This window comes from Argiope bruennichi, chromosome X1, assembly GCF_947563725.1.
Source record: "Argiope bruennichi chromosome X1, qqArgBrue1.1, whole genome shotgun sequence".
Lineage (NCBI taxonomy): Eukaryota > Metazoa > Arthropoda > Arachnida > Araneae > Araneidae > Argiope > Argiope bruennichi.
In genome coordinates, this window is record NC_079162.1 from 103,428,686 (window position 1) to 103,572,864 (window position 144,179).

The 144,179-nt window shown below is 28.9% G+C and overlaps 2 protein-coding genes and 1 long non-coding RNA gene across 3 annotated transcripts; 2 read left to right on the forward strand and 1 right to left on the reverse strand.

The window, feature by feature from the left end:
• The first annotated feature begins 11,138 nt into the window (after positions 1-11,138).
• Positions 11,139-13,924, forward strand: LOC129959345 (uncharacterized). The gene is made up of 2 exons (XM_056072164.1): positions 11,139-11,534; positions 13,856-13,924. The coding sequence occupies exons 1-2, from the start codon at positions 11,139-11,141 to the stop codon at positions 13,922-13,924; spliced, it is 465 nt and encodes a 154-aa protein (XP_055928139.1).
• Positions 13,925-47,197: 33,273 nt separating this feature from the next.
• On the reverse strand, positions 47,198-95,477 carry LOC129958983 (uncharacterized). The gene is made up of 3 exons (XR_008783363.1): positions 95,423-95,477; positions 83,071-83,239; positions 47,198-48,146 (listed from the first exon to the last, which is right to left on the reverse strand). It is a non-coding gene; the product is annotated as an uncharacterized LOC129958983 (long non-coding RNA).
• A 104-nt stretch (positions 95,478-95,581) lies between these two features.
• On the forward strand, positions 95,582-97,576 carry LOC129958982 (protein mab-21-like 2). The gene has a single exon (XM_056071748.1). The coding sequence runs from the start codon at positions 95,656-95,658 to the stop codon at positions 96,751-96,753; it is 1,098 nt and encodes a 365-aa protein (XP_055927723.1). The 5' UTR covers positions 95,582-95,655; the 3' UTR covers positions 96,754-97,576.
• The last annotated feature ends 46,603 nt before the right edge of the window (positions 97,577-144,179 follow it).

A 144,179-nucleotide genomic window follows, 5' to 3' on the forward strand; every position in this document is an offset into this window, starting at 1 on the left:
GTTGACAAAAAGCTCTGACATCTTTGGATATTCCATGCCAGTAAAAAGAATACCTTATTCTTTCAGCAGTTTTTCTTGCGCCCATGTGACCTCCAAATACCGAACAGTGAGCTAAATTTAGAACTTCAAGTCTACGCTTCTTAGGCAAAACTAGCTGAGCAACGGACTCTCCTAAAACTTTTTCTTTGTGAAACAAAAATTTATTATGGAAATAATATCCTCCGGACTTTTCATTTGCACATTTTCTAGCATATTCCAAATTTGGACAATCCACTTGATCTTTAAGAAATTCGTCCGACCTTGATAGTTCTTTAGCATTCTTTTCTGAATTTTCCACAGAAAATGCCCTTATTTCTTCACTTCCCAAGACTGGGTTATCATCACTTGTTTCATCGACGATTTCTCTATCTTTAATTGTCTTCGGTTCTGTGTCCTTTTCGGAAATATCAACGAAATAATTTTCTTGAACACCCTGCAGCTTGTCCCTTATTTCTGGGGGCAACAGTACATCATCCACCAGAGTAGGAGCAACTGCACACAGCACTTCTTGGTGAATCATGTTCCCGTCTTCGCCAACGATGACACCCATTGGAATATTGACAAGAGAACATTTCTCTGCTGGACCAAAAATGCCTTTTATATAAATTGAAGCCTTATCTTCAACAGGAAAATCAGTCAATATATCTCTTCTGACTACGGTTATTTCAGTACCAGAATCAATTAAAGCTGTTGCAGGCTTTCCATTCACACTTATACGTATCTTTTCTAGATTACAAAGACCTTTATCAAGAGCAGGTCGTCTGTGAGACATCACTTTAGCCACTACTGCAGTTTCCTTAGTTACCGGTTCTGGGTCCACGACAGTTCTGTGAACATTTGCCTTTCTTCTACTATCTTGATCTGAGTTCGTCTTTAAAAGTTTGGGACAGAACTTCTTTACGTGTCCATCCGCTCCACAGAAATAGCAGGTAAACTTTGGACGGTTTTTCGGTTCGTATCTTTTCCGTGTGAAACCTTTATCTTGCTTCATCTGTTTAGGACTATTATTATAGTCTCTGTTGTCACGGCTAAAGGCGTTATTTCTAACATTTACTTGTGGATGTGCCTTGGGATTTGGATTCGACGGTCTCCGATAAGTTTTTCGAATACACTCGTACTCGTCTAGCTTGTCTGCTAAATCTTGGGGTTTGACTAATGTCCCCCATACGTCAACAAAATGGTCACGAATCTCTTGTGGAACTCTCTTCTTTACTTGATCCGTAATGATCAAATCTTTCAGTCCCTCCAAATCTGTGACATTCAAAGCACTTATCCAGCCTTGAAAGTAATTTGTAACTTCATAAATGAAATCTGTCCAACTCTTCTCTGGATTTCTTTGGTGCTGAACAAATTTCTGCCGAAAACCTTCAGCATTCAATTTAAACTTCTTCATCAAGATTTCCTTCACATGTTCAAAATTAAAAAATTCTTCTTCTGGAATTCTTGCGATCAGTTCCACTATCTCTGCAGGCATGAGAGGTATTAAACATGACACCCAGTTTTCCTCATCAATTTTCAACCTCTTGACTTGTCTCTCAAACAATGACATATATAAGACAATGTCACATTCTTTTTCGTCGAATTTCGGCATGGACTTGGAAATTTCAATCTGCGGATTGATATGAAATTGTCCACCACTAGCTGAACTAGCATTAGATGGAGCCATTCCTGCTTCTATTTTTTTCTTTTCCAATTCAAATTCCATCTCTCGCTCCCTTGCTTCCATCTCTCGCTTCCTTGCTTCCATCTCCATCTGCAATTTCAACTCGTTATCTTTCTTTGTTGCTTCCATCTGCAATTTCAACTCTTGTTCCTTTCTTGTAGAGATTATTGTTTCTAGTAAAGTTTTCACAAATTCTTCTTCATATACCTGACTGCCAGTGATTAATGTTTTTAGCCCATATACTGTCATATCAGATTTCGGTTCCTCCCCCATTTCAGTTGCCAACACTATAAGATCACACTTGATACCCTTTGCCAAAAACGCCATTATTAAATAATAATTCTGACCCGAAAATAAGAAATTTACCCTGTTTCTTTTGAATTATACAAATTCTTTTTTTTTTTGTTGTTGTTGTTTTAAAAACGCGCAACAAGAATTCTGTTACTGCGGAGATACTCTTTACAATATTGAAAAAAAAATACTCAAATGAAAATAAAGTAAAATAATAATAATTGCTAACAATATTATCTTGATAATTTTTAAATTCATAAAACTTATTTTAACAATCTAAAATGCAAGTACATGTTTCAAACAATTTCTGTTTTATTTGAAAACATTTCTTAAAATATTAAACATAAAATGGTTTATGCACTTGCGACAAACTTTTTATAATGTAACACAAATTAACTTTTAACAACTTTTGTTGTTGTTCTATTTCACAACAATAAAATATAATCTCTAATACAACACTCCCTTTATACTTATATCAATAAAAAAAGAAAATGCAAAAGTAATAAATCTTCCATTAATAAAGATCATTCATATTAAAATATTTAACCAGAATTATTTATTTGAGCTATAGTCCAATGTTACGAAACAATAACTGAAAGAATTTAGTACATAAACAATCATAAAATGTATTAGAATGCTTTCCCGAATAATAGCAAATAGTATTAATTCTAAGAAATATCCTTTTAATAAAAAAAACACACAAATGGCATAAATTAGATGATAAAAAAAACCCATAAATCTACTCTTTCCTTTTACTTATTTCTTGTTTTCTTTTTTTTTTTAACTGCCGTCAACAGGATTCATAAAACAATAATGATTTATCCGGAACACCGGAAATGCGTATATCAATCAGAAAAGTATTATTTTTAAAATATCTTTCGTTCGGAATCGAAACGAAAGTGTTACTGGTAATTATTTTTCAACTAAAATACAGAATTATCAAGCACAAAATTCAATTAAACATATCACTTATTTACTAGAATACAGAATAATCAAGCATAAAATTCAATTAAACATATCACTTATTTAAGACAACAATCAAAATAAATTCTTTAATGTCCAGAATATCTGAAAAAAGAACATAAATATCAAAACAAGTGAAACAAAAACTCGTAGAGCTTATTATTGTATTTTCCAAGAATTAATTCCTTGCAATGTTTATGGAACAATTACTTTATTATATATTTAAAAAAAATATATCAAAAGAACACAAGTTTTATTCTTATAAAAATAAAGAATTTATTATAAAATGATATACAATTATTTATGACAGCATTCACCCTTTCAAAACGAAACGATAGTGTCAACAGTTGTTCAGCTCATTTCTTGATAGAAATAAATTTTTAACACAGCATGTTTTAGTTTTATTTCTCTAAAAGGTACAATAATCAACTTTCTTTTTTTTTCTCTCTTTATTTTACTGACGTAAACTATATTTAATCATCGTAACCACTGACGCGGTATTATCACTGACGTAACAAATAAAATGGCAAGTCTCTGGCAGAACAAAGTATAAACTATAATAAATTAATACTTATTTGTGCTGTAAAGATATATTACCAACATGTTAGAAGGTGACACAACATGCAGAATTTAGAAATATGGATATCACTGGCGTGATACAACAACTTATATTCCTGACGGAACAAAATCACTGACGTGATACAACAAATTATATTCCTGACGGAACAAAATCACTGGCGTGATACAACAAATTATATTCCTGACGGAACAAAACTATATCTTTACATGCGCACCAAATCAGTAAACATTTAGCTTACCTGAGTTCCTTTAGCTACTGCCGTAACTTCCTTCATTACATACCTGGATTCGGTGGGTTAACTCGATTTCCTTCTGGATCAGCCGGAAATATAATAGACCCCTTCATTAATCCAGATCCCGTTCGCTGCCACCAAGATGTCGGCGCTGCCGAGCTTTTTTATTTCTTATTTCTCATCAGAAAAATTAATAAGGCAAAGACTGCCCTTTTAGTAAATAAATGTAAACGAAAATAATTGGCCTGACACCATATTTAAATTTTTTGATAACATTTAATTGACGTAGGACGAAACATAACATATAAGAACACTATTACAAAATTTAGTACGTTAACATCATAGAGCTTTCCAACATCCATCTCTCTCCTCTCTCGGCCGCGTCTCTCCCGCCGTCCTTCTTCTCCACCCTCTTCCCTTCAGTTCGTTTTCTGGTTCTAATCATCCGCAGCGCCCTCACAACGGTGATGCAGATACTCCTACCCGCGTAATAATGTAGTTAAATGCTTAGATGGCTTATCTATTTTTATTAATCATGCAACTTTGGTTATAACGAATAGACTAAAAATTCTCTGTTATGGGACAGTTATTACTTTTGAAAACTGCGGCTGATTGCAAGCGCGGCTAAGCATATCATGCATTCTCTTTGTTTGTTCCTAACTCGTCAAGTACAGTTGATCTTTAACTTTAAACATTTATTTTACTTACACCATCAAATTTACGCACAGAAAGAATTCATATTTAATATGAAAAATGAAAATAATCGCTTTTATTATGATATGAAAAATGTCTTTCAAATCAAATACCTAGAAGTCAAAACAAAAATCGTAAAATCTTGGAATGCAGATAAAACCTTTCAACGGTATACTTTTCAGAATGACAGAAATGTGAATGTATGTGATTAATTAAGAATGTGTTATTATTGTGTATTTATATTTTATTAATGCATAAAATCCAGCATCAAAAACCTTAATAATTTAATAGTAGTAATTTGAAATATTTTCAGTTATTTATAATTGCAAGTATAGAGTACATTTGAAAAGCCATTATCTATCATTTACAAACGTAATTATATTGTGAATTAATTTTTAATATATATGCAAGGATTGCAAGCTGTACACAATTCAAACATTTCGAATCGTGTACAGCTCGTATCATATTTCTGTTTGTGTAAATATAAATGTCAATTAAGAAGATATAGGATTAAATGTTAGTTCTAACTGATATTTGTCTTAATAAAATAACTTCTTATGAAATCTTCCATGTGATTTTTTTTCAGGTCATTAAGCTTGTAAGTTACATTTAGAAAGTCCCACTTTATTTATGTGAAAAATTTTGCCCATATATTTTTATGAAGTTTACATATATTGATAATAAATCTAATAATTTAATTAATTGAATAAATTTATAATTTTTAAAAAAGCATTTCATTAGCAATTGATGTAAAAGATGGACAAAAGGTTATCCTCAGTTATGTAAATAAATTCCAAATCAAATCCTAAATTGAATGTATGTCTTGCATTCAGCTAGGTAAAAATCTTCTTGCTTTTGATTTCTTAAGACTTTTAAATTGTATTTGTTTAGGAAATATTATTATGAAAGTTATTCAAGGGTTTTTGTTTTTACTGAAGCCTAATAAAATGGCCTTTTATTACAGGACTTTTTCCTCGTAAAATTTATAAAGAAAATGTTTTTCTTCATTTGAAAGTAAAAATTAAAAAAAAAAAATCCTTTATATTGAATGGTAATGCATGTTTAAAGTGATGGATCTTTTTATTTTGTTATAGCTATGATTTCATAATATGCTGGTAAGAAAAGCACTACAAATGTTTTTATACATTCAGAAAAAAATATTTATATAATAAAATATTTTGTATATTTCATTATATCTGAGAATTTTTTAAAGATAAATATTACTTCATTTTTTAAAGGTTTATATTTAATAACTGTTAAAGGATTTCCATCATAATACGTAATGAAAACATATTTGTATGTACATTTAATGAATCATGTTTCACTATTAAAATTTCACTTCACATACTTTTTGTGTGTGATTGATTTAATTCAAATACCAACTACACTTTCAATGAAATTATTAAAAAGGCCAGTTAAATGTCCATAATATGCAATCTGGGTGAAATAAATAATGGCAAATACTTCTGTTTGGTGTTTTTCTTAAGTGTGTATATTGAATATTAGAATAGCTTTAGTTTTTTTTATAGTACTGGAATGATTGTATTATATATATATACCTTCTCGAATCAAAAATTTTCAGATGTTCAGTATCTGTGTATTTTATTTTAGAATATATATATATATATATATATATATATATATATATATATATATATATATATATATATATATATATATATATATATATATATATATATATATATATATATATTTTGAAAAAATGTAAAACTTTTAGATAGTACCAAATTCAATGAAATAATCAAACTTCTGCTGTAGTAAATTAGTAAAAATCCAATAATCTTTTTAAATAAAAATCTTTGAATTGCCTAAATATTTTGCATTATTCAAAATTATTTTAAATTTTTAAAGCATATTCAATTTTAGAATTGAGAAATGGAGTTGCTATAACCTTTTGTTATAATCTATCTACTGAATAAATTTGTGTTATATACGAATTTACAAATTGCAAGTTATAGTAATATTGGATATGCTTAGTCCTAATTATTTTTATACATTAATGTAATTTATGTTAATATTACTATATGTTCTTAGCTTTAAAAATCGTATATAAAAATAATTTTTAAGTTAAAGCTATTTTTCTAAAATTCTTAATCCATTGTAAACTTCATATATAGGAAATTTTATTTTTCATAAAAAAGCATTTTAACACAATTCTGTCGCTTAATCTTTTCACAACTATCTTAGTCATAACTTTAGGATTAAATTTATTAAAATATTTGCTGTGTTTAAATTACATGCTTATACTTTATTTACAATATATATGCACATATGATATTTTGCAATACCAGTTTCACATACAATCTGATTTAAATATCTCTTTGGAGTCAACATTCAACTTGTACATAATAAAAACAATGAAATACGTAATTAGGTGGCATCAAATTATAGGTATCATCAAAAGGACATTTAATTAAAAGGATTCTTGACGCATGGATTCGATAATTTATTTTAAATAGTTACCCCAAATTTTGCTCCAACTGCATTTTAAAGAGATGAACTTTTTCATAAATTCCTCTGATTCTTTATGGCAACGATATCAAACTCATAAGTTAGCCTGGCCAAAATAAACAAGTTTTATATGGGAGACAAAAAAAAAAATGTTTTTCTTTTTGGAAATGTTGATCTATAACATATTAACAAAAAGCTGAAAAAATATTTCCGTTTTCTCAAAACATTAATAGCTTTAATGAAGACATTTGGTCTTATGTTGTTAAATAGAAAATTTAAATTTATTTTATATATTAATCATTATTTTAAAACCTAAAAGCATCTCAATGCACCAAACATTTCATAAAGCTTTGTTTCTTGTATGCCTACCACAGGCATTGGTATCAGGGTGAAGGTTAAAGAGTGAGTCTATGCACCTGCATGCACGCACATACATAATAAATTAAGTTTATTTGTATTTTTAAAAACTAATTATTTTCTATCCATTTAAATTTAACCTTATAAACACTTTAATTTTCCTAGTTGCACAAGTTTCCTAGACTTCTTGGAATATAATAGCTGTAACTTTTTCTTAAACTGCTGTCTCAGCAATTCTTTAGTTTAACTCCAGGTTCAATTCTCAAACAGGGAGCCCTCTTTCTGTGATGTTAAAAATTGTTGAAAATTGAAATTAAAAATTTCATTTTCTTTTTTTGCTTTGATATTCTTTTAGGTGAAGCTTCATCGTGTTTCTCTCCAATAGTCATGGATAACTGACAATAATAGGTAAATACTACACCCAAGATTCCTCTTTAATTCTTCAAATTTAAAATAAACTGATTTGTGGCTTTTTTTCATGGCTGTATTTTCTCAAAGACTTTACAGAAAAACACAGTTTATCTTATATGTAATACTGACATATATAAAATTATTGCATAAGGCTTTAAGTCTACACAAATTTCCCCATATATTTATGTTACAAATTAAAAATAAAACAGTGAAACATACATACATTCTACTTACAAAATAAAAAATGAGCCAGATTTTTGTTACATTTGTACATATTAATTTGTTAATTATTTTAATAACAATTTTGAAATACTAACAAAAATTAATTTTCTTTACAAACATTAAATAAAATGCTTTCCTTTAAAATTTATTTTCAGGGTGGAAAAAATACAATCCTTCATTATGTACTGACATGGAATATCTTAAATAAATGGGCATTTTCATTTATATAAATATTATTCAGCATCAATATGAATTTACATTATATATACTCCAGTTTAAAATCAAATAATAAATTACCTACAATAATGCAGAATTATGTCAAGAAGAATATAAAGAAACCCTTCAAATATGAGGATAAATACTTCAACATACATCATTCTAGAAAAGAATATTGAATGCTTTATACATACAAATGAGCTTCAGTAGGAAGTAAAATTAATTTTTTCACTAATTTTCCCGATATATTCATATGACTTACTGTATACAGCTTAATGACAAAAGAATATAATCAGGCTGACAGCAATATATATATATATATATATATATATATATATATATATATATATATATATATATATATATATATATATATATATAAACAAACTTGTTCAAGAGCAATTTTTTGAACATGTTATTTTTCAGAGAAGGCAAGGATCCTTTCAAACATGGAATGTCTAAAGGTGTGATGAGCTAAGTAATTTTTAAATGGTTTAAGTCTTATGAAAGACATTCACCAAGTCTCTGAAAAGAAAAAGACTGCTTATAATTAAGAAGTGTAAAATAAACAGGAATAAAAATACCAGTCTGTATTCTGATGGTAAAAACTTCGAAAGATATTTTTAAAAGTGATAATTTTACACAAAATTAATAAAAAAATTCACATTAATTATGTATGACCACTAATTTAGAAATGCCACACACAATAATACAAAATAAAAGTTTAAAATAATTAGTGAGGAATTATGAAACTATTCATTGACAAATGTGTAATTTTTGTTTACATTATATAATACAAAGGTCCTTCAGTGATGAGCTAATTTGCTCACCAATATTTATTCATATTCAATGAATAAAAATATTTTTTCATATTCAATGAATAAATACTTATGTGAGAAACAACTTTAAAATCTATAAGTAGTTATGGTGAATTGAAAGATTTGATGGCTATGAAAGAACAAGAAACAAATAGGAAAATTAAAAAAAAAAAAAGTAAAAAATAGCAGTTTGTTATTTCTTTAGCATTTCCCGGCAATGATTCCAATTGAAAAAATTGTTTAACTGCTGCATCAAAATTTGTTTCACTTACGAGATAACAATTTGCTTGTTGAGGTAAGTGAGGAAGAATGCCTGTACCTAAATAACCAAACTTTGTATTTTGTAATATTGCATCTCCATTTTGCAGACGAAGTTTCTCAGGTTTTAAAATCTCAAAAAATAGCTCACTTCCTAATAATATATCAATTTGACCTGATGTGTGGAAATTGAAATGAGCTAGTTCAATTGAAGAGGGAATATTTAATGCAGATATATTTAATTTCGATACAGGAATCTCATTGGTTATTTTAGGAAGAACAGAACATTTCACCACGTGCGAAAATGAATAATCTCGATTTGATACTTCAATGTTAGCAGCGTGTTTAATAAACTGCGTAGTTCCATTTATACCTGATACACCTTGTTTTATAGATTTTAGTTTGATTCCCAATTTTCTAGCTACATCTTCTCGAAAAATACATAACGTCGAAGCATTGTCTAAGAGCCCTCTTAATTGAACTCTGCGACCATCTGCAGTTTTCACATAAATAAGAAGAGTGTTTAATATAACCGATTTATTCGCTTCTATCGCCTGTTTAGTATCTCTCGGATTCAATGTCAATACAGATATTTCGGTTTGTACGTTTAGTTTAGGTTTCGTTTCAGCATAGTTATTCACTCTTTAATGCATTATCAGATCGTTATGAAAATCAACGTCAATTGATAGACTCTCATATACTAGAAATAATAAATTTTGAGAAAATTCGTAGCGAATCTGCTAAAGAATTGTGCGCTTTAAAGGACTGCGTTAATAAAAACATTAGAGCGTTAAAGGTTCTTAAATCTGTTTTGACATTGAATCCAAGAGATACTAAACAGATGATAGAAGCGAATAAATCGATTATATTAAATACTCTTCTTATTTATGTGAAAACTGCAGATGGTCGCAGAGTTCAATTAAGAGGGCTCTTAGACAATACTCCGACTTTATGTATTCTTCGAGAAGATGTAACTAGAAAATTGGGAATCAAACTAAAATCTATAAAACAAGGTGTAACTGGTATAAATGGAACTACGCAGTTTATTAAACACGCTGCTAACATTGAAGTATCAAATCGAGATTATTCATTTTCACACGTGGTGAAATGTTCTATTCTTCCTAAAATAACCAATGAGATTCCTGTATCGAAATTAAATATATCTGCATTAAATATTCCCTCTTCAATTGAACTAGCTCATTTCAATTTCCACACATCAGGTCAAATTGATATACTATTAGGAAGTGAGCTATTTTTTGAGATTTTAAAACCTGAGCAACTTCGTCTGCAAAATGGAAATGTAATATTACAAAATACAAAGTTTGGTTATTTAGTTATAGGCATTCTTCCTCAGTTACCTCAGCAAGCCAATTGTTATCTTGTAAGTGAACCAAATTTAGATGCAGCAGTTAAACAAATTTTTGAATTGGAATCATTGCCGGGAAATGCTACAGAAATAACAAAATATGGAAACCTTATATAAGGAATTTATGCGAGAATTTGAGAGTTTAGAATACATGGAGGAGATTAAAATTGAAGCTGATGGCAATGTGAACTATTACATTCCCCACCATGCGATATATAAACCTGAGGAAATGTCAACTCCCTTAAGAGTGGTTTTTGATGCTAGTGCAGAAACAAGAAGTGAATATTCTCTGAATTGCCTTTTACTAAATGGAGGTATTATTCAGCAAAATCTTTTTTCCATAGTAAGTAGATTCAGAAAGACAAGATATGCATTTAGTGCAGATATTAAAAAAATGTACAGACAAATACTTATCGATCTCACTCAAAAAGACTTACAGCGTATTGTCTGGAAAGTAAGTGCTGATTCTCCAGTGAGGATTTACAAATTGTCTACAGTAACCTATGGAACAGTTTCTGCACCATTTTTGGCTACCAGGACCTTAAGAGCTTTAGCAGATGAGGGAAAAAAAGGACTTTCCTAAGGCTGCAGATGTGATTTGTCCTGATTTTTACATGGATGACATTCTATCAGGTGATGCAACGCTAGAAGATACTAAAAATCTTCAAACCCAGATTTCTGAACTTCTCAGAAGAGCTGGATTTGAGCTTCACAAATGGATCGCTAATAACTCTAATTTACTACAAAACATATCTACCACATCCTATTCATTTTCGAAAGAACAAGGTGTTAGTTCTGTAAAAACATTAGGTATGTTTTGGGATCCAAAAGAAGATTGTTTTACATATAAGGTAAAGATCAAGCCTAAGGAGACTTTTTCAAAAAGGGAAGTGCTGTCAGAAATAGCAAGTCTTTATGATCCACTTGGACTTTTAGGCCCTCTCATTACCAAGGCAAAAATATTTATCCAAGGACTTTGGAAGATAAAATTGGACTGGAATGAAAAATTACCATCTGATGCAATGACAGAATGGAAAAGGTTCTACATAAAACTCTCGGAAGTAAACAACTTCAGAATTCAAAGGTTTATTCTACTTCCCGATGAAGTTCGCATTGAGATTCATAGATTTTCTGACGTATCAGAACGTGCTTATGCTGCTGTTGTCTATTTAAAGTGTTTCACCCAATCTGGACAGTTTAATACTAGTCTAGTGTGCAGCAAATCCAGAGTGGCTCCATTGAAGTCACTTACCATTCTCTTACTTGAGCTGTCTGCCGCGTTGTTGTTATTTAGATTAGTGAAAAAGATAGTTCCAATTCTGCAATTACCCATTGATGTGATCTGATTGTGGACAGACTCTACTAGTGTTTTGGCATGGATAAAGACTGAGCCCTATAAGCTAAAAACATTCGTCAGCAATAGAGTTGCGGAGATCCAAACACTCGCATCAGATTGCCATTGGAAGCATGTAAGTAGCAAAAACAATCCTGCTGACATTATTTCTAAAGGATGCAGTGCAGATGAACTCATAAGGAATAAAATTTGGTTTTCTGGTCCAGACGAACTTACTGATGAACCAGTAGACAATCAATCCATGCAGGATTTTGCTTTTGCTGATGAACTAAAATGTGTTGTGACTCTGAACATTAATGACTTTCAATCAAATTTTTATGATGAACTCTTTAATCTTACAAATAATTTCATAAAATTAATTAGAATAGTTAGCGTTATTTTCAGGTTTATTAATAACACTAAAGCTAAAGAGTGTCGTAATAAGATAAGTAAATATTTAACTACTGAGGAGCTGCAAAGAAGTTCTGAATATATAGCACAGTTGAGTGAATTTAAATCAGAAATAGATGCACTAAATAAAGGTAAAAATATTTCAAAAACAAGTAAGTTAAGATCTTTAGATCCATTCTTAGATGAAAAAGGATTACTTCGAGTTGGCAGACTTAAAAATTCTGACTTGCCATTTGAATCTAAACATCAAATAATTTTATCCAGTAACTGGCCCTTAAATGGTAAAGGTATTGCAAGGAAAATTGTCCATGATTGTATTTGATGTTTTAGGCAAAGGCCTAGGGTGTTAGAACAGTTAATGGGAAATTTACCTTGAGAGAGAGTAACTCCAAGTTCTCCGTTTTTAAATTCTGGGGCAAATTTTTGTGGCCCTTTTCAAATAAGGTATAAAAACCAAAGAAGGGGAATATATTCAGAGGCTTATGTAGCGATTTTTGTATGTTTGTGAACTAAAGCTACTCACCTAGAAACGGTGACGACTAACGGTAACGGAATTTGACGACTGAAGCTTTCATTACATCTTTAAAGAGACTCTGCACCCGTAGAGGTCGCATTGCAGCATTTATGTTGGATAATGCATCTAATTTCAAGGGTGCAGCTTCAGAATTAAATCGCTTAAAAAAACTAGTTTGTCAGACTAATGAGACTTCAGCCAATTACTTAATCACAGAATCAATCCAATGGATATTTATTCCCCCTTGTTCTCCCAATTTCGGAGGTTTATGGGAGGCAGGAGTAAAATCATTTTAACATCATCTTTATAGAACTTTAGCTAATAGTAAAATAACTATTGAAGAATTTGAAACAATAGTAATTTAGATTGAAGGTATACTTAACTCAGTCCCTTAATTCCATTATCAGATAATATTAATGAATATGAAGTTTTAACTCCTGGACACTTTATCATTGGACGCCTAATTATTTCAATACCTGAACCGGAAATTGTGGATATTTCTGATAATAGGTTGTCGCGCTGGCAATATACTACCAAATGTGTTCAAACAATTCGGAAACGCTGGAAAATTGACTATTTGAACCACTACAGCAAAGAAATAAGTGCCAGTTAAAAAAAAATAACGTTAAGGTCGGATGTTTAGTACTGTTAAAGGAAAATGATTTGTCTCCCTGCAAATGGGCAATGGCTAGAATTTTAGAGATAATTTATGGGAATGAGGGCAGAGCAAGAGTTGTTAAATTCAAAACTAACACAGGTATTTTGACACGCCCTATTTCAAAAATTTGTCTTTCACCAATAAAGGATAACTTTGAAAATTAAATTAGTTAAGAAAGATAGTGGTATATATTGTATATACATACTTATTGTATTTATATCATGTTTAGTATACAATTTGTATATATTTTGCAATTTTGATGTTCACTTGTAAATATTTCATCTGAATAGTTTATTTATTTGGTTTAAGAAAATGTAATTGTATAATTAAATGTGTTTTGAAATCTTGTATATTTCAGCGCTGGGCGGAATGTTACGTCATGACATGTAAGAGCTCCACCTATAACAATTGTGATCTTGCGCATTAAAATGCTGTAACACGTTGAGAGCGGCTGCGGAAAATAAAGCCTTAATGACTTTAACGTCATCCGTATTTTCTACAACTATACATCCATTTATAATCGACGATAACACAGTTCAAGAAGCCTGGCGTTGTAATTGCATGTTTTATTGTTATTAATAAGAAAATTAAAAACTATTCTATGATAAGTAAATATTTAGTCAGCATCCTCCTGATTGTTATATCTTGAATGTAATATTCATGTTCAATGTGAAGGTGTGAATTTTATCTTTGAAATATGACTTTAATAAATGTGAAATACAAGGGACACCAAAAAGTATTTTAATACTACTTTTTGTTGGAAGGCTCACTGCAGTATTTTGGAACAAATAACATGTTCCTCAAGATATCAACAGATATAACAGTGTTTATAAGAAATATAGAATTTTGTTATAAAACACAAGTTGATCCACCATTTATATATCCATTTGTTATAAAACACAAGCAGTCACATACATATTAAGAATACATTACAAATAACATCTGACTTATACTTAATAATAAAAAAAATACTGATAAAAATTAAATATCAGTTTTCACTAGTATGCGACTAGCTTTTTAATTTGAAATGAAAATTTTGATACACTGCATGTTATCAGAATCAAGCCTTTGCAGTCCAAAAAGTAACGAGTACATAATTATGCATATATGGATAATTTGCATTTCCATTCAGTTATATGGTTGGTCTATAAAAGAAAAACTCAGAATCTTTAAGATCTATATTAGAGAGAGGAAGGGCGAATTTTTAAATTTGATGTTAAAATAACTGCTTTACAGAACGAGGGATGTGAAAATTCTTCAGACAAATACCTTGTATATTGCAATAATAATCACCAATTTCCTTTTATTATGGAAATAGGATATGATTTTGATTTGAGGCCTATTGCAGACAATACAAGCAGATGTTTAAAATGCATGTTGCCACACAGTGTTTATCAGTCATTTTCACTTTTAAATTCTCATCCTGGAAAAGAAGAATATCAAAAAGTCTTGAACATATTCTGCTTTCAGGAACATCAGAGATATATTCACATAGATCTAAATATTGCCTCCATCCAACATTTATAGGAGATACTCTTGTTTTAATTGATTACAAGATAGTAAGGAATGCACTAATCAATCAAAACAAATGAAATGGCATTTAAAAGAAATCTATCTATAAGTGCAGTAGACATTATCAGGGATCCTTAGGATTATAGAAATCATATTCAATCTAAGGAAACAATTGATTTGGACACAAAATAATAATGATGGTTGCTGCCAATATATTTAAAGCAATTTCTGGACTGAATAAGGAAAGTCCGCAATCAGAGATTTTTTACTTTCCAGAAATTCATAAATTTCTTAAAGAGTAAAAATCTTCCACAATGTCTGATAGTGTTTTTTTTTCAGTTATTTAGAATCTTTTGGGTTATAACAAAGCAGAAAACAATAAAAAAATGGTACAAAGTATATTGAAAAATTTTGAAAAATTGGATTCTAATATAAGCATAAAGGTTCATTTTCTTCAAAGTAATTTGAACAAATCTTAAAACCTAGGACAGATCAGTAATATTCAAATGAAAAAGTTCCATCAGGATACAATAGTTCCATTAAGAACCAAATATATCAAAGCAGGTGGGGTTACCCCCTTTGTAAATTTACTGCCTTATTTCATTCATTAATTTTATTTTTAAAAAATTTCTAACTTACATATAACATTAATTCGTATATTGATTTAATTTTTGATTATATATTAACTACTTTTCACAATAAAGATTGTTTATTGTAATGATTTAATTATATAACAATTTTTTCAACTGAGACAGTTTTGATGTGATTTGAGTGCCACGCGCATATAAGAACATGAATTAACAAAAATTAAAATTCACAAGAAATTTCTTTGTCATTTTGCATAAAAATTGGAGCTAATTTTGCAAAAACAGTTTCAGTATCCGAATCACTCTTAAAATCACTGCAGTATAATGAGCTCTAAAATCAGAATTGAATAATAGAAAAATACAATAATCAGGAACAACTACAAAACACAAAAATGTTTTTATAAAGTTTAATACATAAAAATCTATCAACAAATTATATATACATTATCATATGCATGATAAATTTTACTGATACCAAAAATAAATAATATTTGAACAAATAAGGGTCAAATATGAAAAAAATATATTGCATTAAAAAATTAGGCAGAAAATCAGTGGCACACAAACAAAATTTAGTAGTTTCATTAACAGAAAAATATTTAGAATGCTTTCCTGAGACCAGTTCAGCATGAATAAATTAACAAACTAAAAGCAATGCATGTTCATTAATTAAGTTATATTTTTAATGAACAGGTTAAATGAAGTTATATTTTTAATGAACAGGTGAGTCGCAAAATATGCAGAGAAACATGAAAAGTCACATTAATAAAATTTACAGCAATTTCTGACTGGTAACTATTGTATTAAAAAAAAATAATCTCTAAGTGAGCAAACAGAGTAACCTCTGCAGTTCATTTTCTATTAACTTCATAAATCTTATTCAGTAAGCATCTTGCATTAAAAAATGTCCACCTTATAAAACTTAAATAGTAATTATTAACAATATATATTTAATAAATGAACTAAAAGATAATTCCTAACAAAGGCAATGACAGAAATGACATGAAATAGGAACTATTTTTGCTTCAGAATAAAAAGGAAATCACTATAAAACTTGAATACATTTTAGTTTTGAGTTGAAGATTTCATCTAATTTACTGTACTTTGCTATCTTTGATTCTAAAAATTTATACAACCTAGCAAATACTGCAGACACGAAAGAATTTGAAAGACTCTAACCTTAGGAAGATTTTTCAGTCTTAGATTATGCAGAGATCTCCGTTTTCAATCTCACAAATTCTGAAAGAAAAGAAAATGATTTTTTTTTTTAAATAATAAAGTTTGTATGAAAAAAAATTGGAATAAGTAATTATAGTTTACTAATAACAAATATAAAAATAGTTATGAAAATTTTATACTATTCAAAATCAAAAAATCCGCCAACTAATCAAAGATACATCATAAAATACTTAAAAATTTTTTCTTTATACAAACTGCAGAACTACAGATTATATAAATACCGGGTGCGGCATACATTTGTGTAAAATTCAAAAAATCATAATAAAAAAAGTAATACTCGAAAAAAATTGCGGTTTGCGGGGATATGTTCAGAGAATCTTTGGATTTTGTTACTTCCATTAAAAAAAAGTGTATTTAGAAAATGACCGATAGATGACGCTCACACGTCATACCGAGACGGTTTATGCAAATCAGGAAAACAGAGCACATTAACATTATAGTACATTTTATTTTAAAGCAAAAGATGCTCAACATGACCGCCACCATAAGGTATTAAGCAAGTGAGGCTTGTAAGATGTCGGCATCGATGCCACCAACGACCTATTGAATGACATCTTTCAGTTCCATCAAAGTGGCAGGAGAGCTAAGGTAGACACGAGATTTTAGGTATCCCCACAACCAAAAGTCCGCTGGGGTAAGATCTGGCGATCGTGAGGGTCACTCATTCTTACATCCTCGGCTTGTCACTCTGTCCTCAGTGAATGTGTCTAGGAGGAACGTCTTAACGGAACTAGCAACGTGGGGCGGGGCACCACTCTGCATGAAGTTGGCGGAAGAGAATGCACGTCTTTGCTGCAAAGCAGGCATAACGCGGTCACGTAAAAGCCTAAGATAGCGTTCTGCAGTGACGGAAAAGGTTTTCCAACTGGATACAGGACAACGCTCTTCAAAAAAGAAAGGGCCTGGAATGAAGGACGCAGTCAAACCGCACGAAACAGTCACAGGCTGAGAATGTAGTGGTTTGGTCGTGTACGCACGAGGGTTTGATGTCGCCCACATACCGCTGTTTTGCGTATTGACGTCACCATGCAATGAAAAGTGGGATTCATCTGTCCACATGATGTTCAGTAACCATTCTGGGTCACGTTCCATTTGTGTGAGCACCCGTGTTACAAAGGCTTGTCTTTTCTCGCAATCTGCTGGCAACAACTGGTGAAATGCCTCTATCTTGTACGGATGCAGTTTCAAGATTTCGTGCAGAATGCTTCGTATCGACCTTTCCGAAATTCCTGTTACTTTACCTGCTTCACGTACACTGCAACTCCCCGTTGAAGTCTCGGTTGCCACATTTCTCATGACCCTTTGGGATAACAGGGACGCGGTCAGCGCTGACGGATGGTCTGCCACTTCGTGAACGATCCTCTAATCTTCCCGTTTCATCAAAACGGCGAACTGAATTCAATATCCCATACAATGAAATTGGGTTTTTCTTCGTCTTAATCCCTTTCACCGTCCGTAACTGCCGCAACGCTTTAGTCGTGGATTCACCGTTCTTATAGAACAGTTTAACCACTAATGCTCGATAAGGTAGCGATAGCATGCTACTGGCGTCGAATGACAGATCCATTTCCAGCCTTGTGTTTTATAGCTATGCTGATTTGCCTAAACCATCTCGGTATGACGCGTGAGCGTCATCTATCGATCATTTTAAATATATTTTTTAATGGAAATAACAAAATCCATAGGCTCTGTGAACATATTCCCGCAAACCGCAATTTTTTTCGAGCATTACTTTTTTTATTATGATTTTTTGAAGTTTGCACGAATTTATGCCGCACCGGTATATCTCTTTGTATAAATGGAATTTGTATTAAATATCCAATAAATAAGTAGAAAGGTTACTAAAAAATATGTTTTAAGCTAAAATGTCGGCTATTATTTCGAAAAAAAATGCTATTCGTTCCATAGAGCTGATATATAAATGGAGGGAGCTAGTCGCTTGTTACTTGTCTAAACAAGTGTACGCAACATGAGTCAAGTGACTTCGGGGAAATCTGACCTTTTTTGGCACTATATCGCAAATCTTGGCATACTCAAAAACTGCCGCGCACCATTTTGCTTCCTGGCATTGTGTCCGCTCGGTTTTCATTTCCTAAACAATACACCCCCCCCCCCCCACACACACATATATATATATACCATTATACAAAATCTCGTCCCGAACCCAGTTTTAAACCTCGTGCCTTCCCCTTGTTAATATCAGTTTTAAATATTTCGCTTCTGGTTTATAATTTTGCAATAATGTTTATCTAAACACTTGTATTGGCGAGAAAACATCACGCCAAGCCTGCAGCCAAGCACTTACAACACATTCGAGATTAAAAGAAAGTAGCAAAATATAATGAATTTACATCAGTTTAAATGAAGCTTAATAACAAGTTAAATAAATTTAATACAATAACTAAACCAAACTATGAAATATTATTCAGTTATAACACCACAATAACAGTGATCAAGGTTACGAAATTTTAAATTGACTTAAAATGGATATAAACAGAATATGTTCATTGTTCATACCTGTGAAATGATACAGGACTATCCTCAGAAGCTTTTTATTTTCATCCGATTGCACAGCAATAGTTAACCATTTATTAAATAAGCTTTAAAATCCAACAGTTAAAAGCGTGGAAAAATCTTCCATTGAAATATAATGGGGAATGGAGAATGCGGTTACAGCGAACACAAATTCTGTCCCAAGGTCACGTGATTTTATCTTGTCCTACACCAAAGTAGGGTTGCACTTCCAGTATCTATCTCAGCTCTATGATTCGTTTCCTACACGCCGTGTAAAGCATTGTGATACAACTCAACATATAAATGACAACACTCATCCCGGGTGCCCCTCTCGCTCAAACGTTCTTACTTTTGAAAATAAGATTTGCGATGGATTCGTCCATCCCATAGGGAGAAATGTTGCAAATGAGACGCTAGTAATAAAATACAATACTCTACAAACTACTAGCATCGATTAAGCTTCCCTTTTTAATCCAGCGCTTATAACCAACCTGAGGGATGGCGAAGCGCTTTGTCTGGATAAGTTCAGATAATCCGGCAACAAATGTAAATGTATTAAAGAAAATATAATACTTGAAATTCTTATTTTGTAATGGTAAATTTGTTTGCAGAAAAAGTTATTAATAAGATATTTTGCTTTACAGAAGTATTTCTAGTTTAAAAATGTGAAATAGTGAAATTAACGGTTTGGATATTTCCCTCCTTTTACTAAACAAAATGAATACTGTAATTGATTTGTGTAGTTATACCAGAAACATTTATTTAGGAAAAAAAATTGTTAAATATTAAACTGCTTTTATTTAGTCTTAAATGATACCTCAAATTTATTGATCTTAAATACGATGCGCATGTATATGATTCGGTCCATTTTTCTGACCGAACGTAATCAAGAATTCAAAGCCATGTAGGGTTATTGCGAAGCGTTAGTATTCTTTGTTTATTTTGATAGGATATACTTTAGGTGGTAATGCATTAACAGCTTCATTTCTTCAGGAAATTATTTAGAATTAACTTTCTAGACAGAGAGGCGCTGCAGCACCTATCCAACCATCGGAGACGACAAGAGCGCCCCTGAGTCCATTGCTTTATTCTGTATTTGCATGTTTTTAAACGATGTCAACCTATAATTGTTGAAATTTAAGAAGTTTTATATACTGATCATGATAACATTACCTGCTTTTAAAAATCTATTTTATCACAACGTAAATATAACAAAACCATAGAAAATAACTCAGATGTTTTTATAAGTTTATTCTCAATTCATCTTCAGCAAAAATGTCATGTGGTGGCAGAACCTTAGTATAATTTATCATAAATAATTTCAGGCTGGTATTGTGTGGAAATTTTAAAAGTAGGGAGGCAGCTAATATTTCCCTCGTGGTCACAAAACTCCAAGACATTAGAGTAATTTGTAATCAGAACTTTTATCTTATAAATCAAATCCACAACATTTCTAATGTGAAAACTTATCTTATATGAGTGATACAGGGCCAGATTCTTGATTGCATGAAAGTGTAAAATCTTGAAACACAACACAAATATAAAATAAAACAGTTATCATATATGCGAATATCTATTTTAATATTCATCTGGTGATTCCAAGCATATAAGGTAATCTAATACAGGGTTCTTGAATCTCGAATTACAGCACCGAATGGTTTATTGTTAAGGTCACGAACAATTCGTAGCAACTCGTTGTTCCAAATTCTAAATTTTTATTTTTGTAACAAAAAAATTTAAACAAATTTAAAATTCCTTAAACTTGATGGATAACTAAAAATATGGGGAAGTGCGAGTAGGAAGATGTCGCCTTCTTTCTCCCTGATTTTTTTTTTTTTTTTCTGAATGGGCAAATTTTTAATGTTAGTCGTCTATATTTGAAGGTATAATCAAACATAATATTTTATTCTGCAGGTCACTGTGATTACAGTGTTAAAAATTACAATGAAATTTTACTTCTAAACTCGGTATTTTTGAAAAATATGTATTAAAATTTTACACTTGTTGCTTCTGCGAAAGTGGAAAAACTGTTTCCAGTGCAAAGCAAGTGTCGATTCTATTTCAAATGAATATAATATTCATATTCGCAAAAATGAACTTTTTAAATACTGCTTCAAAAATTAGTTATTTTTGTATAGATAAGCAAATAATTTATATTACTGTTTCAAATATGTGTATTCTATAGAGTGGCGCACTTACATAAAAAGGGGCCCAGAGCAGATATCAAAACTGTAATCATAGTCTTTTTTTTTTTTTTTGAAAATTCCTTTATTTATTTACCTTTATTCTTTCTGACCTTTTATACTAAGCAGTGCTAAGGATGAAAGTGCATTTAAACCAAAATAATAACATATAAAATATTTTGGAATTGATTGATTCAAACATTATAAAACATTCACAACAGCAGTTATATGAACTATTCTTGAATGTATCAAAAAATGTCAAAAAAAGAATGTTTGGAAAACAAATTTTATGAAATCAGTTTGAAAGTTGTTAACCAGATAAAAGCAATATTTTTCTTAAGTCTAATTTTAACAAGGCTCAAATAAAAAATATCAAATAGTTGCTAGTGTGGAACTTTTAATGTATGAGAGATATATAAATCAAAAAATTGTTTCTATTTATATCATACTTGAAAAAAGTATAAAATGTGTACAAATATCTTAATCATTTGAAAATACACACACACGCGCGCATGAATAATAATGCAAATGCTGTATATATTACTTCTTTGTCCTTAGGCATAATATGGATAAACTCTGCATATTGAAAAAAAAATCTTTTGGTAACCCGCATAAAGCCATTCAAAAGTCTTAATAATTATGTTAATGTCTATAATAATATACAGAATTATTTCAAAAAGCATTTTTAAATATATCTATTAAAATTTGCATTTAATAACGTTTAATAATACGTCTAGTAGCTTGTGACAAACAGATTGGATGAAATAAGAAAGTATTCAATTAACAAAAAACTCAGATCTCATTCAAGTATGAATTAAAATTAACGCAATTTGTTTATGACATGTGCAAAATTTCACTTCATGTCAGTGAGTCAGTCAAAACGTGTTTTCCCTAGTTAATTAGCGAATTAACAAGCGAAAACGCGTTTTAACTGACAGCGCTAGGGAGAACCCGAATTAACTAAGGAAAACGCGGTCTATCTGACAATGCTAGGGAAAATCCGTTTTCTCTAGTTATTTCAGATGTTGTCCAGTTAAAACCATATGAATTGAGATTTCTTGCTTGTGAAATTTTCAAATCAAGTGCAATCGTCTAGTTTTATACATGCTTGAATGTGTTTGTACTGTTGATTTATTTACGATGAGTAAAGAAAATGTTAATGCTTTTTGCACCAAAAATTGTAAAAATAAATTTCTTGGGAGATTACAGTCTTTTTATGCAAAAAAAAAAAAAAAAAAAAAAAAAGCAGAATAACTTTAAAGCTATTACACAAAATGAATACAACCCTCTCTTATCTGAGGTTGAAGAAGCAAAATCTGCGTTAACGAGACTTCAATTCAGTATCGCAGATTAAAAAGATTTGACATTCTTGAAATCAGTGGAGTAAAAAAGTTGGTTTCTTCAAATGAACCCATAAAATATTATTTACCAGTTGAAGAAACTTTTGATGCTATCGAATTTTGACATGTGGCCACAGGGCATGTGGATTGAGACAGACTTAAAATTGAAAATTCAAAAAAAAAAAAAAAAAAAAAAAAAAAAAAAAAAAATTGCTAACATCACTATTGAGATGATATAATTTTTTTTAAATTCAATGTATGAAACATGTCAACAGAAAAAATAAATTTAAAAAGAGGAAATGTTTGGTTTTAAAATCTATTATTCACTCAGAAATGAATAGACGCTGCCAAGTGGATTTGATTGACATACAATCTCAGGCAGACAAAGAATTTAGGTTTATTATTTTTTACCAGAAACATTTAACAAAGTTTGTGTTACTAGGACCACTTTAGAGGTAGAGATGCATAATCCACGATTTTTTTATTAACAAATAATTTTGCTATTGTTATTTTTAAATATTCGTTCCAAATATATGTTATTTCAATCATATTATTAATTACAAATTATTAATTATTATTAATATAAAATTTTTTAATTGTAATTAATACTTAATTTACTATTTTAAGTAACGTGTGATTGAATTAATTGATCTATGTCAGCTTACGTCATGATTTTGATTTTTTTTCAAAACTATTAATTTAATTTATTTATTGAAGTAAACCATTTTCTGAAAAGTTCAATTAAAAAAAAAGTCATTCTTTAAAATGTTCACTTTAGTTCTATATTCTGCCAATAGATGGCGCCTGCAGAGTAAAAGGAATGTATTCCATTAGAGAGTCATGTCACAGGCAATCTCCATAGGATAACGCATTGTCAAATGCGAACATCGGCAAGTCAAGCAGAGCGGTTATCATCACGGAGCGCTGACTTCACAGTTATGAACACTTTCCTGCGATAGCTCTATTTTCAGTGATGGATCGTATGGATTGTTACTTTCCAGTGAAATCACCTCTCCGATGAATTTCTGTGATATGCAATTCAATGATACGATAATTCCACGAATAACCGGTCCGTTCACTTTCCAATCCATTCACAGATTCAATGATTGAATTCTTGTTTGAGAGCTTCCATTGGACAGATAGTATTGATTGTTACTTTCTATCGTGATCCAAGACCTTTAATCGAAATATCACCAGTAAGATCATGTCAAGGATTTGAATCACACCTTCTTTTGAAAAGTATTGATCATTCCTATTTGTGACTTTTTGATATTGGTTACATAATAACCGCTCTTAAAATATTCGTCATCCCTATTTAGAGGAAAAGAACGGAAGAGGTTACTTTGCAAGTACTTGCTAACTTTTTGATATTAAGGGCTCCTTATATACTGCAATCTGATAATGGAAGAGAATTTGTAAATTCCGTTATAGAACAGTTATGTACGTATTGGTCAGAACAAAGATTGTTTATGGGAAACCTCGGCACAGCCAGTCACATGGTTCGGTTGTGATTATTTTTCATATTAACTTTGTATAACTTATTAAAAATCAAAGAAAAATAGCAAAGCAATAAAACGGATACCACTACAATACTGATTTTTTTTTTTTTAATTTTAGGAGAGTGCAAAATAGTTCTGTGCAGGGATTTGATCAGAAATTATTTCGGAAGAAAAAAAAAATATATAATTTTTCAACAACCCATATCTAAGCATTTAGAGATTTGTAAAATTTTTTTAATAGGATGGTTAATCCTTCCAAGTGTTAAGTGACATTTGTGTCAAATTTTGTTCGAATTCGCCAGGGAATGTGGAATTGCATAAGGTTTAAATATTTAAAATTCAGTTTTGCGTATACAGATTATTATGTTATAAAAATATACGATTTAATATAATAAATGCTAATTTTTTTTTCTAAATAAAACACTTCAAAATGTCGGTTATATAGATTTTGTTGATCTCCCCCTTTTTAAATACACTAACTAATAAAAGCTAAGAAAATGATTTCATTAAAAGTTATAAACATATTTTCAGTAAATCCTGTTTAGTGTCTTATTTTGAAACATAAATTGCATAAGCAATTTCAATTTGAGAATCTTGAAATGAAAACAATCTATAAAAGATGAAAATGTCAAATTTTATAGTTTTTTTTATTTTCGATTTTTTTTATTAATTGTTTTCTTATTCAAAAAAAAAAACCCACCTTTAAAATTCTATAGATCAGATAAGTAATAATACTTAAATGTATTATTACCAGGTGTAGTTTTCTTAAATTCGATTTTATGTCCGTTATTTAAGACTCATTTTGGACACGTATTTATTCTTAAAATCTCAAAAGTAATGACTCAGTATAATACGCAAAACTTAAGATGCCTAAAAAAATATGAATAGAAAGACGTAGTCATACTATCCACTTACTGATTACAGACACTCTCTTCTCATTATCTCACTGTTTGATATTTGGGAGAAGAGAAAACCCAGCAACCCAAAAATCTCAAGTCTAACACTTTTAAAGGAATTTTCGTACTTTCTTGGGCCCGCAGTTATAAAAGGGGAAAAATTATCAAAGATATCTCGTGTTTGTAGCTGGGGGAGAGGGCAGGGGTTAAGCTTTTTAAAATTCAGTACCAAAACAGAAAAATCTTTTGACAATAGGAATAAACATAACATTAACTTTTAAAGTAAAGTATGTAAACCATAGATACTGTTGCAGCATGGAGAATCCAATTACTGAACCCAAGTTAATATATCAATGAAATTATGTCATTCAATACTCTGCATGAGTGATATGAAAGTATTTTATTCTATGAGCAAACTCAAGAGGAAGGTTTAACAATATATAATGCCTGTTAGGGTAAAATAACACATATTCTTAACTTTCAAAATGCACCAATGTACGTGGTTTTGTATTCCAATAAATTATATGTCAATTTTTTAAATTCTATATGCAGGGGGGAGGCCCATTTTACTGTTTGTACATATGATACATTTTTACAAAGAAATTTTTTTAAAAAGAAGTTTACCCTAAGAAGACTTTTATTATAATATCGTACTTCAAATACTGAATTTAAAGCGACGGCACACCGATTTGTAGGCTTTTCAACAACATTAAAATATGTAACTTATTGCAGGTAGATTATCTTAACTAATCAGATCTAACTAATAACTAATTTCTGAACTAATAGTTAATTTCTTCATTAAGCTCCTGTACTTATACATTAGGTGGAAAGAGCCATATACTCCAATACTTCAACATTAGGTGGAAAGAGCGATTTATTAATCAATCACGCAACTGATGTTTTCTTTTACTTTTTTGCTTGGTTAATTTTAATAAAAATAAGAGAATTGTTAAGACTAAAATTCTATGAAGAAATGTAATAAGGAGATTTGCGTGTTCAAAAATCTAAGAATATGATTTTTGATATGATTCGTCAAATACTGTTCTTTATTTAGATGTAAAATAAATGGTTTTCTTCTTAAATGAGCCAGTTAAATTTTTCAAATTTTTAAAAAATAATAATTTAATAGTTGATGTGTAAAACAATTTGTTTATTTCTTGTTTCACTTAAACAAGATATTTTTATTTAAAAAATTTGATTAAACTATTACATTTTGAAAATTAAGTCAATTTGATTAAAATTTATTTTCAAATTAATTTTAAAAACAACTTTTCATATGCTTGATACCTTTTATATCAATATTCACAATATTGATTTATGCAATTGCAAGAGAAAGAAAAGAAAATGACCAAAAGAAATCTTGGGACAGTTTGAAATTTACAATTTTTCACGAAATGCTTTTTTTTCTGGAATGTTCACTTGAGAAACAGACATATTCATTCCACTTATCATAGAATGTAATGAACACTTTCTACATGCAAATAATTCGTTTATTTTATTTATTAATAGAATTTTGGTGAAAATTTCAAACATTTTCAAAACAGACGAATTATTATTTCAGTCTTTACTTTATTTTTTTTTATAAAAAATAATATCATGCTTTTAGAAGCTCTTTTTGTATTTAAAAAAATGATTGCAATCAACAATTTTTGGTGGATTTTTGTTAATTTTAGTTTTTGAATTATTGTGCATTTTTCTTTACCCATCAACGTTCCATTGTATAATGTAAAAAAGAAAATAGTCCTTTCAAAGCAAAAAAAAAAAAAAAAAAAAGATGCTCATTAAAATTTTATTTTTAGAGCTGAGGCAATTTTAAAATTAAATTGGAAAATTTCTGAGGAAGAAACTCTACTACAAGACCATAGATGGCGCCATGATCAAATTTCTTTTCTATGAATGGTGATATATATTTTTTTTTTCATTGACTTTTGCATGCATATGCAGTATTTGTGTTGAATTATTGGAAAAGGATAAAATCAGTTGTAAAGGAATATACATTATATAAAAACATTTGACAGAGCTTTTCCGGAAAAACGCAAAAATGGAAATACATGGATTTTTTTCTGTTTAAGACATATAACGAATGTGAGATTTAATTTTAGATTTTTTGGCTATCCAAGTATATTCATTTTACCACGAATGTCGTAAAATAATGGAGCAATTTCACCGACAGCATCCTGAAAAACTGCAACATCTTTTGGGTGTCAAAAAATAAATTGCGCCCATTTCTATATATCCAATCCTCAGGGAAGTGGGGGTGAATGGGTGGCACCCCCCCCCCCGATTTTTTGCTAGTTCGACACATTTGTTCATTTGTTAGCAATATTTGAAAGAATAACTGAATATTATATTTTATTCTGCACTTCGGTGAAATCTGATTAAATATGATTTCAGTGTTAAGAAAAATGAGACTTCTCAAAAGAAGAAGACTCTCTTAAAGAAAAAATTTACTTCTCAAGTCGATATATATACATATTTAAACATGTCCTGAAATTTTTAAATTATTTTAAGAAAAAGTTATTGTTTCAGTGAAAGTGGCAAAAGTATGTATGTTTTGCTGAGTAAAATGCGATCTTGCTTTATGTGAATACAATCATATATTCAAAATTATATTGTTTTAGAATAAAAGGGCATATAGTTCATACTACTGTTTTAAATATCTATCGGTTCTCTAGAACGGAATTTATCAGATCACATAATTCATGCGATTAGTCTTTAAATGATGATAATACTAAAGCTAGACAGTTAAATGGAAAATAATTGCATGGAAATGTATTATCTTAAAGAGAAAACAAACTGTACGAAAAAAAATCAGTAAAGAAATTATTTAAATATAATTTGTGTGATTTTTAGTAAAGAAATATCATTTTTATTGCCTTTAAATTATATCTTTTCAAATTGCAAATGCACCAAAATAATAAAAACTGGATGAATTTCCGGCTATTAAATTTTAATTTGAGAATAACAGAAATAACTAGATTACACAGATAAATAATACAAGATACGCACAACAATGAAAATGCTAAAATTGGAATTAGTAGAAGAAGGTGTAACATCCAGTAACAGGAAATACTGATGGCGCCAATTTGGTAAGCACTTTAATGGGAAATGCATTTTTAATGTTTTTAATGTTAGAGAACAAAAATGTCATCGACACTATCTTTCTCAGATTCTTAAAAATTCTCCCGGTATTTCTCAGTTCCTTTAAATTATTCAAACAATTCTATTTACAATGACAATTAAATGGAAATTTTTTTAATAAAATTCGTTGCTAATTCGATTTCTTTTCTTTGGGATCTTCGAATTTCCTATTAAAATGGTGACAAAATGTTGTTTATAAATTGAAAATAATTTAGTTAATTCAATATATAAAATAAAACTCTTATTCATGTAAGAATTGTTTTTATTATTTGAATAAACTCATATATTGATCACAAGAGAAGAATTTTTAAGCATCTTAATTCACTCGAAAAAACATTGGAAGCATAGGAATGTATAAACGATTAGCTTTGACAATAATAATAACAATAATAAAAACAACGTCAATGAATAAAAATCCTGTTTCTTTCGAATTTCAAAACTTTTTTTTTTCTGCTTCATCTGAAATTTCCTTAGCTCTGCAAATATTTTCGTACTCCATGGCATAATGGCACTTTCGAAAAATATTTCTTACCTCTGAATATGGATGCATTTAGACAAATTGCATAAATAAATGTTTCATCAAAAAACAGTAGAATAATTTGATTCGTACAATTTTATTCTAGATCTTCAGTATTTGAAATCTTTCAAAAGAAAAAAAAAAGCAATTCCCAGCAAAAAAGAAATAATTATTCAACCCAATCAGTAAAATCAAAGTTGAATTTCATTTCGGAGTTTTTTTTTTCCCCCAGAAAAATATTTGCGTGTTGGATTAAAAAGGCTTCTTAATTCTGTAAAAAATGTTTACATCTTGCAGGTATTTCAAAAATAGGATTTAAACCACAAAATATTCCAACTTTAACTTTCAAAGCAGTTAGTTTAATATCTCCCTTATTTTCAAAATCTTGTAAAAGATAATTTAGTAGGCTCAAAGTTTTCAACCAAATTGAAATGAACATAAAGGATACCAGTTTAAATTAATTGATGTGTTCATTTCTCAAAAGGGCATTGTGAGAGACTTAATGTATGCATGATGTTCTCAAGAAATGGTCTTCATAAAAGTTCTGTAAATCAAAGCTATAGACCAAAATTTGTTTTAAAGACAAAGTCCATTAAGATCTACAACTATTCACAAAAATAAGTTATATATTTTAATAAATTATTTTGTATTTATTACCATTCATGACTCTCTAAGCTCTTTAATCATATACAATATAATAATAGACCGTCAATGATTAATCGAAAATGACAGTATAGTCTTCCTATTTTCGATTAAAAATAAAGGCCATCCAAAATGGTATTATGTCACACAGTAAACTAATATTATTGTAAATTAGACTCAGTGAAAATATTTGTTTTTTAAATCGGCAATATTCATTTCCAGAGTCGGCAAATTTATTCTCCTCCCCCCCTCAAAAAAAAATAAATAAAAGGCTAGCTAGTTTCGTCCTTCCCAATCTATTTTCAACTGTTAGAAAAAATCATAAATAAGTGTAGCAATTTGTTCAATTATTTTTAAGTGATAATGTGGGGAAGCATATTAAGATATAATGGTAATGAAAAATCTGCACTCTTTGAATTTTTTTCAATTGCTTAACTTATGAATGTTACATTAGTGCCAGTAAAATTCAATAAAATGTCAGAGATGAACTCATACAAAAATCGTATAACACTGGAGTAGCTGACAGTTTAAAGAACGAAAGATATACAATATGATTTATTGCCACAGCCAGTTTGCTTTTCTTTATTAATGCTTTACTATCCCTCCGTGAAAAAGATTTTATGGGTCATAAACTCCCCATAAGCTTGAAGCTTGCAACCAGGTGATGGAATTTAAAAGATAGTGTGGTTTTTGTGTTGCTGTTTATGAAATTTTAATGCATAGTAAATAAATCATTTGTTACAACATTGTATGAATTAAGCAGCATTTCAAAATAGTAAAAACAAAGTTTGTACAAGGAAATTTTCCTGCATACTTTATTTAGATTTCTTGCATTAATGATAATAATAATAAGTGCTTCGGGCAATTATTTATTTAGAAATGCATCAAATCTCAGTCTTTATAATTATATACTACTCTTTGCGAAGAACTTTTGTTTTCATTCAGTGTTTTTACCAGATATGTATTTTTTTCCCCTTTTCTTTTCATACAGAGTTACTTTATCTTGATTTTTGATGTCACTGGGGACACTTAAAAAATGGGGATGAGGAACTTCATGTATGAGGTTTTGTTCTTGCCATCCTGGTGGTTATGTAAAGTTGTGGTGTCGAGATATCTTCTGCCAATGACAGGATGTGCCTCCTAAGGGAGCGGTTGTACCGTGACCAGTCATGGCCCTTAAGATGCTACCACAGTTCTCACCTGTGTTGCCGGGCATTATTTAATATAATCGCATGCCTTTAATTGAGATGGGTAACTCCTATATATAAGTTATCTTGATTTTCGGAATATATTTTTAAGTTTGTTTAAAATTAGCAAACTAAGGGCTATATCTTTGGAAATTTGATCAGACACCTATCAATGTATTTAGCGATATTGCCATTTGTTTTGGATATTATTATATTTCTTTGGAAACTATTGAATAACGCGGAACTGACGAAAAACATGAATGAGAATTTTGATGAACAGGTTAAAATAAAAGTGAAATAATAATTTTGCTCCGATATTCTGCAACGAAAGAAACAACGACAAAAAAAAAAAGACCTTGACACACAAGGAAATATAAATCACAATGGATTTGTAACTATTTATAATTTCCAAACAATTACTTTTGCAAACTCTTTGCTATTTGTTGTGGCAATCGCAATTTTGTAGTAAAAGGCTACATCACTACATTTTTTTATGAATATAATCAAATTTTGTCTACGTATTTGACGCTTCGTGTCCAGAGACGTAAAGACAGTAAATAGCGCCAAGGGCAAATACTGAAATTGCTCCTCCTCTTATTTTTGATACTGATATTCTAGACTATAATTTTGCTGATATGATAATAGCTTGGTTCTGTTAATATATTTTATTTTACTCTTAAGCAACATATTTCGGAAGAAATGCTAACGAAACTTAATAAGTGAAATTACGCTTATTGTACTCTAGATTTTTAAAAAAAATTTAAAAGAAAACTTTTGTTTGGTTTTTATTATTACGATTATTTTTTAAAAGAATTCAGAAGGGGAATTTTGACTTCCAGAATTGTAACTACTACTACTTTCTAATACAGCCTTCGTTGTTTTGAGAAATATAAAATATTTGAATAAAATAAAATAGAAAATCTTGACTTTTCACTATGAAAAATATTTTGATTTAATTTATTGCACTGTGATGTGACAACATAAATGTCAGGTAAATTAACAATTAGGAAGAAAGTGCTTAGCTATTTTAGAAATTCGTAGTATCCTTTAGAATCCTTCGAACGTTTGAAAGAAGTAACTAACTGAAATAATACACAAGCGCGCACGAATTATTTTTGCTTGCCTTTGGTTATTCTACATTTAAAAGTTACTATTACGACATAACAATTTTTACGACGAAAGCAATTTGGTAAATATTCTTCATACAAAAATATTCTACGTTTTTGGATATTTCAATATTAAAAAAAATTGGGTGGAAGTTTGAGATACCAAAATAAATTTTTCAATGTTTGTTTGTTAATTGTTATTCAAATTGTTTTTATTTTTTAGATTATGAAATTTTTATTTTATTTTGAAAACTAATTTATTACTATAATTAGTGCCTCCGACGACCAGCTGATTTCCTCAGTTTATTAAATCAGAAATACTTCAGTAAAATCTTTTATGTGTAGCTTGTTCTTTCAATGTATACGTATTTTTAAATTTTTAATCTTAATAGACATGTAATTCTTACTTCTTAGAAGCTCTGAACCTGTTCATTGCACCAAAAAACTTATCAAATTTTCTTTATTTGTTATCTCCCCCAAAGTTTCAGCTTTAATCTGAAATGGTAAGTTCTTAAACTTCAACTAAGCCAATAACTTGCTTCCTGGATGAAAACATGCTTATAAAATGAAGGAGAATAAATGAAATCGTTTGCCATCGTATTTTGCACAATTTCGAATCGAATATGTTAAAGAATTTTTGTTTTTGTTTTTTTAATGATTGAACAAAAAATTTAGTGTCTTGAAATAAGAAAAAACAAGTTTAAAGAGAGAATATATTTTTATAGACCTAATTATACAACAAAAATGAGTGGAAATATTCAAACTAGAAAAGGTTTTCATCGTTGTCAATGCCTGAAGTGAACTCTTATCTGTAATTTCCACAATCTAAAAAGAGAACAAAAAATTTTACTAAAACTTTCATTTGCTACAGGGATTTTAACAGAATTTTAACGTAAAATAATACATTTGTGATATTTTAATAATAATTGTTATATATAATGTGATTATATAATAATTTGTTTTATGTAAAATAATACATGCACACATTATTTTGAATACTTTATTAACTATGGTAAAAATAAATGAGAAATTTATGGAATATTTGCAATAAAATTAAAAGTATTAAGCTAAATTATAAAGAAAAATTACGATATTTGAGATAAAAATTAATTATTACAATTATTTCTCTGAAATTATATTTCTTTGATTTTCTACTTTGCTTTATGCTTGAAAGAAAGAGGGTATCGTTAAAAAAAATGTTGTGCATGTTGTGGTGGTGGGGAGGGTTAAGTTGGATGTTCAAACTGTAGGTTTAGATTTAAAGATAGAAAATAAAAGAAAAAGAAAGAAAGAAACTTTGAGCACGATATTGCCTTGTTAAACTCTAAAAATCTTTTCTGAGTGTCCAACTGGCTGTGATCATTCTTATATGAAATTTGCACTTGCAAGTGAAAAAATTTTCACAGCACATGACATAAAATTTAGGCTGTACAAATATGCACATTGGTGCATGGAAACAATATTTGTCCCTATTAATACTATCGAAGCAAGAAAATAATAATTATGAAATTCACCTGAAAATAAACAAGAATGGAAAAAAAGGCTTCTCATAAATTTTAAATTTTAATAGCATAAAAAGGAAACAATGAACTATTTGAATTCGAAATGCCCTTATTTGGAGATTATCAGTCTTTTAAGGATTGTATTTTGGCTTTCCAAATTAATTATAAATGAGCAGTCAAAGACTTGTATAGATTCCCCCGTCTTTTTTTAATACTTTCAGAATTTTTAATAGTAATATCAAAATAATTTTTAAAAAAATATTCAATTTTGATGTTATTTACACCGTAAAACATTTCTCACTTGCATAGGAGTTTAAATGTACAACTGAAACTTTAATTAAAGATAAATAAGAAAAATGAAGTGAACTCTTATCTGTAATAGACATGTAATTCTTACTTCTTAGAAGCTCTGAACCTGTTCATTGCACCAAAAAACTTATCAAATTTTCTTTATTTGTTATCTCCCCCAAAGTTTCAGCTTTAATCTGAAATGGTAAGTTCTTAAACTTCAACTAAGCCAATAACTTGCTTCCTGGATGAAAACATGCTTATAAAATGAAGGAGAATAAATGAAATCGTTTGCCATCGTATTTTGCACAATTTCGAATCGAATATGTTAAAGAATTTTTGTTTTTGTTTTTTTAATGATTGAACAAAAAATTTAGTGTCTTGAAATAAGAAAAAACAAGTTTAAAGAGAGAATATATTTTTATAGACCTAATTATACAACAAAAATGAGTGGAAATATTCAAACTAGAAAAGGTTTTCATCGTTGTCAATGCCTGAAGTGAACTCTTATCTGTAATTTCCACAATCTAAAAAGAGAACAAAAAATTTTACTAAAACTTTCATTTGCTACAGGGATTTTAACAGAATTTTAACGTAAAATAATACATTTGTGATATTTTAATAATAATTGTTATATATAATGTGATTATATAATAATTTGTTTTATGTAAAATAATACATGCACACATTATTATGAATACTTTATTAACTATGGTAAAAATAAATGAGAAATTTATGGAATATTTGCAATAAAATTAAAAGTATTAAGCTAAATTATAAAGAAAAATTACGATATTTGAGATAAAAATTAATTATTACAATTATTTCTCTGAAATTATATTTCTTTGATTTTCTACTTTGCTTTATGCTTGAAAGAAAGAGGGTATCGTTAAAAAAAATGTTGTGCATGTTGTGGTGGTGGGGAGGGTTAAGTTGGATGTTCAAACTGTAGGTTTAGATTTAAAGATAGAAAATAAAAGAAAAAGAAAGAAAGAAACTTTGAGCACGATATTGCCTTGTTAAACTCTAAAAATCTTTTCTGAGTGTCCAACTGGCTGTGATCATTCTTATATGAAATTTGCACTTGCAAGTGAAAAAATTTTCACAGCACATGACATAAAATTTAGGCTGTACAAATATGCACATTGGTGCATGGAAACAATATTTGTCCCTATTAATACTATCGAAGCAAGAAAATAATAATTATGAAATTCACCTGAAAATAAACAAGAATGGAAAAAAAGGCTTCTCATAAATTTTAAATTTTAATAGCATAAAAAGGAAACAATGAACTATTTGAATTCGAAATGCCCTTATTTGGAGATTATCAGTCTTTTAAGGATTGTATTTTGGCTTTCCAAATTAATTATAAATGAGCAGTCAAAGACTTGTATAGATTCCCCCGTCTTTTTTTAATACTTTCAGAATTTTTAATTGTAATATCAAAATAATTTTTAAAAAAATATTCAATTTTGATGCCATTTACACCGTAAAACATTTCTCACTTGCATAGGAGTTTAAATGTACAACTGAAACTTTAATTAAAGATAAATAAGAAAAATTTGATTCTGATGCAATGATTTAATAAAATTTAACTAAGTTCTTTAATTTAATGCGTGTTTTTTTTTTTTTTTTTCGTTTGCTTCCCGGTATTGATGATACTTAGAGTCTAAAAGCCACATGCTGTCATAGTATTTCATGACTTCAACATTGCATGAGACCTGGCAACCATAGTTCGCTCTATTCAAAGCAATGATTTGACTCCCTTTTTATTACTAACGTAGATTTTAAGCAGATGTTGCAGATGCTTCAACTATTCGACTGCTCTATGAAAATCATTATTCCAAAGGAGTTTTTTTTTATTTGAAACCTTACAAAAAAACCCGAATTAGATTATTAAATTGAATTCAGTTTTGATATTGCAATTATATTCCTCTTTTGATTTTTCGATTCAATCTTAAAAATTTCTATTCTGTCCCCATTTTAATTTTTAAAGTAAAAAACCTGATGAAAACATTGAATAAGAAATCATTTAAAGGACCTCTCCTACAGAATTCCGAATTTTGTTGAAACTGTTCACTTTTTGCATGTATTTCAGCTATTGGACTGTTTTACCAAAATGAAACATTAAGGAGATTCTTCCTTCTTCTTTGAACCTTAAATCGAAGAAAATGACTTTTGAAATCAACTCAGCTTTAATATTGCTATCATGCCCCCATTCAAAGTTTAAAGTTGAACACAAAATGCTTTGATATCAAAAGAGCAGTAATTTCCAGTAGTTCTCTAATTGGATTCCAAATTCTGCTGAAAATGCTCACCTTTTCTGATCTTGAGTGTTGCAGATAAAGATCTACAGACTGGACTGGCTGGTGTGAGGTCCCATACCGTGTACGGAATCCAATCCTTATCAGGACCGATCTCTGGAGGCGCATTTGTTCCTAGTGGGGATTGGATTACGATGCCTCCTCCCCTCCAAAAGCATCCTTGCGGAAATAATATCGCAACGTCAGCCCTCTTTTATCAGTGCGAAAACATCATCACGCCTTGATGGTTCTAGGTAAAAGCACACACTCGCTCCGACCCAGCACCAGTCCTTTATAATCAGATTTATTTTTCATTTACCCGTACTGGAACATGAGTGCTCAATTGCATTATCCTTATGTTGCATCAAGAAACACTCGCCAAGGGTAGCTTTTAAGATTATTTAATGGAAAGGATTACCCAGAGGGGCGTGCACTTGCAATTCAAGGCACAGAAATATTATCTGCCATGCACAGCTCATTTGATCAGGTTCGTCTGTGTCTCCAAGATATTTGTTGACGCTTCTGAATTTGTAATGGTGTAATTAAATACAAATTCTTAGATGTAATGGTGATATCTGTATATCAGAGCAAGATGAAAATAAGTCTCATTTTGCCAATTTTTCAGGAGGGCATTATTATTGAAAAGAAAGATAATGTTACCAATAAAGACTTACATTTTTATGATCCTAAAAAGAGGACTTTTACTAGACTTACTTTGATTGATTTGAGGCAGATTTAAATCCTATAGGCAAAGCAATAATAACCTGAAAACAACCATTTTAAATTTGCTTTTTTTCGAGTTCTGCTCTAAGATGCCAAAAAATTGTTTCAGATTTACTTATTTTGTAAGTTTTCATTGGATCAATAATAATTCTTAATATTTCGGAATTAATTATTTTTCCATGCAGAGGGAGTGTGATTAAGTACATTTATGTTTCCAACATTCCTATTTGTAGACGTTTCTAAGGTAAATGTACTTTTTAACGGTGCTATTGCTTACAGCTTCTGGGATATAATGATGACATGTTAGAAATATTTTTGAAAAAAAAAAAAATTCACATTCGAATGGTGTATACAATTTCTGATTATCGATGGCAGTTCTCAATAGAATTCAGAGTACTGTTTCAGAATCAATTCCGCTGTTCGATGAATATTCGTTTACTTAAATGAAAAAAAAAAAAAAAAAAATCCTGCTTATTTTCACGAATTTTTAAATTACTCACTTTTTCTTATTTCAGAGCATTCAAGTAGCTATTTTTTTTCTTTTTAATAAATCACTGAAATTAAGATATCTGTTTTCTCTGAAAAAGATTCAGTAAACCGACACTGTCAAAACTTCTCAAGAAGAGACGAAGCAGATCCCTGGTGTTTTTCTGTTGCACATGCATAGGCACCATTAACTAGCTATTCTGGCTAAGAAGTCACCGTGAGTTGAAGGGATTTTTTTTTTTTTTATTATTATTGCGTATTAAGATATAGGAAGAATACTCGTTTTTAGTAGTGAAATATGTGAAAGGGAAAAAATGGGAGGAGAAAAAAAAGTACAAGTGCTTGATTCTTCCGCGCCATTTTTTCCTTCGGTATAAACAGAAAGATTTCATCTGTGGCATTTCATAACTATTCCTTGAAAGGGCCTGTTAATTTTATGAATCTTATTAATTTTTATGTTCCTAAAACCTTTTATACGTTACTTCTTAATTGTAGAGAAATAAAATTAGCGCCAGGAAATTCCAAATTGCTTGATTTATATTTCCATGAGGTATCTTGTTTCTAAAATTTCATGAATTTACGTCAGTGGAAATGAATTATAACTTATTTACAAACAGGAAAGGAATCTGCTATTCCAGTTTATCCTAGAATAGTGAATATCATTGATTTAATATTATAATAGCATAAGACAGAATTCTAACTATCTTTTAATAGATAAAATTAAATCTTCAATAACAATATTTGAAAAACTAAGTAATTAACTAAAATTTCAAAGCAATTATAAAAGGAACAATAATTTATAATAACCAATCAATATTGTGCCGTTATTTATGCCTTTTCTTTTAATCTGTGATGCCTGCCTTTAACTTACTTTCGTAATTACTTAGTTACATAAAATGATGGATGAATTATTTCAATTATTTTTTTATTAGTAGCATAAAAGGGCATTTTTAAATATTTTTAGTCCAGATTAGCACAGAAAATTTTTAGTACTAATTTCTGATTTGTTGTATGGTATTTTATAACATGAATAGATGATACAGTATAATCGAATAAGCTTCTTAATGGAATATGCACATTTTAATATATAAAGATCTAACGTTTCACGATCTTTTATTAATTCTCTGAAAACACATGTGCATATAGAATATATGTTACATATGTAAATGAAATTTCTTGTATCATAACAAGAGTAACGAAACATGTACTGATACATATGAAAGATCTCGTGAGTCTTAATTTATCCAATAATAATTGCTAAATATAATGAAGGCTATTATGGCATGAAAAATTTTTATTTCATAAATAAATGGGTTCTAATTTTGATATCTTAGCAAAATTTGATCTATTTTATTGTTGGAAAATATTGTCGAACCTTGATTTCCTCTTTGTAAATATCTCCAATAAAACAGACTGGCTGTCCTCAACTATTCACAAAAAGTGGTTTAAAATTCCGCCGAGAAATTTAAAAACCCTAAACCTTAGATTTAATAGATTAATTAAAGTAGAAATAATTACCATTGTAAAATTAGAAGTCCATTAAATTGTGAATAGTGCTATAAACAATATTGATCATAAGACCTTTACACTTAAAATTGTGAAACATTTTATGGACTTACCATATTTGTAATTGAAGTATTTGCAAACACAAAAATGTCATATTATTAGAAGGGTGAAAATGCTGTTCGTTAATCGGAGACTTTATTGTGGATTTCTTTCACTATACTAGGAAATGATAATAAATTAATGACATGGATAAAAGAAAGAGATCGTTTGGTTGCGCTCCAACAGAATCGAAAATAAAAATATGAAATAAAAATAAAAATTTCGACCACATCATTAAAACAATTTTTACTCTCTCTCTCTCTCTCTCTCTCTCTCTCTCTCTCTCTCTCTATATATATATATATATATATATATATATATATATATATATATATATATATATATATATATATATATATATATATATATATATATATATATATATATATAAAAATTTACTTTCGATTTTCAGGTACAAAAACATCTCCGAAATAATAGCAGAAACGAATTGCATGCCTAATAAACTTCTCCAAAAAATGGTTTTAAGCTACTATGTATCCCTGCAAAATAGTAAAAAAGCTGTATGGCAGCCCTTGGACTATGTACAGTCAAATGTTTCAAAATATATCACACATATAAATAACATGTATTTCATTTCTAAGAAATGTATTTATTTAGACTTTTCTTTCCAATTTAATTCCTTCTCCTAATAAGTGGTGTCATATTTAAATGCTGAAACGTCTTGGTTGTGATTTCATATTTTCTCCTGAGGTCCTGATCGTGATCGGGTTAAAATATCAACTTTATTACGTTATTTGAAAAAGAAATTCATACTATTTCAGTGACTAAGTAAGAAAAATATGTAATAACAAAAATTATTGCAACATGTAAAAAGCCTTCTATACATTATAATAAAGTATAAGAATATATAATCAATTAAGTTATGTGCCGTAATATTTTCTCCACATCAGTTGACTCCAGATACAAGCAATAAAGAGCCCATTTATGTCATAGAAACTGTTATCCAATTAAAGCCAAAGAAACAAAAAGGCATGGCCCCACTCCCAAGTAACAAAAATCATTACCCCAACAGCTTCGTTATTAAGCATCGTCACGAAGTAATGATAAAATACCCGTTAAAAGATGATAGCAGTAAAAATGCAAGTCACCCAAGCGAATGACACATTAAGTTACGGCCAAAACTTCTTTTAAAATGCAGCCTTTTGCCATTTTATTTCGAAATCATGTCGAGGGGTGAAGCTTCTAATATGATAAAGCAGAGATTGAATCTTAACTCATCCGTATCGCCTTAATTTTTTTCTGGAGATTTTGTAGTCAAATGATAATAATAAGTTTTTGAAAAAAAATGAGCAAAGGTCGGGTTTATTTGTTTAATGGGAAATTAAGCCTCGCCGCCTCGGCTTGAATGACTGAGAGATAAAATTTAATGATGATTTATGGACTCCGAAAAGCACTTTATTCCGGCGCTTCTGTTCCGCCTTGTCTTTAACAAGAAGGCGGTCGTTTCGCTGCGCTTCTGCACAGAGAATGTTGCTTTCGTTATTGCCACGGTTAGACCATAAAGAGATTTTCTGCCATCCTGTTTCCAAAAATAGATTAGAGGCAAAAGAATAGAGCAGGATGGGTTTGTTAGCGAAAATTCCGCCAACTGCTTTTCATTGTTTTTTATATAATTTTTTTTCATGCTCGTGAAGACGGAATATGATAATCGATTTTTCTGTATTTTCTGATGTACTGGAGTTTTTGAAATCTTATATATTATTTTAATACATTTAAAACTTAATTATCAGTTGATCCAGTGATTTGATTCGATTTCTGTGAGCATGATATCATCTAGTTGAGTATTAAAGAAAACAATGATTGCGAGATTCCGCAATATTTGTAATAATGAATTAAAAACTAAAGACTAAAAAGTAGAAAACTACAAGCTTCTCTTCAGTAAATAAAATTATGTTCTTAAAAACATTTTTCAATTTTTTTTTTCAACCATAGAATGTATAAATAAATAATTTAACTTAGATAGAGATCAAAGATGAAATATAGAATATGTCTTTTGTAACATTACTACAATTGTATATTAAAAGGATTATTGATGATATTATTATTTTATTTATGGTGACTGAATTTACAGCTTTTGCTTTGATTCAATTTTATTTGATATCAGACCGTTTACTACTCAAGAACAATAAATTTTTTAATTACCCATGGTTTCCTTGAAAATTACTTAAAATCTTTCAGATTTTTTTTTGGGGGGGTTATCATTTATTCGCGTATTTTGAAATCAACTGACATATTTAAGACAGATAATTTCCTTCACTTCTTTCATTTAAGGTTTGCAACCAGACCCTATGACACGTAAGCGCTTACTCTTTGCTAAAAAATAAATTAATAAATAAATGCACCAATTAGTAACATTAACCTTTTAAGGCATTTGCCAATATGCCTTTCATAGAAAGATTTATAGTTACTTCCTTTCAGGTAAAGCTAGCATCTTTACCATTTGTAAAATATTATCGTATTAATGGTAGGATGGTTTTTGCATTGTGCTTTTTTTCTCCACTTCTTTCTCCCATTTCGACAAATTTTCTATTTTTTTTAATCTATAAAACATATCTCTGATTAACAACGTTAAGTAATATAAAGTTTATTTTTACCTTGAAGACTTAATGGTTTCTAGTTGATTCATGGATACTCATTTTTTTGTTTTGAGCTAACTTTTTTTCAAAGCTTAAGAAATTCAGCGAAAGCGAAAAATAATAATAATAATAATAATAATAATAATATTCAGATATCTACATTTTTTAATACATTTATGTTGATCTTAACTTAAAATTTTAATATGATTTATGTCACTCTCCCTTTTATAACTAAATGACTTTGTCATTTAATACGTGGAATTATGATTAATCTTTACTATATATATATATATATATATATATATATATATATATATATATATATATATATATATATATATATATATATATATATATATATATATATATAAAAGGGTTAGAATTCTGTTTTGAGACTTCTCTTTTTTTTAAAAAAGTGCCAAGTGAAAGCCACATTTGATGTTTTTAAAAAATTTTTCTGGGAAATTATCTTATCTAGCATTTTTTTTAAAAATTATTTTACTAAGCTTTCAAAATTTTTTAATTTTAGTTTTAAAGAACGAATGATGGGTTTTCTGTACATATGTTAAGTGTTCAGTAACTTCATGTTCTTTTCACCCACCAAAACGAAATAAATAAATTAAGATCAAATTTAATGAGACTTAGTTTTATTTCTTTCCCACAAAGGGCTAACATTATCATTCGTAATTGTAATACTATATAATATATATAATAATGGAAAATTTGTTAAAGTTAGAAGCTTTGAATCAATTTTCTGTTTTTATACTGTCTTTTATTTACTCATATAATTCTAAAAATTATTTCAAAAATGTCTAATAAAAGGATTTTAATGTTTTTTTTTCATTAAAGGTAAAAGAAGAAGAAAAAAAAACACTGCTTGAAACATTTTGACAATGAATCGTCTAAAAATAATTAGTACGATTTGTTTAATTTCACGAATGAAAAAATTAAATTCACTATAAATTTAATTAAACTTAATATTAATTTAACTTTGAGAATTGATGATACATTAATATGATAATCTGTATTCAGCTCTATTTGGCGAACTTATGGAAAAAGTAGGAAACAAAATTGCTCTTAATTACTTTTTCATCCTGTTGCTGAAGAATATATAAGAATTTCTTTTTGTCAAAGTGTTCTCAATACACAAATTTTGTTAAATGTTCCTATCAGTGATCGCAATCAACAAACAAAGAAGTACGATATTTTAGTACATAATGTCGTAATAATTTCGTTCAAAACAATCATATTCCGAAGGTTTCTATAAATGTCCGTATAACATTCAAGAAATGAGACCTTTCTAGCAAAATAAATATTTATAAAAACTTTCTTTTCTTTTAACAAATGGAATCGCTGTTTTCTGTATTGAATAGCTATTCTAAGGAATAATTATGACTTTTCCTTTACATATACATTTACAGTATGAATGTTTAACTTTTATAAGTAAATAAATTAAATTTGCCTCCATTTATCTGAGCCGTATAAAGCTCCTCATCTCTATAAGCAGAAGTGAATATGTTGCAAATATAAATTTTTTTTAATAATAGATATAAATCTTGATAAATTTCTTACCCTACTGCTTATGAAGAAAAGGAAAGGAAAAAAAAAGAATGAAAAAGAAAAGATTTTCATAACGAACCGCATAACGATGACGGCATAAGAAAATGATGCCTTCAGTGCCACACCAAAACCGCGAATCTGCAGCAGTAGCTTATTACATTTTCGTGGTTTTATTGTGCAACTGAGGCTACATAAAAATGATTAATTCACGACTGAATATGAGTCATGCGAACGTCTCTGCATTTTGATGGAATGGAACGATTTTATTATTAAGAATTGGAAAGAGACAGAATATTAGGAAACTAATATTGTATTTAAAATCAACGGGATTGATCTTACCCCCCACCCGAAACTTTCTCGCATGCTCGCTAATAACGATTTTATCCCCGCTCTTCCCCACATAAAAGTTGCAGATCTTGGGCAAGGCCGCGAACGCCATGAATGCTCTGATTTTTATTTTCAGAATCCTGTACTTCAGCGTTTTGTGCTTTGTAGTATATTGAGAAAAACCGAACCGTATTCGTTCTGGATACCTATTTTTTTTTTCAACCGATTGGACCAAAATTTTACTCAGAACTACAATCGAGGTAACAAGATCACATACCGAATTTAATTAATTTAAGTCTTTGCATTTTTGAGTTATCGCTTTTTCATGTTTAAGAAAGTGCAAATCAACAAACGATCAATCTTTGGTGGGTTTATTTGAAAACTTGATATGTACCTACGGTTTAAATGCTTAAACTATGCATCAAATTTCATTTATTTAAGCTGCACTCTTTTGAGTCATTGTATTTAGATGCATACGAGAGTAAAGACCAACAGGCGGTTAACCCCTTGACAGGTTTGGTTCAAAATCGGATACAGACCTACAGATGCTAATTCTGTATCTGAAATTTTATTTATAAAGATCTTTTCATTTTTTAGTTATAGTGTTCACCTGTACTCGAACAGCCAACCAGACCGACTTCTTGTGAATGAATTCAGTATAAAATCTGACAGACATCTGAAAAGTCGGTGTAAAAACGCTTTTCCAAATTTCATTCGTCTGTCTCAAACAGTTTTTGAATTATCATGTTCACAGATCAATATAATTCCAAAAATGTGTTTTTCTGAAACTTGGAGATTCGTCAAAATTTGAAGTTCGCACTTTTTTGACGATTATAATACTTTCGCTTTATATGCTTCATGTTCAAAAATGTAAATAAATAAATGAATAAAAAGTTATTTGAATAAATTAAAATGAAAATTGAATTGTTTTTCGAATTCCATTTATGTTTTCAGGTGACTGTCAATCCTCTTGTGTTTGTTTTACTAAGATAAAATAAAATGAAAATACTGTCTAAGTAATTGAGATATGTCTGTATGCTTTTGTTGAGATGACTTTTAACTTAATGTTAAAGCACCGAGTGCATATCGAAATAAATTTATTTTATCGTATTTTTTGTTAAACAATAATATGCAAACAAGAAAATAAAGTCTTTAATTAATTTAATTCTGATTTATTTATAAAAATAAATTAATAAAATCTTGTGGTCATTTGCTTTAATGTGAAAATATTAGAATTAGAAACTCTAGATTCACAAAATATCGCTATAAACGTATTTATATTATTATGAGTTAATTATTTATAAATAATTTGGGTTAGAAGCGTTTAAATAGAAATGCCTTCTGAAAGACGTCGCAGTTTTTGTCTGAACATTCATTTTACGAATACAAAAACAATAACTGAATAATGAATAAAGGATTTATCTAAAACGCTAATTATTCTTAGTTTCAAACAATTATTTTTCTTTGTGGGTAATCCTATTTTGCTTGTTACAAATCTGCCATTTCATCAATGGCATAATTTGCATTTCCTCTTTTCGGTCATTGTCTCGGTGTTAATTAAAAGTTTCAATGTGTAGTTTCGGTATTCTTCAATCGCAGAACTCTCATCATTAAGAACAATTAAACTGCGATAAATGACGCGCTCGGAATAAAACCATGGGGCATTAATTCCGTTTCATGATAACACATAAAGAGCTCTCACCATTTATTATTATTTTTTGTTATCATTACTTACAGGCGAGTAAAATGAATGGCTGTTTCAGAGCAACTTGGAGATAAAATGCGAGAAATTGTCACCGATGGCACAACTTACTTTCTTTTATCTCGTTTCTCTTTCCTTTTTTTACGAGCGGCACTTAACAGGGTGCTTTCTGGAAGATCTTCAGATAGCTGTGAGTGATAGCTCGCTCCTTCAACTAAATCTACGTTTAAAATACGAGCAGTAGCACCACTTGATGCTGTGGCACCAGGTGAAATTGAATGTCAACAAAAAGCAGTCCTGCCTCCCTCTCTTATCTCTCCAGAAATACACTTTATTTTATTTCCAGTTGGAAATTAAAGCTTTGGAATGTTTTGGTGAGCGGGAAGACTTGATGTGAAAGATGTGAAGATTCCACATCAGTACGACCATCTTGTCCTATGCTCCAACGATCTGTCAAACGTCTCTCTATATGCATGACACAGTCTTTCGAGACCTGAAAGCCGAGATATTTTCCCAGCTGTTGAAAAGGTTATCGTTTTTGGCGAGGAATCCTGTACCTGAGGCAATTCTCCAGCATTTGCCAGATTGAATAAATTTTAAAAGAAGGAATCTAACTCTTCGCTTATTGGAATAATAGTTTTTCGAAGGACACTGGTCAGATTCAATTAGTAACATCGATCTATTTTGACCACATCTATTCGACTAACAGCGTTTCTCAAATTCTGAAAATAGATATATTTCCCAGCTGCCGCATTTTGTGATGAATTCCAAAACTGGGTCTGTTGTTGTCGTTACTTATGGCATTTTACAAACCAGCTTACAGATCTGTCAGCGATTTAAGCCGAGTGAGCATCTCCTATTTTTTCAGCGCCAACTAGGACCAAGAGCACGACTTAGCTACTTTATGAGTTACATTCGCTTGCACAGCCCCCTTTTACAGGGGATGGGGGGCACATTCATACGGCTCACAGAGAGTAAGTACACAGAAGAACAATCATGTCTCAATCGGAACTCGAACCCGGGACGCCCTGATCACGGGGTAGAGGCACTACCCCTATGTCAGAACGCCGGCAAAACAGGGGCTATTTCCAACTCCATCAGATTGAATAAATTATAAAATAAAGAATCTAATTCTTCGTTTTTTGGAAACGCGTTTTTCGAAGCAGACTGGCCAAATTCAATTAATAATGCCTGATACCTATATTAACCATTTCTATGTGGCTAACAATGTTTTTTAAAATCTGAAAATAGATATACTTTCCCAGCTTTGCGACGGTTGTCGCATTTGTTGAAGAATCCCACTCCAAATGTTGGAGCGGAATTATCTCCAGCTTTATAAACAGCTTTTCCAAGGATATTGGCCAAATTCAAATACTAAGAAAGAAATGAGGATTTGATATGAAATATGCATGAATAATAAGAAATATCCATGTTTAATATTAGTATGGAACATGAAAACCCCAAACCCTCCAAATGCCCCCCTCCCTCGATAATTGTTTACAAATTAGTTGAACTTTTGTATGTCAAAAATAAATTTAAACATGGAAATTCCCTTAAACGTGATCACTTGGAAAAGCCTAAGGAAATCTTTTAAGCAAAAAAGTCTTTTCTGAACTACTTTTACTCATAAATTCTTAAGAGTTTGAAAGAAAGAGGTTTGGGGAGCACTTTGATGATCTCATTATTTCTTTTTATGCGTCTCCACTTAAAGTGTTACCTACAGCTTAAGAAGCAATGCATTAGACTGAAGAGATTTCTGGCATTCTATAAACCTCTATCACTCAAATCGCAAATCCGTAAATCAAACACGGATTAAAATTTCACAAAATATTAGTTCCTGACGAATAATGCAAATATATAAACGTCATTACAAATATGGTTCTATTTTTTAAAAATTTCTGTCATCTTGATAAAAGCTGTAAAAATAAATATTCTTCACTTTATATTTAAAAGTTCTTTTCATACTCTATACTGATTAATATTAAAGTAAAGTTTTCATGAGATAGAAATCGATAGGTTTTTTATGTTTGATTTATTTATTTTACGAGTCTAATAATTATTTCAAAATGAACAAACAACTAAACCTATACTGATATTTATTGATTTAACATACGACAACGATAGTAAATTTGTGAAATAAAAACAAGAACATTACAAAAATGTTTATAAAGTACATACTCGTCATTAAAACAATAAAAATGTGTAAGTATTCTATTATAAACAGTAACAAAAAATTACCCTCTTAATGTCTGAAATGCAGCTTGGAAACCGAAATAAGAAATGAAACAAAAACTCTTTACAAAATAAACATTTGCAATTAAAATGCTAAAAATGCAAAATTATTCAAACAACAATTGAAAGAATATATCGTTCTCAGAGGAAAATGTATGTATTCATAACACTTGATATGATAATTCTTATATCACCTACAGGGTGTCGCAAAAAATGTATACACACTTTAAATAATTGTAAATTTGGGGTTTATTATAATTCGAATAATTTTCATCATATAAAAGATTCTACAAATATCATTCTATTGTCTTGTTATCGCATGTTCTCAAACTGATGTCAGTTCTGCTCCAGACACTGCTGACAACGCGAAGCAATGGAATAGCACACATGATGGAACAATTCCCTTGGGATATTCGTACATTCATGTTCAATGGTTGCCTTCAATTGAACAACTGTTGCAGGTTTATGGACATCCTGAATAGTTCCATCAGCTTCAAACTTATCTCTAATTCGAGTGATGGTAAGTCGTGTAGGTGGTTCTTTGTTAAACTCCCTCTTAAATTGTCTTTGCATTTCTACTGCATTTTCATACTTCCAGTAGCATTTTAGAATAAATTTCCTTTCTTCAAATTCAAGTCTGTCTGCCATCACTCGGTTCAATGGGTTCAGTTTGTAAAGAAAGAAGAAATAACTTAGTTATCAGCTGCTAAAATGTGTATACATTTTTTTGGGACACCCTGTATTTAATTAAGAGGTAAATCTAACAAAAGTTTAATTATATTGACATCGCGTTTCGAAAGAATACAATATCTCTTTTGGAAAGGTTACGTAATGTTGAATCGTGCTCAGGACAAAGATGACGTCTAAGCCTTTTCTTCGGTAGAATTATGTTTCGAATCTGTAGTTTTTCCGTCTCGAATCTGAAGCATTACCAGCAGGCTTCCTCTAAATAAGTCATATACTATTTCAAATAAAAAAAGAAGTATATAATTATTTTTTAGCCTATTTTCTAAAAGAAATTGCATTTTCATAAATAACTTTTAAAGATTCGAAATTGCTTTAATAAAAGTGAAAATGATTTTGACTTAAATATTTTAAAAGACTGTAACAAAATATATTGGATCTAATTAGAAAAAACAGATTCAGTATGTTTATCTAATAAAATTTGGTGCAAAATAACAGTTGTTTCTAAAGACCCTTTGGCGGATGGATTTACTACTTAGCATTTATATTGTTTTAAATGGCAGATGTATCTATTCTTTAGGAATCTAATACTCATACATTATATTAGTATTCTGATCACGTTATTGCGTCGTTTAAATTCAGCAATTACTATTCTAAAATAATAATAAAAAAAAACTGAACATATTTGCGTGTTATGAACAACTGACATAACAATGTTGACATAGATTCCATTTCACAAGAATGGGGGAAAAAAAGTATGATCCTCTTGCTTTCAAAAATTCATTTGGAACTTTTCCATTATATTATACTTAAAATTCAAGCTGAAAGAGAATTCATTTGTGTTATTTTAAAGTACACAAACATCTTACATTTTATTTTTATTTCATTAATTCAGGGAGGAATATAATTTTTATTAATTGGAACGTTTGTAGAATATTTTTCATAACAACCCATGTCATTCACAATAAACAACATTATTTTGTTTTGGCAATTAGATAAGAGCATGTCAATAACTCACTTATTTACCTCCGGTATAAAAAAGTTATTAATTTTTCCAGCTGGGATATTCGTGTAACTGAGAGACATCGAATTCTCTTCGGAAAAAAGAAATAAGTTTAAAATTGCAACATTTATAAGTAAATATTCGTACGGAAAAAATACATTGTCTGAAGACAGAATAATAGCTCTAGCGGCGAAACAGCACCTAAAAGAACTTTTTTCTTGTTATAATCGTCTTTCAAGATATTTTTAAAACTTCCGTTCTTTCTTTTTAAGACGTTGCAACTGTAATTTTTCAAAACAAGAATTATATTTTAACATATTAATATTTGAGATAAAAGTATCAACATTATCATCGCCAGCTTACCAGACCTTAATGTCAATTAATGCATCAAATAAAATGAAGTAGTGGGAAATACACTTCATCTGTATTTTAAATTTAATTCAAACCTCAAGTTAAGTTTTCTTGCAAATTTCTCTTGTTCACTGCTGTTAGAGGAATTCTAAATATTTACTTCTGGTATTTGTTTACAAAAACAGTTTCTATGAAAGATAACAGAGCAAATGAAAAGGGCTTCTGAACTATATGCATTCTCACTTATTTTCATTTCATATTTCATTTCACTTTCATTTTCATATTCTTTTACCAAGCAAATTAGCCAACGTCTTATACTTTAAAGTGAACAAATATATTATTTTAAATAGAGTGGGGGATAAGTGCATTGTTGCTATTTTAATTTGAATTTGAGCACGAAGTCCAATTGTATTGAAAACATCTCTCTGTTTACCACTGTTGGAGGAATCCTAGACATTTATTTCTGGTTTTTGTTATCGAAATCTGTCACGGATAAAAGGTGACACAGCAGACGAAAGGAGCTTCTAAACCACCTGCATTGTCATTTTTTGGCGACAAACTTCTGAAGGGGATAGTCTGATGCTTCAGGTCGATAAGCAGCATTCGCATCCAGTGAGTTATAGGTTGAAAAGTGTCTCTTGCTTTCTTTTTATTTATATTTTTTTTCCCTGTTCAAGTGGCTTTTACTCTGACGCCATTGTTCTTCTGTTATCACCAAGGGGGTGCAGACGGGGCACTCAGCAGGTCGAGCGAGGTCGACCGGCTCACAACGACTGTTGAAATATGTATCTACTTGCGGAGGCTTTTTTCCCGCTCTCCTTCTTTATTTTTATTTTCAGGAACTTTTGGTTCTTAGGAACTTCAGCACTGTTGGACAGAAATGACATCGAGTCACCTATAAACATATTCTTCAATGTTTTTTCGTATATTACAGAAATCATTGAGACTCTTGATATCTTTCTATATGTAGCTCGATCTCAGTTGATCTACTTGGGAACATTTTAAAATTGTCTGCACTGAAAGCAAGAACAAATATATGAATGATAAAGTTAAAACAAATATAAATTTGAGGAAATAATTTTAAAAAAATGGAATGTCTCTAACTTTGTATTTGTTTATAAAAATAATATTTTAAATGAAAGAATCGAGTATTTTAAATCGTCTTTCACTTTTGTTTTATGAGATGCTAAAATAAAATAAAAAAAGTGTTATAGGAGCGATATAATAAATCCACATTTCAGCTTTTATAAATTAAAAGTTTTTTAAACAGCTGGCACAAAAGTAAATGTTGCGGATCCTATTGAGAATCCAAGCAAGAGTTCGTTACAATTTTTGGCATAAGTAAATTTGATTTAATTACTTCATTGAAAAATGTTTAGATAAATATCAAAAATTATTATTTCAGTGTCCATTCATGAATTTAAAACAGTACTGAGCTGTCTTTGATAAAAGAAAGGCATTTTTCATGAAAAATATTTTAATATTTGATTTATTTAGAAGTTACTGTTTAACAAATCATACATCAACCTACAATTCTATACCCTTGATAAAGTGTACCAGCAACGTTTTGACTGACAAAACTCGTTTTTCATAATTATATATACTATTAAACGCTCTCCTGTACTTTTTGTTTCCCTAAAATTTTTTAAAAAAAAATATACAATTATGAGATTGCAATTATTCCTTTACATTTACATTAACATTGAATATTTATATTGACGCAAGCATTTAAATACACTAAGACTTTTTAATTCAAATAAAAGAATATACAAAAAAAAAAAAAAAAAAAGATGCATGACATGCCTTTTTGTTAAATTTGGGAAAAAAATCCTTTAATCTTTTTGTTCTTCTTCTTCTTGAAGCATATTTTAATATAAAGAGAAAAAAAATAACATTTATTGGACATTTTGATTAAAAATATAGAAATATTTGCTTTGAAAAATTTTATTCCTTAAAATGAGAGAATAAATATTAGACAACGAAAAAGAAAGTCGACAAAAGGTTTATAAGATTTGAGTTTAATAATCTAGTGTATATTTACTCTATATATGCATGTAAATAAATCTTGGACCTATCCTTATTCACAAATTTAAGTAAAAAGATAGTATTCATTGTAATATTAGAATTAAATTCCTTGTTTGGGAGTTATTTTTTCAATTAAATTTCTTTATCTGAATTATAACATGTTTAGGTTACTTAAATTCTGCATTCTTATCAAATTGGTTCGAAAAATTGAGGAGCAATTAAAAAAAATCCAGTAAGTTCTATAATTGACTCCATCATATATATTTCTGGAAAACTAAGTAAGACTCATAGTAATAACAAACAAATTAAAATTTTCTTTCAAAAATGAATCTTAAAGAATAATAATAAAAATGACCTGTGATATGTTTTGAACTATAGCATCGAAATCAATCAGAGCTTTCAAATCGACTAGCAACGATGACAACTTTTATGGCAAAAACCATGATGAAATGTGAACTCTTGCAATTGGAGAAAGTGTTTCATTTAATTTTTATATTGTATTATATAAAAAATAATATATTTCGATTAAAATATATAATTAAAAAATATTATGAGCATACATCAATATTTTTGTATTTGTAGTTTGCGAAAATATCGCTGATAGATATGCTTTCGCATTCTTTGGTTTCTTTTGACTAAAATGTGAATTCGAATTTTGATAAAATCTGAAGTCTGATAAAAGTCATTGTTTTTCATAGTTTTCGCATTATATTTGTTTAAATGTGAAATATTATTGTTATCGATGCATTTGTACTATTTTTTATGGAAAATAATTCCTTATAAAATTGAATGATCAATAATAAGCTTCTTCAGAACTTTAAAGGAATTAAAATGAAATGCTTTTAAACATCAAATGTATTAGAAGAAAAAAAAAAGAATAGAACTCAATTTCCAAAACTCTAAAGAAACAATCCGCAGCCCTAGAAGGATGCTCTCATTCAGCGTTACTATGACTACCAGATCCGTATGTTCGCTTGTATAGGGTCACTTCTTATAGGTTGCTATAGTAACCAGATGTTTTTCTTCCCTTGTGTAAAAGACTGGGTATGCGCTGCGAATTTCGAACGCATCTTCAGCAAAGAAGAGTAAATTATGCATGCATTAAAGTAGCATTACATAATTCTTTACCTTCTTATAAAATGAGTCATGGCTTAGAGTGAATGAAAAAAAGAAATTGATAAATTCAATTTGACAAATTCAGAAAAAAAAAATTTTTTTTAATAGAAAATATATTTTCTATGATTATTTCAATTTTGTAATCATTTTTAGTTCTTTTTCCTTAATTCTATTCAAATCATTTTCAAGAAAATTAAAATAAATTAACTGGGGAGGGGATTAATGACTGTTTTAATCTTTTTAAATGTTATTTGAACAATTTTTTCCCCATTTGACTTTGTTAAAAATAAGTGGTGTGATTCGCCACTATTTTGCTTGTAATTAATTCATCCCGAAAAAATGCGTGCAAGTAATACACTCTAAAATATATAACAATTTGCGTAACGATTAATTTCTTTCTTTCAATAAATGCTTATTCAATGATTATATAACTGTTTAGTAAACTTAAAAAATTCTACGCAATACAGAAATTTCCCTTTTTTTCCAGTAAAAATTTCTTTCAAATATGTTCGTGCATTTATGTTAATCAAATTTCATATTTTCAGTAAATACATTCCATAAATTATTTACCCTTCGTCATGCCGTAGTAAGAAGTGTATTGAATGATTGAGCCGCTACGGCAGGAACAGGGAACTGTCGCCTGGCGACTAATATCCATCACCTATCTCAGCACAAATATTTCCTGTAAGAGATTACATCCTCTTCATCGGTAATGGAGCCAATACAACCCTATCAACACTACAATACTTGGAGAAGCGAGAAACCGCTTAATTCATCATCGCTACATTCGTTCTTTCAAATATCGATTTTTTTAGTGTTGTATAATTACTGTTATTATTTTCAATGTATCAAACAGAGTAGTTTCTGTAATATTTTTTTTTCTAAATTAAAAGGAATTTATATTTAAAAATAAATGTGTAAAATGTGTATATCTCTATTTAATTCAATATAAATAAGTACAATTATTCAATATAAATAAGTAAGGGAGGTATGTCGGTATTCAGATGACTGCATAAAGCACAGAAATTAAGTAAAAGGACATCAGAAATAGAAAAAAGATTTAATTTATGAAATTTTGTTCAACAAACATTAGATTCTAAAAACTGCAAATACAGTGAGTTTTACATAAAAAGGAAAACATATTTGAAATTATGCCAAAAGATTCATCCCATACATACATAGGTATTAAAGTTACATGTGAAAATGCATTATTCGTTTACTATATTTTATTTAAAATATATCGAAAAGAGTGAATTGTTATAAAGAATTAACTCGTTCCGGCTATCATTTCACAAATTTTAATATTTTTCGCTTTTTGTTTTTTGCATTTAACATGATTCTAGATTCGTATAATTGGACTTTAAATACTTATTCAAATCAATTTTACTCATTTCCTCATGTACTCGTAAACCTAAAAAAATCGTTGATAATTCAGGAGTTCATGTCCAAATTGTCCACAAAGAAAGTTTGATAAACAATTGTTGTTGATATTTTTATAATTAAAAATTTAACTATACACTGTTGCAAGAGAGTTTCTTATACTTTCTATCAAAGTGACAAGTGATTAATTTTATGCACACATGCATTTTTAAATAAAGTCTGTTTAAGAAACTAGTTTAAGTAACGTTACTTCATAAAAAAAATTCTTTGTCTTAGCAAAAGAAAGACTATCACTAGACAAAAAAAAAATATCAAAAAACTAGAACAGTATTCACAATCTTCTGTAAATAAATAAATTAAAAAAAAAACTCATTAGTTTCCAATTACAGTTTGGCATCTGATTTTTTTTCCTTGTGATAAATTATCGAAGGATAATGGATCTGTTATGGAAATTTTTCCTTTGCTTTTAATTCTCATTACATTTTAAGAATACTTATATTAAAGAGAAAAAAATTACTTTTTTTTACACTTTATCCACGTGAATCCAGAATAACTTTGAAAAGAAAACAGTTTTTGGACATAAGCATTAAGGATTTTGACAAATTCAGTACTTTTTTTATTAATAGTTTGCCGCATTTTAAATATGTAAGCTCAACAGCAAAGAGCTTTATCTTTATGAATTTTGAATACTTATAATGATATGCATTTTTGGATTTCTTTTCATGGAACTTTTATTAGACTTCTTTAACACATTCCATGAAGAGAATAAGCCTTTTGGAAAGCCCAGTTTTTGGTATGTTAAAGATAAGATATAGTTTGGTTACAATAAGCAATTTTTTCGGATACATTTTTTCTGTTCCATTTCTTTTTCCCATTTTCTACCAAGATTTAATAATACATCTGCTAAAAAAAACAAAAAAAAAAAAAAAAAAACGCCCTTTTGAACTTCTGCATAGATTCACAATACTTTTAAAGAAGCATGGTGTTTTAACTCACATGAAAGCTTCTTTACTGAATTTATTTCCTTTTAGTAGCAGCTCTTTATTGGAGGGAAAAAAAAGGAAAGGAAAGGAAAGAGCTCCAGGCTTTATCGGTATAAATTCAGAGTCCTTTTTAAAGAAAAGACAGTTGCAATTTTTGGTCACACTAAGCATTTCCGACTCAATCCATTTCTTTACCCCCATTTTCTCTTTTTCAGCTCGAGAGAAACTGATCTGAGCTTGAGCGGAGAAGAGCTGTCGGGGCCCATCAGCCTCTGCTTTCTGCACTGAATCACGCCACTTGCAGTAGGGCCGCGGGAGCAAAGTGTCGCCGCCAGCCTCATCACGCATGTCCGCCTCGAAAACGGCCTTTAATCCATCGCGGCATATGCAGGCCGAATTTCTTGCACCTCGAAAGAGGATCTATTTCCTTTTATTAGAGGTGAAACAACATTTATTCTCGCAGACAGATGAGTGGGGCTGGGATGAGGAGACATGAATCAAGAATTATACAGTTCAAATGATTTCGTTCGAAACAAAAGAATTCAGTTTTTATCTTTCACTTAGTGAAATATATATAAATGGAAGTTTTTCGTTTTTTATGTTTTATATTTTCAATCCAAATATACTGCTAATGTATTTTGCTTAAAATAACGGTTATTCTTCAAAATTCGAGCAAAGATTCTTAATTTTTCTTTTATTTCAATAGAAATACAAGAAAAATACCAAAATACCAATTAAATTTCAAACTCAAATACCAAATAAATTTCAAACTCAAATACCAAATAAATTTCCTTTTCTTTTTTTAAAAGAACCGGCGTTTTGCTTGTGTACTTTCCCAGAAATATAGACGGAACCTGGAGATGAGCTCTAGGATGATTTTTTGAGATGCCCATTTTATGCGTTTTCTTCTTCAAAAATAAACCCTATCCGAGACCACCAGCTATTTAGCTTTTCTATGGCAATACTGAATCTACTTGCTGAAATATATGAAAATTTATTGTGATATATAAATTTTAAAAAAGTGAAAAAAGGTAAATTATGTATGATAAATACTTAATATAGGATAAAATCAATATAAGATACCATTAAACATTTATTAACACACAACTAGAATAAAGTCACAACTCTTAAAATTCGAGTCAACTGGGATTCGGATACAGAGTAATCATGTGTAAATTCGTAAATTCACTGAAACACTTATGTCTAAAACAATTTATCGTTATACATTAAATAGAGTATTTTAACTGATGCTTCGAAAATGAAATGACTATGTGAATAAATACAGTTATTTGCAAGCGAATTAATGTAGATTGTTTCAAATGGAATAAATAAGATATTCCCTAAAATAACACCTAATGCAAAAAATAAATAAAAATAAATTATGCAAATTAATATTAAATGCAGATCTATTTCAGGAGAAATATCCTTATATGGGCTTTTATGTTTACAGATATAGGCGGAGAAACAAAAGGATTTATTTTAGATTTTCTTATCAAATTGAGGATAAAAGAATATCTTCCGTTTCTTTTAAGTTTAATAAGTTTTACAAATATAATTATTGAAATAGTCTTAAATTTGTTTGCAGGCTGTAATATTTTTATATAGAGATTCGAGAAGTGAATTTCAAAAGAAATATGCTACTGAAATTTCAACTTTGAACATTTAATTCTCAATTAACTTAATTCTTTTAACTGGTTTGCAGCAAAATAAAAGCTCAGTTTTTAAAAAGGATGTCTTACGAATCGTATATTCGATATAAGTGATTCACTTATGTACAGCATTCGGCCAAGTTCTTCCACCTGATTTATTTAAAATTTTACTGAATTTTCATCTGAATTCTAAAACATCTAAACTTTCTAATTCAGAATCGTAATGGAAAATTACTAATTTTTAGTCAACATCATTTTTTTTAATTTCTAAAATTTAACTTAATAAGATTATTTTGGTTAAGTGAGTACATTATAGAAAAATAAATGTGATTTTTCTTCAAAGAGTTTTTATTACAAGTCTTAATCTGCGTGTACCAATTTTATATGAGATGACAAAGTATGTTTTCAGAATTTCGAAAATTTTGACAATGCATACTTACATTTAATTTTACGCAAAAATAAATAAATTAATAAAATAAAAACCCTCATTAAAAATGCTTTAATTCGTGTTCTAAAAACAAAAAAAGATTATTTTAATTATTCCCTAGTTGTTAGTCTTTAATTTAGGATTCATTGTTATAAATATTTATGTCATTTTAAACTTAATTATTTTCTCATGCCACACGCACGGAATCAAAATTTGAATCAATCAATTGATGATTTCTGAAAATAACAAAATAAATTATTATCTTAATGAAAGGAAATCGTTAAAAAATAAGGGAAAAATCGATCGCAAAATTTCAATAATCATAAAGCAAGTTAGTCTGAATAAAAATGAATAACAATAACTTCTTGATTACGACATTTTATTCATGTTTCTGAAATGCTTTAATTTAATATTTTTTGCCATTTATTATAAACTAATATTTTATTTGCGTATTGTACTTGATTATGCTAGTTGAAATAGTTAAAAAAAGGTATTAGGTATCAAAAAGGTGTGAATTGAAATATGAATATAAAGATACTTCTAAAAAATATTTTTATCAGTGTACCAAAAAGGAAAGAATTTGTTAATAAAAAGCGTAAGGCGCAGGTCGGTGATTAAAAAAAAGCTTTAAATAAGTTGGGATCATTACAGTTTTTATGTCTTTTAATCTTTATTTAGTGAATGTTAAGGGTTTTTTTTTCGTTTGATGTTCATTGTAGTTTTTTTTTTTAGTTTTCTCCACTTATTTTCTCTGTCTCATGCTTTTGCGACTTTGCAAAAACATGAACATGCATTTTTCTTTTTAATACATTTATTAAAATATTTTGTAAATAATTTTTTATATTTATAATTTTAAAGCTTCTTCGGTTTTTATTTCTTATTTTATTTATTATATCTTAAAACATTTAAGGATTATAGGGGGAAACGAGCTTTGTCATTGTTGCGCCGTACGAAAACCACTGTACTAAATCGGCAAGTTTTCATTAGCCTTACATTCATCAACTGTCATATAAAATTTCATAGAGAAGAAAATTCCCTTCTAACAGTATTGCTGATCTCAAAGAATAAATGTTCTAATTTGTAATATTCTACTTGAATACTAAATATTCTAGTTCGTATTAGTAATATTCTTATTCCAAGAATAATTATTTTTTAATTCTTATCTTTTTATAATATTATTCATTCTTTACTTTAATTCTTTTTTATTAAAATTATGCATGTTAAAACAAAATCGTATTTTTTAACCGTAAATTTTAACTTTCATTAAATATTCCAGAATTTCATTCATATGATTACATTGTACATTATTAATACTGCTTGATTTTCGATTTAAAAAAATATTTCCTAATTTTCACTGCACAAATAAAAAGGTGTTTAAAATCTTTTTACTTTTACTGTTTTTTCCCTTTTTAATTTTTAATAAATTTCCTAATCCCTAAATATAAGAAAAAATATGGAATCAATTAATTAATGTTTATCAAATCAATTACCACATAGTACAACCTCTTGGAATCAATTTAACTAAGTTAATATATTAATGGATTAATAATTCAAGTGCGCGAGGGAGTGATTGAAAAATCGATTACAAAATTTCATTTTGGAAAAAATAAAACAGGCAAAGTTCAGTAAAAGCTTTAATTTTTTTTAAAGGTTTTAAGGAGAGCAAGTTTCGTGACTCTGGCAAGGCTTAATGGAATTTGGGTAGCAAATGCAGCAAAGAGCGCAATGTTTGCAATCTCCCATCCGCACTTGATCCGTGTATCGATCCGCATCAGGTTGTTTACCGAGCGGCTTTGTGCACTGCGGGAGTTGCAAGTAGATAAAAGGCGAGTTTGCTCTGTTCGAGTGGCCTGCACAGATAAAAGAAGTGAGCGCGGAGAAAGGATTTGTGCGGGATGCAGGCGTGAGAAAAGATCGCTCCTATCTGCCGGCACTTGCGTTTGTTTTACGACGCCGGAAAGGTCATCCATTTCGTGACTCCTACCTCGCTTTGCGCCAGACTCGACACTGTTTTATAGAGGAGTTTTTGTCTTTTCTTTTTCTCCTCTTCTATAGCTCAAAATGAGAAGTCCTGAAAATATACTGTCAGATTGATTATTCACTATGTATCCATATTTTTTTTTTATTTTATAAACAGTCATACCATGATCAAAAATCTATTTGGTATAAATATTAAAAAAATACAGTACTTCTCAAATAGCTCTGGTTTATTTTATGGCAACGGAAACACCACCCATCTCGTGACTTAACTTAAAAATTATGCCATTATAGGTTATATAACTTTATTTTCAATGGAAGATGAAAATTGATATTTTCATCCATTAAATAATTAATTTCGCAACAAATAACAGGAAATCAGTGCAAATCGTTTCTTAAATCTCCCATGATTGCCAATCTTCGACATTAAATTTATCCTAAATTTGACCATATAATGTATATATACATAATATATTGAATATATTGCGATCGTTTTAATAATATATAACATAAAGCACTCTTTTATAGTCGAGCCGTCTTGACTTTTTAAAATATATTACACCTAATGTTCAAAACGATAATTTTAGATGAGAGTCCACGAGAGTAAATTCACTGTTCATCAATGATTTTTTTTTTTTTTTTTGAAGACCGGACGTGAATGGCCACAAAAAAAGATGGATTATAAAAATAAATAGACTTATTTAATTCTTTTACATAACCGCGTTCTATAAAAATTAAAAATAATAATAATAATAATTTCTTCCAGATTGCAGGATGTAATCTAGGGGGTTGGGTCATGACTCCCATAACCGCCCGTGACAACCCCAATACTGTTTTGAAATTCGTCATATACCTTGCTTTAATGTCGCAGAATAGTCTGAGCTAAAATGTGGTTTGACATACTAGATGGCATGCCTATTTATGTTTGTCATGTGACCATACCATCACATGCATTTTTTAAAAATGTTTTTCTAAAACAGTTTGGATTTATTTTGCAGTGGAATATTTGTCTTTCGTCGAAAGTTTGTTGTCATTCGTGACGCAAGGTGTATTATAACATTTCGTAGAGGCTTTTCTTCTTTTGCAAATGAAGAGCAGAAAATATGAACAAATATTAAGAGTTGGCTTCATTTGATCAATCATAATAGAGTTAATTTTATGCCATTTTACAGAGGCTTTCTTCTAAAACTCAAGGATAAAACATTTGAATACATATTTCGAGCTTATTATTTAGTGCGCATTAGTTTTGAAATTTTTAATGTTAGAATGTTCATTTATGCGCAGATAAAAATTTTCTTCGGCGAAATTTTTTTAAATACTTCTCAACTAAGTTGAACGAACAGCAATAAGTATTTAAGTTATGTCTCCTAATAAGATCTTTTATAATTTTAAAAATTAAATAAATTATATAATTCACAGTTTCTTGAATTGAAATTGATTTTGAAAAATTATTTCATTAATAGAATTACTCAGGATTCCGATAATTTAATTTTAAATGACAAAACATGGAACGAAAATGAAATGTCTTTCGAAAGTCAGAAAAAGAAATCTATATTTATCTTCGAACTATTATGATACAAGAATGTTGTATTAGTTTATAGATTTGCTTTGAGGTTTACTTGAGGTTAAAATGTGTATTTACTTAAATAGGAATTTATCTTTTTAAAATAAAGATTCTATGGATTAAATCCAGTATCATAATAATAATATTTGTATAAAGTATTTTACTGGAGTATTCAACAATGTTAAGATAATTCATATCCAATTAAAGTGGTATATTGCAGTATTATTTTTATCGTGTTTAGTGATGAAATAGTGATATCTACATTATAATATAAAAATTAAGTTATTTTAAAAGTCATAGCAGAAACTTTCAATGATTTATAGCTATTTCTTAAAGTTCTTTCTTTCAGCATATGTAATTCACTCTACCACCTAATTTGTTCAAAATTTATTAAAATATCCTCCCAGTATATTAAATCATAAAATTTTTGGGACAAAATCCATATATTCAAGATAAAATATCGCCTTTTTTATTAAAATTCTCACCAATGTAAGAAGAAAGCATGCTATAATAATACATAGTGAATATAATATAATGATATATATGAATAGTGAATATAATATAAGGATATATATGAATAGTGAATATAATATAATGATATATATAAATAGTGAATATAATGTAATGATATATATGAATAGTGAATATAATATAATGATATATATGAACAGTGAATATAATATAATGATATATATGAACAGTGAATATAATGTAATGATATATATGAATATTGAATATAATATAATGATATATATGAATAGTGAATATAATATAATGATATATAGGAATAGTGAATATAATATAATGATATATATGAACAGTGAATATAATATAATGATATATATGAACAGTGAATATAATATAATGATATATATGAATAGTGAATATAATGTAATGACATATATGAATTGTGAATATAATATAATGATATATATGAATAGTGAATATAATATAATGATATATATGAATAGTGAATATAATATAATGATACATATTGTAAAGGCTATTCTATAGTGTAAACAAAAACTTTAGGGTACAATCTGGCAAATAAAGTTTGTGTGCAGAGATTTTTAAAAAATTACATCAATATCATATTTCGGGGAAGCTTTCCGCATTTGGATCACTTAAATATTTTTTCAAGCAAACAAAGAGAAAATATTTCGAACGTCAAAAACTCAAGCGTTTGACGAATCCACGTTTCATAGATTGAGTCTCAAAGATATATTTTCGGAATTATATCTGTATGTCTATGAACATAACAAATCAAAAAAAGTATCAGCTAGACAGATTAAACTTTAAATGTAGTCTTTGCACCAAATTTGTAGATTTCTATTAAATTTCAAGCAAACCTATTTAGAGGAAGTCTGTCTGTCAGAGTAAGTGAATAATACAATAACTACTAAATGCAATAAGCAAGATAAATAACATTTTATACACAGTTTTAACATGCAAAGTGTGGATCTATAGCAAATTTAGAAGCCCGTCCGTTAATGGGTTAACTATCTGTATATTAGAATGCGTGTAAATTCTATAAAAACGAAATAACTTAGAAAAATGAACTTCGGTATGTGGTCTTTCTATTAAAATTGTACTTCTATGTCAAATTCTGGCTGAAGTCATTCGACAAAAAGGCGTCCAAAATGCATACTTACTTTTATGCTTCTTGTTATGAAACATAAAATGTTCATGTGGGGAACTCCTAAAATAAAAATCTGAGCATTCACGGCCTTCCTCAATATGAAAATTTTTTTAAGCTGGTAGAAAGAGGGATAATACCATTACTAGATAATATGAGAAAGTTTCAAGGAAACCACCCTCGCTTGTTTAATATACAATGATAGAGAAGTAATTATGATAAAAATAAAGAAGATGGACGCTAAAAAACAAATTAACTTTAAAATAAACACACTCTTAATTAGACAAAATTATTAAATCTGCGCTATCAGTTTAATTAAAGAAATTGGTTTCCCAACTGGACCACCATTTCTTGAAAACATTCTAGAATATTTCTTAATTCACAAATTCACGTCTCTTTAAACGGTATATTAAGAATTTGAAATGTGATATTTTTTTTCCCTTGCAAATCAAAAAGATTTTATTTTAGTTACATCATAGTTTGATTTCTTTTGAAAATTGTAATAAAGAGTGTCTTCTCTAACAGCTAATATTTGAAACGTTAGAAATAAGTATTTAAATCCATTTGGAAAAGTATACTAAATGAAGCAAAAAAAAAAAAAATTATGTTATTTGAATTTATAAATGCAATGATGAAAAAAAATTATGAAATCTTTTTTTTTTTTTTTTTTTTTTTTTTTTTTTTTTGTAGAATCTATGGGTGCCAGACATATTTAATAAAAAATTTTTTGACAAGCTGACATTTTAAACAGAATCTCCCCCTCTTCATCGATTAAAACTCACCAATTTCTAAAACTTTGAATATCACAATTTAAGGACAATTAATGGCGCCTCGAAAGCCAATTATTGCCACTTCCATAAATTGAATTATCTTCCTCGACTCAGCAGTTAAAAAGGACCGAAATCTTTTAAAATAGGGATATTTTCAAAGCTTTATTATTTGGTCAGTTTTAATTGCAAAAAAGTGGAATTTTTTGTTTTGTTTAAAATGTAAGAGCTCCAAGAATAATTTATCAAACGTCACTAATAGGACTAGAGGACTGTACAAGAAGTTAGATTTCGTAATTTTTATAGCAACCCATTCATTAACTAAAACAACATAAAAATTAATTCTTTACTTCGTTTAAAGCATTTTTACAGTTGGAAAGCATATGACTATCTATAACGGTTTAGAAATTAACTGCTGAGTCGAGTTTAGAGTCGACACCCTGTATAGCAAAAATTATCTAAAGAATTTTAACACTACCTACAAGTTTTCTGGGAGGTCGAATGGGCGTTGCATCCAGTACGAGTTTTAAATTAAAATTGCATTTGATTTATTCCTCAATAGGTTTCTCCTTTATGTGATAATATCTTATAAACGAATGTGGAATATGATCTAAGGAACGTTTTCTTTGTCGAAGAATTTATGACTGAAATTGTTACGAATAACTCTCCGGAAAATACGACTAGCATTATCTCTGCAATTCGTCATTTGGACTTCTAAAGAGCAGCGCCCAAAAGTTCGCGACGGTCTGCTTTGAATAAAGCCGCACTCAGTATGTAATATGACAACCGGACATTTCTCAAAAATAATGATTTCATATTTGAACTTTTTTCCTTTTTGCGTCTCTACGAGGATGATTTAGATAGCACTTGAAATCGTATTCTTGTACAAGAATCGGGAAGATAAGTGACATTTATTTTACAAACCTACAGAAATAAAAATAAAAATAATTAGTGCATTGGGAAGAATTTTAATTTTGTACAGCGCTAAGAGTTAATTTGCCCCTTTTGTTATAAAATGAACTTAAATAATGAAAACAATGGTTTTATAATTAACATTTATATAATTTAAGGGTTGATGAATTTAAGGGTCACAATGGTTATTCAAAACGTGAAATTGCTGCTTTTATTTTAATAATTTATTTACAAGAAATAATTAGGAAAAACAACAATATTTTAGATATTTCAGTTCTTTTTCTCAATATACTCATTATTCATTGATATTGCGGTCTGCTGTATAAATATCTTAAGCATATTTTTAACCTTCTCAAAGAATGAAATTTCATGCCATTATTACCTTTTAAAAATGCTCCTTGCGGAACAATCTTTTAGATACAACTCTGAAATTTTCCTTTATATTATAATAGTCACCTTTGCCACCCAGTTGATTCACACGGTTTATTGTAGGTGAAAAATTTTCTTAATGGTTTTCCAAAAAAGTGTGCTTCTGTATCAAGGTTTGATAGACATGCAGCTTATACTACTTTAGAAGCCTTGCACCTATTCTGTTCACTATACTATGCACATGCCCGATTTCCTCAATCAATCATTCCATCTAAAATTTTGAGCTTTAAGCAAAATTTAGAAATATTGAAACTATAATTAACTCAATAATATACTCACTGAATCGAAACAAAGAAAAAAAATTTATATGGATAATAAACGAAATCGCTCAGCTTAAGAATTTTCGTGTAATGCTGAATATAATTGATAATTTTTTTAATAACACTGCGATTTTTTTTCTGATTTAATAAAAAATTTAGAGCCGTAGAATAAGAAAGCAAAGCGTTAAGCTTAAAGAGTGGAAATGTACTTTTAAAACATCCAATCATATTACATAAGAGTAATGTTTAAAAATGTATAAATTGTAATATATATATATATATATATATATATATATATATATATATATATATATATATATATATATATATATATATATATATATATATATATATATATCATTGCTCACTTTTTGAAATTAAATCTTATATGTTATTGCCCCAAATTGCAAAAGAAAAAAAAAAGAAAACCAAGTTAAAGAAATATTTTTTTAAAAAAAATCTAGGAAAAATAAACCAGAAACTTCACGCTTAAGAAATTCTCTGTTATAGATGAAAACCCAGGATAAAATATTTGTAGTAACCGTGGAAGTGATTTGAATTTCATTACAACAGCTGCAGCAATAAAAAAATATAAATAAAATAATTTAAAAAATATTTAAATAAAAAAATGTACGGTAATTAAATTTGTATCATAGAAAAGATATATATATATTTAAAATCAGATTGTAATCTGATGTAAAAACTTCTTTGTGTCATAATACTTTAGAAATTATCAATATAAACACCAAAATTTGTTAAAGCTTTCAGCAATTAAAATTTTAAAAAAATCTCTCCGAGGTGTACAATACAGCATTCCTAAATTTATTTGTGCTAATTGGTACCCCTGGGTCTAATGGTTTGTCCAGTAAAATTCTAACAGACAGACATTTATTGTCAGTAAAAGGCACATATGGAGAGAATTTTGTAAAATTAAATCATTCATGAATATTATTGATTATATTTTGTGCATTATTACTGCAATACTTTTTACAAATATTTTGAGAAAAATAAAGTAATACCAGACTTTAAAAAAAATTGTACTGTAAGTAATGTTAAAAAGCAAAATATTTTTCAGTACAGAAATATCTGTTTACAAAATTTAGAAAAAGGGTTTTTACATTTTAATTCACAAAGAACAATTTGAAGATTAACAATTTTTAAGTACATATAATTCATTTCTAAAATAAGAAATGAAGAAGATGCGGAGGAATTTTACTGGAATTTGTTTATCACATCACGATAATGTAAATTTTTGTACTTAAATTTCATAGCAAAAATTCAATTTGTTTTGAACATCTATTGTGCGATTAAGCTACAAAGCATAATTATTTTGAATCTATAAAATCCTTAAAATCACTAAAACTTTTTCTAAAACTAAAAAAATATTTGAAATAGCTTGATATGTTATAATTCATGTTTGATATTTTATAATTTAGAATAAAAGAATAATTTAAGATAGAAGTTTTGGCAAAATTGGTAACATTTGGGGGAAAAAATTAAAAAAAAAAACAATTGATAAACTAATTAGTCAATGGTTTATCCAAACTTCCAGAGATTTTAAAATGCACAAAATATTCCAATATTTGAAAGGAAAATAAAAGAGGGCAGCAATATTTCTTGTCAACTTTTTCACAGAATTTAGAAAACTGTTTCATTTAAGAACCAGCTGGCTGCTTAATCCTATCTGGATTCGTTTTTGAAGATATACCTTTAATGGATTTTATATGAGATATATGGATTTCTATGCTTCCCGCCTTCAAAAAGGCAAAGACGGAAACAACAAAGTAGACTAATCAGAGAAAATTCATCCAGATGGAAATATGACAATTATGATGAATGCTATGGTAGTAATTTTAATGATGGTAACTTCGCTTACAGATTTTTTTTACTATAATTATTTTTTTTTTTATTCTTGTCTTTTTCTTTTCTCCGAAACGAAAATTTATAATAATGCTAATTTTATTTATAATGGTACTGTTTCAAATAATGTTCAATTTAGAAACTTTCTCCTTGGAAACAGATAATAATATTCTCTGTATGATTAAAAACATGGGTGCAGTTTCTATTATATTAAGAATGATCTGTAGCTATTCAGTGAACTTTATTTATTGAAACTATAACTTTTTCTAATTTTTTTTCAGAAATGCAATCCAGAAAACTATTTTTCTTTTATGTTAATTGATTCCATTATGCATTTTTCTTATGATCAAAGAAATCGATTTCGTACTCAAGTAAAAGTATAATATACTCAGGTATCTATCTATCTATCTATCTATATATATATATAAGTAACCAATCTAAAGTAAGAAATAGTTTGAAAACGAAACTAAAATGAAAACGAAACAAAACAGTTTCGAAATCGCAACTAAAAATCATTTCCTATTCAAACTAAAACCAAAAAAGGAACAGGAAAAACTTCTGTTAAATGGTATATCTCTTGGGCCTAATTTCAGGGGATTTTCGGGTCACGAGGAATCATTATTAGACTTTATTGTCTGCATTTCTTTCACAGAACAAATCCCTTTTTTTTAAATCCATGCCTGAGGGTGTCCCTTGAAAACGTCTTCAGGCCGGATTCTTTTTTATATTTTTTTATTTGGTTTATTTGATTTTCCTATTAACTTGATTTTAATACACACACACACACACACACACACACATATATATATATATATATATATATATATATATATATATATATATATATATATATTATAGACTGCAATATAATGAGACAGGAATACCTATTTTTAACTTTTAAATCAATTATAAACAATGTTTTGGATTATTTATACATTTTAAAAATGAAGTTAAAATTTAAAAAAAAGTAATAAATAGAAATGAAGTGAAAAAAAAACAAATGAATCCATAAGTAAAAATAACCATCTTTTCAGAAAAGAGCAAATATTAAAAACAATGAATTTATGAGCTTTTCATGTGAAATTCTGCTTTCTTCCTTTCAATGACTTATCACCAAAATTTTCAGAAGATTCTGAAAAACTATTAATAAGATATTTTTTTCAAATTTATGCATAATTTTGGAAGAATCTAAATGATTTAGATACTGAAACAAAATCAACAAATACGTGTTCACTCGTATTATAATGAATGATTTATTTAATAAAATCGAGGGTTGCTGTTTATAAAGAATGAAAGCTTAAGAATTTAAAATTATTTAATTAAGTCGCATATTTACAGAATATCTTGTGCACTGAACAGGCAAGGAATGAAACTGTTTCTGAAAAAAGATAGGTCAAATTTATTTAAATAGCATTCAAATTTTCTGCGCTAGCTCACTCAAAAAATATTCTAATAATTTGGTAACATATTAGAACTATATTTGTTTCAATGCTTTGACTGAGATAAATCAACAATTTAATATAATTAAAACTAAGAATTTCACAGTTTTCTTAAATCTACTCGCATTTCCAGATCATGAAAATATTGATGCTGCAAGATTCAAGAGAAACTTGAAATTAAATATTCAAGTTCTTAAAATATTCGGAAAAGAACAAAAATATTTCGAAAAAGGCACCATTTTGATTTCAATAGTTATTATCTATCTTTAATTTCCTCAATCATATGATATAATTCCATTTTGATTTGGAAACAGAAAAAATATATTGCATCCTTAGTTTGAAGGTAAGGAATTCAGTTACTCGGTTGCATTTATATTTATTTATATTTTTTTTATTTAAAATAATATTTGATACACTGCATTAATTTTCCTTGAAAATTAAGAAAAGGTAGTTTTTATTTCACTTTTTTATTGTTAAACTGAAAAAAGTAAAAATTTGTGTTCTGTTGGAGTCCATTTTATGTCTTGAATTAGTCATGACTTTCAAGGCCTAAAAGATCTTGTTTAACCATCGATAATTGTAAAAATAAAACGTATCCATTTATTCTTTTTTAATATTTTGAAATAAAATTATCATATCAGGTTTAATCCATTGAATCTTAGAGTTTCAAATAATTATAAAAATACCTCTTCTGTTGTTGATATGAAATTATAAGTTTTCAAGGACGATATTAATACATCACTCTTTATTTCTATTCCAATAATTAATTCTTGATTTTTTTCCTCTTTCCTAGCCTGTGGTGCCATCTGAGAAGTCTGCACTATAGGGATAAACAGGTTAATAAATTTCCGCCCAAAACCTTATACAAATTCTTAAGAAACTTTCAGCTTGTTTATTTCCTTAACAATAATTTGAATGAATTCAAAATTATAAATAATGCTAATAATATAAACTATAAAGATCTTCAGAAAATAATATACCGTCTTTTATATAAGAAATTTCTCAAAGCCAGAGCTTTGTGTCTCTGATGCTTATTTTGCATGTTTCTTTAGGGTCTCCGTGATAAAAAGCTTCTCCCAGAATTTCAGTAAATCGTCCCTTTAAATGTAAAAGCACCTATTTCGATTTTCTAAATTTTAAGAGAAAAATCAAAAACTGAATTTTTTACAACCGGTAATTATATGTCAGATATTTTTTTTTTTCATACTTGGAATGAATAAGAAACTATACATTTGTTTCAACAGTGACAAAAAAAAAGATCATTATATTCGTTATTGATTGCGAAAAATTCAGTTTTTTCTTTCTTTTGTAAATTTGGAAAACTGAGATAAGTGATGTTGCTTTCTAAACAACATAATTCCGTCCTCTTCTTTTCAAATTTGATTGCAAAGGAAGATGAATGTTTAAATTTCTTTCCCATCAATAATTAAAACTTTGCTAAATCTCATTGACCTGATTACATCGAAACCACGTGACTTCCCATAGAAACTTTTTTTTATCAGTTAATAATTAATAGAAAGGCAAGAGCATACAAACCTCATTTTTTCTATTGATTATTATTTACTGTTCTTTATCAATGATTAAAAAAATTAAATAAAAGCCTTTTGCTAGTTTCTCTTTAGTTTTTAGAATTAATATTGTGTTGAAAGAAAGATTTAATTTTGGGGAAAGATCATTGTAATAAGAACCGTTGTACCAGCCGAGAATTTCAAAATCTTGGGGGTGCTTTTGAAATTAACTGAGAAAACAGAGCTCCAGCGGATATTAATCTATCAAGGGCAATTGCCCATTTGAGAAATACTCCATATTTTCAAGACGTAAGAGGATAAAACGTTTGTTCTTTCTTTTTTTTAAAAAAAAAAAAAGAGTTAAAGTGAAAAAAGTAATAAAAAATTTTTAAGGACTTTTTATCGATACCAATCGTTTTCCTATTTTTTGACAAATACAGGGATCTAACATTTGTGTTTTTTTTTTTTTTTTTTTTTTTATGTTACTATATAGTTTTGATTTCTGAAATATATCTTTTCCTAAGATATTTTGTCATCAAAGAAAGATAATTAATTTTAAACATTTTTTTTTGTTTTTTTTTGTTTTAAAAGCTAATGCTCGGGAATTTAAAAAGTGTCCAAAAATTCCTAAAAGTGTGTTTTTTGCCCTCCCTTCTATAAAGAATATATTATTTATTTTACAACTTTATTTCATTAGAATTATTTACGAACTGTAAAAGGAAATGTTGATGCAGATAAAAAGTTTCCAAAGCTCTTATAGCTCCCAGCTTATGAAACAGAATTTCCCTCTGTTATTTCGCTACTTTCGGTTTCTGTTTTTTATAGTTTCAAAATCTATAAAGATCTTTATTTTAAAATTAATGTATTAGATTTTCCCCTATTAAAACCCTTTAGTTATCACATTTTAAAGCGTATCATTGCGGGTATGTAATGTAATTGGAACATTGCACAAACGGACACTAATTAAGTCATACAAAATAATTTTCCTTCTCAAAATTATTTAAAATTTTCATCATAAAAGATTATTTAACCTATTGCTTTAAAGGACAAATGTAGCTTTTGTCCTTTATTTTCCTAAAAAAAACATACTTTTTTTTGGGGGGGGGGAGGGGAGATCTAAGAATGGTTAAAATATAAACTGTACCCATATGCTTAAATAGTATCCGTAACTTTAAAACATTTTAGCTAGGAGCGAACAAACCTTAATATCAAAACAAAGATTCTCTTCAATAAGAAAATAACTTTCTTTATTTACCAAATGATATTCTCAATAAAAGAACACTACTTGTGCTTTAAAAATGCAGATTTCTTTCATAGTAAAGAAAAATGAAATAGTAAAATTCATTACTTTTTCTAGTTAAAAATAAAATTTACTTCCTATTTTATACTTTTGTTCTTAACTGACTAATATGATTCAATCTCAAGACTTGTAATAACTTCTAAGGATTGATTATCTGATGAATTTTATTTTAGGAATACCTGAGAAAAGAAATTCATCTCCTCATTAAAAAAAAGTGAATGCACAAGATTTATGTATGAGGGTACTTTCTACGATCGTGAAAAACACAGAACATTCGTTAAATTATCATACTGCTTGAAGTTTCTTCTCACAACAATGCTAATATTTATAAAAAGACGAACTAAAGAGTTGAAAGCCGGACTATTTTCCTTTCACAACTCCAATAACTAGATGAAACATGCCTTTAATAATCTCTCCTAAGGGATGGTAGATTCTATTAGACATTTCTACGAATTATTCGCTAAGGGTTTTAAATTGCTTATGTTTATGTATTAAAATATAAATAAGTCAAATATCTTTAAAAACCCTTTAAAGTGGAATATAATACTTTTAAAACATTAAAAGATATATAATTGAAAAAAAATTTCAAGTCATTTCAGGTGACTTAATTTTTAATTTTTTTTTCTTATTATCTTATATAAATTTATTTGGAAAAGTAGGTAAGATTTTTTAATTCCAATTAAAGGTTAACTTTTGTGGAAATATTTTTATGTACGCGCGCTGTTTTCACAAGAATATTGCGTTTTTTGGAACTGAAATTGATTTTTAACTATCGAAAAGAACTCGAAACATGAAATGCATACCCAGTTTTCTTTTAATGTTTAGCCGAAATCTTTAATTACAATTCTATTTAATTTCTTCAAAAATTAAGACATCCTGAACATTTTCAAAGATATTTAAATCTAATTAGAACATTGTTTTGAGGAAAATAATTACAAATGTATTTTTTTCATCTACACTCATTAAATATTAATTTATTGAAAAAATGCAATTCATAATGTTATTTTAGCTGAGTATAAAATATATTTTGTGACTAAACAACAAAAACAAAATTTCACATTTTCGCCCTTTTTTGCTAATTTCTAAGCTCACTGTCCCCTTAAAGGGCATTATTCAAATTTAAAATTGCTTTAACAATTTAATATCACTCAGCGATACTCGTTTTGTTTATTAAATATAAACTTTTCCTCTTTTGACATTATTTTAGAATTTTTTACTAATTATATACTAAGTTAGATATAGTCGGAATTGCTTGTTTGAAGTTAAAAAAAATGTATTGGCTCGAATCAGATTGATGAGAACTAATCACAGTAAGCCAGAACACTAAAAAATGCAGAGAAGGTCATTGACTGTAAGCGGCAGACTACAAAAAAGAAAGGAATTGTTTAGATTTGTAACATTTCAACCAACTCTCCTTCGCCACCCAAAGAAAATAGAAGGGATACTTCATATGGTTTACAGTTTCAACCGAAAACTGAGCCACGCCTTTCGATAAATGAGACAAGTATTTCCGACGCTTGCACACACACCTTCCAAAATGACTTTTCTCCTTTTTCAGATAGATTTTGTATAGATTTTTCAACCTGAAATGACTACTAAATAGTCTACAAGTTAAGTAGACTATTTAAGCAAATTAATAATTATGAAACTTCAAACAAAATACTTAGAATAGCTAATTTACTTACTTAGAATTGCTAAATTATAAATAATTAGTAATGTCTAATAATTTATTTATTTAATCAAAACTCTAAATTTGTTATCTCTTCATACTGGCTAATGTTAAATGTATCCGTAAATAATAAGCGCAAATAATAAGCCTACCTTGAAAAATAAAATCTATGGTATAGTATTTTGTTGAACTTCAAAATGAGGTGAATTTTTATGTTGATAAATAGTTTATAAAAGATTGTTATTGCTTAATGAATGAGAATAAAGAATCGTAATGATATAAATCGCCTTTTCTTCAGTTTTCCTGTAGATTCCAATTCTAAAGATTCAGAATCGATTTTTAATCGAAAGTTATACCTAATAATTACTAAATTAAGACCTATACCAAATAATTATTAAATTAAAGAGATAAATGAATGAATTTATACTCTTTAGAACATTGCTCGAAATCATTTTTATATGTTAAGAAAATTGGAACCCATTTCAAACAAGCATTGAGAACTTAAGTGATCAACCTATAATTTTCGATGAATTGAACTATTGAAATGCAGGATCTGTTTTGTTCAAATTTTGGCTATCCTTTAAAGATATGTTTCGAATATCTAGTTTCTTAGCTTAGTTTAGCGCAAATTATGGATTGAATCATTCTGAATTTAAAAGCGTCAGAGGATCGAATCCTCCTCCTGAACTTCTTCTTCCTTTTCCCCCCTTGTTATTCAATAAATTTTAATTGTCCAATTATATATTTGTTAGAATCTTAATTATACCAAATAATTATTGGGAATTACATCTCTATTTTTTGTCAACCTACAATAATTATTTTCAAAATATTTGCCGGTGGATCACGTTTGTTGTAATCGTAAGAATAGGAAGAAAAAAATGTGTCAATGACGTTAAATTGATTTACGTTCAATGCTTTCTTTCTGATTTTAAATAACAAGTTTATATTATAATAGCTGCATATACAAATGACAAGGAGGCTGAATTTTTTTTAACCCTTTACTTTAAAATTTTTAAATAGGAGGTAGAAAATTCCCTCGTATTACATCGTATTCTGTAACAAGTGTCGAGAGGGAGTGCTTATTGGAAGAAAGGGTGATTTAAAACTATCTATTCTAGCAGATACACCGATTAATTGACTGGAAATATTTCAAACAAGAGTGAAATGAATTCTTTATCCCTACATGGACAACAAATGAAAAAGCTTGAGTGACTGACTTTGAACAATTTTGGCTCAATAAAATGTGCAACAGCAGACTTATTATTTCGATGTTTGTTTACAGATCTCTACATTTCTTTTTCAATTATGTCAACAAGATTACATCATTTTTCTTTCCAGATATTGCGATTATGTTGTCAGAGTTACGCATAAACAGGCTACGAAGCTTACTGAGTGGTTAATTGATTATCAAAATAGTCTTAAGTTCTAGAGCGTCAATTTTGTACTGTATTTACCCATTACATTTTCTCCTAATAGTAGGGCGGAAAAAATGACAGTCGTCCATTTTCTCCGAATAATTATTTTGGAAAGGCAAATTTCGGAGAAGCGTGCTTCAATCCAAATTGAATCAAGCTATCAGCAGCGCTATCGAGAGGGCTTCCCATGTGTGTGCTTACAAAACTAATTATTTCACCCTATCTCGGTTCTTCCCCCAAATAACCCCGCGATATGCATCTTTCTATCGCTAATGGCGTCTGCTTTGACGCACTGCGTTACGCGAAACAGATGCCCTCATTGGAAGCAGGCTCACTCGAAATCGAAAAAAAATGAAAGAGGGTATTTGATAACAGTTCCGTTCTTTGGGGTGTGCCCGGAAACCCGAAACCGACAGAAAAGATTCTGTCTCGCCGTCAGCTGTCGAAGATTATCTGGTTCCACACAATTTCGACTCGGAACCTGTTTCCCCTGAATGTTTTGAGACGGGTGAAAAATATTTTAACAGTGTTAGCACTAATATAAAACTTTAGCTGCAGTACATTATTCAGAACAATAAAAATTTATTTTATAATTATTTTCAATGTAATAACTTTATTTAACAAAACATGAAGAAGTTGGAAATGTAGGAACATTCAAAACGTTTTACGCTTTCAAATATTACCAAATTCAGCATTTGTAAATAAGTGAGTTTTCAATTTCAGTTTCAGTTATATTAACGTCCCGTTTGAAGCAACACTAGGGCTAGTAAATAACCGAGATAAGAAGATTTCAGCAATGTGGTTAGTATTAACCTAAAGCTTTGATGGTAATAAAATATCTAAAAGAAAGATATACCAAAATTGTTTTAAACCCATTCATTCTGGTTACAGTGAAACAAAACATGCAGAAAGGGGAAATGGAGTATGTTGAGTAAAATTCAAATTTGGTTCTTTTCACATTAAAATAATAAAAGATTCAGCATTTGTAAATATATGATATAAGGAATTCATGAACAACATCAGAAATTTAGACTTCGAAAATATCAAGTGCCAAAGCATATGATAAGTATTCGCCCCCGCTAGAGAAAATAAGAAGGAAATAAGAATTTCTTTCCCACGTTTTCTCTGTAATTGTTTAAACAGCTATGTAGATGTATCATGATTCTGTTTTAATAATTGTAATTACAAATTTTGCATTAATACATACGGTAGATAAAAAAAAATTGGTGCTCAATGAAACATCGCGAATTTAGCCATTGGGTATATCAAGTGACACATCAAAAGCAAGTACTTTTTCTTCCAGAAAAAGTCAAAAGAAATTATGAATTTGTTATGCAGACTTTCTCTATAAAGACTTAAAACTCCATGATTGTACAGGTTTGCATCAATATCTAATACCCAGAAAAATAATTATAAAATATTCATGGTGTAGTGAATTTTCATCGTAAAATTATAAAGTTCAGCTTGCATTATCCCTTTTTTTTATTGCTTCTAACTTTTCATAGTGATATTTTTTCGTAAAGTATTTTAATACATAATTCTCCGAAACTCAGGTGCCAAAATCACTCTGGAAATCAAAAACGTTATTGACTGGGCAATTTCTAGCAATTTTAATGTGAACTCTTTTTTGTCATCACGTGAAAAATCAGCGTCGAAACTTGAAAGTAGAATTAATATTAGTTGATAAGTTTTCTTAATTGTTTAAAGTAATAAAATATTTAACACTTTTATAAAAATTGTCATTTAGTATACAAAAAAGAAAATCAAATGTGTAAAGTTCCTTTTTTTAGAAGCAACTTTCAGGTATTAACCAATGCTTATAAAAATTTACACAAATCTTCTAGACGTGCTAAAAATACTGAATTATTTTTAGATGTTTTGTATACAACACTAAATGGAATTAGCTTTGAAATGTTTTACAGCCAGATTTTTTATCAGATTAATATAATGCGCAAATAAACTTTTGTCAAAATCAGAATTTTTAACAGCCCAATTGCAACTAGAATTGTCTCCCAAGATGCTAAATTGTGAGTAGTTCTTCTGAAGTCTATAATTTTATTTTTGAGCAAAATTATTTTAAGCCAATAAATATTTCGTATCTGAAAAATTTTAATAGTATTGAAAAACTCATTGCTATAGAATTTAAGTAAGTCGAATAATAAATAAGAAGTGCGATTTTTGAAATACGGAAATGTTCATTTAGAAGAATCATCTATGTCGTTCAAGTATCGATGCCATTTAAGACACGCCAATAAACAGTGCTCCTATGTGCAAGTGCAGAAATAGAAATTACTGTTTTAGTTCAAAAGTTTTTATTCTATCTTATCGTGTTATTTTTGTTTATCTTAATTTAAAACATATATTGACAAATTTAGAATAATATATACAATTAACCTGTATTGACTAGGCTGCCTAATTTGAAATAAAATACTTCTCTGTTTCAAAATAGTCAAATTATAATTTAACTTGGCATATTTTTATATATTTTAACTCGGTTCGTTAATAGTGCAATCTAGATTTTCAAACAGAAATATAAATATGGAAAAATGAAAGCGGAAAAAGAAACATGATGAAAATGTATGCAATTTCTTGTTGAAGTTTATTTATATTAACGTCCCGTTTAAAGCAACATGAATGAGAGCCATTTTGGGACGGACCGCGTAATTTTGAACCGCGGTCAGATGACGAGAACGACACCAGGACTGACACCCCCATCTCCACACCACACCATACCACAATACGCCAGTGGGAGGACGTTTGATCATGACGGATTTAACGTGCAATAGACCCCCTTACACGACGATTCTTCGGTGGAATTGGGTCACTAACCTGAAACCTTCCGGTTCCAAAGCTGAGACCCTACCACCAGGGCACCGGAGCCCACCTTTCTTGTTGAAAGGGGAAAATTTAAGGACCAACACTGGCTGAGCTTGGCCAGTATTGCTGTTGTGGTATAAAAACCAATCAATCAATGAATTCTTTTGAAAAGGACAAATGCAATCTTTTTTCAATTCATTTCTTTTGATTATGAAAAAGCAGTGTATTTTTACTTCTTGGAGAAATAAAATCTATGAAAGAAACAAAATCCCTAGTTTAGTTATAAATGTACATATGAAGCATAATGTGCTTATAATTCATAGATACAGGTAAATATATAAAGTATGCATAAGAATAAATTTTCAATTCAAAACTTCATTGCGGTGTGTTGTCATATTTAAATTTTGCTCCATTGAAGTATATTTGGATGTATAATAATTTTCACGTCAAGCTAAGTAATATCCATCTAAAATATGTTAAAACGCTCCACCAAACAAAAAGATTGGTATTCAATCACTTTCAGTAGATATACATCACTATGCATTCTTCAGCTTTCAATGGGCTAGGTCTAGGGCATTGGCCTTTCAATTATGATGAACTTATTTTGCTTTTCATTTCATTTACCACAAAATTGGATGTCAGTAGAAAAATTGAAGAGAATGTTTCAGAAGTACATTTTTCACGGCGTTTACATATTTGATCATTCTAAAACGGCATCTGAAGACTGCTGAAGTTTTATCGAGAGCAATCTGGTAGCACCTTTAACTCCATCTTGGGTAAATAATAGTGTAGTAAAAAATGTATAATGTACTACTCTTGAAAGTTCTTGTTTAATTTCGCTGGTATCTTATGGAACTAGGAAGTGCACATTGTTACTAATAGCATTCGGTCTTTTTTTTTTTTTTTTTTTTTATAAACATAGTTAAACCTCGGATTCTTGAAAAGTCGGTTAATTAAGACTTAATTTTAAATCAAATAGTTCAATCTTTTATTTTCACGAGGTTTCTCAAATATGTTTATTTGAAATGGCAAAGAATAGTAATATTTCAGTTTTATGGAACGTTTTATTTGTTATCATACTTCTTACAAACTTTTTCTTAAAAACATTAATTAATATAGTCTGTTAATTTTTTCCAGTAGACTTGTAACTAGATCAGCCGGCGCACGAGCACTCCATTGTTTGACCAATTGAAGTTCCATATGAGAAACATTAGTTTTCTCAAAAGATAATTTCCCTTACTGAGCAACGCGAAATTTTCTGACACATGCACACTGCCATCTTTTTTTTTTTTTTTTTTTTTTTTTTTTTACTTTTTCGTATATGAAGAATAGAGGAAATTGTGATCGTCGAAAAATTCGAATCCGAGATTTTAAAGAATCTCCATGTTTCAGACCACCCCGAGTTTGAAGAACTTGTTTTTGGCATTACGCCTTTATTTCTGTTTGTCTATAAACATGATAATTCAAAAATGCTTTGAACTATATGGTTGAAATTTGGTGTATAGAATTATGATCAAATTCGTAAATTTCTATCAAATTTTAAACGAAATCTATTCGTAGGAAGTTTGTCTGTCTGGCTGTTCGAGTACATTTGAACTCGATGGCTACATAACGCACAGAGCGAAGTAGATAAAATTTGGTACGCAGGTTTACCAGTTAAAATATAGATACGTATCAAATTTTGAACCAAATCTGTCTGCCTGTGCTTTTGCATACAATAACTCATAAACAGAATGACTTAAATAAATGAAATTCGTTATGTAATTTTGTAACTGTAGTTTTGTGCGAAATTTTTGTGTCCCTCGCCCGAGAAAAAGATGTCCAAAATATATATTCTCGCGATAGATTCAATAAAAATGCCACCTCGCCAGAGATCTACGTTTTGTAACTATCATTCAACAGTGCCATGAAAGGTATTAGCGGCCTTACCCAGTGTCCATAATTTTATGTGAATAAAGAGAACAAGTCTTTTATTAGAGAATATGCGAAGAAGTTTCGAGAAGAATGCTGTTTTATTAAAAAAATGCATGAAACTTGCTCACTTCCTTTTTGAAGAAAAGTTCTATTCTTAAGAATAGAACTGTGCTTTTATTTTTTCTCAAATACCCTCCTTAAGTTATAAAAGATCGGGTTCCAACAAAGACATTTTATAAGCCTTCGGATTGGGAAAATTGTCTAAAATCTGCTCCAATGACGACTACTCAGTTGCCAACTTTGACAATTCTTTTTGAAAAGTTCGTTGCTTACAGTTTTAAATAGAAAACACAGATCTATTTTCTGGTTCTATTAAAAGAGGCTTCAGTTGATAAAATCTCTGAAAATCAAAATTGTAATGGTTTTTGGCAACGCAGAAAAAATATCTTGGAAAATTAAAAATAATAGCTAAATGCAAATAAAAATGTAGGAAACATGTTTTTACTTATAAGCATTCGTTAAAAAAAAATTCTTTCTCTCCCTTACTTAGAAATTCAAGAGCAGATGGAAAAAATTAAAACTGTGACTGCTTACTTTAAATATCAAGTTTCCGCTTCAAGTCAATTTGTGTGAATGTGCGTCTTTTCGTGCGTATACGTGTTAGTGCGTATCCTTTCAGAGGACGGCATAAATTATTAACTTTTTAAAAATGAATAGTTTATAAAAATGTCTGTGATGTCATTTTCCTAGGGAGGGGAGAGAGGGTTGGCTTTTTGTTGTTGCGGAGATGTGTGAGAATCTCTGTTTCCTTCCAGTAGAGGGGAAAGAAAAAAAGGTGGAAGGCAAAGCATATCTGTTTAGTCACAGTGTAATTCCTTCCAGATCATGGAAGACACTCGCGAAAGGAAATGTACTTCACAGTTCCGATGCTATCTGAAGCAGGAAGCAGCGAAGCGAATGAATTATTCTCGCGCAGTAAAATGTTGCTTCAGGATCAGGTTTCCTTCAGGAGGATCGCATTCAATTCACTACATTCTCTCGGGAACTAAAAATTGTTCTTCATTGTTGGAAGGCGTTTGGCTGTAGATTCCTGAGCACTGATATCGTCAATGGAGTTACAGGAATTCTAACATTATACGGAAACATACTCTTGCAGACTATAAGATTTTTACTGAAAATAATTGAAGCTTCAAGAGAATGTTTCCTAGAAGAGAGCTTGTAAAAAAAAGAATATTGAACAAATTAGGCAAAATGATTAAAAATTCCTTTCCAAAGAAGAATAAGATATAAGAGATCACAAATAACCGTCTCATATAAAAGAACAGCTATTTTTCATATTTTAAAATGCAGAAACATTGCAAATAATTGCACAAGAGACTAAATTGTTTGTAAGAGCTCTTAACCCCTTCCCCTGGCTTTTTGCAGACACCATTTTACCTCAGTAGCATGCTAGGAAAGTATTTGCACCTTCGTAAAAAACCTAGAAATTTCGTATTAGAACATTTGCTATAGCCCAATTTCGAATGCATTCCAATCTTTTATCAAATTGAATTAAATTCGAAACTATGCACACGTTTTTTAAACTAAAGCTGATCCCTCTTTTGATGACATATTTATTCGTTACGTTTATAAATTATTCATAGCGCTTAGTTGTAATTATTTATTTTGAATAAAAATTTATTCTTTCGCACAGTATAATACGAACAGTTGTAAATGCAACATTGTAACTAAAATTAACAACAATTTTTCAACTCAGCTTCCTACGTTATTTTAATACCAATGAAAATAAAACAAAATAAAAAAAGAATAAAATCTAGAAACAGCAATTTTTTAAACCTCAGGTTAGGTTTGGCGCTATTTTAAAATTTATATTACATTTATTATTTATGTTACATTTATGCTACATTTATTATTTATATTACATTTATGCTTTCACTTAAATCAAAGTTTTTTTTCCCTTTACTTTTTATTTTAGCGATCCAAATGGCAAAGGTATAATATGCTTTCCTTGGGCTCAAAAGTGTAAAATGAAGCCTTATTTATTGTTTCGCAAAAAGAAATAGACATAGATGCATTTATTCATGTAAACTTAATTTAATATCTTAAATTAAAAAAAATTCTTTTGCTCTATAGTATCGAATAATCTGATAAAAGCACGAGTAATCAAAAATTTCATGGATTCACATTCCTTGAACATAATCCTATTGTATTCAAGATTTACCATTTTAGAAATCCTAACTTGAAATAAAATTCAGAGAAAATTTTAAAGTCCTTGTTTACAAGAGATTATCTGAAGAAAAATAAAATATCTTAAAGCAAACAAAAAACCTCTTAATATCTTTTTTTCACTAATATTAAACTATCTGATAGAAGCACGAGTTATCAATTTTTTCAGAGCCTCAAAATTCACATACTGAGCCCACTCGGAGACAAGATTCGTAAATCATGATTTGAAATAAAAGACCAGAACCACAAGAATCCTAATCTGCTTATCGACAAGAGAGCACCCGGAAAATTTACAGAAGGAAACCAGATCCGTAGTATAGCCATATACTCTGGAAAATGACGACTAATTGTGCCTCGATTCTATCAAACTTCAGCTTTCACTGAGCTAATTACACCAAAACATAGGATTTAGTCTGACCTTTGACAAGTCAATTTCCTGTCCAAACGAGGTGATGACTTTCTCGCTGAGCAGTCTCTCGTCACCCTAAGGGAAACATGACGAACCGATTTTCTGCAAGATTACCGTTAAGTGCGTTTTAGAATAAGTGTAATTACCCCATTAATGGAGTCTAAGGGGTCACTGAAAACTGTGGCGTCACTCCTAGAGGAGTCTTTTAGAATTGGTGATATAATGGCTTAAGCAGTTTGGTTCCAGATAGGAAGTGCGATTAACAGGAATAGTACTAATCTTTTTTTTTTTTTTTTTTTTTTGCTTCATTTAAATTTCTCCCTCTCTTTTTTCCTTGCTAAAAATGGAAAGAGAGACTTAGATTGAAATTATGGAACTTGTTCCGAGGAGACAATTAATTAGGAACTTGTGAAATATAGTAGAATTCCAATCATCCAAATTAATACATGACGATTGGAATCAGGTTGATTTTAATTTTTCAACTGACTTGAAAACAGAAAGTCGTACCAAAGAGCCACTTCTATAAAGGCTCGGACACAAAAAGACGTACTTCGATTACTATTGGAAAATCGGCAGAAATGTAGTAAATAGTTTTCTGAAAATTGTCCTAAGATCCTCTGTGATGTTAAAAACATCAGTGCTTTCTCTTTTTATGATAATTGCCATTTTGCGAAGATTCAGATGCTGAGTATCTGATGGTCAATGGGTTAATGATGCTCCAAGATTAAGTGCAAATACACATCAGACACAGAAAAAGCGCTTTAATTCATGAAATTTGGTTTAAATAACATATGGTATAAAAAATTCTAAATATTAAAAGATTTATACAAAAAAGAAACCAAAAGTTAAGTTATATATGAAGATTCATTACATATTAATCTCATCCATACATATTCATTAAAATTATGAATTATTTCAAAATTACAACAGCTATAAATTCGGTAGGCGGAGATTCGTATAATTGGGCCTTGTATAATCGGAGTTCTACTATACTAAGTCTGTCAGAAAATATGCCATGTATTTTCAAAAATATTGAAATTTCGATGCAAGTAGTGTTGCTTTGCAAAGTAAAAGCAGAAAATCAGAAGAATTAACTGAAATTCTTACATTTCTCAGATCAATAAGATAGAATTTCGTGGTGAGTAACAGTTCTCGGCGCATTAGTATCTCTTCAAGAAGCCCTGGCCGAGACCAGACTCCATTTTGGAAGATATCATTACATGTTTTAAATTATATTTATGCGTGCCATTTACTAATTTGCTTAACTAAAATTGCAGACATGCAAATGCATGTCATAAATTCTAACTAAAAGCATTTCGAAATGTACTATATCATGTTTTTGGCTAGAGGGAATATATTTTTATAGCAGACGAGAAAAAGTGTTCACATCCATCTGTAAAGAATTTGAAAGTCAGACCTTTGAGAATCTATAGAAAAGATATTATCCGTCTGAAATGTTGTTTTTAGAACAGTGAATAGTCATTTTAAGAGTAAGAGGGAGAAATCCACATTCAAGCAATTAGGGTTAAACAATTTAAAGCTCATTTTTCCTTTCAAATTCTTCACTATTCTTAACCAATGTTATTTGAGAGAATCGTATTTTATTAAAAAATTGTTTTATCGCTGAATGACTTTCCATTTTCGTATTCCCTTAATGTTACAAATTGTTTTGGACAAAGCAGGGAAACAATAATTTTTCCTTGTTCGAAAAGATTACGAGAGGAAAATAATTTTAAAACTTCAGTTTAAAATATATCTGTATGAAGATACAAGTATATTGAATGTTGATTTTTAGTTTTACTAATCAGACAATGCATGCTTGTACCTGAAAAACAATATCTGATTTATCAAAACAAATCGCAAAACTGCGATTATGTGTGATATTTTACCAAATAATTGTATTTAACTTTTTTTTAAAATATTTGTTCTCTATTAATTTTTCATCAGTATTTATTGTACGTTGTATTTTTATTTTGTATGCTTTAGCGGTTTAATTACTAAAAGCTAAAATGGGACCATGAATAAAAAATTTAAATATAAAAAGAAATTTTGAAAAATAAAAAAAATAAAAATTGATTAGCGACTGTATGCTTAAATAGGATATATAAGTTTCTTCATATTTACCGAATACAGTACTTATTATGTCAAACTCGCTTCTATCTTACATTTTTGTTGCTCAATCAATGCCAATAAAAGGGGCAGTTATCAGAATAGAACAATTAATGAGCTGTCAAAGGATGTCAGTCAGTTCTCCAGATCAACAGAAAGGAATCCAGGGAGTTTTGCTTCGTCATTAAATTTCGAAACTTCTTTCTGCTCTCACTTCTTTAGTATCTGAAAATGTCATTTATCAGTGTTTATTTAGTTGTTTGTTTTACATCTTTGTCATTTATTGTTATATATTGATTAAAGTTAGATATTAGACTGTTGCATTAATAAAATGAGCAATCTAGTAAATCCATATTTTAAACCTTTAATGACCTTCTTTACCTTTTTAGCTTTTGTATCATTTTCGTAAATGAATCTGTGGATATTCTTCACTCATACAGCGTTTAGAGCGAAAAAAATGAAATAATTTTTAAATTGCAAAAGAATTTTCTAGCTTCTTTAACGAAATTACGAATTATTTTAAAATAGGGTTTTTTGGATTTGCTGAAGCTGTCATAAAAACAATGACCAATGCCACTTAAAATTCGCTAATTGGCTCGAAACGGCTTAAATATCACACTGGAATATGCATAGAGCAATAAATCTTCATCATCTTTACTCTAATCAATACACATTTGACACGAGTCAAACTGCTGTCACACAAAACAGCAAAGGTCGATCTATCATTTTCTCATCCTATCGAAACGAACAAGCAAATCAATCAATCAAATCACATCAAATATTAACTCTATGTAATTCATTCTTTTCATAACATGATATTGGGCTATATCCGACATTGAAGAGGAAATGTTTAATTAATCATTTTTTGAAATTTTTCGGTATAACCGATATAAGCTTCTTATCATCATTTTTTTGAAAGTGATGTTAAAAAATGTGGGCGTGTCTGTCCCTTTCAAATTCAATACGGATTCTATCTTCGTGAATATTAAAGTTCCTCCCTTTAGACAGTAAATACCCCAAACAGAAGTTCCAATTCAGGTATAAATCTTGTAATGCGATTTTTAGATCGGAACAATTCGTCACATGTAGCAATCGATTTAAGGTAAGAGCAGTGTGTTTGTCTATTAGATTTCAAATGATATAAAGCAAGTAATCCAATTTATGCTACTAAAAATATGTTATCGGCATTTTAATAAATCTTTTTTTATCTCCGACATACGTTATCAATAGTAATTTTTTTTATTTTTAAATATGGTTTGATAGTTACCAAGACCTTTTTTCTCTCCTTTTTATCTTTTTGATGATCCGATGGTGTAGTTTAGAAGCATTTTATAACAATCTCAAGTTAAAAACGCAGATTAGAATTATTGCAAAAGATGCATATCAACCATCTATTTATTAATTTTGCATGTTAATATTTATTCTCCAAGATTATTAGAAAAATATCGTTGTTTTACAATATGAATTGCCAAATGTGTTTCCATTTGTTACTGTCTTTCTCATTTGAAAAAGTAACTTGGCTCTGAAAATACATTTACTTTGATATTTCTATCCTGCCATGGATTAATTCCATAGAGTGGATAAAATATAAATCAAATTTAATACAGTGACGTATATTATTGCAATATCATTAAAAACTATATACGTGTTTACTTATTAATTTATTTTTGAGTTTCCAACATTTATTTTGCTTGACAGAGTTAAAATTTTAAAAATAAATTTGATAAAAAGATTTTTAAAACGCATTTTATTAGCGTCCTATAAGATAAATGCTTTTTTTAAAAATTATTTTCTAAATCTTAACATTTAATTTATATTTATGATTTATTATTATAAATATTATTGAATCGCAAAAATAATTTTTAAAATTTCCTTATCAGTTCATGCCACTCATTAGGATTAAATTATTCTAAACTAAAAAATTAAGTTCTGTAAATATTAAAATAATGTACTGTCATCAGAAACATATAATGGAGGAAAATTATAAAGCTCTTTCATAACTGAAAGTGAATGAAAGAAGATTGCAAAATTCCAACTTTACAATCGTAAAATACATAATAAATTAAATACATGTGTATAAAAATGAAGCTTTACTTTTCCATGGATATATTTTACTGGCAATTACTTGTTAAAATCAGTTTCGAAATTAGGTTATAAATACTTTTAAGTATTTGCATTATTCCCTTTCGTACATTAGTTCTTACAGCGTTTTTATACATTTTTTTATTTTGTTATAATTTTATATGCTGCATGCTTTTCTTTGTATATTGCCGAGTTGTTGTAGAACAGTTTAGCAAAGTAATATTAAGATTTATATAAGGCAAAGAAGATAAATTTCAAAATAATAATAATAATAATAATAATTTAAGCTCAATAAAATGTATTTAAAATATTCATTCATGCAAAAAGTATAAAAAAGTATTACTTCAGAGATATGAAGAGAAAAAAGTATTATCTGAACTCATATTACCATAAAATAAAGGAAACCGCATCTTCTTTCTCTAACAAAGTTGATATAAAAAGAAATAATTCTCTTCTTTATAGTCATATACTGCTTCCAGCATCTTATATTTCAGACTGAAGTAAAACTTGAGAAGGATAAACTATCTATACAAAATTATAATTTTTCATCAATCAATTTTCTGTTGCATATCTATTGCAGGATGCCGAGTAAGTTAATTTCAAAATCTTTTAAACTTATCAGAAGTTGCATCCAACCGTTATTAAAAGAAGTGTGATTCTATTACAGGATTTAAATAAAATGAGAATTAGAAGCAGTTAGAATATGCAGAAGAAACTAATTAGAATTGTCTTATATTCCATTTACGTGAGGTAAGTGATTCCAGTGAGCTTCAGTTTCTTTTCAATATATATATATATATTATTTTGATGGATAAAAATTTATTCTTTATTTCAATGCAATTATAACGAATAATAAACCATCTTTAGGAGAATTAGTGAGAACCATAATTTGAGGTGAAATTATAAACAAAAGAATAAGGACTTTACAATTTATACAAAATTTGCAACTGGTATGTCTACATAAAAAAAAATCGTATTTGCAATTAACACCTGAATCAAAAGAAAATTGAATTACGTTATGAAGTGTTGTTTCGTTCTGTCAAATTTAAATCGTTTACCCTCCATCAGTATTTCAGTATATCTATTAATTATTACAATTTTTCGCATTATTCGCTCCATCATTATTTCAGAATATCTATTAATTATTACAATTTTTAGCATTATTCGTTATAAAATTAGAATATAATTTTTCTGTTGCAATAAAACATTCTACTTTAACACCTTAAGAAAACCTTTCGTGATGTCAAAATATTAAAAGTCAAGAATGCTTCAAAACATATTCACACGGAAATGTAACTGACGGAAAAATTCGCAAAAGTAATTTATTCCATCTTATTCGATTTTAAAGACGTTTCTGTTCCTACAATTATTGTGTAGCAATTAAAACAAACACATTCCAAAAATTTCCGCCATCATAATATATAAGTATTTTCATCATAATGCTGTTTTTTAGTATAAACTCCATATTATATCTCATTTAAAAGAACTATTAATCTATGTATTAAATTTTAAATATTTTGAAGTTGTAACCTAAAGCATTTCTCCCTGAATTATATGCTTTAAAAAAGAATAATGAAATATTAAATTTAAACAAAATATTAAATTTAAAACCTAGTGATTAACAATTATAAAGCAAAATTACAAAATAAAAGTAGAAATAAACAATTACATATATTAATGGACATTTAAAAACAGTTTTCAAATGCTTTATCAAAACAAAAAGAAAAGTGATGATTACAAAAATAGAATGTCTAGAAGGAGTATAAATTCATAATAGATGCTCAAAGTAAATAAGTGATAAATGTAATTGTTACATTAAAAATTTCATTGAAGTTTCTCTGATTAAAAAATTTCATATTGGCAAAATTTCTGCATTGTGTTGATTGACGCGACACTACAGTAATCGTCATAATATAAAAGTTATAAAAAAATGCACTGATCTCTCCATGTACGAAGGCATTAATAAAACGAATAAAATTATTTAATTTTCTGTGTAATTATATTTCATTCATTTCACAATGACATTTCCCATTCATTTCACGCATAAATTCTGCAGTCAAGCAACCGATTGCTATTAAAATACTACTCGAAACGGTAATTGTACATATATGTGTATGTTCATAATTTTGCATAAACGAGGATTTATTTGGAACTTAATATCACCATCAATGTTACTGATTATATTTTGTGCAATTAGTAATTATATTCTTCAAATAATCAAAAGATTTTCAACCCATAAAAGGGAAATTTTATGCATGATATTTATAAATTATTTATTATCACTTAGGTTACCATATGATGAATATATATATATATATATATTGTGGAGAGATTTTGTAGTGAATAATTCTCTTTCAAATTTTTAGAATAATTTAAGTGAAATAAAAACTAAACATACGTATGCCTTCAGAGTGCCCTAAGAGGTTAAAAGATATTTCACAAATTTTTTTGAAAAATTTCGATTTAGTTAGTTGATATAGAGATCAGATATTATATATATATATTTTTATATCGAACTGTTCAAAAGATTCTGTTCTTGAGCCTTCTCAAAAATTTAAAATTTTGATCGATTTATAAAAAATAAAGAACCAGTAAAATTAATGACGTCTAAAACTTTTCCTATAATAGCGTATAACATGTTAAACTTTTTAAATTTTCACAAATGCTTGCATGCCAAATTTCATTGGAAAAAGAATATATTTTTTGTAGTAATTCACACATTTTCTTTATCAGTGAAAATATTGAATCCTTTAGAATGATAAAATTTATTGCGAGTGACACAACACGTAACAAAGAATTCTGTCAATTAACAGATGGCTAAACAAAATGAATTACATCATTCTTTAAAGTTAATTTCCAATTTTTTAAAAAAATTCTCATAATTAAACCCCTTTAAACCTTTCTAGGGCAGTGGGAAGTATGCTTCCCACCAAATTTATCAATCTTTGTATGAATTTATGTAGGTTGGCATAAGTTCTGACAAATTGTTTTAGAAAGACAGAAACTTATATGCTTTAGTTTTTTATTTTACACAAAATGGCGTGTCTTGATTTGATACTTAATTATTAATTAACCAAATTAATTAATTAATCAAATTAAAGTTATCTAATAAGCTAAATGAATCCCTTTTCTTATTCTAATTTCAAGCCTAAAAATATTTTAACATAATATGAATAGAAAAAAATGGCCCTTTAAAGGGTTAATAGAATTTGTATTTCCTTTTATACTTATAAACAAAAATGTCAATAATTTCTTCCATAGTTTGAAAAATATTACTTGTTTGTAAAAACTATAATATATATATGAAAACTGTGAAGCATAATAGAGGAAAGAGAAGAAAAATAAAACTAACAAGAATAAAGAAAGTCACAAAAATATTTATAACAAGATAAATATTACTTTGGTTACAATACTTAAGTTACTTAAGTCTTCATTGTTTGAATTACATTATATTTTTAAGACCATTGTATTACTTTACTGTAAGTGAAGCATTCTCTATGATGTACTTTGAAGGTGGGGGAATACCAAATGTAAGTAAAAATAATGTTTATTAATTTTACTTACATTTGTTATTCTCCTACCTACATTTGTTATTTCCCTACCGTTTCGACTAGTATTATTTTGAAATTTCAAGCTTATTGGAAGAAAATGCCATGTTTTCATAAAATTAAAATTAAAAAAAAACTCTCTGACAAAGAGAGTGAAATTAAAACTTATACCATTGATTAGAAATGTTATTGAAAATAGATAATTTTGGAATACATCTGTTTGAATTCATGTACACAATTTTTTCGTGAGTTGTATGCAAGAATATTTGATCATGTAGCAAAGAGTTCAGTTCCAAATAATTCGAAGATTGTTAACTAGAAGATGCAGTGAGTAACTTAGCTGCAAATGCAGTTAAAATTTTGACTAGATTTTCTCAAATTACTTGTACTTAAATGCTAAAATTGGCTGTTCATTTTCGAAAAGAAACTAAAAAAATAATTTCAAAAAGAATATTATATTGATTTCGAATTACGAAAATATTTATTAAAAAAACATTGTTATCATCCAAATTCAGTTCAATATAAATACTTTTCAAAAAATGCATAACGTTTTAGTTCATTTTAATACCTTTCGGGTGCCCTTTTTTTCCCAAATACTTTAGACAAGAAATGATGACACTCTTCTGCGTATTTGGTAACATTTAAGGCAAAAAGATTATGTTGAATTTAGGAGCCTTATTAAATAATTGCAGTATAGAGGGTATTATTTCCAAATGGTATAACAGTGGTGATTATTTTGGTAAAAAGCATTCTTGCCTTTATTGAGCTTTGTTAATACAGAAATTCAAAAAACATTACATGTTCTTTTGTAGAGCTACTGAGATGAAAATCTTCTGAATAAATAACATGAAAATCATATTATATCAAATAATCAAAAATTTATTTTCTGGATTGTAAAAATGATTACTTTTTCTCATCCTCTCGAATCTTCTAAATTTATTTATTTTTTATTTATTCTGATTTTATTGAATTCATGCATAAATAAAAGCCTGATAAAACTTGTTTTGAAGATACTGATGCTTCAATGCGAAGCATTTCTTATAGTTATTACTGATCCAAAGTTCATGATGAAATAATTAGGATAAAAGATAATTTTCCTGCTCTAGTTGGTATATGTAGCAAAAATAAATCGATTTTTCCGAAAATGGTGAAATGAATAGAAAATCAAGATTTTCGCTAGAACAGATATGAGGTGAATGGCTCTATTGATTCTGGGGAAAAGACTTTTAACATTGTTTCCGATAAATTTTTTTTTTTAAAAAACTCACCACTTTGCTTCAAAAATAAGTATATTAACTATTTATAACACAATTTATGAGTAAAATAACGATTCATTATAATGTAATTTTTTAGCACACTAACGATTTATAATAATATTCAAAGAAATGAAATTGTTATTTCAATTCAGAATTACAATTTTTGAATATATAGGTTGACAAGTGTTTGTTATCTCTCGGAGTAATGGAAATTATATATTTTTTTTAAGTACGGCTCTGATCATGACTTGCAAATTCGTTTGAAAAGTCATGAGTTTTCAGGATTTTTCTTGGGGATAAAGTTTCAAAAATTTGCACCATTTAGGCACAAGAAAGAGAGAGACAGAGCAAGAAAAGAGAAAGATGATTCAACAGATTTCCAAAAATTTTGCTTGACAGAAATGAATTTCTAGAGCATCAAGTAATTTCAGGAAAAAATTACTCAAGATCATTTTAATATATAATAGCCCATATTTTTTGTACTAGTTTATTATTATACCATATTTGAAAAGCGATTGATTATTGGTGATAATTTTTATTTTTTTGGCGATATTAACGTGTCGTTTTTGATTTATGCGATTGATTATTGGTGATAATTTTTATTTTTTTGGCGATATTAACGTGTCGTTTTTGATTTATTTATTTATGGTGATTTGAGAAATGTTGCCTATTTTCTATCATTTTTTTTTTTTTTTTTTTTTTGTAGAAGACCTGTTTATTCTTTTTTCCCTCCTCATCCTTTGTTAATGAGTTAATTATCTATCACTCTACGTATAATTTATTCCTTTCCTACGAGTTATGCATGAAAATCCGTAATTTTAAAAAATTATTCGGTCTATTTTGGGAAATACATTAATTTAGAAGTTATTATTAATGCGGCGAAATAACCACTCCATTGTCGATTTAAAGTTGAAATTCTAACTAAACAGATTTTAAATTCCCGTTGATTTCTATTTATCTAAATATTGAATAGTTTTCTTATTGGGAAATTGAAATTTAAAATTTTCTTAGCATAAGTAGTAAGCATTTCAAATAAAGTATGATTTGTCACCCTTTATTTTTTTAAACGACCGAAGGAAAGTGAATAGCTCCGACTTGATTTAATTTGCAAGGTTAATAGCATTTTGAAATCGAAAGAGAACTGATAACATGGATGGGAGTCATTGCGCCGACTTCAATGCGTTGCAAATTTTCTAAAATTGAAAATGAAAAGCATTATTCATTTCATCAATTTTTTATCATCCATCTAATTTATTATTTAAAAATTCTCTCGCCATCAGATCTAGAAATTATAAAATCTACTTGGCTTTAATTTTGAAGAGAGGGGGGAAAAAGAGCACAGGTACTTTCAGATATTTAACAGAGAATGCAGAATTCATTTATGTGTAATATTTGATGTTTAAGTATTTCGCTATTCAGAAAATTACGAAAATGAATTAGTATTGATTTTAAGTAAACTTCTAAAATATTAATTTTGTATCTATAAAACAATTGGGTTAAATTTATAACAAACGAGATTTTTTTTTTTTACTTCATAGTGACTTTTCAAATATACTGGAGAAAATGTAGATAGATCCATATAGAGTATATATGTTATAAGTATTTTATAGAACGGAACTTTGAGTAATCCTTTGAAAATTACAAATACTCCCTTGATAATTTTTTCGCTCTTCAAATATTTTTACGAGCTTCTTCATTAGGAGAATTCTTTTAGGATTTATTTAAATACTGACTGATTAGATGCTAACTACCACAAAATGAAATAAAAGGATTGAAAAGGATTATGAACAATTCGCGTGTTTTGCTACTCAAAAAGCATTCCTTATATGTGAAATATATCGATATTAGATGAAAATTTTTAAAAAAATAACGAACGTATTTTTTTTATAAAGGATATGAAAACGAAGTGTATCAACAGTTTAGCGTGCATCGTTTATCACTCTATTTTTTTTAGCTCGCTCGGTTATTTCGATGAACTTCGCATGACTTACAAATACAAAGCCAGTAGTTTCTTATCTGTTTCATCTAGATTCCGGATTGATAAAAAATCTATTTACTTAGTTATTGCTAAGATTTTTTATAGTTTAGTTAGTCATAGTCTATTTACTTAGTTAATCTATTTACTGTGATTCGCCGTTTACAGCCAGCCGCACTGCTTTATATGCATTATTGTCAAAATGGGCCCGGGAAGAAATGATCTGACAATCTTTTAAAAATATTTTATTCATACAATTTTAATCAATATTTTAAAGAATATTTCAAGGTTACTAAAAAGAATTTTGAAATTTTTCGGGAGACGATTATAATTTTCTTCAAAATTATGTACACACCACAAATATTGCATAATCGAAGGAAAGAGAAATAAAACCCATTGTTAAGTGTCCATTAGGAATTAATACGGCAGTTATTGCAATAATTGAAATATGTTGGTATATTAAGGAAAAACAAATGTTGACACATTTTCAAGAGGTCAAAATTATCTGAACTAAATTCTAAGAAATCAATCATGAAATTTAATAATTAATAGTAATGAAGATAAAATTTAAGAGTGTATTACAAGATAAAATATTCAAAATATTCTTATCAAAAATCTTGGAGAAGAATGCGAAACCCAATCAGAAAATGCCTTTCTCTGAATAATAAATTGCGGGTCGAAAAATGAAAATACATTTACATGGTTAGGAAATACTTAAAATATTTTTCCAATAACAAATCAAATTATATTTGATTCTAGTTTATTTATTTGGATACGTTTACCTACTTTTTATTATGAATTTTTAAGCGTCTTAAAAAGTGGATACATTGACTTTTTTTACTATCGTTTAACTGTACTAAGCCCTGACTGCAACTCAAACATACATAATACTATTAACATAATACTATTATTTCAAATCATTTTGTGTTTGTTTTTAAAAGCTAACAGTGAACACTTGGTAGCTACCATTACTAAGTTAACTTAAAAACATATAAATAAGAAATAATAATAATAAAAATACAATTTTAAAATTATTTATTTTTTATTTATTTTTAGAAGGGAGAAAGAAAAGAAAATCGATAATTTAAAAATAAATTTTTACTACGAATTGCCAATTATATTTTGAATTTAATTTTTAAAAGAACAAAGAATCGGTATGTCATTGTGTTGATATGCTTCACGATGACAGGCTGTGGTATTTGATTTATAACAGCGTATTTTATAAAGGCATGATTACTGAAAGTATGTATAACTTTGCTTACCTATCATCTATTTCACATTTGTAAAAATGTAAATAAAAAATGTTTTTGATAAAATTTAAAATGATAAATTAACTTTATTGCTTGAAGATAGTTACAGATTTCACTGCTATTGAATATAATAGGAATTCAAGTAATTTTAGTATAAAAGAATATGAGCGTGCTTGTGCATATTCTGCACGTCTTTATCTATTCACTTAAAAGTTAAAAAACCTGATTGATTTCTAAAAGAAACAGTAATATTTGTAGGTTAAAACGATTTTCATTTTTGATTTTGAAATGACCTTTCAACGTCTCTTTTCTTTCAGAGACGTTTTAATTCTTCAGAACTGACCAAAAAGTTTATCGCTCTTTGTGGGTGCACGATAAAAATTTCACTAAAAATTATGCGTGCAAGATTTTAATGGTTATTTAAAAACTTGGATGCAGCTATTAGTGAAAAAAAGTATCTTGAAAAATAGTTAGCATTAGCATTAAATAACCTACAGCTTGAGTTGAATGTCACAACAAGGCAATTACAAAATTGAATAATTACTGTCAAGTGCATGAAAAGATGCCATGAAGCTAGGTTCATAACATACTATGACTAGGAAGACTTTGTTAGTGATTCATAGGTGCTGCTTATAATTTCATCGAAATTCTCGCAAGTCAAATCCGTAATGAAAAACATTTATTTGTGTTTCTCTCAAAGCAAATGATCTGTAATTACTATATTATTTCAACAACTCTATTATATAATACTAACTGTAGTACAGAGTGTTGTTTCAAATCGAGATTATTTCTTTCTTAAGCATTATTTTTGTAAGAAGAAAATTCTACGAACAATTAATAAACTAATCAGATACCTTTAAAAATATTCAAATTATTTCAATATTCGCATTTTGCCATATTTTTGCTATATCTATTAGTACTAAATCCTCATTCCAATAATAATGATAAAAATAGGAAACCCAGAGGGCAAATAAACGATTTGTATTGATTTTTTTGCTATGACAAACTGCTACCTAAATTTTTTTTATTAAATATAAAAGATACCCCCTTACTTCAATGAATCTTGCTTGCTTCGAACTATAATTTCACATGCAGTTGCGATTTTTTAAGGTGTTTTAAGGAATAAAAAGGTATTCAGTTTCTTAACTTAATCGATTCTTTTTTTTTCTACTAACTAAGATATATATAATAAAACCTATTACATTCCACATGCCTTAATAATTAATTCCTTTAGTAGTATCCAAAGTAATTAAATTTGCAAGATGTGAGGCTACTTTTACAGCACAACAAGGTCCAGAGGTTAAAAGTCCCCGAATTCCTGAAATTCAAAAAATTTTAACGAGAATCAACTCACCACACTTCTAGGTCCTTGAAATGTAAAATTTTCATAAAAAAAAAAAAAAAAAAAATGTAAGGAAAACTATTACGTTAAGTGATAAGATTTACGTAAAGAGTTGGAAACTAATTTATTGTTTTTCTTTAATGTTATGACTATGTTTTTCTTTAACGTAATCTCTATATATTTCTTTAATATTTTTAAGTAAAAGTTTTTTAAGTGTTATCAAAATGTATTTATTCCCTTTATTATTTCTTTTGTTATTTTGTCTTGACGCGTGTGACAAAATAGCCAAATGGTGCCAGGCTATGAAAAGTATCTTTTTCTAGTATTAGACAACATCATTAAAAAATGGTGTCTAAATAATGAATATGAATTTCAATAGCAACATTTTTTCTAATAGTTTAACATCTCTTCATTTCCAGCGAGGAATAATTAGAACTTACTAAATTTGGAAGAAAACCAAAATGCTAATCCGCTAATATCTTGCAAGCTTTAAAACAATTATTCCTCGCTGTTTTTAGATTCTTATTGTTCTCTATAATATGAGTGGTGTAACTCATTTATCTTAAAGCTGTTAGATAAGCATTAAGCTATACAATACAAAATAAAAGCAGAAAAGAAAGAAAAGAAATGGAGGATTCTGATATTAGATTTATGAGAATTAATTGTATTCTTAAAATTTAAATCCACATCTGAGAAAAATAAAATCCCCATTCTATTTTTTATAAGTGTGTGTATAAGGCAATATTAAAGTCAAAATCATTTGAAAACTATCCCTTATTGTTGTTCAATCTTGTAGTCATGGTATTAAGCTATAAAAAGAAATGAATTCTCTAGATTTTTTTTCCCCTCAGAAAACGGAGGAATCCTTAAATTGCATTTCTAGAGCACTAAAACCCATTACAAGAAGGAGGTGGGAAACAGTTTATCGATTTAACGTCTAGTACAAAAGACTTACCTCAGGTTTCCAATCGCCTTTCCCTTTCGTCTACTCGTCCTCAGGGAAATTCCGCCGTGCCGCGATCTTCCTCACTCCGCCTCACTACTGCACGAAGGCGTGACCAACAGGTGCGTCGGGGCGGAGCCTCGCAGCAGTCCTGCCCACCGTTTGAGCAGGGTGGTCGCTACCTCCGAACGAGCGTTCATTCTTGCACCAACCAGCCACCGTTACAGCAGGGTCGACCAGCGACCATGCTGGTTCCCTCTGATATGATGACCGCGCAGTCGAAGCTGCTGTATCAATTGAATAAGTTTTATGGCGAACGGGTTCAAGCTCGTAAAGGGACAGTCGCTAAGACGGTTAGAGAAGTGTGTAAGGTAGTTCAGGATGTGCTGAAAGAAGTTGAAGTACAAGAACCTCGGTTTATTTCTTCCCTCAATGACTGTAATGGACATTTTGAAGGGTTCGATGTGATATCCCCATCAGAATTCGAGGTTGTTCTCTACCTCAATCAAATGGGGGTATTTAACTTTGTGGACGATGGATCTCTTCCCGGTTGCGCAGTTTTAAAACTTAGCGATGGTCGAAAGCGTTCCATGTCTTTATGGGTTGAGTTCATCACTGCGTCGGGATATCTATCTGCAAGAAAGATCCGTTCCCGGTTCCAAACTTTGGTGGCACAAGCTTGCGATAAATGCAGTTATCGCGATATCGTTAAAATGGTAGCGGACACCACAGAAGTAAAGCTGAGGATCAGGGAAAGGTACGTGGTTCAGATTACTCCAGCTTTCCGCTGCAGTGGCTTGTGGCCAAGATCAGCTGCCCACTGGCCGATTCCACAAATCCTCTGGCCGAATCCAAATCTTGTGGCAGAAGTCAAAGCTGAAGGTTTCGATTTGCTGTCCAAAGAGAGTGTGACTTTACAAGGCAAGCAATCATCTATGGAAGGTGACGCATGGGTTCTGAACTTTTGTGAGGCTGAAAATAGACTGCTCCAAGGAGGCTGCAGAAAGAAGTGTTTGAGCATCCTTAAAACACTCAAAGACCGACATCTTGAGCTTCCCGGAAATCCGGTTACTAGCTACCACCTGAAGACTCTTCTCCTGTACGAGTGTGAGAAGCATCCTAGAGAGATTGAGTGGGACGAAACCTGCCTGGGGGACCGCATCAATGGCATTTTACTCCAGCTGATTTCGTGCCTGCAGTGCCGCAGGTGTCCCCACTATTTTCTGCCTCAGTTGGACCTGTTTAAAGGCAAGTCAGCCAGCTCGCTAGAAAATGCAGCTAAGCAAACATGGAGGTTAACCAGGGAGCTTCTTACAAACCCCAGATCTCTAGAAAAGCTCTAATATGGAAATTTTCATTTTGGTGATGTATGAAGCATTCTCTTATCATAATTCAACTCGCAAGTTAACTAGATCATCGGACGATGAGTTTTTAGTGAGTGTTAACATTTCTTCAATAACCTCTTCTCAGTGAAGGTAGTAGAAAATTGTCATAGTGACTTCCTTATCGTGTTTAAACCCTCATTCCTTTGCTGTAATTTTCTTCATATTAGGATAGAAGTTTACACAACTTTATCCTTTATTTTGAATAAGTATGATGCCTGTGAAGACTAATCTCACCTTTTTGTATGTTTAATGTAAGTACATTTATGAAAAATGTGTTTTAAACTATTATTCTGATATTTGAATAATTTGAATGTAAAAATTAGAAAAAATTATTCTACATGTTTATTTTAAAATTTCTTATCTTTCATTATCTATATTTTTGTTATTTTACTAAAATTGAAAAAAAAAAATGAAATTGTCAAATCTAGTCGTGTAATTTTGTATGTTTTTAATTTCCAATGAAATTTGAGCAATTTTATATAAAAGTTTCATTGAGAAAATGAATGAAAATTTCTTGAGAAGAAATTTTTTGCTGTGCAATATGGCAATAGGCTATTTAAGCACTGAAGTTTTTCAGTTATTTACCTTTGTAAATCATGAAATTTGTTGACTTTCTTCTCAAATTCTTCTGGAAAGCAAGTACAGCACTGATTAATGAAAGCATTAAAGCACAATTTCTGTAGAAAATATTCGTTGTAAAATAAAAGCCTGTTATTCCTTTAATCGCAGTTATATTTTCACTCTACAAAAATTTTAAGTCTCTTGTGTATTTTTCTTGCAGTCAAATGAAACAATTTCAATTGATCTTCTTAAAATAAGAAGAGGCAGCGAAATAAATACCTTAAAATTTTAAAAATAGGAAATTATGTTTTCTCTTTATTGTTGAATCATTTCTGTATTTAATATCTGAATTTGATAAATAATGAAAAAGTTTGTTGAAATAAATTAAAAACACATTCTAGAGTGGACAAACTGATGATTTCACTCTTGTAATAAAATACCGATTATATTTAATTCTTCTTGAAATAATTTGATTGTTGATGAAAATAAGATAGGTTTTGCTAGTCAGGAGGCAGCTTAGATACCCAGTTAGATTATTTAACTTTTTCACCATAAAATTCTCAGACTAACCTAACGTAATGGGAAATATTTTTTCTATATTCTACTTAACATTTTCTCATAAACATCTGTTGAATGCATGAGAAAATTGAAGGATCATTGAAAAATTTAACAAAAGCTTTAGGTTATTACATGCATGTAATATAAGTCAGATGGCCCATGAAACAATACAAGTAAGTCAGTTCTTTTATATGCAATACTAATTGTTTAAATTATTTAATATTATAAATAAGTTTTAATAAATTTACTCAGAGATGCTGTCTCAGTAAAATATCACTGTCATGTACCAATATTTTAGATCATTATTTATATTTTAGTTAACATAAAGATATTTATTAAAGAACCAGACATGTTTTTAACACTATAATGAGAATCATAGAAGAATATTCATATAAGAATATATATATAAAAGAATACACAGATAACATGATATTCCGATGTTTATTTAATCATCATGCATTTTTCAAAGTTTATTTCAAAATCATCTCGTGTTTATTTCCAGAGAGCCTTCTTAAGAGCTCTTAATAACTTTAACTTGTTAATAATGATGACTTATTTGTTAATGTCATAAGATTTAATTACGAATTACTCTGTGATAATTTATCATTACTGTTTGCTTACAAAGCAATTTAGAAACATTTGATGGATATTCATTTCTCCAACTGGGAGAGTCTCACAGATAATTTGTCATAGATGAATATCACTAAATAAATGATTTGTGACAGCGCAGCAATTACAGTATCATCCTTTCTGAGCTGACATCTAATTCGTTAGCGGAGCAAATCAGTTTAGCATGAAAGGAAATGGTAGAAAAAAATTAAAGATGCTTATTAATCAAAGGAAAGTTTAGAAGATTAGTTATAAGTGAGTATATGACGACAAGATTATATTGTCATTATCTGCAGCTGTCTGAAAAAAATAATTAACCAGTTAAAAACACAGTATTTATTCAATTAATTGGTACTAATGAAGACTTCACGGTTGCCTACAGCTTGTTTATAAGCTATGAAAATAAGTATTAATGAAATAGCATTTAAGGCATCGTCTTACATACTTTACATTTTGTTATCAAAACATGAGGATATTGGTTTTTATGGCCTTGGTATACATACTTTATTTATTATTTACGTTTTATATTAAGTAAAGAACGAGGGGTAATTTTTTCTGGAAAGTTTTCTGGAGCGAGGGTAGTTATTTTGGTCTTAAATGGTAAAAAACATTTTCAGTGTATTCATGTGATGTATTAATTAGTGATGAATAAGTCAAAATTGTTTAAAAGTCTTTTTCGTCAAATATTATTGAATCATCTTTGAAATTTAAGCTATGTCAGTGATTTCCTAAAATAATGTAGTAAATCCCAGCCATGGAATTCAATCAATCAATGGTAATATTATCATCAATGGTAATCATTTATACTATTAGGATTTTATGCTTCTATTACTTTAAAGTATTGCATCGGTATTCTTCATTTCGTAAAATAATTTACCTTTTCTATTTTAAACTTTAAAGAGATTTTTCTTGCATTTAAATAAATTTTTATTGCTATATAGAACTATCCCTTGATGACAGAATTGGAGAGTAAAAATATCTATCTTGAAAAAAAACCCACTAATCAATTTTTCTAATAATTTCAACATTGTGGTTTAGTTTATTTTCTACAATCGCTTCTAAATGGGGTTAATGAATTTTTACCACGATGAACTTAACACAAGAATATGGTAACAAAAATTGATATTAACAGTCAAACTGATACTTTTAATGAGTGTTGAATGTTTTCTTTTTATTTCTGGTCTCAAACTAAATTTTTTAGCCTATTATGGAACTCATTAGGCACTTACTTATTTATTGAAAAAAAAACTCAACGATGGATGTTAAATTTTGTCGATTGTCGATTTTTGATATTTTTAGCTCTGATTTTCCTCAAACAGGAAATTTTTTAAACTGTTTCTATTGCCACTTTTTGTCGTAGTTAATACAACTAACTTAATGATGTGTCATAATTAGAAACGTTCGCTGCTTTCTTTTATTGTACTAAAGCGAATAATTCTCTATATAATATCCTGAGGTGTTTTACTTGCAGCCTAGTAACTATCTAGTTTATAAATAAAAATATACACTCAGCCCTTGTTTTTTAGTGTTATTTCAAATTTTCCTAATAGACTCAATTTTTCTTCCTTTACGCATGAAAGCTGTTTCTTACATGAACTTAGACAGAACTGATTTAAAAAAAAAAACATCAGTGTTAATCCAGGCTTAAAAAAAACATTAAAACTCAATAAAGAAAATTTTAAATATTTTTCCATTTCTGAAAAATGTGCTAAAAAACACAATAATATTCATTCAGAAATTTGCTAAAATTTCAGTACAAAACTGAAGTGATTATGAACAGAAAGGAATTCAATCAAATAATTTTTTAACTACTGAAAACAATATGAAAATGGCAATTGTTGAATGATCTCTTCTTTCAGTGATCCGAATATAAGCAAAAAATCAAAAAACAACATTCATTTCATTTTCAACAACCATCAAAATCAAATAAACAACATTTCATACTTTGCCATTTTTGAAAGATGGGACCGGAACACATTTCATAATAATCTAGAAACTAGTCAAAATTTCAACGCAAAATTTAATTAATTATTATTTGAAGGAAGGTAATTAATCATACTATTTTCATTTTACTGAAAACAATATGAACATAACGCTCATTTAATGTTTTATTCCTAAATTGTTTAGAATTTAGGCAAAATAAATAAAAGATATTTCATACTTTGCCATTTTTGAAAGATGTGACTAGGAAAGACAAATCTCATAATCATTCATAAACTAACTAAAATTTCAACACAAGAACTGAATGAATCATTAGCCGCAAGAAAAGCATTCAATCATACTATCTTTTAATTACCGTAAACAATATAAACGTGACGTTTGTTGAATGCCCTTTTCCTAAAGTGGCCACCACTACAGTATAAAGAAGGAGATTTAAAGGGGGATGGGCAGACCATTCACATTTTAGATGGATCACTAGTTACACACTCTTCGCCTCTGGCCATCAGAATTTCAAAAACTGCAACAGAGGAGGAGTGGTAAATTAAGATAAAAACACTATTATCAACAGCCAAAATTGGGTAATCAAAAAAAGAAGGTAATATATGTGAGATAAATAACCTGGTAGTTCAAAATGTGTTTTTTTTTTTTTTTTTCTGCGTAAGCTTCTCATTTTTATCAAGATTGAAAAGGATTTTGGTTTAATTTTATGATATTGATAAGACTTAAATGAAAGCCTAGAGAATGTCGACGTTGGAGGTAAGTTATTGTAACTATCTTTTCTTTAGGCGGAATAGAGTGAAAAAAAAGTGAGTATATTTATTTTATGACATAAAACGTTCAGATAGTTCTATACATTGATGATATATTTTTGGTCTATTAGTGGAAATTATTATTAAATTGGAGGGATTGTAATTTCAATCGGACGAATCACTTAGGATTGTTTTTTTAATTACTGAATTCGATAATACATTTCATACTAAAGCTAATATTAAAAAAAAAAAGTAGGAAATATGGATGTATTAATTTTGTGGCATGAAACCTTTACGAAATCTTATACAGCTAATTGATTGCAAATTTTTATGATGTATTTTTATTAGCGAAATAGTAATGAGTTCATTAGTGGCATTAATAGGTCGAATGCATTTTAGCCCTTGATGCTAAGTTTGATTTTATATTTCATGCTAAACCTAATGATCCAGATTAGAGAAAGTAAATTTTTTTTCACTATGAGGACAATATTTTATTTGTAACCTATTGCAATAATAGGGGATATTATAGGATTCCTTCATTAAAATAATTATTAGCTGTTAAAAGAGCACTTGAGAAAAAGTTGTTATAAGAATTTAAAAAAATATTATTATTATTATTGTTTGTTAAAGAAGTAATAAATGAAACAAACTGGAATGCTTGGAAAACTGAATAGCTTATATAAAAGTAAAATGTCTATTAAATTTTAAATCCATATATACAGATAACTTTTTAAGCTACCAAAGGAATATTAACTTCTATATTAGTACAGAAATAGCATTAAGTAATATTATAGTCTAAAGCATTATGATTACAAATATTTTTTTCCAAGTGTATCTTTTTTTGCCATTATTGATTACTTTTTCAATTACATATCACTTATTTTTTACAGCATTAAGACATTGGGAAGTTCACCCTTTCATTTCCACCTTTATTTTATGAAAAATAATTTATTATCTGTGATAGTAAGTGAAATTTCTCATTTTTGTTTTTGCGCTTAATGATATACACATAGAAAGGGAGTCTGAATTCTAGAAATATTTTGTTATTACTAAAGAAATAGAAAATAACTATTTTACTGATTTTAAATACATGAAAAAATTAGTAAAAAAATTAGTTAGTTAAATTGACAAGTTAAAAGTTAAAAGTTATTGAACACAGCTTGAAATGGAAACTGACAAACAAATTTCCGAATATTTTCAGGCCTTATATGGGTTATTAAATTACTTTATTTGGAATTAAAATATCTTTGTTTAATATTTTAATAGTTATTCTTTTTTTTCTCTTCTTTTTGACAAAAATAAGTTGCTTTATGACACAGAATTGTAATTTTAAGTTGAACATCTCCTTAGTATAGATTTTGAATAACAACAAATAAATTATATTAATGAATAAAAATAAATGTCTATTGATTCTTTCCACCACAATTTGTTCTTTTTGATTGCTGCACCGCAGTCATATTACGCAATAATCTATTCAAAAGCAATTAATTATCCTACCATAATAAAATCCTCATCCAGCGTTTATTACATCGATCTCCGATTGAATGGATAACTCAAATCATTTTAGCGCCATTTCGCCTCCATTCTATTTGCCATTCCTAAGCATTTTCATTGCTCTATTTAATGCGCATTTCGATGCATATCAATCTCATTAAAGTTGAACCGTACATTAATCGAACGATGAAGAAATCGAAATGCACTTCATTAAGACGGATGAGCTTGCGTTTCCTGCTGTAGGTAAAATAGATCGTGGACTATTATGGTTTGTTATAGGAAGTACCTGAGAACAGTTCCCTCAGAGTTCTATTAGAGGCCATGACCTTTCTCGTTTTGTTACTTAGGTGGTCGGGAGAGTCTTTACAGGCACACGTTTTCTATTTGCTTGCTCCCCTCTGATTCCCTCTCCGGTGGCATTTACGGTCAAATCCGGTGAAGTATGACTTCGACACCCCAGGGGAAAAATGAAGTAAAGAAGAAAAACGAGGTCTATTTACGATGGATATATTTATTTCGTTTTACTTCCTTTAATTGTTAATTGAAAAATCAGCAATGCTTGCTTCTAGTGCTTTAAAAAAAAGTTGTGAAGAGCACTGAAAATTTAGAATTGAATCATTATAATTTAAGAAATAAGAAGAGAAGAAGAAAATAGCCTCTCTCTCTCTATGCGCACACAAACACACACATATGTAAACATATTTTAACAGTTGCATGACCGAATAGAAGAAACTTTTGAAATTTGAAATTTTAACTTCGATTTATTTCACCACGAGAGGCATAATGTTCATACAAAGAATAAGCGATGTGTTCAATACGTCAGTCTACATCGCGACACAAGAGCAGAGGAGACAAAAAATTTTCTCTTCAATGATTTTACAAAGAAATTTTGATAGAAATTTCTTTGACACTTGCAGATTTAAGAAATTGAATTTTAGGTAACTTTAAAAGAATGTTGTAAGCATTACGGACTTTTATCTCTTCGCTCGGAGCGTGAGAACCTGCTGAATTCAGCAGTTTTATAGAGCATGTGTAAAATTAAATTAAAAAAGTGGGAATTGGATCAGGAAAAAAGATAACATTTTAAAATGAAGTTAATATGGGTTAAATTAACATAAAAATTAGGAAATTGATTAAGTTTAAATTAGATTAAGAGATACCATTACACACACACACACACACACATACTTATATATAAATATATTATATCATAATACTTGGTTTAAATATTTTTAAAAATTGTCGATATTTTCTTCAAATACCCAACGAAAATTTGATAAAATCTGTTGAAAATGTTGCATTGATTCATTGTAATTTAGAAAAAACTGCTTACAACTGCAGTCTTAAAAAAATTTTCGGTGCCATTCGCGGTCATATCCGGCTAAGAGTGATTTGACATTCCAGGGGAATAAGGCGAAACAAAGAAGAAAAAGTTTGTTAAAGATAGGTTCACGTTTTTCGTAATATTTTATTTAAATGTTTTATTGAAAAATTAGCTAAACTTTTTAAATTATCCTTTGAAAAAATGAGGAATTGCACTGAAAATATTGAACTGATTCCTTAAAATAATGTAAATATTGTTCACGATGGCATCCTTTGCCAATTTATAATTACTGTGTTAATTTTACCCATTTTTTTAGCACAATATATGTGCTTAACTCTTACATGTTTAAATATTATTATAAATTGTGCATAAAAACAACAAAATATAATGCACAGAAATCTCAAATATATTCATTCTTATTTATCGAATTATTCAGATAGAGCCTTTAGACAGAAGTAGAAAAAGAGAGAGCGAGAAAAAAAATTGCTTTGGACCGTAATACATTAAGTTTTCTAGAAATAAATATTTTTTATGCATTGGATTGTCACAAAAGTCAGTACAGATTTATAGTACTTATTCATTGACAAAATATATTGCAGAAAATTATATTTTAAAATCATGCGATGAATTATTTTCTAACACCATAATCTAACATACAAGAGATTTTGTGATACCATCTTTCCGGAAGGAAAGTCATCTTTCTTTCGTCTTATCTTTAAAGTAATCTGCGAAAATGAATTTTGGCGCCTTTGAAAGATCAGAAATTTATTTCCATTACGGCAGTTTTTTAGAGAACCGAGCAAATGATAATTTAACGGCACAATCTTTGCTCTAACGAGGTTGAGGAATAATATCTAATTCTATATCTAATATCTAATTCTATATCTAATATCTAATTCTATATCTAATATCTAATTCTATATCTAATATCTAATTCTATATCTAATATCTAATTCTATCACAATAATATCTAATTCTATATCTAATATCTAATTCTATATCTAATATCTAATTCTATCACAATAATATCTAATTCTATATCTAATATCTAATTCTATATCTAATATCTAATTCTATATCTAATATCTAATTCTATATCTAATATCTAATTCTATATCTAATATCTAATTCTATATCTAATATCTAATTCTATCACAATAATATCTAATTCTATATCTAATATCTAATTCTATATCTAATATCTAATTCTATATCTAATATCTAATTCTATATCTAATATCTAATTCTATCACAATAATATCTAATTCTATATCTAATATCTAATTCTATATCTAATATCTAATTCTATATCTAATATCTAATTCTATCACAATAATATCTAATTCTATCACAATAATATCTAATTCTATCACAAAAATTCTATAAGTTTCTGTATTACACACACACGCTCGATCTCTGTGAACTAATACAGGATTTTCTTAAGCAAGAACTTCATTCATGCAATAAAATTATTTATCGATTAAAGCATATGACTGATTCTTTTATAGCAAATCATAGTCGGCTATATTCTCAAAACACTAATAAATGTTCTACATCACTTTAAATAAAGATGGAGGCTAATCTTAAATGATGTTTAGAGAATAGTGTCTCTTTAAGATGAAAATTTGCACCTCACAGGATTGTCAAAGGTTAATTCACGTTTCAAAGTTATTAATAAGCTTGTTTTAGGAAAACTTGTTTCTTCTTGAATGACTTAATCTCAAACGAATATTCGTTGCATTATTGGTATTCAATAAACTAAAGTAAAATCAACGTATTAGTTCTGCTATCGTACTTATGAGCCTGGAAATGAAGTTAAACTGCCAAATGTGACTCTCACAAAACACAATACGTTAGTGTCATATGGAAGTTTGAAGAGTTAATTGCTAGATTAGGTATTGACCCATTTTCTGACCAAGTTCAAAACTAGAAGGGTCTTCCCAAATTAATCCTCACCTGGTTTGAAAGTGTGACACTGAACTAACAAAACTAAACTAAACTAAACCAGCAAAATCAAAGAGCCTGACTTGCGAGTTTGAATCCAATGTAGCTGCTATGGTAGCATTGTCATTTATAACAGATCTTAGAGAGAGTTTCAATCCTTTAAGATAAAGCTAGCAATTCCTAGATCTATTACTTATACACGGCACGATCTGTAACTTCAGCTGCTCTAGAGGCATTGAATACTATTTTGAATGCTTTAACGAAATTATTTATTTTTTCTGAAAATGATGTAACATGAGGTGTCGAAAATGGTCGTTTTGTTTCAGCGTTTTAATTTTCACAAACCCTCAAAATCGGTGGCAAAAAAAAAAAAAAAAAAAAAAAAAAAAAAAAACCATTATTTTTAGATGCAGTTTACAACTGTGTTCTAAAACCATATTACGATATTATGTATACAGCTATATATATATACATTCTACTAATTTTTTCCATGTTCACATTTTTAAAAATAAAAACGTGAGTTCGACAAAATGCGAAAAAACTTACGTTACAATCCAAAAACTTTCTTTTCAGTTTGGAATATAAAAAAAATAATAATAATAAAATACGGGTGCAGTGTAGGAATGAGTTTTTAAAAAAATAACAAAAACTTTCTGATACTTTTAATGTGAGGAATTGTTTTTTATTTCATTATTTCTTTTCTAACTCAAGCAACAGACAGTAACTGAAACAAGAAGTTTAAAATAGGTAATATACAAAAGAAAACAAATATGGTTAGCATATATCTCACTCTTAAAGAGGTATTTTATTTTACAGAGCAGTCCGAGAATTTAAAAATAACAAAACAAGGTCACTAATTAACTTCTTTACAAACATTGAAAGCTGTTTCAAGAATGAAATCATTTATTTCGGTCATTCAATGTTTAGATGGCAGGATTTTTGAATGTTACAGACATGAAATTGATGTGGTCATCTCAGATTTTACTTTAGGAATCTAATTTTTGCAATTTATTGTGAAGAAATAAAAAAACTAAAAAGCAAAGCACATGAATGCGAATAAAAGTAAAAATAAAAGATCATTCGTTCCTACTCTTCGTTTTCTACCATTTTGAAGAGCTTTTATGACCGTTTAAGCATATTTTAAAAGTTTTATACTGATTACAAGGATTTTTATAAGCTTTTTCATGAACATTTTTAGCGATTAAATTACAGCAGCTTAAACTGTGGATTGTCACTCCAAATGTGTTTGCATAATTGCATTTTAAGATTGATGAAACGTAGTCAAGAATATGTGATTTCTTTTGTTTGGCTGTTTTATGTTCGTGAGAAATATTTCACAAAATCATTCTGATTTAATATACTTTATTAATATAGAAGTAAAAATGCCATTCTGTGCTTTTTTTATAGGGGAGATCTTCACTAGACATTTAATGTCTGTAATAAAATTTTAATAACTAGGCGTTTTAAAAGAAGTCCAAATTTTATATTTAAGGATAAATAGGATTAAAAATTGAGCAAGAATTACATGTCTTATGGCGAAGAAAGCTTTCATAACACTGAACATTTTTTTTTTTTTTTTTTACTTCAAGTAATGGTTCAGGGCAAAAAATTGTAATGAACATTTTTCTATTTATATATTGTTATTTACTTATATATTGTTATTTATTTTTATATTTATATATTTATATTTATATATTTACATTTACATATTTATATTTATATATTTATATTTATTTTTATAATTAAATGTTTTTATCATTTAAAAATGGAATATTTTTTTGATGAACTCCTTTAATGAAGTTAGTTTTTTACATTTTCTGTTCATTTTTGCATTATGTATTTAATATATGTTTTAATACATGCATTTAATAAAAGGAAGTAAACAATAAAGAATGTCTTCCTATACAGTTATGTTTAAAATGCCTAAAAAACACTATCAATGCCTGCATTTACATGTAACACAACAAACGTAACGGAAATTTTTTTTTCTTAATAAAGATTCAGCCATTCTCACAAGAGTTTTGACAACAGAGAGAATAAAAATAGAGGCTTTTTTTTTTTTTTTTTGCCACTCAGTGGTGGTTTCTTGTATAGTCAACATAAAAAAATGAATAGAATTTCTTAAAATAATCCGAAATATTAATATTTTATATTTTTCAGTGTAGGTTGTCTAGCTTTATGGGTAAGTTGGATTCATGCATGAAAAATATGTGTATGTGAAAAAAATAATCACTTCTTTTCGAAATCTCGATTACAAGTTCAAAATTATGCTAATTTCCTTTTCTGACGCTGTATTTTTATTCAATCTGGTATCAAAGATACTTTGCATTGGTATTTGAATCGATTGCATGGGATGTTGGAGTCTCAGTAGTTAGTAAAATCGATTGGTATTGATTCATTTCATTAGCATCTATGCTAATAAAAGATGCTTTATAAATATCTAATAGGATCGATGTTATGCTACAATTTATCTTATTAAAATGCATATATAAGTCAAAAGACTAAAACGGTGTACAAATAAAATAAAGATTGTTTGGATCGAGTTTATGAATTTTTTAACTATAAAGAAACTAGAATCAGTTTTCGACATGCTAAAAGAATCATCTTTAATATTCGTCTCTTCCTTTCCAAGAAGTTTTTAATCTCTTAATTTTAAATATAAACTGCTTTAAATATAAACAAGGGAGTATGATTCTTAAGCAAGGAATTCGATATTTCTTAAAAATCTTTGTGTAGGAAATCGCCGGTAGTTACAATTTCAAATAAGTAAATAAAAGAAATTAAAATTAAAATTATAAACAAAAACTGCAATATAAAAATAGTTAAAAATTAATTGTAAGAGAAACGACGATTCCTGGAACATTATTTTAATATGAGCTAAGAAATTTGTTGTAATGAAATAAGGATAATTAAGACATTTTAATTTGTATTTTTGTAAGACAAATCCTTTTGATAATGTGATTTACGGGGTTGCTATAAAATTTTTAGGAAATATTTAGCCATATAATAATATATTTAACTGTATTTAAAAATATATTTAACTGTATAATAAACCAATAAATATGATATATTTTAGACTTTAAAGGGCCATTTTTTTTCTAGTCATATTATGTTAAAATATTTTTAGGCTTGAAATTAGAATAAGAAAAGAGATTCATTTAGCTTATTAGATAAATTTGATTGATTAATTAATTTGGTTAATTAATAATTAAGTAACAAATCAACACACATCATTTTGTGTGAGAAAAAGAACTGAAGCATCTAAGTTTCTGTCTTTCTAAAAAAATTTGTCAGAACTTACGCCAACCCACATAATTTCATGCAAATATTGATAAATTTGGTGGGAAGCATACTTCCCACGACCCTAGAAAGGGTTAACTGTACTGAATTATAATTCGATTTGTTTTAATTTCGTCACTATTTTTAATCTAAGAGCATTTGATTGGATCTCATTCAATAGTGAACCTCTCTAAAATGCGGAATTAGAATATTGGTATCAGTATTCCATTCTATATAAAGCGGGGATTTCTCATTTTTCTTTAATGTATTATTGCTTAGATGTAATTTCTGTCTTTTTAGGCATTTTACTTAATAGAGAAAGGACACTGCAATGAACGTGGTGTTCAATGAAGTACTTTTTTAAAAGATGAAACGTCTGAAATTTGTTTCTGCTTCTTTATTTTAATCATACTAATAAAAAAGGCTGGAAAAAATTATCAACAAAGGAAACATTTTGATGAAAATAGACTATTACGTGTGTTCGAGGACACTACATAACTGCGTTTAAAGCTTAATTGTGTTGATACTATGAACGATTGCAAAATACTCAATGAAACGAACATTAAAATGCACAAAAAAGCGCTGAAACGAATTGAGAGTAAAATTCATTTGATGATGATTATGAACGTCATCAAGGGTGAAAAAATCCACTTCGAAGCAATCTGAAAGCAATTCATTCTAAATCTGTCATTCGTAGTGACAGAGGAAAAAAAAATGTGATATATACATTCAAGTATCTTATTGAAGACTGCAAGAAATTCGCTTTAACGGTGAAAATGGTTTATGCTGAGATAGCTGTCAGAACCTCTACAAGCTTTCTAATGTCTTTTACTCTGATTTTTAATTTTCGATGCGAAATCTTCAATTTGTATTTTAAAGTCAATAATCTCAATTTTTTATTTAATTTAGAATGAAAAATTTTAGAATTTTTATGAAATTAAGTGCATTATATTGATTTATACACCATTTTAGACTTAAAGTTTGTCCGAAGTGCTACAATCATGGACCAATTCAAAATTATCCAGGATTTACTTTTAGCTAACACGTGAGTGCCAATATGATGTAAGCAATAGGCACGAAAAGTTAAACAGCAAATTCTGAATTTTTTAACTTATTTTTTTCATTTGTTCTTGGTTTTTAAATATTATAAACTTATTTTAATTTTGTATCTTACTATAATATCTTGGTAACATACGTATTTAGCTCTTTTTTTTTTTTTTTTTTTTTTTTTTTTGTAAATTTTTACTATCTTTTTCCATTATCACTTTCATAAATGTTACTTTTGATAATAAATTATCTTTTTTATTGTTTTATTTCATAATTAAACAGTTTTCTTCAAATTCCATCCATGCATATAGAAACACATTATTCATGTTTTTTTTTTTTTTTTTTATCATTCAATATTTACATACATTTATTTCTTTGAAATTTGAATATAAAGTCACCGTACCTATTCTCAAGATCAAATAAAAGAGATATATTATTGAGAAAAGACTATATAATTTTTCATTAATCATTTTTAAAACCTTTATTCGGTAGAAAATATAAAAATAAATTCGATTGCATAAGCAATTATTTACCTAAATTTTTATATCATTTTCCAATACGTCTATTTTGCCATCGAATTTAAATTCTCATTTGTAACATAGGCGAATAGAACGACTAACAATGTTTACATGAAGCGAAAACAATCTTTTTCATCGCATCGAATCACGCGAGAATTACCCCCGGAACGAAGGCAATTTCCCTGGAAAACAAAAGAAACGAATTTGCGTGAGCGCGTTGGCTTTCTAACTAGCTCGCAGAGACTCGGTTTTTCGCCTCACGCGATATTTACATAATAATGAAAGGCTACATTTAGCCGGTAAGAATAAGCTTCCGTAGTTCTGTGAAACAGGAGTCATTTCGGGGTTTCCCGCTGACAATCTGACTTGCGTCCAATTCACAAACCTGCCATAGCTCTTTTGCGCTCTAAAAGAGGGCAATTGTAATCGACTTTAATCACTCGCTCCTCTGATTTCTAATTTTACACACATTTCATTTGTTCTGTCTGTAGTAAAACGAAAGTATAATTCTCTATATTAAGAGATTAAAGAGGGCATGATTTTTCCAGTCTATATTTATGTTTAGTAAATTATTTCTAATTAAATCAATGCATTAATTATATGTTTTCTTTTTTAATCTGGCCATAAGTTGTAATTTTAGTTGATTCAGCTAAACGATACATTCGGCAAGTAATTCATTATAAGTTTATTTTTTATTTATCAAATAATCATGCCTTTTTTCCAGTTTAAAAATTGTTTTATCATCTCGCTTTTAGTTTATGCATATTATGGTAAGTAGCATTTGTTATTTTAATTTTTCTTCTCAGACTTTTATAAGTAATATAAACGATATTAAGTATTTAATATACTTTGAAAAAAGGCAAAACCCAAGAATGCAGTACGAGAAGCATAAGTAAAACTATTGTGCTATCAATATTTCATAACAATAGCTGAAAAATAAAAGTTGTCCTCCCAGTAAGCAAATGAACTGGCTTTTTTTCGCAGTTTGCACTCAGCCACAAAAGCAGCTAATTCATATTTATTTATAAATTTTCTTAAATTTCCACATATAAAAATGTAATATTTTTTGATAAATCACAAAGTTTATACTTTCTAATGTCCTTTCTTATTCACTTTTTAATGTGACAATATTCAAGGCAATGTTTCTTTTTACCAGGGTTTTTATTTATTGGGATATCGTGATTCCACAAGGTAAAATCATATCATTAATGGTAAATATTATGAAGTTCGTAGAAATATTTAATGAAAGCAAAAATCTGAATATGAAAATACTGATTTTTTCCGCCTCGTAACTGATTCTTAATAAATAAAATGTCTATAGTAAAAATCGAGTAATGACACATATATGCAGTCTAAAACGAGAATACCGATGGGATGAAAATTTCAAGATACGATGTTTTATATTTGTTGTTCAGTAAACTTCAATTATAACGAGTATTTTTCTTAAGAAGTACTTTCTGTATTATAGTTATAAAGTTTATTCAACATGCAATCTATTGTAATTATCTACAATTCAAATATTGTAGATAATTCCAATAGATGAATTAAAAAGAATGAAAGAAAAAAGAATGTAGAAGAAATAAAAAAGAATGAAATGTATATGAGCTTTTAATATTCATAACAATATTCATTAAAACAAGCTCCAATTAAAATTTAATACCTAAATCTTCAAAAGCAAGTGTTGTCCAATTCATATTCGAAGTTATGTGGATTACATCAATTGCTAAACATCTGCTTTGAAGGCTGTACAAAAAAAAAAAAAAAAAAAAAAAAAAAAAACTTATATTATAAGTGATAACATTTTTGATTTCTCGCTTTGAAAGTCAATACTTTCAACTTTCTTATGCAAATTCTAAGAAACTTGTAAGTTTACATTATAATTTCTTAGAGTTGACAAATTTCTTAACCCACATACATCCATTCAATGTATCTCCACATTAAATGAATATAAATATTTCATGAAATGTTTGCATTTAGAAAAACTTAAAAACTTAAAAGTTAAAATTTCGAAATCTTAGAGGACGTGCGTAAACGATTATACCTCTTGAATTCTGCTCATAAATTTTGCAGAAAAAGCGAACTGTAAACCAAATTTCTTCCTTATTTTGGAATTAATTTCATACAATCTGTCTTTCAAAACATTGGCCTTCAATGGCAAATTCTCCTCTCGAGCATAAAATCCTTCAAATCAGCTATAAAACAAAATATTAGGCAATTAATTCATTATTAAAAGACGTATTTGCTTTCCTTTAACTGTTCTTGAGTTGAATTTCAAATAGATTTGATTTCCCGAATAAGATGAATTTTATGGCAATTCTCTAAGGTTAAAAAATAAGTGGTAATAACACACAGCTCACACTCTTGAGCTAACTTGAAAATATAATTGATTAGAATCGCTAATTAATTTTTGACTAATGTGTAATCTTTCCCCTCTTTTCTGGATTAGAATATAGTAAGAAACTCACCATTAGCAATTCGAAGTTAAATATTAATCAGAATGTTTCTTCCATTACTTTAGATTAAATGGCAATAATAACTTTCTTTGGAATGAGGGTTTATTGTGATTGATGATAGCTACTAAAAACCTTTTGAATGTCATTAAGCGGATTGATAGATATTTGTGCATTGCGAATCAATGTGTTGATGACTCACCTTGAGATCTGAGTTTTAAAGATAAATTTATCCGTAAATTTTTTTATAAAAAGACGAGTTTATGCTTAATTCCTTGCTTGAGATTTTGTTTTTGAATTCTAATTTTCTCACTCTTGTTTATATGGAAATTTGAATTTGATTTTTTTTGTGAAACATTAAAACTCATTGATTTTTTCCCCCTTTTAAGTTTTGTTCTTAAATATGATCAATTTACACATGTTTGCTTACGTTTGTAAGCATGAGTCCGTCTTTTTTAATTTAAACAAGTATAACAGAAAAATTAATCTGTTGATTTAATCAGGGATTAAAATTTAATTTCCTCAAATAATTTGAATAATATAATTTATTACATTAACATGAATCCTCTGTTTATTACAACTGTTTTTGTTTTATTTCCTTGAATTTTTCCCATTTAAATTCTAACATGCAAATTAAATTCATTTCGTTTATAAAAAATAAATTTTAATAGAACATAGCAATTTTTCTCATTATTCAAAAATTTACTTTAAGTTTTTTCCTGTTATTTTCCTGCTCTTTTACTTAACTGAATTAAACTGACGATTAATTGATTTCATTTTTCAATCGATTTTTCACTCATTTAATTACTCTGGAATTCTAAAATATTGGGTTGAAATACGTACCTTACGACAATGCAATAATTAAATGCTTTCAAAATTTAATCATTAATTAATTAAATTTTAATCCCGTATGGGAGATTACGAACTGACAGTGAATTTGAGAAAAAAAATGTATTGCAAGATCCATAATAATTATAATAACGAATTATGAAATAGAAAAAAGACTGAAGGAAATAATTATTAATAAAAATGAAAAAATTAAGAGACGTAATTTCAACAGTGCACTAAAAACAGAAAACAGTTTTTAAACGAAAATCTGAAAGTCAAAGCTTAAAATATTAAGAATCTGAAGAGATGACAGCATTACAATAAGAATATTTTGTCATAAGAAATAAGGTAAAATAGAAAATTGAGAAAGATTCTTTAAATATTAAAGAGCATTACGAATATGATAAAAATTCTAATTTGCGTAGAATACTTCTATCCTCTCCTTGCAACAACTTTTTGATATTTAGATTTTAAAAAATGTTTTCTACTTTTTAAAAACCTTTATTCATATTTCATCGTTTATTCAGAGAATATTAATAAAAAAGTATTTCTTTTTCGATTACTAAACATAGAACATTAATGGTTAACGTATAATGTAATGAGAAAAGCTTTTGGTCTTTGATTAATATCAGCTATCGTCAGCATTTATTAATAATTTAGAAAACATTTTATGCACAATTGTCGATGTTTTCTTAATACAGATCCAGAAATTGCCAAACTAAAATGTTGTCAGTTTCTATCCTCAAGAGCTACGTTGTCGTTAAATTTTGGCGACAACGTAGCACAAATAGTAACCAAATATTGGCCCTTTAGTGTTGGTTGTATATAGCCAATCATCGCCAAATTAAAATATCGACGCCACTGTTACATAACACAACACTGTTGTTAGCAACTGGCGACAGCATATTCGCAAGACACCTTGGTTCATTAGCGCGGGTTCCGTGCGAACAGAAAAGAAACTCTCCTCTTTCATGATTCGATTCGATTTAATGTTACTTAAATATGTTTTAATGCCCTGTTTTAAGAAGTATCGTATCAATACCTTGTCATAAAATAACAATTTGCAGGGTTTCAGTCTAGAAAACATCGGGTTTTTATCAAAATTTCTGAGGTTAAATCTTTGGAATTACTTTACTACTTACATTATAAGAACACATTTGAATTATTTAAAAAGGGGATGCGAGAAAAATTAGGTATAGATTATATTTTGTGTGATTTTAATTATTTTTGATGCGTGAATGAATTATGTATAAAAATTAAAATATTGATGGTCCACTTTTCTTCATTTTAATTTCGTACTTTACATGTCATTGATTTTGATAAGGGAAATAAAAAAATGAAAAGGAAGAATGACGAATGCCAAAAAGGCTAGAGAAATATTAGAATCTCAATCAGATTTTCTCAGAATCATTTGAAGACTTTCAGAATTTTTTTAAAGTTTTTTTTATCAAAATTTTTATGAAAAGAGTATATGAGGAAGATTCTAAGCGTACGAAATAAACAGAACTCGAAATGCACACTCAGCAGTCTAGTACTTATGTTTTTTTCCTTCGAAAAATTAATAACTGCTTCGACTAAACATTGGCAACAGTTTCCTATGTTTCAGAAAGGACAATTTAGTTATTCTTATTCTTTGCATAACTTGCTATTTATAGGGTTGTTGCAAAGTCATCTGCTCTGCTGTCTCATCCTATCTGCCCTACCATAGTTTAATCAGATTATTAAATCAAATATATTTATTTTCGGAGATAAGTAAAATCAGACATTTCTTTTGCTCTCTCCATAGTACAACTCTCCTTAACTATATTGTAATTTAATTATTTTATAACTGCAATAATGCAGTTATAAACACACAAAAATCTAGTCGAAGCACAATTGTCTTTGACGATTTGTTCAATACGAATTAAAGAAAATAACTAATGGATAAATAAATCTCTTTGAGAGACGCAGCATTATTTTAGTCTTTCGGGAAAATCTACAATAATCTAAAGTTAAAAAGCTATGACAAGATCAGCAACAACGTTTCTCCTCCTTTTTCTTAATCAATTTCGATTGTTCGAAAATATGGAGACAAATTTTTAAGCTATTAAATTTAAATTGTTATGTGAAAGACAATTCATTCTTTTAGTACAGGAGCCTTCTCATTTAGTACAAGATTTTTTCTCTTCCTTTTTCAATTAATAAATCTTCTTTGGTGATCGATTTCAAATTTATACGTGAATGTTCATTATATCTGCTCCTCTGTATTGAACATTTTGCTATAATTTAATGAATTTCACTCGTGATTCACATTTTGAGCCAAACATTAATATTACAAATCTGACTCTTGAAAAGATATCAAGAGACTGCATGTTTCAAATTTTGATACCTTTGAATTCTGTATATCTTTGAATATGGAATGAAACCAACGATTGAACGCAGAATAATTTTTATGCATAATTATTCCTTGATCTTAAACTTTTTCCATCAACCTCATGCATCAAATTTAAAATTCTGAATTAATTATTTCACCATCTGTTTCGTTAAAAATTAAATGAAAAGAGACGTTAAGAAATGCTAACCAATTAACGAACAAAGTTAGTTAGTAGCAGAAATTAAAATTAAAAAAGATACAGGGAACGAGGCGGAGCATATTCGAAGAAAATGCAATAAGAAAAGCAGAAAATATATTAGAGTTTTTGCTGGTAAAGTAGGCGAAGACTGGAGTGATTATAAAATTTGATAATTCCTACGCGAATCAAGATAAAAAAAGATGCCTTTAATATAAAAAGACTAGAAATGAAACCGAATTTTCCTTTGTTAACGAAACAAGAAGTTATTAGTACAACAATTTAGAATATAAAATACCATCTGTTTCTGTAGTTGTCAGAGCGAAGCGAGGAAGACACTGGTTGGAAGGACAGCTTACAATGTCTAGACAAAGGCTTGTTCAGTGTGCTGTTTCTCGTTGAAGAGTTGAGTTGCCAGACGAGAAATCTCATTTTTCACAAGATACAGCTACGTTTACGTTGTTCATAGCCTAACATTTAACATAAAATGATACTTAATGCTGCGGAAAGTGTGTTTTCTTGTCTTAGTGTTATGTTCCTGAAAAGAGGATGGAAACACTGAACATTTATCAGATGTTACTGCATCTTATTTTATGTATTGAAACATTTCACCTATATATAAGATTGACTGGCGGTTTATGTTGAAACTTTATGAAGTGAATACATTTAGCTTCATTTACAATTTACAATAAAAAAAATTTAGCTTCATTTACAACCTTTCTGTATAAAAATCATCTTTTTGCTTTCATTCGTTTATCATTGATTTCTAAAATTTCCCTGTATTTCTGAACCATCATGTATTTTGATAATATAAATATAAATTTCGTAGAAGCTCTCAGTGCAAAAGAAGCAAATCTGTATTGTTACATTTTTTTGAGAATTGAACGTGAAAGTTATCATTCAAGTGAGTGGCAATCATTTTTGGGGATCATGTAGAATCCTTCTGTTAAATTTATTTATATTGCTATTATTTTCTATAAATCATGCACGTAATTTAAAAATAAATATAAAATGATTTCTGCGATCAAGACACCTAATATTTTGAATCAGTTTAAATAGTTTTAAAAAAAAACTGCTACTGACATTGTTTCCTCCGTTCCTATTGTTTTATAATTTTTCTGCACGAGAACAGCAGGAGCTATATAACTCTTTTCATGAAGTATAGAATTGATATAATAAAATTATACGTTTTTCGTTAACCTGTCATAATTTTATTTATCGAAAGCATTTTGAGATATTATAAAGAAAATATAATGACCTTTTACAACTATTATTTTCAATAAGCAAATCATAATGATAAAATATATATAGCATTTCTCTCTTCTGGAATAATAAAATTAAAAAATAGCATTCAAGCAATCCTATGAACATTAAGAAAAAAGATGAAAATATCTTTGAGGACCAAAAAACTGTCATGGAGAAACATTACAAAAATGCAAAGATTATTTGCAATTCTAAACTATTTTTATTACATACAATTTAAAAATGAAAAAATATAATTAAATATTTTTTTAAACTGTAGCCTGCTTGAGCATCGCAACCAAGGAATTAATTAAACTGATTTGCGACAAAAGTCTTAGGTCATGATAAAGAATACTTTTTATTATATACTTTTATTTAACTTGATTTGTTTCGTGCGTGTAACGATGGAATATCATAACTGAACTCTCACTCATTCTGGATATGCTGCAGATTTCAAATTTCACATACTTCTCTTATATGAATAATAATATAATATTTTAATATTTTCAAATATAACTATTGATTAATATTAATTTAATCACATTTTGATTTAATACCATTGGGCCCTCTTGCTAACGAATTTGAAAAAAAAAATGATTTCAAAATTTTATAATATTCATAGCAACGAGCTATAAAGTAAAGACTAAAAAAAGGAAAATAATTGTAAAAGTTTTCGCTTATTTGCACACTTATAAGTACACTTATAAAGGTGCATTTAAAAAAATGTTTTTAAAATAAATTTTAAATAATGCATTTAAATAAATGCATTTAAAATAATTGCATTTAAAGGTGCATTTAAAATAAAGTATTAAGTATAAAAACTCACCTTTATTACATTAAATACGATATTAAAAAGTTATTTAGTCTTTTATAATATCCCCCCCCTTCAATTCTAAAATCATTTTTATCTTTTCTATGAACTTTCTGAACTTTTCCCTTCTATTCTACGACAGAGTCGTCTTTGTAGCCTTTTATATTTATATATATATTTGTTAGCTGTGTCTTAAGTGATATGGGAAAGAAGTTTGGAGAAGGGATGCTGGTTCAGAAATCCGGAACTTGTAAAAATCTGTTCACTGCGGTTGACAATTACGAAGTCAGTTACCAAAATAGCGCTGTATGATAGCACGTTAATTAACTTAACTAAGCCGACTATCGAGAGATGAATTGTTATCTTTTTTCAGTTTAAAGTATTTCTTTATTGCCCAAGTTCTTGGTACTTTTTATGATATGGATAGAGTAATAAAATACATTATCAGTGAAATACAAATACTGAACATGATTAAAAACAATGCCATCAAAATCCACTAAAAAGTATAGAATCTAATTGTACACTGGATACATATTTCATCGCGACACTCAGTTTCAGAGGATTGTAATTTTTCCTGATCAGTTTTTGGTTGTTAATTTTTAATAAAAGGCTTATCGGTTAGTATGAATTTAAATATAGTTTTGATTACTGCCAAATAGTTTATTTTTTATTTTTGGGTGTATTTGTTGTTTATTAATTTTAAAAATCTAATTTTTGGAAAGAAAGAGATTGAATGAAATTGTTGACATTTTAAAGAGAATTCTTTGCAAAAAATAACGAAGTGTACTTTTTCAAATCTCCAGAAAACAAATGAAGACTTATACTCTAAATTTTAAAAAAAAGTGCTTGCCGAAGTATGAGATAAATAAAATCAGCATTTAATTTTCTCATTACATGGTCGATTTAATAAAAAACGAAAATGATCAAATTAACAAGCTGGGGTGTTTTTATATTGATTTTGTAGCATAATTTCAGCTTATGGTCCATCTTGCGTTTAGCTTCTAAGTACTTTGAAAAGAAGCAGTCACGCATTTAAACCTCGTACCATTGATCGGTTGATTTAACATTGATTGGAATATTGATATAAATTTGCAATATAGAAATAAAAATAATATTAAAAAAATTTTTGTGTTTTTGAAGCATGATATTCACATGCATACATATAGGTAGGTAGCCTTCTTATTGCTTGATTTTGTCCAGAATTTAATAAAAATTCGTTATTTTGTTGTAAAGAAAGAAAAATATATTTTCCCGATTGTTGTGTGTTTTTGAGTATGATTCTCACAAAATAACGATTAAAATATCTACAATGTTTTTCTCTTCTTCTTTCGGACTCAGGGAATGCTAAATAAGGAGATTCATGAGAGTCTCGAGATTGAAGTTTTTGATGATTACAATACTTTTTACTGTATATAATATACAGTACTTTTACAATACTTTTCTCTGTATATTCTGTACGCAAGAAAAAAAGTATCTATTTGATAATACGTACAATTTTTAAGAGAAACCCTTATTAAAATGAAAAACGGAGGAACGTAAAGTTTGGATAGAAATGGAAAGCATGCGGGTTTTTTTGGGGTTTTTTTTTCCAGGAAGAAAGCTACAAAGAGTTGTTTTGGTACCGAAGTAAAAAAAGTTTTAAAACATTTTTTTTCGTACATGTGTATGTGTGTGTGAAATAGAAATAAATAACAATTTGTAGATATTTCCAATCAACATGTTATACGAGAGTATATAAAAATATTTTACAGTGAAAGAACAAGTAATTAAGAATCCTTTGCAACAAATGGGAAATCATCTTTCGTATGTAGTTTGTAACAAAATTTAAAATTGTCGTTATACCGCAGAATTGATTTCATTTCGCAATTTTTACTACATTGAAAAATATTCACAATTTTATCATATTTTTAAGTAAAAAATGACAGTAGGAAGAGTAGAAATTATCAATAACGAATTAAAAAAAAAAAGGTTTTGCTTGACAATAGGCAAAGAAATTTTCAAATGAAACAGATGAGTGATTTCTTGATTAATACTGCTGCGAACAAAAAGATTTGAAGATTTATTTTACCCACCAGATTTATTTATAAATATTCTTCTCATCGATGTAGATCCTGGTTCAGAAGTAGTTAATGCACCATAAAACGGGCTTGAAGCTCCTACCGAGTAGTACAATAAGCTTTATGAGCTCATAAACAATCGTTCGCAAACTCATGTGGAAATAAAAATAAATCGAACTACATTTGCGTTGGATGATATACTCGCCCACAAGGTGAGTTGCTTGTAAATCGACCTCATTATATCGCATAAATTTCATTTGAATATATTCACTAACAACGTACAATCTTTGTATGAAAATAAAAATCTCACGTTAATTAGAGTCCTGTCGTCATTAGGGCAATATTTTAATTTGATTATTTAAATATAGCATGTAATTGCAATGACTGGTAATTAATGCAATGAGTGGAATATCCTTAATAAAGCTTTGCTAATTCAATCGGAAAGAAATTTGACTATAGTAACAAAAATAATATTAATTTATACACGAATTTACTTTAAGTGGGCTAATCTGGATTTCCATCAATCAGAAAGAATTTCACCTATTAAATTATATCAAAATGAAGATTAGTCCTATAAAAAAATTATTGCCACTAACATTGAGCGTTTGCTATTCTTTTGTGTGTGTTTTCATGATACAAAACTGAAACTCATAAATTCCAGTACACTAATTAACTACTTAACTTATATGTTCTATACTTTGAAGTACACGTCATTTGTAAACAAATAAATAAAACTAATACAACAATCTTGAGATGAATATTCAATATAAATAAGACAGATGAATTAAAAAACTCTTACTTAAACTGAGCTTTTCACTGTAGAAATATTATTTCTGCAATTTTTTTTTACGTGTCTGTGATTTATCAATAAAATTTGTTTTGGGAGCACTTTGAAAATATATTTTTAAAGTTACTTACAGCTCTTTCAGTACGCATGCATACTCAAAGAAGACATGCTATTAGCATGAGTGTTTTAAATTACAAATGAAATGTCACAATACATGCCACTTTTTACCAATAATATGTGTCTAGCGTAAATATATGCATTTTCTACGTTTTTCTAAATTGTTATAGATTTGTTTTAAGCATTTCTTATTACTACATAGACTGGTTTTTATAGACTGGTATTATATTTTATTAAGTTGGAAACAAATGAAAATCGTAAGGAATATATTTGCAACAGATACTTCAAAAAATTAGTAAATTCATCATAAACAAATCTACACAAAATTAAACATAGCAATACCACGATTGGTGCAATTTTTTTAAAATTTAATTTTTTTCACTTGAGTAATCAGCAGAAATTTATTTTGTTATTAATTATTTATGTGAAAGTGATTGTATTTTGCTTTTAATGAATCCTAAAACGGCTGCAAAAGTTTATTCAGTTTCAGGAAAAAAAATAATATTTATTACAAAAACACACACCTGAATTTGTATTTTTGATAAGAAATTCATAGTTTTTGAAATTACAAATTAAGATGAATATGATGAATATCTTTTGATGTATAATATTCTTAAGATGAATATCTTTTGGTCATTTTTAAAATTACCAAGAAACAGAAAGCGCGGAAATTATGTAATACCTTTACTATATAGTATAAACTATATAACATACTATAAAGCTGGTATGAGTTACCAAATGTAGATGAACATCTCCAATACAACAGAGAGACAGTTGTGAAGTGAAAACACAATGGTTTATTGTTAAATTTGTTGTTGTATTGAAAGAAAACTTTGCAGTTATGTCTGCCCAATTTCATTAGTTTTATTGTTTCATAAGATGATTGTCAAACTATATGTTCTGTAGATTGAACCTTCAAATAATGAAATTACACTTTATAATTGTGTTTTTATTTATCTATTTACAATGTTTTTGTTGAATTTAGATATATTGATGGGAGTATGAGAATGCCGTTGTATCTGTTTTAGTAATACGTAAGCCAAACCAAGCATTTTTTTTTTTTTTTTGTGCTTGCATTTTGTTTTTGTTCTGTGGTCTGACTAGAGTAGAGTTTCGTCATTTGGGCTATTTATTGATTGTCCAAAATAATCCATCCGGCACGAAGGTCCAGAAGAATTATCAGCCCAGTTCTTTATCAGATATCTTGATTTCTTCTCTATGCAAGCAAAGTTCTATATTCTCTCTTCAAGGAAAAGCATTAAGAAAACATGAAGATTGATTAACAAAACAAGAGTCTCTAAGGCTGAAGGCTCCGAAGAAATCACAATCTATTGAATCTCCCAATTCATCAGAGTTTTCAAAAGTAACAAGATTCCTAATTTTCAGTGACTGAGATAAAATTAAAAAAAAAAATGATGATACAACCACGAAATGCAGTTTTTATAATCTGTATTTGCGAAGACGTAAGAGGTGAAAATTGGAAACATTGAATCCATTAAGCTTTTCATGTGGTCCTTACCCATATTTTAAAAACCCGCCTTTGTTTTTTCGTATTAATTATGCAATATTGTGTGAATATCGTAAAATTTTACTGTTAGTATAGAAATCATTGGCTATCGAATTTTTTTTATAACTATTCATGACACATTATACTGAGCAATGCAAGATCGAAACAATGTTCAAGTCTAAGTGAAGCGGGAAAATAAGGGGTGCTGCGAAGCATCCCGCCAGAAAGAAACCCCCAAAGAAAATCAAAAGCCATACAAGTGCAAAACCGAAAACCGGCAGCTGGCCTATTCCCATTAAAGGCCTCTACAATGCCAAAAATAACATTATAACTAACCAAAAGATTTACTTCGATTCAGCCGATTGTCAAATGGTCCTCACCCTCCCATATTATTTTATTAGACTTATCTGAACATTAATAAATTTAAATATAATACAAGGCATGATGAAACAATTAAAGAAAGAAAATACATGAAGTATCTAAGTAAAAAAAAAAAAGCAAATGGGGAAATGCAAAGCGAGATAAATTGATATTTATATTGAAACGAAACCTACCAGAAATTCGATTCAAAATATCAGTGGGTTGACATCTACCCGATGTCGTGTGGTTGTTGATTAATTATATACCAAAAAGGAGTGACACATAAAAGCACATTTAATAACCACGAGCACAAAAGCAATACAACATTGTACGATCACATAAGCAAGAATGAATAGAAGAGACAGAAAAAAAAAACAATCAAAAATTACGTCATTTACTACTGCTCTTCTGCTTGGAGGAGAAGGAAAGATGCATTTAACAAGCCTTCCGCAACATCTTCCCCCCCTTTTTGAGAAGCTGGATAGCTGTTCAAAAACTAAGTTTAAAAGTCACTAAAATTAAGTCTATTAGGTCTCTTTATTTCACGACCGAATCTAGACACTTGAGGCAAGTTCACATCGTTGACAAAGTCTCCATAGTTGAGTCAGCAGATGGACCTAGCTGTTCGTTGTATGGGACGAACTAATGTAGAATGTTGAGTTTTTACTCTTACTGTCCTCACATGTCCGTCTTTTCCAGGTATCAATTCTATGACCCTGGCTAAAGGCCATTGAAGACTCCTTTATACATTATCACCAATTAATACAATATCTCCTATATGTATATTAGAAGACTGTGGATGTTGTCAATGGCGCTGAACCAATTGGCCAATATATTCTTTTCTAAAGCGCTCTCTCAACACTTGGATCATTTTTGCTCTAAATCTCAATCTTTTACGAAGATGATTACCATCCAGCACATCTAAGTCTGTTGTTACAGATGTTGGGTTATCACATAAAAACATAGTTGGAGTGGTTGGTGTAAGATCCTGCAAATCCTCTGATCGATAAGTCAATGGACGAGAATTAATTACTTTTTCGCATTCACATAAGATTGTTGTCAATTCTTCAAATGTGAATATAGCTTTACCAAGAGTTCTTCTCAGAAGCTCTTTTAACGTTCTAACAATTCTTTCCTAAAAGCCACACCACCAAGCTGCAATAGAGGGAATAAACTTCCAGGTTATACGTTGTACTTCGGCATATCGTGGAACTTCATTCCGATTGACAGCCGCTAACTCGTCGGACATTTGTTCCGTTATCGGAATATATTACTCCAGGTCTATCTCTTCTGCCTACGAAATGTCGAAATTATAACAAAAATGAATCAGTAGAAAGAGAAGAAACTAGTTCAAAATTCCACTTCAAATACTGCTGGATCTTTAACACGGTCAGCAGGTAAGAAGACGGTTCAGCAACAAATGATTTACTTTTAAATCGACGACACTTGACACAATTATTCCATACTTTTCGAACTGTTCGTCTTCCACCTAATATCCAATATTTTTCTCTAATTAAGCTTAGAAGCAATTGAGTTCCAGCATGGTAATTTTCAATATGAAAATGTTCCATAAGCCGTTTTATGAAATTACAATCGCCAGGCAAGACAATAGGTGCTAAAAAGTTAGGAGTATCTATGCGTTCTGTAATTCGGATTTTAACTCGAATTATACCTTCCTCATCTTTAAAAACACATAAATTTGATATCGATTTCAAATTTCAATTCGTTATGAAGAGTTTCACTTTTCATAACGAATTCTTGCATTATTGATAAATCTTAAGACCTATGCTACTAATCGAATAATAGAATGAAATTTTGAAAATTTCCTAGTATACCAAGGTATCTCTCTTTTTCTGACAAGTTTAAATTGCATAATCTAACCTTTCTTCTTTCTAACAAAATTCGGAAATCTCACAATTAATTAATTAATTTACAGGCCATTGGGAGGGCCCTAGTAACCAAGAAGGACCTTTCCACCAACTTGATTCAGTCAAATGACAAGGGGGACACCCTCGATAATTAAGATCGTCAGGATTCATATTTCCGGGTACATGACGCCAATAACTTCTAGGAAAAAGGATTTTTATTCCTTTAATCCTATTTGCAACGAAAATTGACCGTTCTCCTTTATCTCTCAACCAAATCAAAGCTACCATAGAATCACTCCAAAATATTGTTTCTATGTTAGTAATATTAAGGGCACTATGTTACTAATATTGCACATAATGTGCTAATCTGGAACCAATACAGCATGCCATTAATTCTAATCTAGAGATAGTTACTGTTTTAAGGGGAGCTACCCTCGGTTTAGCTCTCACAAGAAAATTCTTTATACCTTCCGAAGTTTCTGTTCTTAAAAATATACATGTAGCATATGTTTCTTTGCAAGCATCGACAAATACATGCATCTGAGTTGTATCATTGATTTCAAAATAACGAGGAATTTCTATGCCATTTAAAATCTTAATTACTTTTTGCCACTTTTTATAATATTATCTGGAAAAATAGAATTCCAATTTAAATTGAGACTCCAAGTATGTTGCAATAAATGTTTAGGAGTCAAAATTGCAGAACTTAGTAGACTAATCGGATCAAATATTTTCTGAATACCACTCAATAGATGGCTTTTCGCAAATACTTGCTGCTCTTCCATAAAATTGTCTAGATTTAAATTCCATTTTAAGGTATCTTTTTCCAGATCCCACAAAACTCCTATAAGTTTAGTAACCCCACTACTTTTAGAAACATAATTATTCTTAACGTTACTTTCCCCTTTTCTCAAATTAAAGCAACCATGTAATAAAACTTCTTTAGCCCTTTCAATAAATTTTTCCTGTTGTTTTACATTATTAACCCCTGTAACAAAATTGTCTACATAAAATGAAAGTTTCAATTCATCAACAATTTCAGAATATTCTATAGGTGCATTTTCTAGCAAGTGTGACAAAACCGCAGCTAATAGAAAAGGACTTGATGATACCCCAAAAACTATACGGCAATGTCGGTAAGTAATTTCTTCGTCTTCTTTAGGATAAAGGAAACTCAAAAAATCTCGATGCTCGGGAGCAATCCCTAATTGAAGGAAAGTCTTTTCAATGTCTGCAGAAATTCCAATAGGGTAACTTCTAAACCTATCTATAATATCCGGTATTTGTTCAATTAAATTTGGACCGGTATTCAATAATTGATTCAAACTTTTCCCACTTTCTGGAGCGGACGCGTCAAAAACTGGTCTATTTTTTGTAGTAATACTATCATTTTTAACCACTGGTCGATGCAAAAAATAAGTTTTTTGTTTACTTCCAGCCTTTTCTATTATTTTTAAATCTTTCCACTCATTAAATACCGCTTGCTAATCATCCAGAAGACCCATTTGTTTAGTGCGTTCACACATTCGTTTATGCCTCTTCAAGGTCAGCTCTTAATTCGAAAGCACTTCACTCGCGTTTTCTCGCGTTCGATACCTTATGTCCATTGAAGGACATAAGGTATCATCTGGTGTCTTAGATTATTTTGATGTCATTTTGCTATCTATAATGTATTTATTTGCAACTCTTGACTGCAACTGTCTCTTTTATCTAGACAATGTGATTGAAATATTTCACAATCAGGTTTTTGCTTGTAGAAAAGAACAAAGGTCCAGCTAACACTCTTAATACGTAACGATCCAACGATATAAATTGTATTATCAAATGTTTCAATTTCAAAAAAAAAAAAAAACCATTTTGTTATCGATACATTTTATGGTGTAATTAATTCTTTTTATTTAAAATTTTGTTATCCACCAGAAACTAATTTCTTTTTATTTTCTTTTATTAACTTTCACATTTGTGCTCATGTCAGTTTAAAACCTAATGTCAACTGGAATGTATCCACTGAGCGAGCATCAGTATAGATTCGTTTGAAACTGTGCCATGCGCTTTCGTAATTGACAGTAAATGCAGCTTTTGAATGTATAAGCATTCATTATTAATTTTAGACAAGTTATTGTGCCCTTTTTTGTTATAAAAGAGGATTTTTTAAAAATTAATAGTTAAAGTTATTTCTATGACGAACTGTGATCGAAGTCCCTAAGTCTGTCTTGAAATTCTACGTACCCTCACATAAATGCTACAGATTTTCTGCTGAATTTCTGTAATGCTGTAAGGAAGAAATCCACCGAGTAACTTAAATTACATGGAGTTATTTCCATAAAACAAAATAATGTTCTAACGCTATCTCCTTGCTTCTAAATTTTTTTCTACTAAAAGATATAAAGATATTCTTCCACATACAGTTCTCGAAAATAGTAAAAAGATTATCTGCATACAATCATAAACATGAAAAATATGTCATTTCTAACAATAGTGATTATACGTTCTTTATACCTTATTAAATTCCTTATAACAATAATGGATGCCTGTCGTTAAAACTTTCTCAAAAACTTTGAATATAAACTTATTTCACTTTGTTCACTTTTCTTTTAGACACTATTATAGTAGAAGTAATGAAGATTATTAAGAGCACTCGAGTTATTATTCTTAACTAAAGTCCTTAGTCTTTTTTTTAAAAAATTGAATTACTTTAACCTTTTATTATAACAACAGGAAATTAAGCTCGTATCGTGTAGATTCTTAAACAAATATTTGCTATAAATAAGTATAAAATCTTTAAATTTGAGCTTCGATCAGTTTTTGCTTCTAGTTTCACATATAAACTATGTCTAGCACTTTACAAAGAATTTCAAGAGCTCTGTCACTTATATTATGCAGATCTTTTTAAAAGAAAGGAGGATTTCTTTACAAATGACAAATCAAATTAATATCATTATCAGGTCAAGCACCTTTAAAAAGATTTTAACACGATCCAAATGATAAGAGCCGTTTTTAGAGCTTAGCTAAAACTTCACCACATTTGTTGTTGAAGCACTTAGAGAATGCTGCCTCTTGAAAAAGTGCTTACGTATAATCGTAACGGAAACAAAGCACTCGTTCAAGAATAATTTCTTCATATAAAAAAAGCATATTTGCATGGGATTTTTTTGGATGTTTTTTTTATCACTTATTTGCTACTTCATGGAACATCTGATCACTTTCACTAAAATATCTGAATTTTGTTCCAGCCTTTGAATATTTAACAAATAGGTCAATAGACCTCGAACTTTGATATTTATATGTATAAGAATGTAAGAAAAGTTGTGCTATTGCACAAATTATGAATTTAATAACCTATAGAAAGGTGAAAGCTTTCTTACCAGTTTCTTGGTTCCTACCATTCAGAACGCCGCCATGGTGACACGAAAGTTGTGATAATCTTTAACAAGTTTTCTTTTGAATTTTACTTCGTTTACTACACTTGCACTAAACAGATATACAGATATCGAGAGTTTGTTCTTTTGATGTAGGAACATGGTATGTTGACAAGTGCAGTTAAAAACGTCTATGAATTTATTATAGTACGAAAAGGTTGAAATCATCTTCATCGTCTATGCTTTACTCTGCATAAAACTGCCTTTTATTTTACATCAGAATAACAATTTTGATTAATTTAAAATGCTTTTTTGGGAAAAGTCTTTAACCTACTAAGTGCAAATAATTAGGCTTTAGACTCAGCAAACTTCAATTTCAATAATAAAGTTTCCTCTTCATACAACATAATCAACAACAGCGATATTTTTTACAAAGATGTTATTCGGAGAGAAGACTAATTGCTGAAACCTTAAATTACGTGACGAAAGGGAAAAATAAGAAAGAAGAATAAACATTCACTAATTATCCTCGGCGTAAATTGACTAGCACACGGACGTGAGTAGAAAATCAAAAGATGGCCAGATCGCCAATGAGTGAAAATGCTCTGACCAAACTTCCGAGCCACTCATTATAAAAGATTGGTTCTTGGTTAATTGAGAGAAAAACGATCTGAAAAAATTGACTAAAAAAAGTCGATAGGTTTCTTTTCCCCATGCCTCTGTCATAGCTAAACTTATTTAATGTGGTGGCGATTGTTGAGAGGGGAAAGTGCTAATTTTTTGTGCGGTTGTTGAGAGTAATGAAAATAAATCACTTTGTAATTAATTTTCCTCCAGTGAAATTTTGTCTCTTTCCGGATCTTCCCAACCTCTGGCTGCATAAGGTTAGCGCAGTCTTATTAATGATTTTGTGGGCTCAGTGATTAAAATTACCAATTACCAGACTCATTTCAGAATCCTGTTCCATCCAATTAAGACAAAATGACGCATTTATGAAGCAGTTGACCCGATACTCATTTTCGAAACAATACTTTTATTCCAGAATTTATTCTGTCTTCTCGAAATATTGATTAAGGTAAACGATTGTCTTACTCTCATCAATTAATTTGAAGTTACTATATAGCTTTTTTCTCATTAACAGCATTAATCAAAAACGAAAAATATGAACCTGCAAAAGATGTGGAACTTGATTTTTATACCTCTAATGTTAGGAACTTTTATTCTTTATTCATTCAAATGCTAAATAATAAATTCTATACCGCTTAACAAATGTTTAGTTTTAAGCTCATAAATTATACAATATACAGCAAGTGAAATAGACGGTACGTCTCAATATTCTATATATTAGATTAGAGGACTGAACAGTTGAAGTTCACTTAAAAAAAAAACGCGCTTTAATAGCAAAATCAGGCCCGCTTTAAAAATGTGGGGCGCTCTGGATTAAAGTAAACTGGCGCCCTATCAGAACTGCAGCAAAAAATTTCAGTGCTTATGGCCAATCTAAAATATCTAGTTAATAAAATAAGTGAGATAAAAAGTCACCTGCTTTCTTATTAACGCTTTACAATCATGCAAATCAGCGCTTTTCAAATTAGGATTTTGCAAGCAGTTTCCGTCAATCCTATACGCATGCATGAGTGATTTCAACGGTTACATTATACAAACATTGTATATTATATGCAATGTAATAATATATTTAATATATACAAACAATTTGCATTTTACTTGAGAGTTTTAAATCATTTATTTAATTGAAACAAAAATTTGCTTTTTATTTATACAATAATATTTACTTTTAAACTTATTTAAAATTAGAATAAAATAATTTTTTTTATTTAAAATTAAAATAAAATTAACGCAACAAGTATTGAAGCTTTCTTTAATCAATGACACCCCTAGCTAAAATCCATTTAGCTTACTGGATAAACAGCCTTGTTTATTGCTCAGAATATTACAAAATATACAGCTAATCATCACTTAACAAAAGTAGCATCCGTCTCAATTTTCCAAATTTTACAAAAGGAATAAAAAACTGAATTTTTCGCAACCAATAACGAATATATATGATTTATTTCTCTCTTTCGGCATAAAAATAAAAACTCTTGTTCACATCAATTGTGAAAAACATGTAAGAAATATTCACTATAGCTTACGAAAAATTCAATTTTTTTACTCTGCTTGTAATGTTTGAAAAATTCAGATTGATGCTGTTGCTTGTTACGCAACAAAATTGTAAAATGGGAGAATGTTGTACATTTGATCGCTTCTGTATGTGCTGGCAACGGGCCACAAAATTTAAAAGCTTTGTGTTTAGTGCAAAAAATTAAGCACTAACAAATTAAATAAACTTGTTGCTATCTTAAAGAAATAGATTAATGAATGCAAATATTTATCTCATTTCATTAATAAGTATTACAGACATAACATTTTGCCTCATAGAATTTTTTGATTCAATTAAGACATTATGTTAGTTTGTGCTTGTTATAGACAGACTAATAGTCGTATTTTATGCGAACTCTGATTTAAAAATAAGAAAACTCTGTAATGACGGGAAAATAAAAGTATTTTGGGAGTTCCGAGTAAATTTTCTCTTTTCTCTTTTCATTGGATTGGAAATTTATTCTTGAAAGAAAGATTAATGAAAATTTATGAGTTATAAACATATTTCAATCAATATTTGATACACGATATTATGTTAAGTGCTTTTTATCTACAATTCTTTTCTACGATATACTTTTCCGACTTTTAGATTGCTTTTCGATTTTCAGATTACTTTATAAGACTATTTTTCTTCAATTATTTAAGTACATTATCGATCATATCCGAACAAGTTTTGAAAAACCTGCACTGTTGCTCCTTGACAACGAGGAAACACATCTGATTGTTCTTATTATTGAGATAAAAAAAATGTTATTATTATCATGACTTTTCATCCTTATAACAGTAACCGAAGGCATCCGTTATATAGGGATATATATGGCCCATTTAAAAGTTATTAAAATCAGGATATGAGCAAATACATATTAACATCAAGTAATGGGTCATATATGATGCTGCTAAATTTGGTTACTAAATCTGACTCCAAATAATATCAAGGAGGAATTCAATTTTATAGGTAATAAATTAATATTTTTACTAATTACGAGTTTCTGCCTTAATCTTTAACTAACTGGTTGATGATTCAAACATTGTAGGTTCTTCAATACACCATAGCCCTAGTTCAGCCATAATATATTTAGGCAATTCTTGATCCACTAAATAAACTGTTAGCTTCCTCGGTGATATATCCTGAAAATGTGAGAACTTCTCTTAAGGCTCAGCGAAGAATAAACTAAAAAGTAAAGAAAAGGCAAAAATTAAATCAAAGATAGGCATTGACAGTCCTGAAAAATCAAATGATGGCCCCGAAACTTAAAAAATAAATTTAAAAAAAACCGTAAACAAGAACTTGAAAGAAATTCTGCTGCTTCAAGAAAAATAAAATAAAATGAAATAAAAAAAGAAAGTTTAAAAAAATTAATTATGAAAGTAGTGATCATTTTTTCCCCTTCAAATTATGAAGCTCAGTAAAGGTTTTTCACCGTCATAAAATAGCAACAAAACGAATACTTTTAAAAAAGAACGAACCGTTTATAAATTACGAATTCTTGTAAATAACTGGCTTTTATGCGTAAACATTTCAGAATTAATCAAAAACATTAATCTTATCCCTTTATATGAATAAAATTCATTTTCTCATTTATGTTTGCATTTATGATAAGTGCAGATCAAAGGTATGAAACTCTCCAGTTAAAAATACATCACTATGTTGTACTTTCGACCACCGTATAAAGTTAAAAAAAATTAAAAACATTAAAAATGAAAATTTCGTTAAAATAAGGAATAATTGCAAAAATAAGTAAAGTTAAGATCATCATTCACACCAGAATTGTGTAAAAAAAATAATATTAAAAATTAGCTAAAGGTACAACAGCCTCCCCCATATATAAAATTCAAAATTTGAGTAGCAGCCTATTTACGCCGCATCATGGTCTTAATAAAGGGCGTGTAATGCCTTGTTTTTCGTTTAATGCTCATATCACAGCCACCTGAAAAAGCCAAACTTCTGGATCTTCTTCCTAAGTTGTTTTGTAAACCAAAATTTTGAAATGAAGTATAAATATTTTGTAATTAAGAAGTGTTCATCTTCTTAAATGTAAAAAGTAAGTGTAATGATGATAATGTATAAGTCAAAATATATTATATTTTAAAACTTTCAATCGTGGAAGAATTGTCCATTTTTATTTAAACTTGAGGCTGGAATATAACAGATAATCCACATAATAAAATATAGCCTACCTTGGTTTTCCAAATCTTTCAAAAGTAAAAAAAAAAAAAAGTAATCAGTATTGAATATTTTTTATTTCTTTCATATCTGATTATAAAATACAATCTGATTTACCTTTTAGATATATGTTAGATATAAAAAATCAGAAATTTTCGCTATTGGTTGTGAAAGATTCGGTATTTCCCTTACTCTCGTAAAATTGGAAGTTAAGATAGTCTGCGTTGTTTGCCAAGCGACAATTTATAACTTTATGTAATATAACAAATGCATTGTGAAAAATACTCCAAGAAATATTTACTTCAAAATTAGTGAAATTGAAGTAGAATATCCCTGAAAAAGAATCACAGGATTTCACTGAATCTCTATATAAAAGATGTTAAGGTACGTGGCGGCAAAAATGGGAATCGCTTCTCTTCTGCCGATAATAATGATTGATTTCGTTTACAAAACAAAACCAGTAAACTCCACTTGTTTGAAATAGCTTCACAGGCATAGCCTCTAGCCTACTTTTATATTCATTCTGATGCAAAACAATTTTTGAAATGAAAAAATATGAAATAAGGATGTAGAGTTCCAAATATTTCTTAACGATATATAGAGGGAAATTTGTGTGCGAATGAAAAAAGGTCAAATAAACAAAACAGTTAGGCTTAGATGGACCAGAGAATATACAGAGAATATAATATATATAAAGAGAATATAAATATTAAAATTGACAGATCATTTTATTCTATTAACGTTATGTCTTTAATTTCTACGATATATAATTAAATGCATTTGATTATTTTAGATACTTCTAATGAAAAATAATAACTATATTCTCGTAACTGAGCGATGTCTATATTTTTACAACTGTATGCATTCTTGAAATTTCAAAGAGTATCTAATAAAAATTTCAAAAATACTATATGATTCTGAAATCCTGACCTATGTTTTATTGTTGTGAATATGTGAACATTATAAATTGTCATACAGTATATGATTTCCTTAATCTCGAAGAGAATACACTACAACACATATGCTTCGGGTGGAGTCAGTTAGTTATATGAATTTCCTCATATTGTGTCACTATACTTAATCAAAAAAACCAGGAAATATTTTTATGTTGTAAATATTATTAATTCAGGAAGAAATAACAAAACCATTTTTTTTTTACTGATGATTTTTTAATGCTTTTTCATTTCCCTGTTTAAGATGTCCCGTTTCAGCTCTCTGTTTGTTTTTTCACAAGTATTAATAAATCAGCTCGCCATAAAATACTCCCGAGGAGACATAAAACAGCAGGAGTGTGGCCCTCGGCGAGTTGACGTAAAAAATCTCATCGATAACTCGTGTGCTCAGAGGGGGAGTTACCAATCATATTTCTTCTTCCCATCATTACTGTGAGGACTGTAGACATATTTTCCTTTTTTGAGGCCATTTACAACATCATTGGACGTGGGAAAACAATGAATTATTAGGTTTCCAAAAGGAATGTAGAAACAATATTCTGGAAATTACATTGTAGTTGACTCATTTTGTCTGAGATATTGCTGTAAGAGAGTAAAACTGTTCTTGTCAATTTCTTTGAGATTATTTGTAGCTTCGTGAGGCATTCATTCTTCATAAACGAGCATTAATTCAATTTTCTACAGACCTACACCATCATAGTGAGCATACCTACTTTTTTATGCCTCAAATGATAAATTTCCTTTATTATTAAATAATAAAGCAAGTAATTACATATTAGTAAAGAAATCTTTGGTGTCAGATTGAATTTTGAACCCAGTTTTATGCTTATATTATTAAGATGGAAATTTACAAAAGTGTTCCAAAATGAGACACTCATGACATATGAATAAACACAAACTGAACGAATTTTACATATCCCATGTGCAATTACAAAAAAAGGTAGATCTTTAGAAAAAATGTTTGACTAATTTGGCAACGAGCTGGGAAGTTAAAAAAAAAGTCTATGCAATTCTAATGCAGTTTTGGTCAAAATACAAGCTTTCATTCGATGCGAAAAGGATTAAAAAATTTACAGATGCTTTGATGCCCAAGTTGAAATAACGATGCCCATCCTGAAATAGATCTCTCATAGCTTCAAAATGAACTTAATCACTACATGCGACACATGAGTTTTAAAGCACAACTAACAAAATTTTCACAAATGCAATTGAACTGGCTATGGTATATTATTCATGCATTTCCTCTAATTGCTTGTATTTAATATCAGAATTACCGTTCATACTTTTTGAATATAATGAGTGATCTGTTAGCGAAAATTCTGATTATAAACAAAATGGAAAAGAAAAATTTTCGTGAAAGATTTGTATAATTGGATTGCGAAAACTTTGCAGAACAAACACAACAAGAAGTTACATTATGTATAAGATTCAGTTTCTAGATTGCTGCTATTATTACTATTTGTTGTTATTTTCATACAGAGATCGAGAACTGAGTAGATGAGAATGGAAACTGAATAGATTCAGTTTCTAGATTGCTGCTATTATTTGTTGTTATTTTCATAGAGAGATCGAGAATCGAGTAGATGAGAATGGAAACTGAATATAAAATCGAAATTATAGTTGAGAAATGCGAACTCTAAGCATTTATGAGGGATTTTTTTAACAATATTCTCAAAATTTCATTTATAACTATTTACTACAACGTTTAGTTGGATTGTTTAAGTTATCTGAGACCTATAATTAGCGGAGTGTCAAGAATTAAATTTAATACAGAAAGTAACCAGGAATTTTTTTTTAAGTCTGTGATAAGTTGTTGATTGATGAATGAAGTATTCAAGTAACGAGCATAGTTTTTGAAAAGATTATTTTTGACAAACTTAATTTTTGAATGGATTATTTTCGTTAAAAATCCAGCTATTGCTTTTTTTTTCTAAAAAATTCTGCAGGTTGTGTAGATTTGTGAATATATGCGAATTCGTGTTTTTTTCCCCCTACTGCTGATAAAAATTCTAAGAAATCTGTTCATACCAATTTCTAAAGAATTGTTCTTTTTCCTAAAGAAGGAGATATGTAAGAAATGGGGAAGAAGAAAAGAAAAAAAAAGAGAAATGAAAAATACCACATTTTTTCCTGCATTTAAAAGTATCTTTAAGATTTTCCGACATCATATCAATAATGATGAAATTCTTTAATGCACATATTAAAAAGGTACAGATAATTTGTCTTCCAATTGTCATAGAAGAAGGTACTAGCCTTTTGCTATAGCTCTAATAAGTCACCTCAAGCAGGGAATAATAGAAATTGATTTTGAACTAAATAAACATGATTAAATTTTTTTCAAAAAATCTGTGTATTTTTCATGGTTAAAGATATCAACCGAAATCAAGCATATAGAATTAAAAATGATAGTATAAAAAATGGCTAACAAAAGTCTTTAGGAACATTATTTTACGGACTAGTGATTCTTTCTGGAAGTATTAGAGAATAAAGAGTTGCCGCTATTAATTTTGCACGAATGATAGATTATCCAAAACAAAACTCTTTCACCTGCTGAAGGTTCAACGCATAAAAAATTGCAAGTTTTTCTTGATAAATGATGGCATAAAATCTTTGTTGCAAAATTACGATCCAGCACTTTTTAGAGCAGAGTACTTATTTCCATCCCGCTTCCCCCTGTTTAATCAAATAAGTGAACAATCATTTTTATTTTCTTTATTCAGAATAACCTCAGTTTAACTATAGAACATTCGATCACTCCATTTAAGAAATTGGCCTCTACACTTCTGCTAGTTAATAATATGGAATTAAGTTACTTAAAAATAGATCTGACAGGCCGCTGCTGTGAATAATGATCCAGGCGTAAGTAAAGCTTTCAAGTGAAAGTGGTTCGTTTTGATAATATTTGCCAGTCACTTGGGCTCTAATGATTGGGTGAGGGAATGCAGAGTAAAGAATTGTTTTGCTTTATATGGTGCCAGTATTTGAAAAACGCATTTTTAAGTATTTGCTACAGTTTTATCCTCGCCGATTAAAAAATGTCACAAGTTTGTGTCGTTAAAATATTGTTTTCTAGTATTGCGCCTTGGTTTAATTATACAGTATTAATAAGAATGGATCATTTTAGTTTACATTTCTACATTTTTAAAAATAAGCGACACAGATTGATATGTATTGCATGAATGCTAAGGAAAGATGATTGATTTTTTTAAAAAAAAGAAATATTCGATAAATTTTTTTTAGTTGAACGTAAAATAAATGAAAGTATATGAAAATGATTGCCAAAATTAATGTAACATGTTATTGGTAACTGCGTTTAAAGCAACTGAAATCCACTGCTTAAATTCGTGCATATTTGTGGTAATACTAACACATACACTTGATCTTTTACAAACCCCTAAAAAATAAGTGAGTTCTCTTTTAGCTTAAATGCTCACTTTCTTTCGACTGCATAGATAACTCGTTCTCACTTTTTGAACTTTTTCTTCATACATGTCAGGTCGTTCTCCACATTTTTCTTTACAAAGACATCCGGCGTTCTCAATCTGATGACATCACTTGCGAATATTTAAGGACTGATAGATTTATTTGCACTTTCTAAGAAATTCTCAATGAACGGGCATTACTAATTGAGATAGTACATAAGAAAGAAGGCAAAAAAAAAAAAAAAATTGCTCTTTAAACGCTGTTTTTACTTCGTCACCTAAAAATTTTCATTTGTTCACAACCACAAACCAGGATATATTTTTATTTGAATGTATGTATTTTTTTTTTATCTTCTTGCGTTGCTTATTTTCAAAAACAAATATCTGTATAAATAAAATAATAATCATTATAAATAAAACTCTACTGTGAGTAGTACAGAAATGGCGCTTATTATTTATTGTCGAAAAGCAGTAGTCAAATGTAAACAAACCATCATACAAATTTAAGACTACTTCATTGAACAGTTGTAAAGCTGCATTGAAACTGACGCGACGCTCTGCTTAGCTAATTAATAAAACTTCAAAATATTACTAGTCGGTTTTTTTTTTTTTTTTTTTTTTTTTTTTTTTTTTGAGATGGCTCAGCTTGTCACCAAAAAGTACATTCAGACAAAGGATAGAAGATATAAAAGGAATCAATTAACAGGCTTCAAGCAGAAAATTTAACAGAGCACAATAATAGGCTTAACCGTCGTTAGATAAGTAATCTTTATTACTTGTCTATGGAAATTGTTCATATCTTCCAAAACAAATATCTTACAAAAATAGTCTTTATATTATCTTAAGACTCAAAGATTACAATTTTAGTGATATCAGTTTCATTTCTGTTCAATTTCTTCCCTCAATTTTAATAATATTCTTAATTCAATTTGATATGTTATGCGATAAAATATTTTTAAATATTATGATGGAATTCAAATTACTCCATCAATGCACTCAAGCGTGTGTTTTTACGAATCATTAACTCGATACTAGGATTTTCACATCCGCTTTTATTTTGTAAGATATACACTTTTTAATTTGCAGTAAACTGATTCAATTGAATTCACGTTTTTCAGACTGTCATAAAGAAGGTGAAATGATTTTTTAAATTTATTCCATATTAATCTTTTAGGAGCCTAAAATGTCAATAATTTGGACGAACAAACTGGTTTTCAAGGGCGGATAGTAAAACTATAAAGTCGGATGATTCATTCGGCATAATTCCTTTACTATTAGGAACATACTATGTGCTTGCTTTGACAGCAAGAAAATCATTAGAATGTGTAAACATATAGATAATATGGGATTCAAGTAGTTTAATATTTACAGATCTGTACGCTGATCTAAATAAAAAGATCCAAGATTAACTAAATTTTATTTACTTATTAACGAATTAAGAGATTAACTAAGTTTTAAGAAGATTAACTAAAAGAACTTAACTTAAGAAGATTAATTAACTAAGTTTTAAGAATTAAAAGATTAATAAAATTTTATTTACTTATTTATCTTACATATAATCAGATGAGAACAAAGATAAAATAATTTATCCGACATCGTCAATGGCAAAACAAAAATTAATATCGAGATAGATAATTTAGAAAGAAGAATGTTTATATAAATTTATTTTATTTTATTTATGTAGGACTTTTTAATTTCTAAAAGGAGTGCACAAAATACAAGAATTAATCATCTTGCAGATGACAGCGTATGAGAAGTGAATATCAAAATATTGAACATAAAAATAATAAGTTTTTCTTACTTTTATCTTATTTAGTCATGAAAGTTAAAGTATTAAAAAGTTTATTAGTTTTATTTTATTTAATTATAAAATGAGAATAAATGTGCAAGTATACAACATGTGACACATGATGGTACATGAAATATTAACTATTACTAGAATTCACTAGAAGCAATAATCAACAGATCAATCCTTGACCTTGTAATGTATCCAAGGTCTAGACAGATTTGAAGTACTTAAGATCTAGAATCAGGTCATTCAAGGCAAGTCAATCAAGTTAAATTTAAGAAGGGGTTAACTACTAGACCCCCAAAAAATTTTGATAGCTATTATCAGGTTTAATGTCTCATATTGGAATATTTTAGTAGAATGAAAAAGCAAAGCAAATTAGTTATTAATACTTTAGAAATGTAGTAAAATAATTTCTCATCTTTTTAAAATCTTATATTTTCTATCAATACTCGTCTGAACGTATTATAATAATTAAATTTAATAGCTAATTTAAGTGCAATTCCATAAAAATAAATTTTATTAAAATAAAGATTACTCTGATGGAACTACTAAATTTCTGCTCTACTAAAAATTGTTCGATTGGAGCTTTTCCTCGCCTAAACATGGCAATATAGATTAAAAAGGCAGCTAAATTGACTTTGAAATTGACTAATATGCGCTTGAAGTCATTTTTATTTATGCCGTTCAATGGTTAGATCTAATAGAAAACAATAATCTAATTTCATTTTCTAGTATTCATTCGTGTTTAATATTTTATGATTAGGAAGAATTTAAATAAAAATTTCAATGTGTTCAGCAATAAAGGAGAAGAATCTAAATAAAAGAAAAATGAATGTAAAGTTATTGTAATTATGAAACAATTTTAACTTTAGGAATGATATTTGTATACTTTCTCTTTGTAAAAAAAAAAAAAAAAAAAAAAAAAAGGTTGTTTAACAAGTTTGTTATTCACGATATTTCATTGCTGTTTCCATTTCTTGTGTTGATATTGACATTTATTTACACCATGTTCAAACTTACACAATTTGTACGTGGATGTTTGTAAAAATAAAAGAGGGATGGCCGTACACAGCAAGTAGGACGAAATTAGACACAGAAACCTAGGGTAGAAATGCTGTCATATTGGTAGAAAAACGAACCTTTTCTCGAAACAAACTGCCTTATAAACTAAAGCTACAATCTGTTCATACTAACAGAAAAAAAGGCACGAAAACCCCTGAAAAGTGCCGAGACTGTTACTGTTGATCTATTAGTTTCAAAATTTGAAACAATTTTGGTGTAATGCCAACAGACAAATTGCACTTGTTTAACTCGTCCCTTTTATCGTGTTATCGTGTACTTGTTCATTCAGTTAGAAAGACAAGTATTCTATTTCGGTGGATTTGATACAAAATTTTATATGTATATGTAATGTTTATGCTAAGACATCATGTCAAGTTTCAACCATCTCGCTCTTCACAGTTTTCTGTTATGGTGTTCGCATGTATTCGGAAGGACAGACAGTTTCTTCGTTGACGGATTGTGTCCAAGATTTGGTACGTATCTACAATATCAGTTCTAAAACTATATACTAAATTTCATGATCGATCTCGATCATGATTGTTCTTGTTTTATCATGCTCCTAAACATACAAATGAACAGAGAGACATAAAGAAAAAATTGCAGAAATACATTTTTTAGACTAAGCGAGTTTTTAAACTAGGAGATTTATAAAAATTTCGGAATTGAATATTTTGATGATTATAATAATTTCTCTTTGTATATTTCGTAAATGAAAAAGAGAGACTGAAGTAACCTATGTGGTATAATGTCGTTTACATGGTCGAAGTATTTGAAATGAATTAATTGGCATCCTCATCCCCGAATATCCAGATCACAATATCAAGTGCTTTATCGTACTTTAGGTCACATGCATTGAAAAATCATTGGTAGAATATGTATTTGAACACAAAACATTCGCCCCCCTAAGCACAGACCTTACCACAAAGCCACAGGGACTTTAGAGTTGTTAGAAAATAATGGCAAAATCTCGCGTATCTGGTCTTTGTTGCACAGTCATTATGGAGAAGGTAATTGTACTCTTTGTAAACTCTCTGATGTTATATTTATTTGATTTTCGAAGACGACATATTGAATAACACTAAAACATATTAAAACGCTTATTGCGAAACGTAGTGAAATAACTAAATATTTATTTACGGATCGCTTTCAAAAGAGTTGATTTCAGCATCTTGTCTTATAAAAAAAGTTAAATTTAAATGTAATTTTAAGCAAAATGGAGTAAATTAGTACTGTTTGTCACGTTTGCTGATTAGACGATTGCAAAAAACACTGGACCGCACTATTCTACAAATGAGTTTGAAAAAAAAAATCACGAAAAGATTAAAGAAAAATATTCTAAAATTTAAGCTTTGCTTCATTTAATTTGAGCATACTGAAATACATGGCACTTACAAATCAATTGAATGCATAAATTAGATCCCTGAATATACAGATAAAAATCCCCGAATATACCGATAAAAATTACTGAATAAACCGATAAAAATTCCTGAATATACCGATAAAAATCCCCGAATAAACCGATAAAAATCCCTGAATATACCGATAAAAATCCCCGAATATACCGATAAAAATACCCGAATATACCGATAAAAATCCCCGAATATAACGATAAAAATCCCCTAATATACCGATAAAAATCCCTGAATATACCTATAAAAATACCCGAATATACCGATAAAAATCCCTGAATATACCGATAAAAATACCCGAATATACCGATAAAAATCCCTGAATATACCGACAAAAATACCCGAATATACCGATAAAAATCCCTGAATAAACCGATAAAAATCCCTGAATATACCGATAAATATCCCTGAATATTTCCTTAAAAAAGTTCTAAAGTCTCCAGGTACACAAGGTTTAGAAATCTGCCTCAAGGCAACTGTCTATTTTGCCTATTTGATAATCCAGTCCTAATCAAAATTATCATATTCTCTTATAATGCGATGAACGCACAGATTTTGAGTGCATTATTAAATCACATAAGATAACGGATGCAAGAAAAATGTGATTTCGTGGAAACCTTCTGATAACGAAAACAATTATTGCCTGCCTCTAGGCAAGGATTTCTATTCAATCTCAAATAATGAAACACAGTCTTTAATGAATTAATGAATGCCAGAAAGTGCTGCATGTCTTGCATTAAAATCAAAAACATCTGTCGGAATACTTAATAGCGTATTATAACGCTTAGAATTTTTACTGATTTTTGTCACGCTAGAAACGCAGTGATGCAGTAATTTTGTTTCCTAAACCAGTGAAAAAAATCTTGCTCACAATTACAAAATGTTGTTTTCTTTCCTGATTAGATCGCTTGTTTATTTACTTGTAAATTATTATATTACATGAAAATTCAAATTTATTCATTAATTGCTTTGTAATTAATGAATGTTTCATTAATTTGAAAACAGGGTGCTTAACGCAGGAAATATTTTATCAATAGACGTTTTTTTTTTATTATTATTATACGTGAGCGTGCATAAACAAATATCTGATAAAATCGGAAGTACTATGCAAACAGAATTAATAAGTGAGAGGAATGGTACGTCCTCAAAATAAAATATGGCAGTAATGGTTTTAATAGTATATTAGAAACACATGTGCACAGATCCAATTCGGTAATTTATGAGGGTAAATCTTTTCTTAACGCATGCATTTATTCTCATAAACTAGCATAATTTATTGCGTTCACTGTATCGTGAACAATTACATAAAGAATGCTTTCAAACGCCAATTTATGTGCACTTTTTTATCTATAAATTCTTTTATAAAACAACTTTATTGCTTTATAAATCAGATTTTAGAAAAATGCGCATATAATCTTTAATCCTTGATATAGGTCAGTAACTCCATCTTTATGCAGTGAAAGTAGTTGTTCTGGAGAGTTATAACTATAGCTGTAAAAAGAAGAATCTTATAACTTTGTATTTATCCAAAGCCTTAAGTTTCGAGGCCACTTTTAAGCAAACTTCTTTATTCGTGGTTCATACTGATCGTTTCAGTATTCTGAGATGACCACTTTTCGAAGGTTCTATCTCACTAAAGGGTGACACAGGGAAGGAAGTGTGCGATGACTTTATTGTCAAATGTAAACATCTCCTCCTTTCCTCTTTCCTTTCATCCCTGTTTTGCCGAATTAAACCCATTCTAACGCATGCGCAAAAGCTCCGAGAGTTTTAGAATCCGTTGGCAAACAATATTCATCTGAAAAATTGAATCATGTCAAAACGACACATTTATAATTATATATATTGAATGAATATTGAAGTAAAATTATTTCTTATAAAATTCAAAGCTTCGGGAAAAAAAATTTTTTTATAAAAGTAGAGCACTTAGGAGAAGATTATATTGATGCAATACTAACCCGAGATTTTTCAATGACTTAAATTTCTTGTACATGGTGAAGTCGAGAAAAGGCAATTTTTTTCACTGATATGCGTCATTCTGCCGTTCGTCATTCAAGAAATTGGTGCAAGGTAAAATTTACAGTCAAGTCTTTTCCTAAGTGCTAAAACTCATTTTCTCCCTTTTTCTTTTCGAGGAGATTTCGTCCAATAATAATTTGCTTTAACACACAGTTTGTAGTTGCAACAAACAATTGACAGATGATGCAATTTTATTTTCTTGTGTGATTGACATTAGATATTTACCCAAGTTCCAGTGCAAAGCACTTCCACTTCACAAAAGTCACAAAAGAATAGGAAAAGAAAACCTGGAAGTCCAGTTTAGAAGTTATTTTGAGTTGGCATGCTGGACAGATGTAATTGACTTGAAATTTGCCATTTTGATGTTAAACACTGTCATAATATTATTCATCATCTGGATTAGGTTTGAGATCTCATTTTATTTAAATCCTCAAACTCTCGATA

Bases quoted from the DNA above. Each gene is read 5' to 3' on its own strand.
- LOC129959345 (XM_056072164.1), top strand. From the start codon at position 11,139: ATGAGGGAAAAAAAGGACTTTCCTAAGGCTGCAGATGTGATTTGTCCT. The intron at 11,535-13,855 runs GCAAAAATATTT...TGTATATTTCAG, and splicing joins TAGGCCCTCTCATTACCAAG to CGCTGGGCGGAATGTTACGT.
- LOC129958982 (XM_056071748.1), top strand. From the start codon at position 95,656: ATGCTGGTTCCCTCTGATATGATGACCGCGCAGTCGAAGCTGCTGTAT.